Source organism: Aotus nancymaae, unplaced genomic scaffold (genome assembly GCF_030222135.1).
Source record: "Aotus nancymaae isolate 86718 unplaced genomic scaffold, 86718_ANA_hifiasm-v0.15.2.pri h1tg000064l_0, whole genome shotgun sequence".
Classification (NCBI taxonomy): Eukaryota; Metazoa; Chordata; class Mammalia; order Primates; family Aotidae; genus Aotus; species Aotus nancymaae.
In genome coordinates, this window is record NW_026988478.1 from 9,758,860 (window position 1) to 9,903,038 (window position 144,179).

Consider the following 144,179-nt stretch of genomic DNA (forward strand, 5'->3'; position numbering starts at 1 on the left):
ACGGGTCAGAAATGGGATATATCAGAGGTTGGCTTTCTCCATCCACCTCTTCTGGTTCCTCCTGCTTTAGCCATGTCTTGGAACACCATTAATTTAGGAGAGAAGTTGAGCTTAAAATTGGCGCAACATTAAAAATATAATAAGTGTCAATGCCAACCTGTTTGTCAAATAGATTAGACCTAGAGCATCACTTCAACACGACTGCCTGGGACTTGAGGAGGGCAGTTTTTTTCTTTGATAACAGTTGATCTTAGATAATCCCTGAAAATCTTCAAACATCCCTTGTGAAAGTGAGAGACCAGTACAGAAATGTGATTATTTCTAGATGATATACAACTGAACTTGAAGCCAGATGCTCACATTTATATTCAAGAAGAATGTGGGTGTCTACTTATGCTAGGTGTCGGGAATATGAGAGAGATGAAGAAAAGCAAGTCTCAGTCCCTTCTCTATGAGTGAGTAATCTATTTAAGGGAAATGAGATGTAAGCTGTAATAATCTGTGCTGCGAGGAAAGCCTGCCATTTACTGCCTATTAAGCATTGTGTCAAGAACTTTATACAGGAGCATGGCAAGGTAAAGAGTATTATCCCAGTTTCCTGGGAGGATGGAGACTGAGGCTCAGAATGTGTTGTCCTGGGCTGATGGCTTGTTTATTAGTGCAGCTGAAATTCAAACCCAGGTGGTTCTAATGCCAGAATTGTCCTCTTTCTCCTACATTGTACTATTAACCAAGCAGAATATCATTTGGCAATTAATGGTTTAACTTATTAGACATGCTTTCACAGGAGTTAAAGTTTTATGTAGGTAACTCACCAAGTTGCATGACATTTTGAGACAATTATTTTTGACCTGAGGAGATTTGAAAAAATCTTGAGCAAATCAAGTTATATAGAAATTAAAGCAAATATGTAATACACATTTAACAAATATTAGGTGTTGTTATTGTTGATGTTGCATTAAGATAGGCTGGCATAAAACATTAGAATCTGTTCAGTGCATGGAGCAATTATATTAAACACAAGGGTATGCTCCATCACCTACCTCAACAGTAGGGTAAAGAAATAATCATGAACAACCACGTGGTAAGAGTTTTTCTACAGCACTGATTGTAGATATTTATCTTTGTGGCCCCAGTAATTCTGAGAGCTGTACATAGTGGGTCCTCAATAAATGTTGAATAAATGAGTGTTTTATTTTGCTGATTTTTAAATAAAGATCCTTCTACTTACAAAAAATAAAAGGAAAGTACACAACAAAACCTTTTACCCATTTTTTGTGCCTTGATGCTTCTGGGGTGAGGCTTATGGATAGTTTTCAGGTGGGGGCTAGAAGAGGCCTAGTTATCATTTGGCTAGATTACTTGGGAATAAATGATGGTTTTGAATTTTGACTTGGCTACTTCAAATTACGTGGATCAGGTCAGCAAGAGTTAATGTTGTGATGTGGATACCAAATAACTAGTCTTAAAAGAAGTATTTACGACGGAGAAAGAAAGAACACAACTCTTTTGTTTTGGTCAGGGCTTAGTTGGAACATTGTGTACAGTTGTGGGAAATGTACATTAAGACAAATATAGAGCAAATAGGACACATTCAGGGGAAACTTGGATGGCAACAGGGAAATAAAATCTGATCTTCGGAGGACAGGCTGTGTAGCTTATGAAAAGACTTAAAGGGCTGAGATAATAGTCTTGAGATAATGGGAGGGCAGTCTTATGGAAGAGGAATGTAGACTTGTTCCCTGTGGCCCCAAAGGAAGAAACAAGAAACAACAGACTCTGGGAAGCAGATTTGGCCTTACAAGAAAGAGTTTTCTATTATACTTGCCCAGAGAGATAGTTTTCTTTAGAAAGTGGTGAATTACTAGCCCCTGAAAGTGTGTGAATATTTGCCAAGTAACTACTTGGTGGAGCCATTGTAGAGGAAGTTCAAGTGTAGCATGGGGACTGGATTTCATAAGCATCAGAGTCTTCCCAATTGTGAGCATCTCAGCAGCTGCCGGATTATCTTTCCAGGCTTTGCCTCCACCTCGAGGAGCTGGGATTGGTCACCAGGGTTGGGATATACTTTTGGGGGAAGAATGATGGGTGGTAGGAGATGGAAAAAATCCACAGTAGTAGAGCAGTTGCTTTGTCCATTCTAATTCTTGTCTGCCACTTTTTAAATTTGGATTTTTCTATACACTGCACACAGTGTATTGAAAATACATTTGCTTTAGACTGTGAGAACCAGGAGGCTGGAGACTATAATAATGTAATTTGTGATCTTCAACTTAGAACTTCAATATCTTGTGCAATTGGGTTCTTAGAAATGTTATTTGACAATAATGTCATCAGGTATTACATATTGTCAGGCTCCAACGGTCTGACAGCCTAACTTGGTTACTCTAATTGTAGGTTTATAAAACTTGTGGCTATTTCCTTTCTCTGGAGGAAGACAGAACTTGAGTTGTTTCCAAAATTTCAATGAGATAGAGATTTTGGGACACCTGAAAGAGAACCAATAAAAAGGTTCCACACATCACAGTAGGCTTAAAAATTACCCACATGCTAGATGCACTGCTGCCAGCTCTGTGTCAAGTTGGAATCTTCAGCTGTCCAGAGACTCTTGAGTTTCTTTGACCCCTTTCTGCTCACTAAAGAACTGAATGTGAATGACAGAAGGTTTTTGCTTACAGATAACAGCTAAACTCTTTTAGTAACAAACAGTAAGTATTCCAGCAAAAGGAGTAGGAGGTTGAACGTTTTATTGTTTTTCTCAGGGCAGATATTGTGAGCTCATGCAGGCTGTAATCTTCAGTGACCTCAGTGTTACATCTAGGAGCAAGTTTCTCTCTAACCTTTATAGAACTATAAACAGCAGGAAGGCATGATTTATAGACCAAGAGGCATCGTAAGCATGGGATTTGCCAGCAATTCATAGTCCCCCTCTCATTGTGGATACACTGCCCATCTCTTGGAAGGGACACTGAAACATTGGCCAGAGCCTGTTAATCCCTTTTACTTTCATGGATTGATGTCAGGCATATCAGGTCCATAGAGATTTTCAAAATTCTACAAAATGGGTTCAGTGGAAGATGTAGCTCAGTTCAGAGTAATCCTTTGGGCCAGGAGTTTTCATAGGCACCAGGAATCATCTGAGCCTGCTTTGTGAGGCTGGCTTCTCTCGCTTCCCATGTACACACAGCAACGAAATCTCTGATAAGAACGTTTCTTTTACAATTGTGTGTTTTACCCAAATCTCTGGGCTCTTCTATAATTAAGTTTTGATTGCTATGTAGTTATTTGAACTCCTGTGAATCTCCGTTCTACACAACAGTAATAATGTCTGTTAGCATTATTAATTTGGCTACAGATATATATATATATATATATATATAGATAGATAGATAGATAGCAAACCTATGAAAATATGTATATATATACATACACACACACACACACACACACACACATATATATATATATATATGTTTCTTATGTTCTTAATACATTGCTTCACACAGGCACACCAGCTCAGGAAGATCTAGTCTGTTGCAAATGTATGCAGAAGTTGAATATTTATTTTTGTTTTTTTCTCACCACCACCCTCATCTACCTGCTAAAGAGATACTATTCCCTCTCTTCCCTGTTTTCATATCTTTTATTCATTAAGAAATGGCCTAATTCCAGACTTGTTTTCTTCTAATCATTGCTAAAACATTGGTTGGTAATGGATTCCATCAAGGTACCACTTAATGGTTTAAATTAAGGTATCACTTCTCACAAAAAGGTACTTGTATTTCAATAAGAAACTTTGAAAGTTAAATATTCAAAGTGTTGAATCTTCATGGTTTTTGGTAAAGATAAAGGGAGTTGGGTTTATTACACAAGACAAGTTGCATTCTCACTTTGTTTCAGATACATGGGTATGGTGACAGGCCTGGCAAATCCCTCCTTTTCAGATGAAGGCAGAGATTGCACTTCTGTGCTTGTGTGAAGAAAAATAAAAGAGGAACTGGCTGGGACATTGTTTGGGCTGGGGAGAAACAAGATCCCATACTTTGGCAATTTATTTAAGCTTTTGTTTTTATTTTGAGGGGAAGGTGGCAGGTAGGGGAGCTTAATCTAAGTTCAAGTGTCTGTGGAGAATCCAGAGATGAGAAATTACAGACTCTAATTTCCAAGGATTTATATCCTGTGTCATGGGGAAATCAGATATGTTCATTAATAGACTGATCGGAAGGCAGAATATGAAAAGGGCTGTCATAGAAGAACAACTAACATGCTATAGAAATGTGTAGTCCAGGCTGGGTGCAGTGGCTCACACCTGTAATCCCAGCACTTTTGGAGGCCGAGGCGGGCAGATCAAGAGGTCAGGAGATCGAGACCATCCAGGCCAAGATGGTGAAACCCCATCTCTACTAAAAATACAGAAATTAGCTGGGCGTGGTAGTGCACTTGTAGTTCCAGCTACTCAGGAGGCTCTGACAGGAGAATCGCTTGAACCCAGGAGTTGGAGGCTGCAGTGAGCCGAGATCACACCCCTGCACTCCAGCCTGGCCAACAGAGCTAGACTCTGTGTCAAAAAAAAAAAAAAAAGAAATGTGTAGTCCATTTCCCATATGATATCTGAAAAGGCTTCTAATAGAAAGTGGAATTTTCAAACAAATTGTACTTTGAACATTTGTACTATTGAAAGAAATGACTTGAGCAAGGATCTGCACTCTATTTCAAGAAGGAAATTTGCCCTACTTGAATAGAAGCTAAAGGGGAGTGTTGTGCTGTAGACTAGAAAACTCAACAAGGATTCCACCCCCACAGGACTTTGAATGTTTGGTTGAATATTTTAGACGTTATTCTTGTCATACTAGGAAGGCATTTAAGGTTTGAGTGAGGGAGTAATATTCTTTAAAAATTTCTCCAGCCAGGATGGATTAAAGGGATGGAATGACATACTGGTTTGTCACATAATCTTCATCTCACATATGTGTTCTTTTTTTTTTTTTTTTTTTTTTTAATCATGGAGTAACTATTTGGTAGCCAAGTTGTCTTTAAAGTAATAAGAGCAAAATATATTTGGAATTATTGTTTCAGAACCATTTGTTATTTTGCACAGACCTATGAGCAAATAGGATCGAGCTAAGGCATTTACCATATTGTGTGGTTCTGCAGAGGCTGCCATGCTATTATATATACTTTTATCTCGGCTAAAACTCTGTGGCTGCTGCCACCACAATTACTCAAAGACCCGAAGTGTCAAAAAAATAATCGAAATAGCAAAGTGAGAGTCAAGAGTTTTTCCGTTGTTTCTTGAAGTCTTAGAAAGATTGTTTCCTTTGTATTCCCTATATTCAGAATATAAAAGCATCTCAGAAATCCAATCTTTAGTAGGTCAAACATTTCAAAAGGGAGCAAAATTATTTTGCAGTTGCTTTTAGTTTAAGGCATGTGTTTTAGGAACTTCCAAACCTTCTTCCTGAAGCTATTTATGAAGAAGAAAAACAAAACAAAAAACTAAATAAATGCCATATAATCCCAGCTACATTGTCCTCATGTAAACCTCCTAACACAGGATGATGGAAGAAGTTCCAACTTGTGATCTCAGAGATCTGAGTTCCAGCTCTAGTTTTGTGAAAATATAGCTTGATGGTTTGTCAAGTCTTGTATTTAATGATAAGGAATTAGGATTTTTTTAATATGGTCTCTGTGCTATTCAGCAGTACTGTTCATAAGCATTTAAAAAAAAAAAACAGAGACAGGGTCTTGCTCTCTTGCCTAGGCTTGTGTATAGTTGCGCAATCATAGCTTAGCTCACGGCAGCCTCGAACTCCTGGGCTCAAGTGATGCTCCTGCTCCCTTTCAAGTAATGGGTTCTACAAGTGTACGCCACCACATGTGGCTAATTTTTTATTTAATTTTTTGTAGAGACAGGGTCTTGCTATGTTGCCCAGGCTGATCTTGAACTCCTGGTTTCAAGTGACTTTTCCATCTCTGCCTCCAAAGTTCTGGGATTCTAGGCATGAGCTTCTGTGCCTGGTCACAAGTATTTTTGACTTAGGACTCTAGAATATGGGGTGGCACATGATAAGATTGTATTTCCTGGTCAATGATTTTGAGTGGAAGTGATCTGTGTGACTTTTAGATCAGAACATTTAAAGCCCAAGTGAGACTTTCCAGAATTCTCTTTCCTTCTGTAATGCCTGAAAAATTTCCAGAAAGTGGTGGCTTTATAAGCCTGGGTGCAAGAGTGAGGACAATGAGGAGCAAACTCCTAGCTTACCCACAGAAAGCATGCACTAGGAGCAGGAAACCTTGGTTGTTTTAAGTCACTGAGATTTTTTCTGTTACTTGTTAACAATAGAATAAGCAAGCTTATTCTTGATTGACATAGTCTCTAAAGAGTGTAATGGTGATCAATGGAGGAAATTTTATACTTACAGAGGTCTTTTTTTTTCTTAAATTAAAATTGTACAGACCTTTCTATAGATAGGTGTTAAAACTGCTTTTAGGGAAAATAAGTTTCCTATCATTGGGAATATTGAAATGTGGACTGGGAAACCTTTTGATGGAGGTTGCTACAGAGATTGAAGAATAAAAGTTGGTTAAATTAGAGAAATTCAAAGTTCATTCTAGTTTAAAGGTATTCAGATTTGCAATTCCTGAGGGTAGCTCTTGCACCTTAAATTTTTGCAGCAGGTAAGGTTTATAAAGCGTTTTCTCCAGTGAATAGCAAGAAATTTTATCTACTGTACCTTCTTGGAGACTTGCACAGGTATTAAGAAAAATGTATTTTGTAGAAGCAAGGTAGTTCTTTACCTGAATCCCATAGCGACCAACCTCAATCTTTAAAAAAAAAAATAATTTTTTTTTTTTTTGTGGGTATATAGTAGGTGTATATATTTACGGGGTACATGAGACTTTTTTTTTTTTTTTTGAGACATAGTCTCACTGTGTCACCCAGGCTGAAGTACAATGGTGCAATCTTGGCTCACTGCAGCCTCCACTTCCTGGGTTCAAGTGATTCTTGTGCCTCAGTCTTCTGAGTGGCTGGGATTACAGGCACCCACAACTGGCTAATTTTTGTATTTTTAGTAGAGATGGGGTTTCACCATGTTGGCCAGGCAAGTCTTGAACTCCTGACCTCAGGTGATCTGCCCACCTTGGGCTCCCAAAGTGCTGGGATTTTAGGTGTGAGCCACTGCACCAGGAAATTTTTGTAGTTTTTAGTAGGGACGGGGTTTCACCATCTTGGCCAGGCTGGTCTTGGACTCCTTACCTTGTCATCCACCCACCTCGGCCTCCCATAGTGCTGGGATTACAGGCATGAGCCACCACAACCAGCCGAGATGTTTTGATACAGGGATATAAAATGTGGAATAATCACATCATGGAAAATTAAATATCTATCCCCTCAAGCATTTATCCCTGTATTACAAACAATCCAATCACACTCTATTAGTTATTTTAAAAAGTACAATTAAGTTATTCTTGACTATAATCACCCTGTTGTGCTGTCAATTACTAGGTCTTATTCATTCTTCCTAGCTATTTTTTTTTGTACCCATTAACTATCCCCACCTCCCCCTTAATCCCCCACAACCCCTCCCAACCTCTGGTAATCATCTTCCTACTCTCTATCTCTGTGAGTTCAATTGTTTTGATTTTAAGATCCCCCAAATAAATGAGAATATGTATTTGTCTTTCTCTGCCTAGCTTATTTCAGTTAGCATAATGACCTCCAGTTCCATCATGTCGTTGCAAATAACAGGATCATTCTTTTTTATGGCTGAATAGTACTCCATTGTGTATATGTGCCAAATTTTCTTTATCTGTTCATTGGTCGATGGACACTTAGGTTGCTTCCAAATTTTGGCTATTGTAAGCAGTGCTGCAACAAACATGGGAGTGCCGACATCTTTTTGATATACTGATTTTCTTTCTTTTGGATATATGCTCAGTAGTGGGATTGCTGGATTGTATGGTAGCTCTATTTTTAGTTTTCTTTGAGGAACCTCCAAACTGTTCTCCATAGTGGTTGTACTAATTTACATTTCTACCAACAGCGTACAAATGTCCCCTTTGCTCTACAACCTCACCAGCATTTTTTATTGCCTGTCTTTTGGATATAAGTCATTTTAACTTGGGAGAGATAATATCCCATTATAGTTTTTACTTGTATTTCTCTGATGATCAATGATTATATTTTGACCACCTTTTCCTATCCCTGTTTGTCATTTTTATGTTTTCTTTTGATAAATGCCTATTCAAATCTTTACTGTTTTAAAACCAGATTATTAGATTTTTTTTCCATAGAGGTTTTGAGCTCCCTATATATTCTGGTTATTAAAACCTTGTCAGATGGGTAGTTTGCAAATATTTTCTCCCATTCTGTGTATTGTCTCTTCACTTTGTTGATTGTTTCCCTTGCTGTAAAGAAGCTTTTTAACTTGATGTGATCCCATTTGTCCATTTTTGCTTTGATTGCCTGTGCTTACCTCAAGAAATTTTTGTTCAAACCAATGGCCTCAAGAGTTTCCCCTATGTTTTCTTCTAATAGTTTTATAGTTTGAGGTCTTAGATTTAAGTCTTTAATCCATTTTGATTTGATTTTTGTATATGGTGAGAGATAAGAATCTAGATTTGGATATCCAGTTTTCCCAGCACTACTTACTGAGGAGATCGTCTTTTCCCTAGTGTGTGTTCTTAGCACCGTTGTCAAAAATGAGTTCACTGTAGTTGTGTAGATTTGTTTCTGGGTTCTTTATTCTGTTCCATTGGTCTATATGTTTGTTTTTATGCTAGTACCATGCTGTTTTGGTTACTGTATCACTATAGTATAATTTGAAATCAGGTAATGTGATTCCTCTAGTTTTGTTCTTTTTGCTCAGGAAAGCTTTGGTTATTCTGGGTCTTTTGTAGTTCTACATACATTTTAGGATTGTTTTTTTCTACTTCTTTGAAGAATATCATTGGTATTTATATAGGAATTGCACTGAATCTATGGATTGCTTTGGATAGTATTGACATTTTAATAATACTAATTCTTCTAATCCATTAACATGGAAGAATTAATATTATTAAAATTAAAACTTTTCATTTTTTGTATCCTCTTCAAATTCTTTAATCAATGTTTTATAGTTTTCATTATAGAGATATTTCACTTTTTTGGTTAATTCCTAGGTATTTCATTTGTGGGTATTAGAAATGAAATTACTTAATTTTTTTTTCAGATTGTTCACTATTGATATATAGAAATCCTGCTTATTTTTGTGTGTTGATTTTGTATCCTGCAACTTTACTGAATGTGTTTATCAGTTGTAATAGTTTTTTAGTAGAGTCCTTAGGTTTTTCCAAATATAAGATCATATCATCTGCAAATAAAGATAATTTGACTTCTTTCTCTCCGATTTGGATGCCATTATTTTTTCTCTTGTCAGATTGCTCTAGCTAGTACTTCTTGTACTATGTTGAATAACAATGGTGAAAGTGGGCATCCTTATATTCCAGATCTTAGAGAAAAGGCTTTCAGTTTTTCCTCATTCAGTTTGGTATTAGCTGTGAGTCTGTTTCATATGGCTTTTATTGTGTTGAGGTATGTTCCTTCTATACCTAGTTTTTCTAGGGGTTTTATCATGAAAGGAAGTTGAATTTCATTAAATGCTTTTTCAACATCAATTAAAATGATCATATGATTTTTGTTCTTCATTCTGTTGTTATGATATATCACATTGATTTATTTGCATATGTTAAATCATGCTTGCATCCCTGGGATAAATCCCACTTGCCATGATGAATGATCTTTTTAACATATTGTTGAATTTGGTTTGCTAGTATTTTGTTGAGGATTTTTGCATCAATAGTTGTCAGAGATATTGGCCTGCAGTTTTCTTTTTTTGACGTGTCTTTGTCTGGTTTTGGTAACGGTAATACTGGCCTCATAGAATGAGTTTGGAAGTAGTCTCTATTTTCTTGGAATAGTTTGAGTAGGATTGGTATTAGTTTTTCTTTAAATGTTAGGTAGAATTCATCAGTGAAGTCATTGAGTCTTGGCCTTTTCTTTACTGGGATAACTTTTATTATGGTTTTATCTTGTTACTTGTTATTGGTCTGTTCAGGTTTTGGACTTCCCTGTGGTTCAATCTTGTAGGTTGTATGTGTCTAATAATTTGTCTATTTCTTCTAGGTTTTCCAATTTATTGGCATATAGTTGTTCTTACTAGCCAATAAGGATCCTTCGAATTTCTGCAGTATAAGTTGTAATGTCTCCTTTTTAATCTCTGATTTATTTGGATCTTTTCTCTTATTGTCTTAGTCTGGCCAAAGGTTTGTAAATCTTGTTTAACTTTTCGAAAACCCAATTTTTTGTTTCATTGATATTTTGTATTGTTGTTTTCATTCAATTTCACATATTTCTCCTCTAATTTTTATTATTTATTTTATTAATTTTGCATTTGGTGTGCTCTTGCATTTCTAGTTCTTTAAGGTGCATTGTTAGCTTGTTCGAAGTTTTTCTTACTTTTTGATATAGGCATTTGTAGGTATAAACTTCTCTCTTAGAACTGCTTTTGCTGTGTTGTGTTTCCATTATCAATTACTTAAAATTTTTTTTCAATTTCTTTCTTAATTTCTTCATTGACCCACTGGTCATTCAGGAGCATATGTTTAATTTTCATGTATTTTTATAGCTTCCAAAATTCCTTGTTATTGATTTCTAGTTTTATTTCATTGTGATCAGAGAAGATGCTTGATATGATTTCAATTTTTGAATGTTTTTAGACATGTTTGATAACTTAAAATATGATCCGCGCTTAGGAATAATCCATATGCTGAGGAAAAAAATTTGTATTCTGTAGCTACTGGAAGAAATGTTCTGTAAATATCTATTAGGTCCATTTGCTTTGTAGTGCAGACTAAGTTTGATGTTTCTTTGTTTCTTATTCTGCAAGATCTTTCCAATGCTGAATGTGGGTGTTGAAGTCATCAGCTATTATTATATTGATGTCTACTTCTCTCTTCAGCTCTAATAATATTTCCTTTATATATCTATGCACTCCAGTGTCAGGTGCATATATGTTTAAGATTGTTACATCCTCTTGCTGAATTGACCCCTTTATTATTGTATAGTGATATTCATTGTCTCCTTATATAGTTTTTGTGTTGAAATCTATTTTGTCTGTTATAAGTATAGCTACTCCTGCTCCTTTTCAGTTTCCATTGGCATTTTTTCTTCCCTTTCATTTCTATGTGTGTCTTTATAGGTGAAGTATATTTCCTGTCTGCAACAGATTACTAGATCCTGTTTTTAAAAACCCATTAAGCCATTATTGTCTTTTGATACGAGAGTTTAGTTCATTTGTATTTATTGTTAATATTGATAAGTAAGGATTTACTCCTCTACCATTTTGTTATTTGTTTTCTGGTTGTTTTGTGGTCTTCTCTCCCTTCTTTCTTCTCTTTCTGTTTTCCTTTTAGTGAAGGTACTTTTCTCTGGTGATATGATTTAGTTTCTTGCTTTTCATTTTTGTGTATTTGTTGTATGTTTTGTGGTTTGAGGTTATCATGTGGCTTGCAAATAGTATCTTATAACCCATTATTTTAAGCTGATAACAACTGTTTGCATAAACAAGCAAGCCAAAGAAAAGATTAATAAAGATGTTATGCCTTAATTTTGTCTCCTGATTTAAAACTTTTTGTTGTTTCTATTTATATCTTATTGTACTATCTGTGTCTTGAAAAGTTGTTGTGGTAATTATGTTTGATTGGTCTACCATTTAGTCTTTCTACTTAAGATAGTTTATATCCCACAGTTATAGTTTTTTAATATTCTGTGTACTTACTATTACCAGTGAATTTTTTACTTTCAGATGATTTCTTATTGCTCATTAACATCCTTTCTTTCTCATTGAAGTACTCCCTTTAGCATTTCTTGTAGGACAGGTGTGGTGTTTCAGCTTTTGTTTGTCTGAAAAGGTCTTTATTTTTCCTTCATGTTCAAAGGATATTTTTATGGCTATATTATTCTAAGGTAAACTTTGTTTTTTTTTTTCAGCACTTTAAATATGTTATGCCACTCTCTTCTGGTTTGTAAGATTTCCACTGAAAAGTCTGCTGCCAGATGTATGAGAGCTCCATTGTATGTTATTTTATTTTATTTTTTCTCTTGCTGCTTACAGAATCCTTTCTTTATTCTTGACCTTTGGGAGTTTGATGATTAAATGCTTTGAAGTGGTCTTCTTTGGGTTAAATCTGCTTGGTGTTCTATAACTTTTTTATACTTGGATATTGACATCTTTCTCTAGGTTTGGAAAGTTTTCTGTTATTATTCATTTGAATAAACATTTTACTCCTGTCTCATTCTCTATCTCCTCTCTAATGCCAACAACTCTTAGTTTTGCCCTTTTGAGACTATTTTCTAGATCCTGCAAGTGTGCTTCATTTTATTTTAAAATCTTTTTTCTTTTGTCTCCTCTGACTGTATATTTTCAAATATCCTGTCTTTAAGCTCAATGAATTCTTTCTTCTGCTTGATCAATTCTGCTATTAAAGGACTCTGCTGTATTCTTCAGTATGACATTTGTATTTCTCTGGTCCTCAATTTCTGCTTAATTCTTTTAAATTATTTCAATCTCTTTGTTAAATCTGTTGAATTCTGAGTTCCTTCTGTGTTTTAGCTTATTTTTCTTTGTATTTCCTCAAAACCACTATTTTGAATTCCTTTTCTGAAAGATCACATATCTCTGTTTCTCCCTCATTGGTTCCTGGTGCATTATTTAGTTCATTTGATGAGGTTATGTTTTCTTGGATGGTCTTGATAAGTGTAGATGTTTGTCTGTGTGGGCACTGAAGAATAGGTATTTATTGTTGTCTTCTCAGTATGGACTTAGTACTCATCCTTCTTAAGAATACTTTCCATCAGAGATGATCCAAGATGGCCAAATAGGAACAGCTCTGGAGTGCAGTTCCCAGCAAGAATGCAGAGGGTGAGTGATCACTGCATTTCCAAATGAGTTTTTACTGCCCACAGACCAGGATATTCCCGGGTGGAAAAGTGCCACGAGTCTCCAGCATGGCTGTTTCAGCTGGCACAGTGGGTCTCCACACAAAAACTCACACAAATCTGGGTGGTTGTTTCAACTGGCACCTGGAATGCCTGGGAGACAGAGTCACCCATTCAACTGAAAAAAAGGGTGCTGAAATAGGGAGCAGGTGATCTGACTCAGCGGGTCCCACCCCCACAAAGACCAGCAATCTGAAATGCTCTGGATTGAGAGTTTCACAGCAAGCACAGCTGGACCTGGGATGGTCCAGCTCTGTGGGGGGAAGGGCATCTCCATTACTGAGGAAGTCTATCACTACTGAGGCAGTCCACCATTACTGAGGCAGTCTGCCATTACAGAGAGAGTCCGTCATTACTGAGGCAGGCCACCATTACCGAGGCAGTTCTAACTATACCCCTATAAACAAAACTGTAAGGAAGTTCACACAGCAGCTGGGCAGAGCCTACAGCAGCTCAAAAACACCTCTGCTGGCAGACTGTGACTAGGCTACCTCCTTGCTGGACAGGGCATCTCTCAAAAAAGGCATCAGCATGACAGGAACTTATAAATAAAGCCCCACCTTCCCAGGACAGAGCACCTGGGGAAAAAAAGGCAGTCATGAGTTCCATTGCAGCAAACTTAAATGTACCTGCCCAGCAGCTCTGAACATAACAACGGAGCTCACAGCTCAGCATCTGAGCTCCTATAAGGGACAGACTGTCTCCTCAGGCAGCTCTCTGACCCCCGTATATCCAAAGAGACACCTCATAAAGGAGAGCTCAGGCTGACATCTGGCAGGTATCCTTCTGGGACAAAGATAACAGAAGAAGAAACTAGCAGCAATTCTTACTGTTCTGCAGCTGCTGCAGGTGATCCTCAGGCAAGTAGGCTCTGGAGTGGACCTCTAGCAGCCTTAAAGTAGAGGGGCCTGACTGTTCAAAGGAAAACTAAAAAAGAGAAAGAAATAACTTCATTATCAACAAAAGGATGTCCACTACAGAGATCCCATCTGAAAGTCACCAACTACAAAGACCACAGGTAGATAAATCCACAAAGATGGGAAGAAACCAGCACAAAAAAGGATGAAAACACCCAAAACCAGAATGCCTCTCCTCCTCCAATGCCTCAACTCCTCATCAGCAAGGGAACAAGGCTGGATGGAGAATGAGTCTGATGAATTGACAGAAACAGTCTTCAGAAAGTGGGTAATAACAACTTCTCTGAGCTAAAGTGGGTAATAACAAACTTCTCTGAGCTAAAAGAACATATTCTAACCCAATGCAAAGAAACTAAGAACCTTGAAAAAAGGTTTGATGAAATGCTAACGAGAATAAACAGCTTAGAGAAGAGTATAAATGAATTGATGGAGCTGAAAAACACAACACGAGAACTTCATGAAGCATACACAAATTTCAATAGCCGAATCGACCAAGTGAAGAAAGGATATCAGAGACTGAAGATCAAGTCAATGAAATAAAATGAGAAGGCAAGATTAGAGAAAAAAGAGTAAAAGAAATGAACAAAGCCTCCAAGAAATATGGGATTATGTGAAAAGACCTAATCTATGTTTGATAGGTGTACCTGAATGTGACAGAGAGAATGAATCCAAGCTGGAAAACACTCTTCAGGATATTATCCAGGAGAACTTCCCCAACCTGGCAAGGCAGGCCAACATTCAAGTCCAGGAAATACAGAAAACACCACAAAGATATTCCTCAAGAAGAGCAAACCCAAGACATATAATTGCCAGATTCACCAGGGTTGAAATGAAGGAAAAAATGCTAAGGGCAGCCAGAGAGAAAGGTTTCATTACCTAGAAAGGGAAGCCCATCAGACGCACAGTGGATCTCTCGGCAGAAACCCTATAAGCCAGAAGAGAGTGGGAGCCAATATTCAACATCCTTAAGGAAAAGAACTTTCAACCTAGAATTTCATATCCAGCCAAACTATGCTTCATAAGTGAAGGAGAAATAAAATCCTTTATGAACAAGCAATTCCTCAGAGATTTTATCACCACCAGGCCTGTCTTACAAGAGCTCCTGAAAGAAGCACTAAACATAGAAAGGAACAATCAGTACCAGCCACTCCAAAAACATACCAAATGGTAAAGTGCATCGACATAATGAGGAAACTGCATCAACTAACGGGCAAAACAACCAGCTAGCATCAAAATGGCAGGATCAAAATCCCACATAACAATATTAACCTTAAATGTAAATGGCTAAATACCCTAATCAAAAGACACAGACTGGCAAATTGGATAAAAAGTCAAAACCCATCGGTGTGCTATATCCAGGAAACCCATCTCATGTGCAAGGATACACATAGGCTTAAAATAAAGGGATGGCAGAAGATTTACCAAGCAAATGGAGAACAAAGAAAAAGCAGGAGTTGCAATCCTAGTCTCTGATAACATAGACTTTAAACCAACAAAGATCAAAAGAGACAAAGAAGGGTATTACATAATGGTAAAAGGATCAATGCAATAAGAAGAGCTAATGATCCTAAATATATACACACCCAATACAGGAGCACCCAGATACATAAAACAAGTTCTTAACAACCTACAAAGAGACTTAGACTTGCACACATTAATAGTGGGAGACTTTAACACTCCACTGTCAATATAAGACAGATCAAATGAGACAGAAAATTAACAAGGATATCCAGGAGTTGAACTCAGATCTGGACCAAGCAAACCTAATAGACATTTACAGAACTCTCCACCCCAAGTCCACAGAATATACATTATTCTCAGAACCCATCACACCTACTCTAAAACTGACCACATAATTGGAAGTAAATCACTCCTCAGCAAAGGCAAAAGAAGGGAAATCATAACAAGCAGTCTCTCAGACCACAGTGCAATCAAATTAGAACTCAGGATTAAGAAACTAACTCAGAAGTGCACACCTTCATGGAAACTGAACAACTGGCTCTTGAATGTCAACTGGATAAACAATGAAATGAGGCAGAAATTAAAATGTTCTTCAAAACCAACAAGAACCATAACACAACGTACAACAATCTCTGGGACACATTTAAAGCAGTGTCTAGAGGAAAATTTGTAGCAATAAATGCCCACATAAGAAGCAAGGAAAGATCTAAAATTGACACCCTATCATCAAACTTGAAAGAGCTAGAGGAGCAAGATAAAAAAAACTCAAAAGCTAGCAGAAGACAAGAAATAACTAAGATCACAGAAGAACTGAAGGAGATAGAGACACAAAAAACCCTTCAAAAAATTAATAAATCTAGAAGCTGGTTTTTTTAAAAGATCAACAAAATAGACAAACCACTAGCCAGGTTAATAAAAAAGAAAAGAGAAGAATCAGATAGATGCAATTAAAAAATGATAAAGGGGATATCACCACAGATTCCACAGAAATACAAACTACCATCAGAGATTACTACAAACAACTCTATGCACATAAACCAGTAAACCTGGAAGAAATAGATAAATTCCTGGACACTTGTACCTTCCCAAGCCTAAACCAGGAAGAAGTTGAAACCCTGACTGGATCAATAACAAGGGCTGAAGTTGAGGCAGCAATTGATAGCTTACCAACCAAAAAAAGCCCAGGTCCAGATGGGTTCAGAGCCGTATTCTACCAGACATACAAAGAGGAGCTGGTACCACTTCTTCTGAAACTATTTCAAACAATCCAAAAAGAGGGAATCCTCCCCAAATCTATTTATGAGAGCAGCATCATCCTGATACCAAAACCCATCAGAGACTCAACAAGAAAAGAAAACTTCAGGCCAATATCCATGATGAACATAGAAGCAAAAATCTTCAATAAAATACTGGCAAACTGATTGCAACAGCACATCAAAAAGCTTATCAATCAAGATCAAGTAGGCTTCATCCTGGGGATGCAAGGCTGGTTCAACATACGCAAGTCTATAAACGTAATTCACCACATAAACAGAACCAAAGACAAAAACCACATGATTATCTCAATAGATGCAGAGAAGGCCTTTGACAAAATTCAACAGCCCTTTATGCTAAAAACCCTCAATAAACTAGGTATTGAGGGAACGTATCTCAAAATAATAAAAGCTATTTATGACAAACCCACAGCCATTATCATATTGAATGGGCAAAAACTGGAAGCATTCCCTTTGAAATCTGGGACTAGACAAGGATGCCCTCTCTCACCAGTCCTATTCAATATAGTACTGGAAGTTCTAGCCAGAGCAATCAGGCAAGACGAAGAAATAAAGGGTATTCAATTAGAAAAGAGGAAGTCAAATTGTCTCTATTTGCAGATGGTATGATTTTATATTTAGAAGACCCCATCGTCTCAGCCCAAAATCTCCTGAAACTGATAAGCAACTTCAACAAAGTCGCAGGATACAAAATCAATGTGCAAAAGTCACAAGCATTCCTATACACCAGTAACAGACTTAAAGAGAGGCAAATCAAGAATGAACTGCCATTCACAATTGCTACAGAGAGAATAAAATACCTAGGAATACAACTAAGGAAGGATGTAAAGGACCTCTTCAAGGAGAACTACAAACCACTGGTCAAGGAAATAAGACAGGACACAAACAGGTGGAGAAACATTCCATGCTCATGGTTAGGAAGAATCAATATTGTGAAAATGGCCATACTGCCCAACATAATTTATAGATTCAATGCTATCCCCATCAAGCTATCTATGACCCTTTTCACAGAACTGGAAGAAACCACCTTAAACTTCATATGGAACCAAAAGAGAGCCCGCATAGCCAAGTCAATTCTCAGCAAAAAGAACCAAGCTGGAGGCATCATGCTACCTGACTTCAAAGTATACTATGAGGCTACAGTAATCAAAACAGCATGATACTGGTACCAAAACAGAGATGTAGACCAATAGAACAGAACAGAGGCCTTGGAGGCAACGCCACACATCTACAACCATCATATCTTTGACAAACAAGACAAAAACAAGCAATGGGGAAAGGATTCCCTGTTTAATAAATGATGTTGGGAAAACTGGCTAGCCATGTGCAGAAAGCAGAAACTGGACCCCTTCCTGATACCTTACACTAAAATTAACTCCAGATGGATTAAAGACTTAAACATAAGACCTAACACCATAAAAACCCTAGAAGAAAACCTAGGGAAAACCATTCAGGACATAGGCGTAGGCAAGGACTTCACGACTAAAACACCAAAAACAATGGCAACAAAAGCCAAAATAGACAAATGGGATCTAATTTAACTCCAGAGCTTCTGCACAGGAAAAGAAACAATCACTAGAGTGAACCAGCAACCAACAGAATGGGAAAAAATTTTTGAAATCTACCCCTCTGACAAAGGGCTAATATCTAGAATCTACAAAGAACTAAAACAGATTTAGAAGAAAAAAACAAACCCATTCAAAAGTCAGCAAAGGATATGAACAGACACTTTTCAAAAGAAGACATATATGAGGCCAAGAAACATATGAAAAAATGCTCTTCATCACTGGTCATTAGAGAAATGTAAATCAAAACCACTGTGAGATACCATCTCATGCCAGTTACAATGGCGATCATTAAAAAATCTGGAGACAACACATTCTGGAGAGGATGTGGAGAAATAGGAACACTTTTACACTGTTGGCGTGAGTGTAAATTAGTTCAACTATTGTGGAAGACAATGTAGTGATTCCTCAAGATTCTAGAAATAGAAATTCCATTTGACCCAGGAATCTCATTACTAGGTATATATCCAAAGGATTATAAACATTCTATTATAAAGACACATGCACACATATGATCATTTTGGCACTGTTTGCAATGGCAAAGACCTGGAACCAATCCAAATGCCCATTGATGATAGACTGGACAAGGAAAATGCGGCACATATACACCATGGAATAACATGAAGCCATAAAAAATGATGTGTTTGTGTCCTTTGTAGGGACATGGATGAATCTGGAAACCATCATTCTCAGCAAACTGACACAAGAACAGAAAATCAAACACTGCCTGTTCTCACTCATAGGTGGGTGTTGAACAGTGAGAACACATGGACACAGGGAGGGGAGCATCACATACTGGGGTCTGTTGGTGGGGACTAAGGGAGGGACAGCAGGGTGTAGGGAGTTGGGGAGGGATAACATGGGGAGAAATACCAGATACAGGTGATGAGGATGGAGGCAGCAAACCACATTGCCATGTATGTACCTATGCAAGAATCCTGCATGTTCTTCACATGTACCCCAGAACCTAAAGTACAATAAAATATATATTTTAGAAAAAAGAATACTTTCTAGATATTTGAAAGAAGTTGGATATTGTGATCTAAGCTATATCTGCTTTACGGTGTGCCCCAACCCAGTAATGCAGTGGTCCTTGCTGACTTTTAGAGATACCACCTTGATAGTCTTGGACAAGATCTGGAAGAATTCTATGTATAACCAGGCAGAGACTTTTGTTCTCTTCTCTTACTTTCTCCCAAACAGAGTGTCTCTGTTCTGAGCCACCTGGACCTGGAGATGAAGTGACATAAGCTCCCATGTTGCCACCACCACTATGATTGTACTGGGTCAGACTTGAAGCCAGCACAGCACTGAGTCTCACCCAAGGCCTACTATAACCACTCCCTGGCTACTGCCTATGTTCACTGAAGGCCCTGTGGGTTTACTGCCAGCAGGAAGTAAAGCCAGAGAAGCTTGTGTCCTTCCCTTCAGGGTGGCAAGTTCCCTAAGCCCCTAGGCATTTTCAGTGGTGCCATCTAGAAGTCAGGGACTAGAGTCAAAAACCTTAGAAGTTTACCTGGTGTCCTATTGTACTGCAGGTGAGCTGGCACTCAAAACAAGATGGTCTTTCCCACTCTTCCCTCCCCTTTCCAAAGGAAGAGGAGCCACACCCCATGGTGTGAGTGGCAGTGGGATGCTCTGTTATAGCCATGTTGCACGTTGCCCTTTTATAGCCACATTCATTTTTCTCTCACCCTCACCCCCTCCTTCACCACTGGCAACCATTAATCAATTTTTCCTTTTTATACTTTCTTATTTCAGGAATGTTTCATAAGTGGAATTATACAGTATGTAACATTTTGGCATTGACTGTTTTTCCCTCTCAACGTAATTCTCTGAAGATTCATCCAAGTTTGCTCCATTTTATTGCTAAGTAGTATTCATGGTATGAACCACAGTTTGTTTAATAATTCACCCATTGAAGGACATCTGAGTGGTTTCTAATTTTTGGCTATTATGAACTAGCTGTTATGTAGGTTTTTGTGTATAGGTTTTTCATTTCTTTGGAATAAATGCTCAATAATGTAATTGCTGGGTGATAAGGTAGTTATATGTTTCAGCTGCCATACTTTTGGTTATAACATTTTACATTTCTAGCAGCAATGTATGAATGATCCAACATCCTCATCAATATTTGATGTTGTCACTATTTTTTTATTGTAGTCATTCTGATACATTGCAGTTTTACTTTGCATTTTGCTAATTGCTAATGATATCGAACATCATTTCATGTGCTTAGCCTCCCAAATAGCTAGAACCATAGGCATGTGCTACCACCTCCAGCTAATTAAAAAAATTTTTTTTTTTTTTGTAGAGATGGGTTCTTGCTAGGTTGCCCAGGCTGGTCTGGAACCTCTGGGTTCAAGGGCTTCTCTTGCCTCCACCTCTCAAAGTGCTGGAATTATAGGCATGAGCCACTGTGCTTGGCCAGTGGTATTGTTTTACTTTTGGTGTTCATGTGTCTGTTGCTAATATATGAAATACAATTGGTGTAATTTTATCTTTTACGCTGTAAGCTTGCTGAATTCACTTATAGAAGTTATCTCTCTTTCTTTTTTGCTTTTTCTTCCTTTTCTACCATTGTTTCTCCTTTTCCTCCTCCTCCTCTTCTTTCTATAGATTTTCTGGGATTTTCTACACAATCATGTCGCCTGGAAATAGAAAGTTTTATTTCTTTCACTTTTTATTTCTGTGACCTTGTTTTTCTTTTGTGAACTTTGCACTGGCTTGAACATCCAGTTTTATGCTAAGAGGATTATTATTAAGAACACTGAAAGTAGACAGACCATGTTCTGGTTATTAGGAGAAAAACATTCAGTTTTACCATCAATGTTAGCTGTAGCCTTTATGTAGATTCTCTCTACTGAGTTGTGAAAGTTCCTCTCTATTCCTATTTTTATAAGAACAACTTTTTTTAAAAAAAAGATATGGGGTGTTGCTATGCTGTCAGGATGGCCTCACACTCCTGGGCACAAGTGATCCTCTCACCTCAGCTTCCCCAGTAGCTGGGACTATAGGCGTACCACACCAACCCAGCTAGAATGAATATTTTAAAATGCTTAAAAATTTTTTGCATCAGTTGATTTTCTTTTCTTCTTTAGCCTATGAATTTTTTCTTTTTCAGCCTATAAATATAGTGGATTATATTGATTGAATTTTGAATGTTGAATCAGTCTTGTATCCTTGGAATAGACCCCACTTGGTCATGGTGTGTAATTCTTTACACGTATTGCTGAATTCTGTTTTCTAATCTTTTATTACAAATTTTTGTATCTATATTTATTACAAATATTAGTATGTAGTTTTCTTTTCTGTGCTATCTTTGTCTGATTTGGTATCAGGGTTTTACTAGCTTCATAAAATGAATTAAGAAATCATCTCTGTTCCTTTTTTCTGGAAGAGATTGTATAGAATTAATGTTAATTCTTCTTTAAACATTTGACAGAATTGTCCAGTGAAACCATGTAGTCATGGAGATTTCTTTTTTTGGGAGTTTAACATACAAATTCAATTTCATTTATAGTTATAGGGCATGTAATTTACTTATTTCTTATTGGGTAAGTTGTAGCAGTTTGTGTTTTTTGAGGAATTGGTTCATTTCATCTCAAATTCATGTCCATAGAATTGTTTGTAGGGTTCTCTTGATTTCTTTTTTTTTTTTTTTTTTGATGACTGCATGGTCTATAAGGGTATCTTCTGCTTCATTCTTGATATTGTCAGTTTGCTTGGGGTGTCAGACTCCCTGGTTTGTTCTTAATATGTGTATACTTTTAATTACACAAGTTATATATTGGTACATTTTTGTTATAGAATTCTAACAATCCAGAGTATGAAATATACAGAGTAGAGCTCTCTTTCATTATCTTCTACACCTGTTTCTCTCATTTTCCTTCTTAACTCAGAGGTAATAAAAGTAAAAAATTTGGGGTGTATCTTCTGGGACTGTGACTCCTACTCATATGTCATATTTGGTTACCTGGTGGACATTTATTCCCCAACTTTTCAAGGATCTTTTTTGGTGCTATCTTTGTCTGATTTGGTATCAGGGTATTATTAGCTTCATAAAATGAATTGAGAAATCATCTCTCTGCCTTTTTTTTCTGGAAGAGATTGTGTAGAATTAATGTTAATTCTTCTTTAAACATTTGGTCATGGTGTGTAATTGGTCATGATGTGTAATTTTGATGATGAAATTGGTGGTGGGGGAAGTCCACACCAACAGAGGAAAGCCAGAGGGGAGGTCCGAGGGTGGAACAAGCAGTCATCTTTGTCTCTGCAAGAGGAGGCTCCTTAGATCTAGTGTTCTCACATGTTCCCCAGGCTACGACTTCAGGGGTAGATGTAAAATGGGCTCATTTCATGGGGTACCAGATAAAGGAGTCCAGAAGCCTAGCTTCTGGAAAATATCTAATCTTTCAGCAAATTCTGTTGTCCCTTCCTTCAAAATACGTCCCGAAGCTGACCATTATCCATTATTTTCACAACTAACATTGTGATCCAAACCTCTCCTGGATTATTGCAATAGGCCCACTGTTCTCTATAATTCTGCCTTTGCCTTCTAAAAGTCTATTCTCCACACAATTACCAGATTGATCTTCTAAAATGAAATTTCTCATGCAAAACTCTCCAAGCTTCACATGTCCCTGAATCTAAATCTAATCAGTTCTCTAGACCTAAGTACCTGTTTACAAGGCAATACAGGAGAAATGACATAATGTCTGGAATTTGCTTTAAAATACAGCCAAGTCCCCCACTCCTCTGTATCAAACACCTAAATAAAAAGAAATGAACAAAAGACTAAAAGTATGTGTATGGTAGATGGAACAAGAATGGCAGGATATTGATAATTCTTGAAACTGGATTATGAGAACATGAAGCTGCATTCCTATTTTATAATTATCTCTAGTCTGAAAATTTCTATCACAAAAATTTTTCTCTTTGGCTCTTTTTATTTAGGGATTCTTTAAGAAACTGGGAGATTTAGTTTTTTACAAGGCTACATTTGCCCTATCTTCTTCTGCCTGGGGACAGTCTGCAGTGCCCTTTCAAATTTGGGCCCACTTTGGTCCTCTGAGCAATGAACTTGAATGTAGCAGTATGTACCTCCAAAGATATGAACTTTTAAAACATAAGAGAAATATCATTATCTCAGCAAACAAATTTAATCATAATTCTTTTATATAATTTGATAACAAGCCATACTCAATTTCCTCCAAATATGCTAAAATATCTTTGTATAACTGTATTGTGGAGATCAAGATCCAAACAAAGTCCACACATTGTGATTGGTTGATATATCATTTAGTCTACAACAGTTCTCTCTCCCTTTTTATGGCATTTACCTGTCGAAAAAAACTAAGTACTTTATCTTCTAGAATTTTCCACAGTTTGGAAATGATTAATTGTATTCTTGTGATATTATCTACGATGTTCCCCTATCAGCTGTATTGCCTTGTAAACAGGTACTTAGGTCTAGAGAACTGATTAGATTTAGATTCAGGGACATGTGAAGCTTGGAGAGTTTTGCATGAGAAATTACATTTTAGAAGATCAATCTGGTAATTGTGTGGAGAATAGACTTTTAGAAGGCAAAGGCAGAATTATATAGACTTCCCCCACCACCAATTTCATCATCAAAATTACACATCATGACCAATTACACACCATATCCTCCTCTGAGCAATGAACACAAAGCCTGCTACCTGCTTGAGTCCAGAAGGGAAAGGGTGAAAAAAAAGGAGAAAGGAAAAAAACTAAACAGAAACATGTTAACATCTCAAAATATTCTGCCACATTTGAAATACGGGAGACTTGAATTGATTAGAGAACTTCTACTGGAAAAAAGGAATTGTTCTTGAAAACGAGGTCTCTGCAGTTGCATAGACTGTTTTGGACGTAGGTCCACTGAACGCTGTGATGTCATCGTTGAGGTCAGAGAATCTGCTGAGGGCCTGGTGACCTTTGACCCTTAACAGCCCCGCTGTGTAGCGAGCCCAGAGCAGTGCTGTTCCTTCACTAAGCGGTCTGAGATCTTCAGCTCAGGAGACAAAACTACTTTTATTCCTACTGACTCTTTTAAATGAATATCCTAAGAGTCAAGAAAGGCCAATCTACAGGAAAAAGGGGGAGCTGGACATTAAGCATCTTCTAGAAACTCTTCCAGCTGATTCCATGAAACGGCGACAAAAGAGGAAACATTTGGAAAATGAAGAGTCCCAGAAAACCGCTGAGAAGGGAGGAGGTACGTGCGGGGCAAACCGTCTGGGGCACAAGCGTCATTGGCCAGCCTGAGCCGCCTTTAGGGAGCAGGCACTGAGGAGAATGTACCACCTATGCAGCAGGGACGGGGGGACCTGGCTCCTGGCTGACGCCGGCACATCCATCTTGAGGATACCTGGCTGTGAGGTGGCACAGGAAGTCCAGATGCCACTTGCACACCGAAAGCCAGCTTTGCTGGTCTGAGAACTTCTGTACCTGGAACTACGTCAGTCTCCAGACAGGCGGGGCGGGGCGGGGCGGGGGTGGGGGAACCCACTTACAAAGACCCAGTGATGCAGCCTGAGTCTCGTCTTTCTCTCTTACTCTGTCTGTTCTTTCTCTGGGGTGACTGAGTTGGGGGTGGAAAGGTTCTGGTAGAAATCTATGAGTTGCACTGCCCCTTTTAGCAGAAATGAAAGAATAGCCCAATGAGTTAAAGGCCTTGTTGAAAACTATCTTGAGAAGTGAAGTGCTTGTTAGAAAGTAGATTAAACACTTGTTTAGGGATGGCGTCATACTGAAACCATGGAGGTTTGATTCCTTCAGCAGGAAGAATTAACCCATTAATCCAGTAGAGTTTGTGAATCCAGAGTGTGGGACTTCCCAGAGGAAATGAAGCACAGGGGAGGCGCCTTAGAGCGCTGTCAGTTTGCTTCCCAGGAGGCATGATAATGGCATGTATTAAATGTAAACAAGCCCTTTGTTCTGAAAGGGAGATGGTCACATGAAGGGCAGAAAGGAGCCTGCCCCAGATGGCCCTAGAGGCTTCTGCTGCAATTAGAGCTCAGCAGGCCTATGAGGCCCAAGGTCATAAGGACTGTAGGTTGAGCCCGGGGAATGGAGGCATGGAGAGTAGGCCTGGAGAGGAGGGGGTTGGGACAGGAAGGGGAAGCAACCCCTTCAGCTACCCTTACATTTCAGAATATTCTCTCTCTCTCTCTCTCTCTCTCTGTGTGTGTGTGTGTGTGTGTGTGTGTGTTGGGAGCGGAAGGACTGGGGATAATGGGAGTGCCGTGGTGGGTTCTGCAGGGTGAGCTTCCTGTCACTATGCCTGGGCCTGGGCAGCACTCAATACACATAACAGTGTATACTGAATTTTTGTTCAGGGTATTCCAGGAGACAGCCACTCATATGCCCATATATACTCTGATACAGGAAAAAAGTCACACACCTCCACACACGGTGCATATAGTTATGTATACATCGTTCCTCTATTACATACTCACACAACCCTTGTGTGTGACAGTCCTTTCTTCCTACAGAGATTTCATGTATGGTGTGGTGTATGTGTGTGTGTGTGTGTGTGTGTCTCCTCAATTCTCATATAAAAACAGCTACCTTAAACTATCTCTAAATACCTCTTTAAGAGCCCCACACATCGTATATGCCATATCTGTAACATATTGTACAGCAGTGCTAGGCCTGCTTTGCCACAGACCACAACAAAACAAAGATTCACCACCATCCCCTTATTAGGGTTGCCAGATGAAATACAGGATGTCCAGTTAAACTCGAATTTCAGATAAACCACCAATGATTTTTTAGTATGAGTGTGTCCCAAATATGGTACAGAATATACTGACACTAGAAATAAAGATGACAAATGTTGCAGGGACATACTTACACTAAAAAATTATTTGTAATTTATCCGAAATTCAAATTGAACTTGGCATCAGCTATTTTTGCTAAATCTGGGGACCCTTATATACTCATAATGAGCTGACCTGTCATATACTTACAGATTTCTGCTTAGTGTCTGTCTTCCCTGTCTAGAATGGAAGGTCCACTTAGAAGAAGGACTGTTTTGTTAAGTATTCCTACAGTCTAGAAGAGTGGACTGGTGTCTGATACATGGTAGCTGTTCATCAAATATTGCCAGATGAATGAATTAATATACATTATAAATATAAGCCACATCATATAATCAGGAAAAGTTACATATTGCATAATTCCAGGGTTGTAAACACAAACTATGCACACAAACTCCGTAGACACAGACACGTTTCTACAGTTTACCCACACGAACCTACACATATCAAAGGTTATCTGATATGCATCACTCTTACACTTTAGACGTATTCATAGTTACCACACAGGCCTATGTTCCTAACAATACATTATCAAAATACCTGTTGATGGTAATTAAATACTGGAGTATCTACCAGAAGCCAATTTCATAAACCATGTGTGTTTACCACACCTGACATATGTCAGCCACTCAGTAAATATTTGTTGGATGAATAAATGATGCACAAACATTCCTTGTCCACCATATCTCTGTGTACTTCATACCTTTCTCAGAAATGTCAAAGTCCAAAAAGGATGCCCTGCAGTCTGGATCCAGTGGTGTGGCCAAAGGCTGGAGCCAAGGGTTAGGAGAAGTATCCTCTACCTCCGAATACTTCTCCTGCATTTCTTCTTCACACAAGCTCATCCATGGTGGTAAGGGTGCAGGGTTCCTTGGGCATGAGGCTCCTTGGCTGCGAGGTTCATTGGGCATGAAAATCTTTGAGTGTGGTGCTCCTTGGGACTGGGGCTCTTTGGGTACAGGGCTCTTTGGGCATGAGATTCTTTGGTTGCAGTGCTGCTTGGGTGTAAGATTCTTTAGGAGTAGGGCTCCGTGGTTTTGGGGCTCCTTAGTTGTGAGACTCTTTGGGTGTGGGGCTCCTTGGATGTGAGACTCTCTGGGTGTGGGGTTCCTTGAGCATGGGACTCTGGATGCAGGGTGCTATGGGTGTGGGACTCTTTGGGCACTGGGCTCATTAGGTGCAGGGCTCCTTAGGCATGGGACTTTATGGGTGCAGGGCTCTTCGGGTAGAAAGCAGGAGGCTCATAGATCCAATCATGAGGCTGAGAAGAAACTCAGAGCAGTTAGATGTGATCAGAGCTCTGCAGAAGTGTCTGGGCAAGATAACACAGCTGTTAGAAAAGCATGGATATGAACTCAGTGTAGGAGAGAGCATGAGCCCTGGTGTGCAGTCAGGCAGTCAGGGAGCAGTGGCCAGAAAAGTCTGTGCTTGGAGTGTAGGACCATAGGACCAGATTAAGCACCTTCAGCAAAACTATCTGGGTTCTGCCTTTGCCTTCCAGAGAAGAGAGTTCCTCAGCGCAGGCCTCCAGCACTGCAGTGGGACTCTCTAGCCCACACACCTCACACATACAGCCATACTCTCCACAGGTACACTCTCTACACACACACAACCCAAATGCATGACCGGCAGTGCCATTCTCCCACACCACCTCCCACCTTGCACAAATAACACATCAATGTTGGCACCAACTCACATCCTCATAGCACACACATGCTGCCAACATTCCACATAGGCTGCAGTCCTTACTACCACACTCCATACCCCTGGATACAGACACCCCATCAACATCCCTACACACAAATGACACTAGAATTACTGCCCCACAATATGAATGACAAATACCAAGCTCACCATACAGCTACATCACACCATAGTCCCTCTCTCCTGCACCACACATATTCAACTTATGTTCCCCCAGCTTCTGGCACGCCTCGTGCATCTGCTCATGTTTCTAATTTCCTTTTCCAGGAATCCAGAGAATACATCAAGACATCCCCCAGCCTCAATCACCCCTAGCCCAAGTTCAGGAAGGAGGAGAGACTCCTCCCCGCTCACAACATGTCTCCTTGTTGCCCCATTCGTCATATAAGACCTGTGTGTCCTCTCTGTGTGTAAACAAAGAAAAAAGGGGCATGAAAATATACTATATGCAGGTACAAATGAAAAAAGGTGTAGCTGTCTCCTGGGAGACAGAGGAAACTTCAGAGTCCTTAGAAAAGCAGCCAAGGATGGAAGAAGTGACCCTTCCTGAGGTTGTGCGAGTAGGTACTCCCCCCTCGGATGTATCCACCAGAAACCTCGTTTCTGACAGTGAGCCCAGTAGGGAGGAGAAAGAGCATGAGGAGAGGACAGACTCAGACAGCCCGCCAGGTTCACCGGCTGTTGAGGAGAGACCCAGGCCCAAGACACCTGACTGGCTGGTGACCATGGAGAACGGCTTCAGGTGCATGGCCTGCTGCCGGGTGTTTGCCACCATGGAAGCCCTCCAGGAGCATGTGCAGTATGGGATCAGGGAGGGCTTCAGCTGCCACGTCTTTCATCTCACCATGGCTCAGCTGACAGGCAACATGGAATCAGAGAGCACCCAAGAGGAGGAGGAGGAGGAGGAGGAAGAGGATGACCATGAGGAGGAGGAGGGGGAGAAAGAGGATGACCATGAGGAGGAGGAGGAGGAAGAGAAGCCAGAAGAAAAGGAGGAGAAGGAGGAGCAGCCCACAGGGGAAGACCGTGGCCTGAGGAGATCCTGGAGCCAACGTCCAGGCTGTGTGTTTCATTCTCCAAAGGACATTCCAAAGGACAGGAAGTGAGCAAGAGCTGGGTTGGGCTGGGTCCGCTGAGGGAGCAATGGCTTCCCTGAGCCAGTACTCTCTCCCCAGTTCAGGCTTAGGTCTCTGTAAGGGAGATTTGGGGGCTTTACTGGCTCAAGGAACAATGGAGAGGGGCATAACTGGGCTCCTGTTTCTTGCCTAGGCATCTAATAAAGTCTTGATTGTAAGTCAGGATTTGTCCTGAGCTTTCCAGCCCCTACAGGAAGTTCTGAGAATTTCAAAGATCGCATTAACTAAGAAGTGTCTTTCTTTGGTTTGATTTTCACACAGCAACTGAGACTTATAGGCCAGAAGATACTGGAAGATGGTGTGGCCTTCTCTTGCAAGAGGTAAGGCCTGAGACTTGCAGTGTTCTGAGGCGGTGTTGTGAGGCCCAGAGGAATCCAAGGGAAGGAGCCACAGGGATGCATGGGGTTACCTGGTGGCTCTGCAGCCGCATCAACTTGTGGTGTACCTAGTGCTTCTGGAGGAATTGTCCTCCATTTGCTTAGATCATGAGGTGAAGAGCATTGACTGAGAACTTTCTCAATGTCTCCATGATTGTCCTCAATTCTAAGAGGAAATCCTGGAGCTCTTCTAGGCAAATAAAGCTCAATGTAACCTCAAGGGCCAGGATTGGCCTGAAAGGACAGGGTGCCAGCAAGATCAGAGGTATGGAGTATGAGGGCCTTTGGCCTGAGCTGGAAACTCACCTCAGCCCATGGATATAGCCCTTGGGGAAAAGGGGAATTTGGAGAGGTAAAAATATGATCCTGATGCAATCCCAAGAGACCTGGAAATGTTTCAGACCCTTCATTTTGCTGCAGTTGATCTGGAAATCAACTCACTGTGGTATGCATGGCTCCGAGCTTTAAAACAAAGGTGAAGAGTAACTGACTAGCAATGCTCATATTGTTTCTTGCCTCTTCCTGTTCTGCCTCAATTGGTGTCTTCACTTCCAGGGAGAAGAAAGAGCCATGGAGATAGTAGCAGACAGACTGCTCAAGGTATGAAGGAGATGAGGGACCAGCACTCAGTCTAACATGTAAACATCATATGTAATAAAGGCTGTGTTTCAAACCTTCCCTGGATATATTATTTAATTAACAAATTAATCTACCTATCCATCATTTTCTTTTTTCTTTTTTTCTTTCTCTTTTTTTTCAGATGGAGTTTCACTTTTGTTTCCCAGGTTGGAGTGCAATGGCGTGATCTTGGCTCACTGCAACCTCCGCCTCCTGGGTTCAAGTGATTCTCCTGCCTCAGCCTCCTAAGTAGCTGAGATTACAGGCATGCACCACCACACCCAGCTAATTTTGTATTTATTTAATAGAGACGAGTTTTCACCATGTTGGTCAGGCTGGTCTCGAACTCCTGAGTTCAAGCGATCCATCCGCCTCGGCCTCCCAAAGTGGTGGGATTACAGGCATGAGCCACCGCGCCCAGCCCTATTCATTATTTTCATCTGTCACTCTAGTCGTTTGTGAATGAAGTTTTATACCAGCACTGAAGATATCTACCAGCCTTTTCCAGAGGCAGCAATACCCAAGCTCCTGGGATTGATTAGGCTTCTGTGTGACAATTTTTCCAAGACTGGATACCACATTTCACATGAGACCATGACAAACTCTGCTACATACCTATGTTTCCATCATCCAGCTTTATTAAGCTTAGCATTTTTCTATGTTTGCTTCAGTTGGCTTTGAAGTAAAAATGATTGCAAATACAGTCATAGTCCCTTGTTCCATTGCCTTACATATGGATTTTGAGTTTTTTTTTTTAGTACTTCTGTGCATGTCTTATACTATTACATAAATATATAAAATGTTTTGAATATCTTAAAAGTTTCACATAGCGTACTTCATTATTCCTTTGCAACGTGTCTTTATTAAAAAACAGGTTTTTAAGGTTATCCATTGCCATAAACAGATCTGTAGTTAACTAATTTTTACTACTGTATTATAGTTCATTCTGTCAATATGCCGGGCATGGTGGCTTATCTCTGTAATCCTAGCACTTTGGGAGGCTGAGGTGGATGGATCCCCTGAGGTCAGGAGTTTGAGACATGGCCAACATGGTGAAAACCTGTCTCTACAAAAATTACAAAAATTAGCTGGACATGATGGTACATGCCTGTAATCCCAGCTACCAGTGGGGCTGAGGCAGGAGGATCGCTTAAACCTGGGAGGCAGAGATTGCACTGAGCTGCACTGAGCTGAGATTGTGCCACTGCACTCCAGTAGCACTCCAGTCTGGGCAAGAGAGCAAGACACTGTCTAAAAAAAAATTGCCAATTTTTTATTTAGTCTCTTTTTGATGAAATTTTAGTTGCATCCAAATTTCCTCTATTACCATACAGTGTGAGTCTCTCTTGAGGATGTATATACCCAAACATTCTTGCTATGCTAAAGTATATAGATATTTCAGTTTAGTAGTTATTGCCATGGTGTATTTCTTCCTTTATTCAGGCATTTTTTTTTCTGTTTTTGTTCTTCAATAATGATTAATGATTAATGCTTTTCTCCACAAATGTTATATACAATTTTTATTCACTGTAGTCCAAGATATCTTTTCTTTTCATTCTCCTCATGAATGGTATATTTTTTTCTATTATATTTTAGAATTGGTTATTATTGATGCATATTTTAAATTTTCATTTCACATGTAGCAACCTTTTTGAAATTTTTCAGATACAAGTATTTCTATGTAGTATTCTGTATTTTTCTATATTCAATCATATTAAATACAACTAAAAAGAATTAGTTTTTTTCCTTTTTATTTCTAGACAACACTTGCATTTTTCTTCTGTTAACTGAACAGGCTAGAACTCTGGTACAATATAAAATAATAGTGATCATACAAATAACTTGTTTTTAAAAAATATTAAGAATGAGTATTGAATTTTATGTGGGTTTGATGCATCTATTCAGATGATTTCATTCCTTTAGTTGTTAATTTTGTGTAATGCATCATAGGTTTTTGGATGATGAACCATCCTGACCTCTCTGAAATAAACCTCATTTTACCATTACTTTCTTTCACTAAATTTTTGAATTCACTTTACTATTAAGAAATTTAGGATTTCTATGACTATTCACAAATAAAATCAGGGCATAATTTTTTCTTACATTATCGTTGTCCATTTTTTTTCTTTTTTTTAAAAAAAACAAAATTAGCTATCTCCTGTGCCATGATTTTTTTTTCTCTCTCTCATCCCTAAAAGAGCTTCTATGGAATGGGGATTCATTTAATCCTTCTTTTTAAAAAATTTAATTTAATTAAAATTCCAGGATACATGTGCAGGATGTGCAGGTTTGTTACATAGGTAAACGTGTGCTATGGTGGTTTGCTGTACTTGTCAACCCATCACCTAGGTATTAAGCCCCGCATGCATTAGCTGTTTATCCTGATGCTCTCCCTCCCTCCACCCCACTGACAGGCCCCAGTGTGTGTTGTTCCCCTCCCTGTGTTCATGTGTTCTCATTGCTCAGCTCCCACTTATAATTGAGAACGTGCAGTGTCGGGTTTTGTGTTTCTGTGTAAGTTTGCTGAGGATGGCTTCCAGCTCCATCCATGTCCCTGCAAAGGACATAGTCTTGTTCCTTTTTATGGCTGCATAGTATTCTATGGTATGTACACGTACTACATTTTATTTACCCAGTTAGTGCAGGATTCATATGCTGTTTTGATTCTTCCTGATGGGAGCCACCCACTGCAGCTGTTTGTAGTTGGCCATCTCCACCCCTCTCCTCCCATTTAATCCTTGAAGTTTTGGTAAAGTTTTTCTTTAAAAGCCTTATGAACTAGGATTTTTCTTTTCTTGGGTAGAGGGGTGAGAATAATTTTGCTTATTGTTTCAATTTATTGTTTAAAGTTTTCAGTTTTTCTTGAAACAAATTTATATTTTTACAAATTACATTTAATAATACAAAGTAGTCCACAGTTTTGTCATGGTAGTCTGTGATTTAAAAATCCTCTGTTTTAATTATGTTTGCATTTGTTTTCTAATTTGTTTATTTGTGCATTTGCTCACCTAGTTCACCTGATTAGTGTTGCCAGAGATTTGCTAAATTAATAATTGAAAATAAAATCTTTTAGTAGTATTGACATTTTGTATTATTTCCTTTTTTAGATTTTCTAAACATACCTTTATTAATTCTTTCCTTTTTTTATAGGTTTACTCAATTTTTTCTTTTTCTAGCATCTATTGAACACTTAACTTATTGATTTTTAATCATTTATATTTTTAACTAACTGCATGTGAAGCTATGCAAATTTTCTGAAATGCCATTTTATTAGTATCCCACAAGTTTGCTGTGTTATACTTTCATTGTTGTTTACTTTTAATGTTTTATAATTTCTATTCTGATATTCTCTTTAATCTGTGAATCACATAGGAATACATTTTAAAGTTGCTAAAATTTTATTGTAACCTGATATATAGTCAATTTAAAAAGTGTTTCATATGTACTTGAAAATAATGTGTATTCTCTATTGGATTCAAGTTCATATGCATATCTGTTAATCAAGTTTCTTTATTTTATTCAAATTTTTTTTGTCCTTACTATTTTTAAGTCTGATCTTCCAGTTTCTGGTATAGACCGAAATATTTTACAATGATTGTGAACTTGTCCATTTCTCCTTATATTTGTACAAAGTTGGCAAATCTATTTTGAAACTTTATTACAAGTCACGTGAAAATTAATGTTTTGTACATTTTTTGGTGGATTTTCTTATTGTCAAATATTTTCTCCCACTTTTTCTCTACTAATTACTTTCTTGCTTTAAATTCCATTTAGTCTGATTTAATAAGCTTTTTGTCTAAGAACTGTTTTGCTGTACTTACAATATTGAATCTGCTTTTTAGTAAGTGAGTTTAGCTCATTACACTTATTTTGAAGACTGAGAGGTTTGGAAGGATTTCCACCGCTTCATCTGTGTTTTTCACTTATTGTCTCTGGTAGACTGTGTTGGTTCCCATCAGTTCCCTCCTTAATATCACTCTCTGCTTCCTGCTAGCTGAACTCTGATTTTGTTCAGGTTTATTGGGCACAGCCTCAGGAGTTGAATCTTGATTTATTGAGGCTGGTTATATCGCTCCATTCCACTTTTCTAGTGATTGATTATTACCAAATAAGTAGTAAGGGGAAGTTTGCTGGGGAGCTTCTGGCAAATATTTTCCTCTTTGATAAAGAGGGAGTGGCTCATGGTAAAAAACCCTGACCCCTTCCTTCTTGTCTTTGAAGGTAGATGGTGGAAGGTGTGATGCCTACAGCTATGACAACTGTCTTTCAAACATGAGGGGATAGCCATAAAAATTACAGAAAATCCCACTCAGGGACCTATTGTCACTGAGTCACCTACCTCTCAAATCTGAACTTTATGAAACAGTAATCTCATTATTGTTGAAGCTGCTTTTAGTTGGGCACACTATACTGATACGGCATCTGTGATATGTCACACTGCTGTATGCTCATAAAATCTGCATTTCTTGTCCTCCTGAGCATTTACATAAACTGTATTTCCTATCATCTTTTACAGTTAGGTGGGGCCATGTGGCAGAGCTCTCTGATAGAATATGGTAGAAGAGATAAATAGGAGTGTGGATAAATGGGGTGGCCTAGGCTTGGCCCACCAAATCTTCCACATGATCTTCTAAGTCTCCTCTTTTCTCCTTTTTGCTGGAATACATGGAGGATTTAGGTTCCTGAAAGATGGAGAGTTCAACAGGGAGGATCTAATATAGTTCCTGCTTGTTCTGCAGGCATAAAATGCTTAATGGAATGAGTTCTAAATGAGCTGCAGGCAGAGTTCGCTAAGTTTCTCCAAGTGTCTGAGATTGGGAGTGGTGGCTGGAGTGCAGGTCAAATGCAGGCTGGCTAGTCTGTTGATACTGCTTCTCTTCCTGGACACATAGTCTTTAAAGTAGTTTTCCTTGTCCCTGACCGTACTAATCTTTCTCCCTCAACACTTTTCTCCCTCTTTCTCTGACCTTTCAGTACAGGGAAATCTTTCTACTGTTGAGGTGAGATGTATTGTTTGTTCACAGAAATCTTTCCTGTTCTCCTGTGGTTTCTGCTTTTGACATTCCATAGCTAACAATTTCCTTTTTTTTTTCTCCTTTGTTTCTGCTAGGTCTTTATCTTCCTAATGCAATGAACTTGAAGTTCTTAGCTGACTGGATAGGGAAAAACCCAGCAGCAAAGAGAAGTGATAAAAAAAATTTCAGTTAATTTTTCAAAGTAGCATCCAGCTATATATTTTTAAATTTTTGGAGCAATATAGAAATATTGTCATCATAAAAATGGAAATGATATTATTCAATGTATAAAAACAAAGTTAAAATCCCCTTCAAATTATTCCTACTCTCCTTCCAAGCCTGCTTCCTTTTGGAGAGATTTTGATTATTAGTTTGATTTCAAGATCTTTGATCCATGTATTTACATACATAGCTGTTTTATATGATATATGTAGCTTTATAGAGACTTTTTATTCGTAAATTGTATCATACTATGTGTAATCTAAATCAGCATTGTTGTTGAAGATCTTTTAATGCCCTTAATATAGATACTTAACATGAATCTTTAGTATAGATTCATCCCTTTTTTTAAGCAAGTGTAATTTATTTACTTCTAGTGACAAATCATAATATAATTATCCCCTCATTGATGGACATTTTGAGAAAGTTGTTCCTTTCTCCTTCAGTTGTCTCTTGACTTTTTAAACCAGAGTGCATTTCTCCTAAGCATTTAATGATTATCAGGACTGTCTAATGAAATACTTTAAATGGTCTGCAGTGTCCCTATAGAGGGGTAAAATTTTAAACTCTATATTTCAGTTCTCTCTCAACATCTGGAATTTTCTTAGCTATTTCTTCACTTCAGGTTGAGTAATTGCATGATTCATGTAATTACTTTTTCCCTTTAAGGTACTAATTTTGATTGTGTCATGTGAATTACTGACAAATGCTAGGCTTCCAGTCAAGACATTGGGCCCTTGATCAAGGAACTTAACAATTTCTCTGGCCTCAGTTTTTTTATATGTTACGGAAAGATTTGGGCTAGCTGACATTTAGAATGCTGTATGTCTGTGAAACCTCCTCATTTATTTGTCTGCTATTTGAGAAGAGAGGGTTTTCTTACGAAGCATGAGCATCATAATAATTTACATTTATTGTTGTTTTTAACCTTGACTTGGACAGAATACTAATCATACCCAGCTTTTTAGTTATACATTATGTTACATATATTTTTAGCTCTAAATACTTTATATAACCCTTGGTACTATTTTAAATAACATCTTATTTTCTCTTACATTTTCTAATTTGTTATTTCTAGTGTAGAGGGACTTGATTGATTTTAAAATTTTTGATATTGTAACCCTCTGCCTTGGTGAACTATATAATTATTATATAGTTACTATTTTACCTGTGGATTTCTTTGGGTTTCCTAGATAAATGATGATATCGAATGTAAATAATGTATTCCATGAATAGTTCATTATAATGCATCTTATATATGCTTTTAAAAGTCATAGTAACTTTTTTTCATATATTTTTAGAACTCCCCCCCGACCCCACAAAGGGGAACTAATATCAACTATCTCCATATATCCATTCCATGTTTTAATTCTTTTCTTGTATGTATATATCCATAGCAATATATAGAATTCATGTGAATATTTATTTACATAACTGTTATAACATTATGAAATGTATTTTATTTCAATCAACATGTTTTCAAGATTTATCCATGTCAATTCATGTAGATCAAGATCCATTTAACAATTTGATACTGTTCCATCATATGCATGTGGCCTCATTTATTTTCCATTCAAATATTATTGAACAATTGAATTGTTTCCATCACTTCTCTAGAACAAACAGGATTTCATAGAACATTGTGTAGATTTCTCCTGAGAGTCAGAAAGGGTCAGGCTGTTTGAAGGATTGCTGCTTGCCTTTAGCCCCCTTCCACAGGCCTCCTCCAGTCAGACTTTTGAAGCACAGATGACATTTGTCAGAAATTTGAGGCACAGATGAAAGGAAAATTCTCTCAAATGGGGAGACCTAAGTCACTGCCCAGAAGGTAACAGGTTAATTTTAGGTACCCTGTTGGGCCCTCCGGAGAATCTGGGCTAGCCTGCGCCTTGTCCCTCTGCCTCTTTTCAAAACCAGTGTGGAGAAAAGGAAAATCCAAAAGCTGTGAACACACAAAGGGAGTGATCTTGGGGTTTGGAGCTGTTTTTGAGATCTCAGAGTGGACTGTGAGGGCACAATGCAACCAGATGGCCCGGCCCTGCCTTCTGAGAACTTCTTTGCAAGGAATGCTAGTAATTAACGGTGGTGCCAGACACATACAGCTGACATGGACCACATTGTCACAGAAATCTGCTGCTTTACGAACATCTCTTCTTGTTCATACACTCTTGTTTTCCATTATTTGGTCGCTGTCTTTTGTACTGCACTAATGTGAATCATGATAGCTAGGGGACTGGGGACATAATGACCCTTTCTTGCTAAGCAGCATTAGTCCATAGCTTGAAGGTGAGGGAGGAGGTCAAACTAAACTCAAGCAGGAAAGATGGTGTTGAAGAGATGATCTCAGAGCTGGGTGTATTTTCTCAAAAGTTGACAAATGTTGTGTAGCTCCAGGACTGCAAGTGTTTCTTGGAGGCTTACTGCCATGGGGATGGGTTCACTCATCGAAGGAACCAGGTACCCCCTTCATTTCATTCCTTGCTCACACCTATTCTTCTGCCAGTTTCTCTGCTTTTGAAATATACTCTGCAAGACTGATCTTCTCCTGAAACCACTTTCTACTTGTTATTCTAGTCTTATTTATGAGCATTTATTGTCCCTTTCCAGTGTTCCCCTAAAATTCCGCGGCAGGGAGTTTATAATTTGATGATCATGCTTCTCGCCATACTCTCAGCAGCCTCTGATAAATTTTATCTACTTTATGCCGTAGTATTTGCACATCAAGATTTCTTACTAACTCTGCAGCTGTAGGTTAACCCATTAGGAATCTTGTCATTTTTTCTCTTTTGACAAACCTTTTCCATCTTTCAAGGTACTTTGCTTGCCTCTTTCCTACCTCGACTCTTTTTTTTAAGTTTATTTTTTGCTATTTCAGTAAACTTTCAATCTCCTTTCCTAATTTCCTCACAAGCATGTAGAATTTATTCCTTGCACATTAAAGAATGTTTGGTTCTTGAAAAGGGATAACCTCACGGGTGTTCTTGCAATTATGGAAGCTTCCCTGTCTGGCAATCCTTTAAAGCAGGCCCCATGGAGAGTTGGAGTTGAGTTCCAAACCTTCTAAGAACAAAACTCATACCAAGAATACCTCCCAGCAAATTAGAGTCCCTGAAGACTTTCTAAGCTCGGCTTTGAATTCACATCCAATTAAGATAATTTAGGTAAAAATCATGGCGCTGTATGTGTCCTGAAATCCATTTAAATAGAATAAGAACAACAAAGAAATCCCAAAATTAGAAGAAAATTGCACTTAAAATTAGGGAATGGCTCCATTTCACAAGTTATAAAGAATATCTGCTATACATGATAAAGTTTCCCTGTTTTTAATCTGGCCAAGGGTGTGTGTGAGTGTGTGTGTGTGTGTGTGTGTATGTGTGTGTGTGGTTGTGGTACCGTGAGGGTGGAAGTGAAGCTGAAAGGACCCTTTGATCTCTAGTTATTTTTCCAGACAGGTTCAGGGGAAATCCCCATTGCCTACAAGAGCTACATCAGATTTGAAAGATTCTTGCTATTCCTGGTAGGCTTTTTGGAGCAACATAGAATGCAGAGGGCTGGAGTTCTCTTCCTATGTCTCTCAGTTGACATGCCACTCTGAGATTTCCTGGTCTTATCATGGTGCTGCCAAGAATCTGATATAAGCACCCTGCTTCTCTGGGTTCCCAGACCCTTCTCATTCCTGGGAAATATTTGTCCAAGTCTCTTGGCCAAGCCCTTCCTCTCCAAGGCATTCTACTTCTTCAAAACTGTAAAGCCCCCTATTTTTTTTTAACAGTAGTTTTGTTGGCTTATTAAACCTAGGGCTAAAATCACTGTCAGTAGGTAAACTAGTTTATCTTTTTTTAGGGGTCTTGAGAGTTTGATCTTTAAACCTCTCTAATAAGGAGGGACATATGATAATAAAATTAGCTAGATATTACTGAGAACTGATCATGAGCCAAACACTCTTCTAAGCATTTGTTTGGCTCATGCATTCAGTCTGAAGAATGACTCTAGGAGGCAGATGCTATTTTCATCTTAGGATGAGCACCTTAGTGGTCTAAGAAAATGTGGGCATAACTCCTGGAACCATCTGGGAACTTTGTTCTTTTTCTACAGCCTTGAGTTCATCTGAGACCAGACCACACTAACTGAAAGAATACGAAAAGGTAGAAGAAGAGTTTGTTCATGCCTGAGGTTACTGTACACTGTAGTCATGTCAGCTACTAAGAAGAAATTCTAAGATCAGTGAGGTGCACCCGGTCCAGATAAAGCACACGATTTCAGATAGAAATCATGTGCAGAAAGCCTCTGACCTGGGGAAGATCTGAGCTTGTTCTGTTTCTTCCCACCAAGTTTAGGTTTAGGGGATCCCCCTTCGTACCATTATCACCCGTATAGGTGTTGGAGCCATCCACAACTCAGGGCTTATAAGTATCCTGGCATAGTGGATGCAGAATAAGTTGATGGGACACCCTTGAGTGCCATTCTTGCTGGGGAGTCACGGGTGAAGTGCTGGTTGCTGGAGATGCATGCTTGCATGGGGGCAAGCAGAGTGTCTCAGGACGCTTGCTCTGCGCTTGTTTGTGTATCCTATTCTGCCCAGCTCCCTTGTCTAGCCACCTATGACCTTCCTTTATCCTCAGCCCAGGGAGTCGCTATCTTCACAAGGGTAGGACATTTGCCTCATTTTCCCTCATCATATCCTTTCTACAAAATATTGCATTGTGAGTTTTTCCCTTTTTCTAGACTACTTTATCTCCATTTTTGTTCTGTCATCTCTTTCCTGCAGCCTGCTGACTCAATGGGGTATTTCTTTCTATCCAAAGATGAAAGAAATAGCAGCCATTCTGAAAAAACAACACAGACATACCAGAAAAACTTCAAAACATTTATCCTGCTACACTTAAAGAAATCACACAACCAACATATTGAAAGTCTCAGTGTAACAGCTCAAATTATTTAAAAATTGAGTAAAATTTAATTTTTTTCTATACTCCTTCTAGTCCTCAAGGTTAATCTGATTAACCATTTACTATGCTAACTTTCAGACATTTTCCTATGTACTCATACAATTTTCTTTTTTCACATAGAATATGAACTAGGTCACCTCCAAAATGCTGTGATTCTGTGATTCAATCGCTTCCATTGAGTCATCCACTGATACAATAGTCCTTTTTGTGGAGAAATATTTCCAATAGCTAATAATTAATATCTGCCGAGTGCTTACTGTGTGTCAGGCACTCCTGTAGCTGCTTTAGATATCATTATCACATAGAATTTTCATAATCTCCCTATAAAATAGGTATAATTATTGATCCTATGTGACAGATACGTGCAGATAAGTACAGACAATACACAGAGGTCAAATGACTCCTCCAAGACAGCAGAGCAAGTCAGAATCCATGCCTCTAATTACTTGGCTCTATTGCCACCATCTGGGAGACAATGGTTTTGCCACAAAAACCTTAAAAAATCATGTTAAATTTTTATACCTCTTAAGACAAGCATGGTACTGTTATATAGAAGAGGTTAACTAAACTGACCCTTTATTTTATAAAACCATGTAGCTGGATGAAGAAAAGCCAGCTACAGATTCAGGGTTCCCACTCCCCAGCTACCCTTTTTTAGAAAATAGCTTCTTGTATGCAATTCATGTAGTGTCAAGTCTAGGATGTAGTCCAAATATTCAGAGAAAAATGGAGATACATAGAAAAGTACTTAAAGTTGGCAAGTACTAGGAGCATAGTATTATTGGGGTCCAGGTGGAGACCCACAGAAAAAGCTTGCCTGGTTCCATTCCAAGCCTTTGGATATGCTCCACCAACTGCCATGGTCCCTGGGTCGGCTACTGTGCCCATTTGTTGATACAGTAGCATCCTCAATTTGGAAGAATCATAAGGAAGCCTTAATTTGGTTAGCAGTTCTACATTCTTGATGCAATAATATTTTCAGAATGTGGGAGGACGTCAAACTATGGAAATATTCCTGAAGAAATTTGCTTATTTAGTTTTCTTCCATCTTCCTAGCACTCTGTGTTTTTTTTTTTTTTTTTTTTTGGCTAAACACCAGAGGTTTTGCTTTCATTTTTCAGATATATGTTTTTCCTTTGTCTAATGAACTTTCAAATACTTTCTGATGAGATATTAAGGTTGGAAAAAATAACTATCTCTTTAAGAAAGATAGTGATAATGCTAGGTATGTAAAACCCTAAAATTGAGGATATGCTTCATTATAGCCTGTCAACTGGAATGGAAAGATCATGATTCTAGTTCAGAGTCTATAAATAAAAGCCAGTGATTCTCTGGGGCACTTTTGGGGTCCTTATTCCTGATCCTGGTGAGCCTTCACCATTTCCAATGGGTAAAGTTGACACATAATGTCTAGCTACATTTGAATGTCAGAAAAATAACGAGTACAGTTTTAGTCTAAGTATGCCCAAGTATTACATAGGACATACTTATATTAAAATAATTATCTCTTGTTTATCTGAAATTCAAATTTAACTGGGTATCATATTTTTATTGGCCAATCTGGCAACCTACTGATGTACCACAGTAGAGGTAGCTAAGGGAAGGCACAAACTGGTTTTTGAATAGTCACAAGTTGCTTGAAGCATTCTAGGAACAATGTGAAATCTTGACTGCAAGTACTTCCTTGGGCTTCCCTGAGTTGGGGTGACCTTCCCTGACCTTCCTTTTAAGGGCTTTTTAGTAAGTCTGGAAACCCATATCTAAGGGGGAATCCCAAAGTCATTCTTACCCTCATGACTTTGTTTCCAGTTCAAAGTGGAATCTTCCTAAAAATAGCTGCATGTGACCAACAAGAGATGATGAGATTTGTAAAACGGGGATTACCATACATTTTACCCTTATGGGTAAGGCTTTTCTGTCTGGGGAGATTTGATGGGATTGATGTAAAAGATTCCAGGTCCCCAGACAGACAGAAAAAGTCCTGTTATACTTCTAGATGTATGATCAGGCTCTAGTGGTTCAGAGAGCACAAACAGATGCAAGCTTAGATGTTTCTACGGACCAGGTACAGACCTGAGTTTCAAGATCACCTTTTATGGCTCGTGGAAGCAATGAACTACACCGTTTCCAGAAGAAAAATCAGAGGAGATCTTCGCTTCATCACATGTAGGCTCTTATATTTGGTTCTGTCTAGATGGTGTTTCAAAGATGGAGTTGTTTACCACTTTGGAGGGCCAGAAAATTCTCTGATATACTCTTTGGACTCCCACTTCCTGAGAAAAAACAGGGCTGAGGCTATAGAAAAGACATGAATTTTCTGGGCTGACAATGGCACAGCCCAGACCCTGAAGATGGTGGTGCTGCTCCCTGTGAGTGCAAAGGGATTCTAATTTGTTTTGTTCCCTTTCATGGCACAAATATCTGATATTTATGTAACACTGGTATTACAAGAACCAAGGAGAGCAAATTATTAGGAATAAGGTTGTGTAGAATGGGAAGAATGTTACTGGAAATTCACAAATGGTGCATGAAGAGGCATGGTACTTGGCTGTGAGTGCAGGCCAGGGAATGAGGAATAGCATTAGAAATTGGCCAGCTTGTCATTCATTTGTCTGTTTCATCAATAGGTATTTACTGAGTTATTGTCATGTGTTAGATAGTATTCTGAATTTTGCGATACAAGAGTGAAGAAAATAACTTTTCAGTTGTTTACGGAGCTTATAGTTCAGAGAGATTGATAAATAGGCAATGACAATATAGGAGATAGAAGAGGTAAGTGCAAACTGTGGAGGCAAGCAGGAGAGTCTGCTAGTTAAGTCTAGTTATTGGGGTAGGGAATGGAGGACCCAGGAAAGACTCAGCGGATGTGACATTGGAGATCTGCAGGGTTACTAGGAATTTTCCAGAACTTTCTCAAGGATGCAGAAATGGAAGAAAGTTTTGGGCAGAGGGAAAGTCTGTACAGAATCTCTAAGATGAAGAGAATGTGCGCATTCATCAGTATGGCTGGGCATAAAATCCAAGGGAGAGAGTAGCTGGAGATGTGGCTAGGAAGGGAGACAGAGCTCTGTTGACGGTGGTAAGAAACTTGGACTTGTTCTGTGCGCTAATAAGCAGAGGAATGACTTCATCAGATGTGTGTTTTAAAGAAGTCGCGAAGGTGCCTGGGTATGGAGTGGCTTTAACTAGGCGTCAGTCCACATGGAGTAAGCTCAAAATCTTCTGTGTGTGAACCAGTGTCCTATAGGGGACTAGGTAGGTCACTGGGGCTAAGGTGGAAGGTGGCGACAGTGAGTTTTGTTTTTTGTTTTTCTGTTTATTACATGAGGCTACACCACCACGTTGATTCTGCCAGGAGTAGCATGCTCAGTAAATTTCCTGATTCTGCAAGGCAGATCTTGCTTTGTATTACTTTAAATTACCTTAGGATCCAAAGGGGCCATCACTATAGAAAAAGGGTCTGGTACATGTAGTAGCCAAATGAAAATAACAACTGATGGAAAAAAAATAAAATTTAAGGAATTCTGGAGCAGGAACCTAGAAGTGTATAACAGTAAGGGCCAAGATACTTGCGGAATTTCTAGCTTTATGACTCTTGGTCCTCTTTACCTTCTTTTCTTTCTATCGCCAGAAGCTTGGGAGGATGAAAGGGTATTTTATTGATCTTTGATCATATTCTTTTTTATTGGTCCTTTCTACACATTTAATAACTTCTTTCTTTGTCATGAGAAAAAGATTAAATTAATGATGGAGATGATAAAATGAGTTGCACCGCCTGAGGCAATGTATGCCACATGTTGTAAGCCATGGTAAAGGTGTAGCAATTGTAAATTACTTCAGAGAAATCTCTCTGGTCCAAATCTATGCCAGCTCAGTGTGCAGTGCTGCTCCCCTAGAACAGAAGGGGACAGGCCTTGTGGGCTCACCTCAAAGGAGGCAATGGAGTTTTGACTGGATCTCACCACAGGTAATCATTTTTTGCTTCAGAGGAAGTTATCAAAAAGCCAGAAAACATCTCTCCTCTTAAAACCGGTCGCTGAATACATCACTTATTTAACACCCTCTTTTCTCCACCAAAGGCTGTGTATGTGTGTGAGATCCAGATCTACTCAAACATTTCAGAAGTAATGTTAAAATAAGAAATAAATTCAGTGTGTTTTTTATGAATGAATTTTAATACATTTTAATTTATAGACTGGTCTAAGTCTCTTGGCTCTCTAAAATATTTACCCTGTTTTTATTTTAAGAGAAGAAAACTTAGGCCTACTTCAAGGGAGGGGACCACTCCTGGAAGACTTTTTAGCTTCACTTTTGAGGAAGGTTAAATATTCCTGTGGAATGATTTCCAGGATGTAAAGGAAGCCTCCAGTCATATTGATAAAAGATCTTCAGTTCTCTCAAGCACAGACTGTATGAAAGGTTTCCATTTCTCCATATGTGTATGTGTGTATATGTGTGTACGTGCACACACACCTATGTCTACATTTAGATTAACACTGAATTGTGTTTCACAACCAAGGTGCAAGAAGAAAGACTAATCATGGCAGACACCCCCACTGCCTCCCTGCCACCCTGCATGGTTTGAAAGTAACAGAATTCCCTGAACAGTAATATGCTACTTATCTTCCTGTCAGTCATTCAATACCACTTATAAATTCCAAAGGGCTACTGTTAGTAAAACCCTCTTGCTTTCCATTCCTGAGCATGTTTTATCATTATCCATTTTGATCTTGGAAATGTAATCTTTAACAAGATACCAGTATCTGTGAAATGTCATTCCAACAAAGGATATCAGTATTCTCCATGTCTTTTGTTGTACTAGCATTTGACCTTCATTGCTAATTGTTGGTCTGTCTTCCTAGCTTACAGCTTATTTGGACGTACATATCTTCTATCTGTTACCACTTTAGAGCTTTTGTCTAGAAATTAGACTGGTAAAATAACATAGAAGGGTTTTCCCCTATGATAACCTCTTCCTTTGATACAAATAATTGAAAATGGGTATGATAGCATCAGAGGACGTAAAGTTTGAAAGTTTATAGAAAGACTTGGAGAATCAGGAGTAAAAGAGAACTAAGGCAAGTGAGTTTAAAATATTATTTTGCCCAAAATGCTACTTAAAATGAATTCGAATTTAGGTTTATTATAGTAGATGGTTACACATTAGGTCTTTTAAGTTCTAACATCCAGATGTTCTTTAAAAATCTATTTTAAAGTTCTAACTGGAGATCATAGAATAAAATTGCCAGAATGTGAAGAGGTAAAAGAAAAGTCAGATTGGAAGGATGCTACAAAAAAAAACTTCCCTGTCGATGACCAGGCAATGTGAATGGAAGTCAGATGGGAAAGGAAACAGATGCAGAGATGGTCTTGTAATTAATGGAACTTACAGCTCTTTAAAAATGCTAACCTCAGTAGGGTGTGGTGGCTCACACCTGTAATTCCAGCACTTTGGGAGGGCGAGGTGGGCAGATCCCTTGAGGTTGGGAGTTTGAGACCAGCCTGGGCAACATGGTGAAACCCCATCTCTACTAAAATACAATAACAATTAGCCAGGCATAGTGGCACATGCCTGTTATCCCAGCTACTTGGGAGGCTGAGGCAGGAGAATTGCTTGAACCTGGGAGGGAGAGGGCGCAGTGAGCTGCGATTGCACCAGTGCACTCCAGCCTGGGTGGCTCTCAAAAAAAAAAAAAAAAAAAGAAAAAGTGCTAACCTGAAAGAGGCAGGTACAGAGCATGAAATGAGAGCTTCTCGTAAAAGTCCACTCATTTGGCAGGGCCACCAGGGTGGAGAACCTCTTCATTTTTGGTACATAGGCTAGCATTTCAAAGATATGAAGACATAGGTCTTTCTCTGAAGGTTGTGGATGGATGGTTGTGGATATCATATTCTTTAGATAAAATTTCTAGAGCCTACTATATACTCATTCTAAGGAAAATATTTCTCTCAATCTAAGGACCTAAGAAAGAAATGGGAGGCAGAAAGAGAATTTACTCCTGTCTATTACTTAGGGAAATTTCTTAGTCTCTCTAACACTAACTTCCTCATCTGTAAATTGGTGATGATCATAATAGGGTTGCTGTGAACTTTAAATGAGATCATGGATATTGGTCGCTCAGTGCAATGCCTGGCACATAGGAGCTGCTTAATAAGTCGTAACCAGCAACTATTATTAAAATCATAGAGAGTAATTTATCTTAGGGTTTGTCAAAAGAGACCTATTATCTTTGCTCAATTGCTTAGATGACCTGTGAACCCCTCTGAATTTGTGCTTGGCATTTATCTTCTATTGGCAATTCTTTCAATGTCCCTCCAGTGTTTTTTAGACCTTACCTCTTTGGTGCACTCTGGCAGACTTCCAACTGTTGGTGTCTGCCATCTTCCAGCCTAAGAGTTTCTGTAAGCTATTGACATCTGCTCTATGTAGACAGCAGGGAGGAAGGGACGGGAGCTAAGAGCTCTCCAGGAGCAGCCCTCAACCAGTGACTGATGGGAGGGGTACATGATTGCCCTAGCTCCCTTCTTCACGTGGAATTTTCTGATTCCCAGAGTTTCTCTGTGGATTAGCTCCAGTTGCCTATAATGTTAACTGGTAAATAACAGACCCTTTAATGCTTTTTTTTCTCTTCCCTTTCTCATTGTCTTACTCCCCTATTGCATATCCCCCACCCCATTTCTCACATTTAACTACTTGAACTAGGATGTTTATTACTGGGTTTGAATCTGGGAGAAACCATATGAAGACATTTTATTGAGGAAACAAAGTTGTAAAGTTGCTTTCTATTAATCTATTAATATCTATTAAATAATCTTTTAATAAATTATTTTTTGCTTTTCTGTTTCTTATATAAGGCTAGACCATGCATTAATTTCACTAGGAGTAACATGCTCAGTGAGGGTTTTTTTTGCTGTTTAAATTGCAATTATTACTTGTATTGACAATTTAGGGATATAATGGACATTTTCACATAACAAAAATAAGACAGTCCCAAGACAATGGAATATAAAAGTGTAGCACACAGGTTACTACTCTTCACTCTCATCCTCTCTCTCAGCACTATCTGCTCCAACCTCCTCATAATCCTTCTCAAGGGTAGCCGTGTCCTCACGGACTTCAGAAAACTCTCCTTTCTCCATCCCTTCACCCACATACTAGTGAACAGAGGCATGCTTTGCATATATCAGGTCAAACTTGTGGTCCTGGTAAGCCCAGGCCTCAGTGACAGCTGTGGTGTTGTTCAACATGCTCACAGCTTTCTGTACTTTGGTCAGGTCTCCACCAGGCACCACAGTGGGAGGCTGGTAGTTAATACCAACCCTGAAGCCAGTGGGGCACTAATCCACAAACTGGATAGTATACTTGGTCTTGATGGTGGCAATGGCAGCATTGACATCTCTGGGAACCACGTCATCATGATACAACAGACAGCAAGCCACGTATTTACCATGGTGAGGGTAAAATATCATGGTGATGGCTGGCTCAAAGCAAGCATTGGTGATCTTGCTAAAGTTACCTTTATGGTTAACTTACATTATCCTATACGTGTTATTTGCTTATAGTATTGTTTAGATAATTATACAGTATAAAGGTGATATAAAAAGCATAATGGCTCTTAATTTTATAATTAAATGTATTCGTTTTAAACATATAAGAGTAGGTGATATGTTTATAATTAAATATCACTTTAAACATATAAGAGTAGGTGATATGCTTATAACTCAATATCACTTTAAACATATAAGTGATATGTTTATAATTAAATATCACTTTAAACATATAAGAGTAGGTGATATGTTTAGGTCCCCAGCCAAATCTCATCTCAAATTGTAATCCCCACATGTCAAGGAAGAGACCTGGTGGGAAGTGATGGGATCCTAGGGATGGTTTCCCCCATGCTGTCTTCGTGACAGTGAGTGAGTTCTCACAAGATCTGATGGTTTTATAAGTGGCCATTTCCCCTCCTCTCTCTCCTGCCACCGTGGGAAGATGTGCCTTGCTTCCCTTTTTTCCACCATGATTGTATGAATTTCCTGAGGCCTCCCCAGCCACATGGAACTGTGAGTCAATTAAACCTCCTTCCATTATAAATTACCCAATCTCGTGCAGTTCTTTACAGCAGTATAAAAATGGTCTAGTACAGTAGGCATCAGTTATATGAAATTCTAGGGGGTAAATAATCTAAGATAAACAGTTCCAATGTCATTTAATTACAGTGTCATGTACAGTCATGGGATCTTGCTGAATTCAAGTGTCGGTACACAGTAGTGATTGGTGACATAGGAATACTAGATTAAATTGATAGTTATTGACCAAGTTTAGAAGAATGCATATGGGAGCTGAATGGGCTGTCAGTTCATATTCTTTTACTATATTATTGTTTCAAAAGCACATTAAAAAGTGCTACTCTCCACCTTTCTCACTTTATTCTCTTATTTGAGGAATAAAAGGAGTGAAAATGGAAGCAAAGTATAAGTTCTTTCTTAGTAAAAAGCACATTATCTTCTCAAGACAACTTTAATTAGAAGGCCATAGCTGCATAACTTATAGGAGTAGCTTGATTTTGAATTTGGAGCCCATCTCTAGGAGGCAAATGAATAGAGACCAAAAGGAAGGTATTGAAGGGGACAGGAAAGTTAAGGGCTCAGCTGGAAACCATGTTATAATCACAGCTCAATATTTTACAACTGCTTTCTTATCATAAATATACAAGCCAGGCCAGAGGTACCCCACATTTATAGTAAATGTTGATAACGTATTATCATCATGAGAACTATTTTTCATTCTTTCTGAGGTAGGCAAAGTCCAAATTTCATGTCTTCTCAGGTTTACTTTTTTAGTTTCATGCATTGATTGCACATTTGATTTTGAGGGACTGTTCCATCTGTGTGTCAGGTTGGCATTAGGTAAGAAGGCTCTCACTAGTGGATACCACTCGTAGGATGATGATTCTGCCTTCCAAATATACTTGGGACATACATTCAGTGTTTTGTATTTGCCTATCAGGATGAGTTGCAAATGGTATCAGTGGTAGTATCTTCAAAAGAGCAGTTTTTAAACTCTTATTCTCCCAATTGAATAGTTTTTTCAAATAGAATATGCTGTAGAACTCCAAAATCTAATTATATATGAAAACACTGATTCAACAGACAGGTAGTTGCAAATGGTAACAGCCTGCTATACACTTTCACTGCAATCATTGTGTATCCAGAAACATGAAAGAGATGGTAAGAAATTTTCATTTCAAAATTTAATCACTAACAATATCTAACTGCTTGTATTTCTTATTATAAACATCAAAGTCAGACAGGTAGCACATAAAACTTGTAATAAGTCCTAAAAATTTATAATTTAACAACATTAAGACGTTATCTGCTAGAAAGTAAATTCTTATTGAAAAATTGACTTACATGATAAGACTATGTTCCAAGCAGATGAGTCTGAATCTCACCTGGCATAAACATGGAAGGGTCATGTTATTGCAGGACTGGGTTACTGGTATGGGAAAAATGAGTTATTACATAAATCTTATAGATGATCCAGTTTACTGTGATAAACTCAAAGGATGTGCACTTAGCAAATTATACCAGGAGGCATCAGGCTGGGGGATGCTCAAGGATCATGGATTCTCTATTCTGCTTGGCTCTCCCTGTATGAGATTCTATCTGGTTGCAAGAAACCCAGAGTAGGGCCTCTTCTAACCCTTTATAATTCAAATCTGCACCCTGAAACATCAGCATGATTCCCTAACATGACTGCAAAATCTCATTAACCATCCCTTGTAGTAACTTAGTCGCAGTGGTTTTCTTTACATCACCACTAGCATCATCTTGCTACACTGCCACAGACCAGGTGTTGCACATGCCCACTGTGGGCTGGCTTAGCATATAGGCCTCAATAAAGCCATTCACATATGTGGGGGTTTGCCTACACATCTGAAGAATGAGAGTAAATCAGGCACTGACTTTAAAAAAAGAAAAAGGCCACTGTACTTCAGCCTGGGTGATAGAGTTAGACTCTATCTCAAAAAAAAAAAAAAAAAGCTTCTATAAAAATCTATGTGCATTAATGACTTTCTGCTAAGTATTTCCTAGTAAAAATATAGATTAGCACCATCATTTAGAGAAATACTTTTCCTCAAAGTACAATTTAGAACAATATAATCTAGACTGAAGGTTTGGGTGGTTATTTACATCCAATCTCATTCTCATGGGAAATTTTGAGCCACTCCCTCTCTCTATCATGGGGATTTAAGGGGTGGCTCAGACAAGGTGCTCACTTTGGAAATAAATGACAAGGTTTGGGTAGTGCAGGTAGGCATGGGGTGAATATTCACTAAAGCCATTTAGTTTGCTCACTCAAAAGATAAGTTGAAAGGATGGAAAAGGATCTAGAAATGGAAGACAAAGTCAATAGTAGAATTGAGACAGTGTGAAAACAGGTGGACATGGAACATAAAGGGGTCTCTTGATTGATTTTCAAGCATGCAATTTTATTAGTTTTAGAAGGTAGGTATAAACATATGTTTATGTATGTGCAATAATTTTTTTCCTTTTACAGAGAATCTTTGATCTAATGTAGGGATTATGGTCAGTATAGTTAGTGGGTATAAATCAACAAACGAACAGATCTCATAAACCAGTTCAATTAAAGAACATTAATAACTAATAATCACATGAGAAGATAGGGCATGTTTAGGCCATTGCATACAAACAGAGGAAACATTTTTTAAAAATTTAAGTTTTCAGAATACATATGCAGGATGTACAGGATTGTTACATAGGTAAATATGTGCTATGGTAGTTTGCTGCACCTATCAACCCATCACCTAGATTAAATGTTGCATGCATTAACTATTTATCCTGATGCTTTCCCTTCCTCCACCCTCCCAAAGGCCCCACTGTGTGTTGTTCCCCTCCCTGTGTCCATGTGCTCTCATTGTTCAGCTCCCACTTATAAGTGAGAACATGTGGTGTTTGGTTTTCTGTTCCTTTTAGTTTGCTGAGTATAATGGCTTCTAGCTCCATCCACGCCCCTGCAAAGGACATGATCTTGTTCCTGTTTATGGCTGCATAGTATTCCATGGTGTATATGTACCACATTTTCTTTATTCAATCTATCATTGATGGGCATTTGGGTTGGTTCCATGTCTTTGCTATTGTGAATAGTGCTGCAGTAAACATAGGTGTACATGTATCTTTATAATAAAATGATTTATATTCTAAAGGAAACATTTTATATGAAAAATATACTATATAATATGTATTTGGGAGTAAGTAATTCTGGGAGTAAGAGAGTGTAATGCAGTTTGTTGGGTTGTTGCAAGGCTTCTAATGCTCTGCTCCCAAACATGACTTTCTTTTCTTCATTCTTCTTTTTGACAAGAATACTTACAAACTTGGTAGAGTAGAACCAATGGCATAGAATATATATTCTTAGTAGATTAACAGGTTGTTAAGTACCTCTTGATGGGACAGGGCCAAAAAGTATCATGAATAACCAACTGTTCATTTTATTCCAAGGAGGTGTTGGGTAAATGACTCTGGTTTCGGGTCAGGTGTTGACAACCTGAGCTAGTGGCAATGGAAACTTGCTGTGTCACTTTGGAAAGCATGTGTTGATGAACATTGTTGCTCTTTCTGATAGCAGACTTTCTCATCATTTGCCACAGCTGAGAAGGCAGGCATCTCCCACAAAGTTGCTTGGATGACAGATGCTTCTTGCATGGATGCTTTGAGTTAACTACTTTTCTAGAGATTCCTTTCCAGCTCAAGCTGAGATTACAGAAACCATTCAGCAAATGAACACTGACTGGACCAGCTGCTCCATATGTAACATATTGAGGCTCTTCAACTTGTTTGAAGCCTGGTACAATTTATCTGCAAAGGTGCTGCAGGTGGAAAGCTATTAAATTTTCATTCATGTTGGCATTTCACAGGCATTCAAGCCTTCCAGAGCTGGAATGGGTTGCCATCTTAAATGATAGGATTCATAGGAAGTTCAAATCTTACGGAGAGTAAAGGGAACATGTAGGCAATGACCTTGTTGGCTTATAATGTCTCCTTGGTTTCTGAACTTATTCAGTGTTTTGTCCTCCCTGCCTTCCAAATGCTGCTGTGCCAGTTTCATTAACTGACTAACCCTGCTTTTCATTTTAATGACAAACATTTATTATTTTTATTATTTTTTAAAAATTAATAGAAATGGGGTTTCACCATGTTGGCCAGGCTGGTCTTGAACTACTGACCTCGTGATTCACCAACCTTGGCCTCCCAAAGTGCTGGGATAACAGGAGTGAGCCACTGTGCCCAGCTGACAAACATTTCTAATGTCCAAATAATAAACACTGGTTTCAATAGTGACTGCTGACTTTGATCACTGGTCATCTGCTAGTCAGCTCTAGCTTAGACTTATAGACTTGCCTGAAGTTTTCATTCTATGATGCTATATAAAAAAACTGATTAAAAATGATCTAAAAGAGTAGACCCACATATGAATGGATTATTATTTTCACCCAGACACAGATGAAAGAGACACAAATAGAATAAATACATCCTATTTTGGAGCAGGGCATGTCTAGAATGAGTAGAAAAGAGAGAAAAATATGAAAATCGGTTAGCACTTACACGAGAAACTGGGAGTAAAGTGACATATTAAAAATTCCTTTAAGCTTTCTTAAGAAATGATTTTATCCTTTAGTCTGAATGTTAAACACAATGGAACCCGTTGAACTCCTGATTATATTGTGGGAGTCCTACACTTGCTTTATGAGATGGCTACATACGTTGGGTCTTTTGATCTCGTCTGTGCTTCTGTACTAGAAAAATATTAAGATAATAGCTACATGTCATAGGGGACTTACAATATTACAGTGCTCTGTGCTGTGATACTTCTTTTATTCTCTCTCCATCCTCCTACTTCTCCTCAGAACATATAGAAGAAGGTAGAAATTTTCTAAACTGCTTTTATCTTTAAATATTTACCATGTGCCTGGCCCTCTGCTAAGCATATAGTCTTCATCAGCTCACTTAATGCCCTCAACAAGCAACAGAAGTAAGCATTATTGACATCATTTTATAGAAAGGAAACTGAGGCTCACGGAGTAGAGAAACTCATGCAAGTTTCTGTAACTAATAAGTGGTACAGCTGAGGTTCAAATCTATGTCTCACTGCAAAAGCCTTTTTACTCCCAACTGCCTGATACACATTAACTTTAAATCAATGTTTTCTTTAAAAAAGTTTAGAGAAAAAGAGACCAAGTCTTTGATTTGAGTCAAAAAGGAATTCCATAGGTCTGAATATCAAGATACCTTTAAGTTAATGAAATAAGAAACAATGTGAAGAAGGGCAGGTATTCTCAGGAATTGGAATAGTTTCTCTTCCCATAGCCTTGTGCCTGTTTCATCAAATATGAGTTGATTATGATTCAATAAAAAAGACACCTGAGCCCTGAAGCTGAAGAACGTAAAGACATCTTTTGAGACTTGACAGTCAGTGAATGTCAGTGAATGTTTGATTCTTCACTATTGCTATGTATTAAGGGCAAATATAGATCTAATTACAGAACGTAATTTATTCCTCTCAGTATTCTAGACAGAAAGTGCATTAAGCAGCATTGACCTCTACTCAATAGAAATGTGGCTGGAGGGTCACAGGCAGTGCCAGCAATTGCTCACCCAAAAAGCACTGTTCCTGTGGATTGATAGATGTCTTTGGGATCAAATGTGGCAGTTGTCTTGGAGGGCTTAGGAAGGTTGAATGCTGAGAAATGATGGCCCTATGGATGGTTATCGTGAAACAGATCTTTGTTAGGCAGACAGGGATTTGTTTTAAGATCTCAAACACTGAAATGTCTATCTTACCACATGGAACATGGCTTTTATGATGGGAATATTCAGAACCTGAGGTCAAAAGAAGTTTCAATAAAAAGAGGAAAGGTACATAAGTCAATTTCATTTTGCCCATCTGGACAGGCTTTTGCCTCTGAAGCTTGGCATGTCTTTGGACACAGTACATCCTTCTGTGGTGTACTTTAGGCATTGTGGGCAGGTGTTTGGTTACTGCTATGCTACCAGTGGAATAGGAGGACTGCTTGCTGATGGAGCTCATTGACAGCTCCTTAGGCATATTCTTGTTCTTCCTACCCTCAAGGAGGTGTCATGCCTTCATCTTCCTCTACTGCTCACCTGAGGCAAAGCAGGTGCTTTATCCTCTGGCACCGCCATGAACCTGGGAGCATGGCATCTGCCCTTGAGGCTGATTGGGTCAAGCATTTAATATTTGTACACTTAAACCTTGCAAAAGGTGAAATGGGCACATTTTCTTGAAACTTATTCTTTACATTTGACAACTAATATATTTTTTAAGGTTTTTACCAGCTTATTTTGTTGGCATTTTCTATTATTTTTTTTTGTGAATTTTCTATTAATTCTCCATTCATGCAAGTACCAAATTTGATGTGTCCTTTATTCATCATTAATTTCATGTTACTCAATATCTATGGATATTTAAACTTCTTTAAGCATGTTTCATGGTGGCACTGGCCATTACAAACAATGTTGAGGTTCTCAGAGCCCTGCAAAGCAGGGAAGATGGAAAAAAAAGAATCTTCACTTTTCTAGAGGAAGTGGTACCAGACCTTCCAGTATTCTAAAACGTGTAAAATAATTGCTGTTTAAAACCACAAGACTGTTTAAGCATCTATAATGCAGTTTTGTTTCAGAAGGACATCATTCAGTATCTCTGCATTACATGCAGTGTCTGATAAATAATTCCCCAGTGCCTGTACATTCATCCTGTTAGGAGTTTAAAGACTTTATTCTCCCAAATTATATAGTTGGCTTTTGTTTATGCTGCTATAGTAAGTGGTTTGGTGCCTGTTGTAAGTAGCCTTGCAAGTAATGTTCTGGAATCATCAGGTCCACTAAAATCTTTTTGGCCTGGAATGTATTCATTGATCCTACCCACCTCCTTGTGCTCAACTTAGCTTGTCTAAGCTTCCTTACTTGTTTCCACTAATTTCTCTCCAAGTCAGAGTCCCTATAATCAGTACTACCATAGCAGGTACACTCAAAGTTCACTCACCCTGATGGATTATAGAGTCCCATGTCTACTAAACACAGTGGGAATATACTGTGTAAAGGGTGTATGTCAAGTTCTTCTGGCTGGCATCTCATGAGACTCGCTTGGTATATTGGCCAATATGCTTTTAAGAGTCTCATAATCTCTGTCTTTAGAAAAAACATTTTTAAGTTGTGGAAAAAATAAGAAGTAACATAAAAGTTACCATTTTAACTATTTTTTTAAAAGCATACAGTTTAGGGGCATTCACATTTAGAACATTCACATTGTTCTGCAACCATCACCACCATCTATCTCTAAAACATTTTTTAGCTTGCAAAACTGGAATTGTGTACCCATTATATAATAACTCCATATTCCTCCCTCCCCCAACCCCTGGAAACCACCATTCTACTATCTCTATGAATTTGACTGCTTGAGATACCTCACCTAAGTGGAATCATATAGCTTTTGTCTTCTTGTGACCAGGTTATTTTACTTGGTATAATGTCTTCAAAGTTCATTCATGTTGTAGCATGTATCAGAATTTCCTTCCTTTTTAAGCCTAAACAATATTCTGTTTTATGTATATACTACATTTTGTTTAATATCTGTTGAGGGACACGTTTGTTGCTTCTACATTTTGGCTCTTGTGAATAATTCTGCTATGAACATGGGTATACAAATATCTGTTCAAGTTCTTGCGTTCAGTCCCTTTAGGTATATACCCAGAGGTGGAATTGCTGGATTATATAGTAATTCTACTTTTAACTTTTTGAGGAACTTCTATGCTGTGTTTCACAGCGCTTTCACTATTTTACATTCCCACCAAAAGTGAACAAGTGTTCCAATTTCTCTACATCCTTGATAACATTTATTTTCTGTCTTTTTTTAAAATAATAGCCATTTGAATGGATGTGAAATGGTATTTCCATGTGGTTTTAAATTTGTATTTCTTTAATGATTAGTGATGTTGAGCACTTTTTCATGTGCTTATTGTCCATTTGTATATCTTCTTTAGAAAAATGTCTATTCAACTCCTTTGCCCCTTTTTAATGTGTTGTTTTTCCTGTTGAGTTATAGGAGTAAGTTATTTGTATTTTCTGAATGTTAACCCTTTATCAAATGTATATGTATATATAACCCTTCATCAGATATATATGTAATATACATATATATATATAATATTTTGTTTTTGAGACAGACTCTTGCTCTGTTTTCCAGTCTTGAAGTGCAGTTATGTGATCACAGCTCCCTGCAACCTTAAACTCCTGACCTCAAGCAATCTTCCCACCTTGGCCTCCCAAAGTGCTGAGATTACAGGCATGACATACCATCCTAGCCTTAGATATATATTTGCTTCCTTTCCATGGGTTCTCTTCTCACTGTATTGATAGTGTCCTTGATACATAAAAGTTTTGGATTTTGACATAATACAGTTTATCAATTTCCCTTTGCTGCCTTGGCAGCCATTATTATTATTTTTTTTACATTGACTCTCTTCATAGTGTTTTTATCTTGATGGAAAAATTTTGGTTACTTTAATCTTTTCTTAAGCTTTATGTTACAGACCTTTAATTAACCTCGCTGCCTGAGATGCTTTTCATTCCTGTAGATTTTGACATCCAGACTGAATTGTAGCTCCTTATGGAGTGCCAGCAAGCAGGCTATGGGGCCAAGGAACCTTACATGCCAAGGTGACTTCTATTTATGTTCTCTTCAAAATTGGAGTTCTATTCTAAACAGTAACACTTTATTTGGTTGGCTCGATAGCCTCAGGATTCCATCATCTTTTTAATCTATTTATTCATCATTCCCTGGTGCTTATAATTTCAATTTGTGCAGTTTGTTTAATTCCTATTGGTGTCATCTGAAAAATTAATGAGCGTACTAGATACCCTCATCTAGGTCAGGTTTGGGTTTTTAAAAAATATTTTATTATTTAAACTTTTCCACATCTTTCTCCCCTACTTAATGATTTTTTACCACATTGTTTCATAAATAACCTTTTCAAATCTGTAATTTGAACTAACTCTTAGATAACTTCTGAATTAGACAAAATTATTATTTTTTCACTAATAACATAACCCTTTCTGGCACATTTTCTATACAGAATTACGTGTTAACTAAAATTTTTATCCTTAGTAACCTTAAACTTTAGTGAAACCCTAAAAAGCAAGAAATCCTGAACAATAGTGGGCATTTATAAGAACAATTTACAATTTTAGAAACGTATTTCCCCATATTACAACCCTTCTTAGTTGGAAATGATCCAGATATTAAATGAGCATTAAAAATAACTTTACGATTTTAATTTACACAAAAAGTTTACCTAAAACATTGATCCCATTCACTATACTTATTACTTTTAATGAAGGAGACATGGGACATCAATTAACATATGTAAAACAAACATTGATTTGGTCTGGAAAGGTGGGACAACTCAAGGTGAGGAGTCTTGGGGGCTTTCAGATCACAGGTTGGAGACAAATGGTTGGATTTTTTAAGTTTCCAATTAGCCTTTCCAAAGGAAGCAATCAGATATGCATTTATCGCAGCGAGACTGAATAGAATGGGAGGCAGACTTACCCTAAGCAGCTCCTAGCTTGAATTAACACTGACAGTTAAAAATATCTAGCAAAGACAAACATAAAAATTCAGACAAAATGTATGCTGACAAATCTGAAGACATTTCTATTTTTATTCCACCAATAATTTTAAAGCTAGCTTGTTTAGTAAAGTTATACTTTAAGTCACGTGAACTTGAAAATTGCTTAGACTTATTTACTTAATTTATAAACCCTCTTTTACTTAAAAGCCAGTTTGGCAGACACAACATATAACAATAAGTGTACATACAAATAAACACATCTAGCCATGTATACACACATAAATGAAGATCCAATAGCTTGAAACCTTAGCCATGAGATACAAGCTTGCTGGTTTTACTTTGCCCCAATAGATACTCCAAGGAAGGCTGGGAAAACTTTGGGTAAACCAGTCAGTTCATTTTTAAAGCCTAAACCGCCCCAGATTCCAAGGAGCATTGGGGCCAAACAGTATGAAAGGAGGGCATCGCATCACACGTTAACCAGGCCCCCTGCTTACAGCAGGAGCACAAAAGCCTGGAGACACACAACACCATCCCACTTTCCCATTAGACAGTAAACTTCAGATTTTAAACAAATTTGGGGCCAAGCAGCATTGCAACTGCAAGAGAAAATCCTAAGAAGGGTTTAATACTAGACCTCAGAACCTCTGCCAAGAGCATCTTCTTTTGAGAGTTTGAGATCCACAGAACCCATAGAGAATCCTCCTATGGGGTTCAATCTTAAGAGTTCCAGATGTCTCTGACCTTAGGTGGGCACCACATGCAGGTTTCCCCTCCAAAGCATACTATGAGGTTTATAAGAATAGCCACGAACTGTAATGAGAACTGGATGCCAGGTGAGCCATTTGTTTCTTAGCCAGTTGAATACAATAAGGGAAGAATTTAGCATATGAAAAAAAGGTTTAAGTTGCCTGAAACATGTGCCAGTTTGCTGAGCTGTGCCACATGTAGGGATCAGGGACCTCAGGTGGAAAAGATTTTTTAAAAAGTCCTTCTTCCTTCAGGGCAGGGTGATTCTTCCCATTCTTTCCTAGCCCTTCAGGTAACATCGGGGAGTGACCCCGGCCAATTGCCCTCAAGTTCTAAGATGCTGCTAGGAAACAGCTGCTGTAAGACTCTTTCTCCAGGCTGGCTCGCCAAAATACGTTAATGATGGAGGCTGTCCAGGTTCTTGACATTTTGAACAAATTGGACAAAATGCATAAACAAAGCAAGGAAGGAAGGGGTTTATTGAAAATGAACACACACTCCACAGTGTGGGAGTGGGCCCAAGGACAGGGGCTAAACGGTCAGGGTTTTTTTTTTTTTTTAATATTTTTTAAAGAAGGGAAACCCCCTTTTCAAACAGAAGCTTAAGTGAAAGCTAAGTACAGCTGAAAAGAGCAGCAGCTGCTCTGTTTGGGGCAAGGGATAAAGAAGTTCAGACTCCTGCTTTCCCTCCTCCAGTTCCTGAAGCTTTTCTTCTCAACTTGGATAGAGGCCTTATGAAGTCTACTCAGAAGAGAAAGACCTGCTGATAAGGTAGGAAGTGGAACACAGTCATTCACTCCTTCTTCCCCAACCCTACATCAAAGCAATTCTGCTTTCATATGTTAAATGTATTTAGAAATCCATGTAACATTCAACTTAAACAACAGGGTTTTCTGTGTGAAACAGCTGTTCAAAGATCTGCAATCTAGCTCACAGGCCAAAACGTCAACCCACATAGAGCTGAGGACTTGTAACCATGATACAACTCTAGGACACCCCAATGTGGATACTAACCCGGGTGAGTAGCTCAAATAGAAAAGATTCAAAACCCAAAGGAGAGTCACCTGGTAAGGAGACCAGCTACTGAGACATGCAACTGTTAGTTTTAATTATAGAAATTGTAAACTGGAAGGGAACTCAGAGATCACATAGCCCAGAGGCTGCAAATGATGTATTGGTATGTATAGCATTTTAAAAATTAGTCCCCAGCATTAAAAAAAAATCAGAAATGTTTATATTAAAATCTTTATTCCTAGCTTCTCTTGAAAAAAAAAAATCACATCTGATGACACTAGGCCCAAAGTCCTATATGACAGTAATATATCACCAGGGAGCTTAAAAATTCCCAATATCCAGTCAGCATCCCAGACAAATTAAGTGATAATCTTTGGGGATAGTATCTAGACATTTATTTTATGTTGTGGTAAAAAAAACCCTACATAACATTAAGTAGACTGCTTTACTCATTTTCAAGTTTACAGTTCAGAACTGTTACATATATTCACATTGTTGTGCAACAGATCTCTAGATATTTTTCATTTTAGAAAACTGAAACTCTGTATCTGTTAAACATGAATTCTCCCCCTCTCCCCAAGCCTTTGGCAACCACTTTTCTATTTTCTTTTTCTATAATTTTGACTATTTAAAATACATTATATGAATGGGACTGTACATTATTTCTTCTTTTGTGACTGGCTTATTGTTGTGCTGAACCCCTATTAGCTCAAATAGGAATGGCACAAGGTTTGAGAGGTTGAAGAAGAGACCCAGAGTCAGTGAATGAGACATAGGGCTTTTTGGAACTTACATACAGGGTTGGTCCAGTGGCAGGGGGCTGGACAGAACTGCCACAGCTTGCAGAAAGCATGCAGATTATATAGCATTTTCACTTATCACCCTTCCCTCAACTGCCTCCACCTGACAATCTTCATTTAATCCAAACAAAGGGCCTTGATCACCTGTGTGGCCTGTGTTCCCTGAGATGAACAAGAGCCTCAGATGTTTCTAATAGATAAGGAATTAATCTCCAGGTTGATGATGCTGAAAAGTCTGAACTCACTTTCAGGTGCATCTGTCATACATAGGCATACTCAGGGTATGCTTAAGTTATCACTGTTAAGTTCATCTATCATCTGCCATAAATTTTTTGTGCTTAACATACTACCCTTGAGATTCACCCAGGTTGTAGGATGTGGTCATATTTTCTTCTTTTAAAAAATGGTGTAATATTTGCAATATCAACATCATCAAGGTATATAGTCACCAGACTATCCAAGGTCAATGCTAAAGAAAACTTAAAAGTAGCTAGAGAAAAAGGTTATATTATGTACAGTGCAAACCCCATCAGGCTAACAGATTTCTCAGCAGAAACCTTAAAAGGCAGGGGAGACTGGAGGCCTACCTTCAACATTATTAAAGAAAAGAAATTCCAACCAATAATTTTATATCTTGTCAAATTAAGCTTCATCAGTGAAGGAGAAATAAAATCTTTTCCAGACAAGCAAGTCTTAAGGGAAGTTATTACCACTAGATCAGCATTACAAGAAATCTTTAAGGGAGTTCTTAACATGGAATCAAAAGTATAATACCTGCTACCACAAAAATGCACTTAAGTAAGTAGCTCATAGACCCTATAAAGTAACCACCCAATAGAAAATATAAAGTAACCACCTAACAACTTTGCAACAGGGTCGAACCTCACATATCAATGTTAATCTTGAATGTAAATGGTCTAAATGCTGTACTTAAAAGTCTCAGAGGGGCAATTTGGATTAAAACCCAAGACCCATTTTTCTACTGTCTTCAAGAGACCCATCTCACTAACAACATTCATAGGCTCAAAGTAAAGTAGGAAAAAAATCTATTGCTTAAACAGAAAACCAAAAAAAGAGACAAGGTTGCTATTCTTGTATCAGATTATACATGATTTAAACCAATAACAGTAAAAGAAGACAAAGAAGAACATTACATAATGATGCAGAGTTTAATTCCATAAGAAGGCAACTATCTTAAATATATACACAACCAACATTGGAGCACCCAGATTAATAAAACCAGTGCTTCTAGACCTACAAAGACTTACACAGCCATACAATAATAATAAAAGACTTCAACACCCCACTGACAGAATTGGACAGATCATCAAGACAGAAAACTAATAAATTATAGACTTAAATTTGACATTTGACCAATTGGACCTAAAAGACCTAGTAGAATACTCCACTCATCAGTAACAGAATATACATTTTTCTCATCTGTATGTGGTATGTACTTTAAGATTAAAACATGCTGGCCAAAAGCAAGTCTCAATAAGTTAAAAAAATTGAAATAATTCCAACTATACTCTCCAATCATGAAATAAATACCAAGAAGATCCCTCAAAACTGTACAATACTCTCCAATCATGAAATAAATACCAAGAAGGTCCCTCAAAACTGTACAATTGCATAGAAATTAAACAACTTGCTCCTGAGTTAATTTTGTGTAAACAATGAAATTAAGGCAGAAATTTAAACATTTTTTTGAAATAAATGAAAATGAAGACCCAACATTCCACAATCTCTGGGATGCTGTAAAGGAAGTGTTAAGAGAAAAGTTTATTATACTAAATGCCTACCTCAAAAATTTAGAAAGATCTCAAATTAAGAAACTAACATCACACCCAGAGGAAATAGAAAAAAAGAGCAAACTAACCACAAAGAGCAGAAGAAAAACAACTAAAATCAGAGAACTGAATGAAATTGAGACCCAAAAATCCATACAAATAATTAGTAAACCAAAAGTTGGTTTTTGAGAGGATAAACAAGATTGATAGACTGCTAGCTACATTAACAAAGAGAAAAAGAGAGAAGATCCAAATAGGCATGATCAGAAATGACAAAGGTGATATTACAGTTGATCCCACAGAAATATAAAATTCCTGGAAACACACAACTTCCTAAGACTAAACCAGAAAGAAACTGAAGTCCTGAACAGGTCAATAATGAGTATAAAATTAAATCAGTAATAAAAATTCCACCAACCAAATAAAGCCTTGGATAAGATGGATTCATAGCCCAACTCTACCAAATATACAAAGAGGAGCTGATATGAATCCTACTTACTATTCCCAAAAATCAAAGAAGAAGGACTCCTCCCTAACTCATTCTATAAAACCAGTATCATTCTGATATCAAAATCTGGCAAAGACACTACAAAAAAAGAAAATTTTAAGCCAACATTCCTGATGAACATATGATATGGTTTGGATCTGTGTCCCTACAAAATCTCATGTTGAATTGTAGTCCCCAATGTTGGAGGTGAAGTCTGGTGGGAGGTGGTTGGATCATGGGGTGGATTTCTCATGAATAGTTTAGCACCATCCCCTTGATGCTGTTCTCATGATAGTGAGTTCTCCTGAGATATGGTTCTTTAAAAGTGTGCAGCAACTCCCTTCTCATGCCCTCTTCCTTCTGCTCTAGCCATGTATAGTGACTGCTTCATTTCACCTTCCACTATGATTTTTTTTTTTTTTTTGAGATGGATTCTTGCTTTGTCACCAGGTTGGAGTGCAGTGGTGCAATCTTGGCTCACTGCAACCTCCGCCTCCTGGGTTCAAGTGATTCTCCTGCCTCAGCCTCCTGAGTAGCTGGCACTACAGGCATGCACCACCATGCCCAGCTAATTTTTTGTATTTTTTAGTAAAGACAAGTTTCACCCTGTTGGCCAGGATGGTCTCGATCTCTTGACCTCTTGATCCACCCGCCACAGCCTCCCAAAATGCTGGGGCTATAGGTCTGAGCCACCACACCTGGCCACATTTCACTATAATTCTAAGTTTTCTGAGGCCTCCCTAGAAGGCAAGCAAATGCCAGCAGCATCATGCTTCCTGTACAGGCTGCATAAATGTGAGCCAATTAAACCTATTTTCTATTAATTAATTAATTAATTTTTGTACTTTGGGCTCTGGGGTACATGTGCACATCCTGCATCCTGCAGGATTATTACATAGGTATATACATGCTATGGTGGTTTGCTGTCTCCATCCCCTGCCCCCCGACCATCGCCTACATCAGGCATTTCTCCCAATGTTGTCCCTTCCCATGCTCCCTGTCCCTCGCTGTTCCTCTCCTCCCCTCCATTATACCCCCAACCTAGCCCAGTGAGTGTTGTTCCCTTCCCTGTGCCCAAGTGTTCTCATTGTTCATCACCTGCCTGTGAGTGAAAGCATGTGGTGTTTGGTTTTCTGTTCTTGTGTCGGTTTGCTGAGAATTATGGTTTCTAGGTTCATCCATGTCCCTACAAAGAACATGAACTTGTCATTTTTTATGGCTGCATAGTATTCCATGGTGTATATGTGCCACATTTTCTTTATCTAGTCTACCATTGCTGGGCATTTGGGTTGGTTCCAGGTCTCTGCTATCTTAAACAGCGCCTCAATGAACATACATGTGCATGTGTCCTTATAATAGAATGATTTATAATCCTTTGAATATATACCCAGTAATGGGATTGCTAAGTCAAATGGAATTTCTATTCCTAGATCGTTGAGGAATTGCCACACTGTGTTCCACAATGGTTGAACTAATTTACACTCCCACCAACAGTGTAAAAGCATTCCTATTTCTCCACCTCCTTTCCATCATCTGTTTTTTCCTTTTTAATGATCGCCATTCTAACTGGCAAGAGAGGGTATCTCAATGTGGTTTTGATTTGCATTTCTTTAATGACCAATGATGATGAACATTTTTTCATGTTTCTTGGCCTCATAAATATCTTCTTTTGAAAAGTGTCTGTTCATATCCTTTGCCCACTTTTGAATGGGTTTGTTTTTTTTCTCTTAAATCTGCTTTAGTTCTTTGCAGATTCTGGATATTTGCCCTTTGTCAGATGGGTAGATTGCAAAAATTTTTCCCATTTTGTTGGTTGCTGGTTCACTCTAATGATTGTTTCTTTTGCTGTGCAGAAGTTCTTAAGTTTAATTAGATCCCATTTGTCTATTTTGGCCTTTGTTGCCATTGCTTTTGGTGTTTTAGTCATGAAGTCCTTGCCTATGCCTATGTTCTGGATGGTTTTGTCTAGGTTTTCTTCTAGGGTTTTTATGGTGTTAGTTCTTATGTTTAAGTCTTTAATCCAAAAACAGAGAGTCCTCCCCAAATCTATTTATGAGAGCGGCAGCATCCTGATACCAAAACCCATCAGAGACTCAACAAAGAAAATAAAACTTCAGGCCAATATCCATGATGAACATAGAAGCAAAAATCTTCAATAAAATACTGGCAAACTGATTGCAACAGCACATCAAAAAGCTTATCGATCATGATCAAGTAGGCTTCATCCTGGGGATGCAAGGCTGGTTCAACATATGCAAATCTATAAATGTTAGCCACCACAAAAACAGAACCAAAGATGAAAACCACATGATCATCTCAATATATGTAGAGAAGGCCTTTGACAAAATTCAACAGCCCTTTATGCTAAAAGATCTCAATAAGCCAGGTATCGAAGAAATATGTCTCAAAATAATAAAAGCTATTTATGACAAACCCTCAGCCAATATCATACTGAATGGGCAAAAACTGGAAAGATTCCCTTTAAAAACTGGCATTAGACAAGGATGCCCTCTCTCACCACTCCTATTAAATATAGTATTGGAAGTTCTTGCCAGAGCAATTAGGCAAAAAAAAAAAAAAAAAAAAAAAAAAAAAAAAAAGAAGAAAAGAAATAGCATTCAATTTAGAAAAGAAGTGAAATTGTCCCTATTTGCAGATGACATGATTGTGTATTTAGAAGACCCCACTGTCTCAGCCCAAAACCTCCTTAAGCTGATAAGCAACTTCAGCAAAGTCTCAGGATACAAAATCAATGTGCAGATATCACAAGTATTCCTATACACCAACAATAGACAAACAGAGAGCCAAATCATGAGTGAAATGCCATTTACAATTGCTACAAGGAGAATAAAATACCCAGGAATACAACTAACAAAGGATGTAAAGGACCTCTTCAAGGAGAACTACAAACCACTGCTCAAGGAAATGAGAGCACACAAACAGATGGAAAAACATTCCATGCTCATGGTTAGGAAGAATCAATATTGTGAAAATGGCCATACTGCCCAATATAATTTATAGATTCAATTCTATCCCCATCAAGCTACCTATGACCTTCTTCACAGAACTGGAATAAACTTATTTTCTTTATAAATTACCAAGTCTCAAAAAACAATGTGAACACAGACTAAAACAGAAAAATTTTATAGCAATTTCTGTTGGAACATGATATCAGACTAATACAGAAAATTGGTACTGAGAAGTGAGATATTGCTATAGTTATGCCTGAAAATCTGAAAGTGACTTTGGAACTGGGTAATGGGCAGAGGTTGGAAGACTTTGGGGGGCTCGGAAGAAGACAGATGAGGGAAAGTTTGAAACTTCCTAGGGACCAGCTGATTGGTCATAACCAAAATGCTGATAGTGGTAAGTACAATGAATTCTAAGCTGATGAGTTCTCAAATGGAGATGAGGAACTTATTGGGAACTAGAATAAGTTTACTTTTGTTATGCCTTAGCAAAAACTTGGCTGCATTTTGCTTCTGTCCTAGGAATCTGTGGAACTTTGAAGTTGATAGTAATGATTTAGGGTATCTGGTGGAAGAAATTTCTAAGCAACAAAGCATTCAAGAAGTGGTCTGGCTGCTTCTAAAAGCCTGATCTTACATGTATTAGCAAAGACATGACCTTAAGTTGAAACTGATACTTAAAAGGGACACAGAATGTAAAAGTGTGAAAAATTTGCAGTCTGGCCATGTGGTAGAAAAGCCCATTTTTCATAAGAGGAATTCAAGCAAGTTTTACTTATGTAAAAATCTGAATAAGTAAAAAGGAGTCAAGTAGTTAAGACAATGGGGAAAAGGCTTCAAAGACATTTCAGATAATATATAAAGAACTTAAGCAATTGAGCAAAAGCAAAAAACAAATAACCCCATTAAAAAATGGAAAAAAAAATTAATGGACACTTCTCAAAAGAAGACTTACATGTGGCCAACAAACATGGAAAATGATCAACATCACTAATCATTAGAGAAATGAAAATCAAAGCCACAATGAGATACCATCTCACACCGATCAGTATGGCTATTATTAAAAAGTCATAAAATAACAGATGTTGGTGAGGTCGTGGGGAAAAGGGAATGCTGCTTGTATACTGTGGGTGAGAATGTAAATTAGTTCAACCACTGTGGAAAGCAGGTTGAGGATTTTTCAAAGTACTTAAAACAGAATAACCATTGAACCCAGAAATCCCATTACTGGGTATATAGCAAAGGAATATAAATTATTCTACCAAAAGACACATGCACTTGTATGTTCTTGAAGCACGATTTGAAGTAGTAAAGACACAAAATTAGCCCAGGTGCACATCAATGGTGGACTGTATAAAGAAAAATTGGTGTACATATACCATTGAATACTATGAAGCCATTAAAAAGAATGAAATCATATATGTGGAATCTTTAGAGTTTTATTCATAAAAGATTATGTCATCAGTGAACAGAGATAATTTTATTTCTTTCTTTTCAATTTGCATGCATTTTATTGTATTTCTTTTTTCTTTTATATTTTTTTTTCCCAATTTCTCTGGCTGGGGCTTACAGTACTATGTTGAATAGCAGTAGTAAGAATGGACATTCTTGCTTTCTTCCTGATCTTAGACAAAAGTTTCAGTCTTTCACCATTGACTATGATCTTAGCTGTGGGCTTTTCAAAATTTATTTTTATTGTGCTAAGTTAGTTTCCTTTTACTACTACTTTGTTGAGTGTTTTTGTCATGAAAGAATGTTGAACTTTGTCAAATGCTTTTAAAACAATTTTAATTTTATTTTAAATTGACATAAAATTGTATGTATTTATCATGTACAACATGATGTTTTGAGATATATACATTGTGGAATTGCTAAATAGCTATTTAACGTATGAATTACCTCACAAAGTTACTATTTGTGGTAATAGCTCTTATCTACTGTAAGCATTTTTCAAGAATACAGTACATTGCTAATAACTAGTCACCATGTGTTGCGATAGAGCTCTTAAAATTATTCATCATAGCTAACTGAAATATTGTACCTTTGACCAACACCTCCCATACACCACCCCTTCACCCTTGCCAAAGCACCTGGTAACCACCAATCTACTCTCTACTTCTATTAGATCAACTCTTTTAGATTCCACATATAAGTGAGATCATGCAGTGTTTGTTTTCGGTGCCTGGCTTATTTCACTTAACATAATGTCCTCTAGGCTCATCCACGTTGTTGCAAATGACAAGATTTCCTTCTTTTTTATGACTGACTAGTATTTCCCTGTGTATATATACTACATTTTCTTTATTCCTTTATCTGTTGATGGACACTTAGATTGGTTTCATATCTTAACTATCAGGATGTTGCAAAAGTAATTATAGTTTTTGCCACTGAAAGTGATATTTTGGATAATGCTGTAATAAACATGAGAGTGCAGCTATCCCCTTGACATACTGACTTTCTCTTTTTGGGTATATATCCAGTAGTCAAATTGCTTGATCATATGGTGATTCTTTTTTTTTTTTTTTAAGAAACCTCCATATTGTTTTCTATAATGGGTATACTAATTTACATTCCTGCCAATAGTGTGCAAGGGTTCCCTTTATCTACATTTTCATCAACACTTGTTATCTTCTATCTGTTTGGTAATAGCCATTCTAACAGGTGTGAGGTGTTATCTCATTGTAGTTTTCATTTGCATTTTCTGATGATAAGCGTTGAGGATTTTTTTATATACCTGTCAACCATTCATATACCTTCTTTTGATAATTGTCTATTCTGTTTCTTTGCCCATTTTGTATTTTTGAGACAAGGTCTTACTTTTTTTGCTGTGGCTCGGGTACAGTGGTGCAATCACAGCTCACTGCAGCCTTGACCTGGGCTGAAGTGATCTTCCCGCCTCAGCCTTCTGAGTAGCTGGGACTACAGGCACACAATACCACACTGTGCTAATATTTTAATTTTGTGGAGATAAGGTCTCACTCTTTTGCCCAGACTGGTCTTGAAATCCTGGGCTCAAGTGATCCTCCCTCCTTGGCTGCCCAAAAAGCTGGAATTACAGGCTTTAGTCACTGTACGCAACCTCTTTGCCCATTTTTAATTCAGATTGTTTTCTTCCTATTGAGTTTTTTAGTTTCTTATACATTTTTAATATCAATCTTTATTAGATGTGTAAATTGTAAATATTTTCTCCCTTTGCATAGGTTGTTTCTATATTCTGTCAATTTTTTCCTTTGCTGAATAAAAGCCTTTTGGGTTAATATAGTCTCATTTGTCTATTTTTGTTTTTGTTCACCATGCTTTTGAGGTCTTAGTCAAAAGATCTTTGCCTATATCAATGTCCTGCAGTATTTCTCCTATGTTTTCTTCTAGAACTTTTATAGTTTTAGGTCTTATGTTAAAGTCTTTAATCTATTTTGAGTTGATTTTTGTATGTGCTGAGAGATAGGGATCTAGTTTCATTCTTCTGCATAGGGATTGCCACTTTTCCAGCACCATCTATTAAAGAGGGTGTTCTTTCCCCAGAGAATGGTCTTAGAGTCTTTGTTGAAAATCAGTTGGCTGTAAATGTGGATTTATTTTTTGGTTCCCTATTCTGTTCCATTGGTCTATGTGTTTGTTTTTATACAAGTACTGTGCTGTTTTGGTTAGTATAGTCTTGTAATATGTTTTGAATTCAGATAGTGTGATATCTCCAGCTTTGTTCATTTTGCTTACAATAACTTTTACTATTCAATTTCCTTTTTGATTTCATATAAATTTTAGAATTATTTTTTCAATTACTATGAAAAATATCATTGGTTAGCCAGGCACTGTGGCTTCCACCTGTAATCCCAGCACTTTGGGAGGCTGAGGTGGGTGGATCACCTGAGGTCAGGAGTTTGAAACCAGCCTGACCAAATGGTAAAACCCCATCTCTACTAAAAATACAAAAATTAGCCAGGCGTGGTGGTGTGCACCTGTAATCCCAGCTACTAGAGAGGCTGAAACAGGAGAATCACTCAAACCCTGGAGGTGGAGTTTGCAGTGAGCTGAGATTGCGCCACTGTACTCCAGCCTCGGCAACAGGGTGAGACTCCACCTCAAAAAAAAAAAAAAAAAAAAAAGAAAAATGTCATTGGTATTCTTGATAGGAATTGCATTGAATCTGTAAATTGCTTAGGTAGTATGGCTATTTTAACAATATTAATCCTGCCAATTTATTAGCATGTGATATCTTTTAATTCGTTGGTGTCTTCTTCAATACCTCTCATCAACATTTGTAGTTTTGCTTGTAGAGACATTTTACCTCCTTTGTTAAATCTATTCTTCGGTGTTTTAGTTTTTTTGCAGATGTTATAAATGTGACTATCTTCTTTATTTCTTTTTCAGGTAGTTTGCTGTTATTGTATTAAAATGCTACTGATTTTTGTATGTTGCTTTTGTGTTCTGCGAGTTGTTTATTAGTTCTAAAAGTTTTTGGTGGCATCTCTAGGGTTTTCTGCATATTAGATCATATCATCTGCCCATAGGGACAATTTAACTTCTTTTTTCCAATTTATATGCCTTTTCTTAATTCCTTTTACCTAATACTTATGGTCAGGACTTCCAGTATGTTGAATAGAAGTGAAAAGAATTAGCATCCTCCTCTTTTCTAGATTATTAGAAAAAACTTCAACTTTTCCTCATGGAGTGCTATATAAATTGTGTGTTTGTCATGTATAGTGTCTATTTGGTTGAGATGCACTCCTGTACCTAATTTTTTAAAAGAATTATTATGATAAAATGTTGAATTATGTCAAATCCTTTTCTGCATCTATTGAAATGATCATATGGTTTTTGTCCTTTATTTTGTTAATGTTGTATATCATATTTATAGATTTGCATATGATAAACTATACTTGAAACCCTGGGATGAATCATTTTGTCATGGTAAATATTCTTTTCATTGTGCTGTTGAATTTGGTTTGATAGTACTTTTTTGAGGATTTTTACATCTATGTTCATCAAAGATATAATCCTGTAATTTTGTTTCCTTGTACTGTCCTTGTCTGGCTTTGGTATCAGGGTAAAACCGACATTTTAAAATTAGTTTGAAAAAATTCTCTTCCTTTCAGTTTTTTGGAATAGAGAATTAGCGTTAGTTCTTTTAAAATATTTGGTAGAATTCAGCAGCAGAGAAGCCTTCCAGTCCTGGTCTTTCTTTGTTGGAAGACTTTTTATTAGTGCTTTAATCTCGTTACTTGTTACTGATCTGTTCAGGAATCTCTTTCTGATTTAATTTTGATGTATTGCATGTGTCCAGGAATTTATCCATTTTCTCTAGATTTTCCAATATTTTGGTGTATAGCTGTTCATAATAGTCTCTAACAGTCCTTTGTATTATTGTGTTATCAGTTGTAATGTCTCTTTTTTGTTTCTGATTTTATTTATTTGGTTCTTCTCTTGTTTTTTAGTTTAGATAATGATTTGTCAATGTTGCTTAATTTTTCAAAAAAATTAATTTTACTCTGGTAAAAATCAATTTCGCACTTTGGGAGGCCGAGGCGGGTGGATCACGAGGTCAAGAGATCGAGACCATCCTGGTCAACATGGTGAAACCCCGTCTCTACTAATACAAAAAAAATTAGCTGGGCACGGTGGCGCGTGCCTGTAATCCCAGCTACTCAGGAGGCTGAGGCAGGAGAATTGCCTGAACCCAGGAGGCGGAGATTGCGGTGAGCCGAGATCGCGCCATTGCACTCCAGCCTGGGTAACAAGAGCGAAACTCCGTCTCAAAAAAAAAAAAAAAAAAAAAAAAAAAAAAAATCAATTTCGAAATGTCCACGGATTGTAGTAACATGCAGATATTCAAGATAATTATGTATATATTTTTGTGAGGCTATGTTGCAACATTCATGATATACATTGAGTGAAGAAAGGAAGTTAAAGAATAGCATATTCAGTATAATACCATTTGTTTACAAAAAATGAAGACAAGATAGGAAATATTGCTTATATGCTTATATATGTATACTTTATGGAGGGATACACAACACATTGTTAATAATAATTTTTAAAGCAAAGCTAACTGCATTTCTTTTAAAGTACTTTTTAGTATCTATTTTAATTTTGTTTATCTCTTCAAAGAACCAGTTTTAAATTTGTTGATTTTTTATATTATATATTTAATTTCAATTTCATTTATTTCTCCTCTTTATTATTTGTTTCCTTCTGGTAGTTTTGGATTTGTTTTGTTCTTGCTTTTCTAATTCCTTGAGATACATTATTAATGTGTTTATTGAAAAGTTTTCTACTTTTTTGATGCAGAAGAATTTAGTGTTATAAACTTCCCTCTTATCTGCTTTTCCTATATCCCATAGGTTTTAGTATGTTGTATTTAAATTTTTATTTGTTTCAAAAAGTTTAAATGGCCTATTGGTTATTCAGAAGCATGTTGTTTAATTTCCATGCATTCGTAGTTTCTGAAGTTCTTCTCATTAATGATTTTTAGTTTTATTCCATTATGGCCAGAAAAATTACTTAACATGATTTAAATTTTGGTAAACTTGTTGAGACTTTTGGCCTAACATATAGTCTATCCTGGAGAATGTCCTATGTGCTGATGAGAAGAATGTGTATTCTGTAGGAAGTGACTGAAATGTTCTGTAAATGTCTATTAGGTCCATTTGTTCTGTAGAGGAGTTCAAATCCAGGGTTTCTTTGTTGATTTTCTGTCCAGATGGTCTTTGTAATACTGAGAGTGCAAGGTTGAAGTCCCTTGCTATTATTATATTAGGGCCTATCTTCCCTTTTAGATCTATCAGTATTTGATTCATGTGTCTGGGTGCTTCATTGTTGGGTACATATATATTTATAATTGTTATAGTGTTTTGATGAATTTATCCTTTTATAATTATATAATGATCTTCCTTGTCTCTTTTTTACAGTTTCTGACTTAAACTCTATTTTATCTCATATAAATATAGCTACTTCTTTTTGGTTTGGTTTGCATTTGCATAGAATATGTTTTCCCATCCCTTTACCTTAATTCTGTGTGTGACTTTCCAGGTGTATGTTTTTTTCTTTTCTTTTTTTTTTTGCAGGCAGTGTTTCTTATAGTTTTTTTTTTTTTTCTGGTTGTTTTGAATATTCTTTGTTCCTTTATTCCTTTTTTATTGTTTATTTTTGGGGTTTGGTGTGTTTCTGTATTGATAAAGTTTGATTCTTTTCTCTTTCTCATTTGTGTATCTGCTATAGCAGTGAGTTTTATACCTTCGCTTGTTTTTCTTATGGTAATTATCATCCTTTTTTCCCAGATACAGCATTTTTTTCTAGCTAGCTCAAGGGCCTTCCGAAACAAAAGACCAGAGATTCCCTCACACAAATGTAAGAAAGTGGAGTTTATTTTAAGTCTATGTATTATAAGAACTAGAAATATATTCGAGTTTTAAAGCAGCTTTTAAGTCCATTTAGTCTTTTATAGCTAAATTGGCGGGCTAATTTTTTCACAAAGACAAAAGGGAGTGGTATTGTGGATGAGTTGTAGAATGCTTCAAGACTTATCCAGTACAGATGTGTATGGAAGCTAGCCAGATCTTTAGCACTTTTATAAAATTGTGTCAAACAGTTTCTTTTTTATTTTAGTGTTGTTAAAATCCTGTTTCAGCCTCTATTTTTTGCATTATTGTAACATTCTATATTCATTGCACTTCACAACAAACTGTCTTTTAAAGTCCCTTAATATGTTTTATAGCTAAATAAAATATAGAATTAACTGGAAATGAGGGAGGTAGTTTATGATTAAGAATAGGTGCCATTACCAAAATTTGTAATTTTATTTAGTGCAATTATTTACAGAATATTGACTATTATCTTGGGATTTGGTGTTAACTATTCAACTTATGACTTGCACAGAGACTTAAAATTCTTATAAATTCAGCAAGTTATCTAACTTAGTAGAGTTAGCTATTGCACAAATTCTTTAGTAATTGTAAGAACCATAGCTGGGTATAACAACTGAAGATAGAAATTATTTTCATTTGACTATTTTTCATATGCAAATTATGCTCAGTTGTTATCATTTGGGAGGAAAGATTAAGGCAAATGAGTTAGCATTTAGACTATTGATTAAAAAGAAAGAGAAGATCTACATTCATCCTGTAATGATGCTTTGGGTTATGAAAAACCTGACAAAAAGGCTGCATTTTGTGTACTTTCAAGTGACTTGTTGTGGCAAAGTGTTTATTTGTATAATTTAAAAGCAAGTTCAGGTTTAAAAACAAGTATATTTAGATATGTGTATCTGAAAATCAGCTTTTCACTTTATAATTTTATAACTAGATTCAATGACTATATATTCTTTCAATCCTCAATGGCTTCTATTTTGCGTATATGTTTGCCTTTACATGCCTGCCTAACAAATCTTAAAAATCAAGGCTTTTACAGTGTGTTAGGTTTTAATATTCTGTATAGTCATGTGAATTGCTTTCAACTAGTTTTAGCAACAAAAATAGTATTTTACGTTTTCAGTCAGTGCCTTCATATCCTCCCAATAATGCATACTTTTTTTTTCTTCTCTACATCTTCTGAAACTGGTCTACTTTTTGCCCACTAAAAAGTAAAGAACGTGTTTTAAGTATTGCTTTCCTTTACTTAAGCTTTGCCCGGGACTGTTTTCTCAACTTTGATTATTATTCATGAGTTTGTTCATGGATTTGTTCTTACTTTTGTATATTCCTCAGCTTTCTTTTGCTATTCTCTTTAATATGTGCCATTAACACACATATGTGAATACTTAAGTTGTTCAGAAAAAATAAGATTATGTTTTCTGCCTACTTTGTTAACAGTCTCTGAATATTCCCTGCCAGACACTGTGGCCATAGTAGGTCTTTAAGAACCTGTGGGAATGAATCACACCTGGTGAGCAGGTGTTCTCTGAGCTGATTTTCCACTGTGCCCATTCTTGATACCCTTGCTTTATGACCCAGTTTCTAACCTCAGATATTGGCTACTTTCTAAGACCCTGCTTAACTTTGGTGTCCATATGTCCCTTGATATGACTTTCCTTTTAAATTGTTGCTATCTTGAATAAGGTTTTGCAGATAACCCCTTTCTTATTTTTGAACTCTAGTTAATTAAACTCCCCATGGCTAGATGATGACATATCCCTAACCTGGAACTTTTGCCAAGCAGCAGTTCTTTTTGGATCTCTCCTATCGAGGACTCTCTTTTTTCCCCAGAGTAGTCATTATGATTAATTCACAGGATCACAGGAGAGGACATTTTGAGTCCATTTAGGTACATTCTGTAATGTAAGACTATTCTGTGGAATAGTGGGATAAAACATGTAAAATGCTATCACAGACATGCTTTGTCTGTGAGAACCTGAGACCAGAAAAGCTTTGGTAATTAATTTGATAGGTTCTGGGATGGCTATTAGACTTTGGTGATGATGAGTGAAGAGACTGTTATTTGAATGTGAAGAGAGCTTTTTGTGCTTTTCCATCTCTGAGCAGAGAGTGTAAAATCTATTTAGAGATGTAGCCATCAGCAAAAGTGAGAAGTCTCTTAAAACAAGCAAAAAAGGCACTGCTAATAATTTTGATTCCTGCACCAAGTGCTCCATAAAAGTGATACCAAAAATGGCACTCTTAAAAAATTGTATTTCACTATATTTTAAAGCATGGTACAAGTTCTTCAAGTGATAAAGCTAGAGAACATAGAGTTAGAGAATGTTTTATATGAAGATTTACATTTGAGTTAACTAAGCTAAAAAATTCCCCACAGAATTGAAATTATGGTTAACTTATGTGATTACCACTGAGGCTTATGGGATTCATCATGAGAATACTATTTCCTAAGATGCAAAGAAATGTACATTATTAACGTTAGATAAATCCATAAAGAAATTATGTGGATCCTACTGACCCTTCAAATTTTGCTTTTTAAAAAGTTACTTCTTTGAAACAAATTATGTCTGAAAGAGCAAATAAGGTGTAAACTCTTTATCTGAGGTTATATTTCAGTGTAAAATGTGTGTCATTAAGGTCTCTTGATGTATAGACTAATTTTTTATTAATTAACCACTATCCACAAATCATAGCAAACAGCTGCTTGCTGCAGAAATAGATCTACTACAAACTCTGGAAATCTCACCACTATGAGAAGATTGTTCAGTGGAAGATATTAAATTGCAGGTTTACTTGCAACACCTGGGAATGTTTCTTCACTGGGCAATACCTAATTTAAATTAAATTAAATTAAATTAATTCATACTATGTTTAGTTCCAAAAAAAGTAAAGTCAGCAGTGATATAACTTTTCTAAAACTTAGGATAATTCGAGGTTGCCTAAGGAGACAAAGTGCATCCATTGTGGAACCATCTCTGTGCCATCTGCTGACCAAAATCATTCACATTTCTGTAAGCAATATTATTTTATACTGAGAAAGAAGTCCAGGCTGCAGTTAGACATTTCTTGGCAATTGTGAAAAACGTAGTAATTAGAGTAGTTGTCAGGCACCTTAATTGAAGGTCTTCTTGTGACTATTTTGCATATGCAAATTATGCTCAGTGGTTATCATTTGGGAGGAAAGGTTGAGGCAAATGCGTTAGCATTTAGACTATCAATTAAAAAGAAAGAGAAGATCTTGCCAATGAATCAAATAAAGGGTTATCTAATTAACTTGCTGCTTTTGCCTGTACCTCAGACTGTAGTCAGCACACACACTGCCACAAAGACACAGAACAGCATGGAGGAGGCCTTTTTTGTTGGTTCCTTTTGATTACTGAAGAGCCTCAATTTACATATTGAGAGATCTGACAAAGTCTGATTGTGTCTGCAGGTAGGTTGGGGTGCTTTGTCATAAATACCACAAAAACATTTATTTTAGTGAAATTCTGAAGGGAATGTCATGAAAATAAACTATCTCTGATGTTTTTCATGCTGATCTGTCAATGGTCTTGAAATTGAGAAAAATGAGATTTGAAAGGAAGCAGTGGGAGAAGTTGGAGAAGGCAACTGGGGATAAGGGACAAGGGAAAGATAATACATCAATAAGTCAGAGTGATGGAAGGGCACTAACAAACATTTTAATGGAAGAGAGTTCAAGAAAAGAAGAAATTAGAGAAACAAAGATAAATGGACAGAAAAGAAATATTTGGTGCCATTTAAAAAATCAAGATTCAAACCCTGTTTTTTCTTTTGCTGATGGTTGTGAGCACTTTCTGTACATCAGGCTCTGGGCTAAATTCTTTGTTTTTTAATTTATATTTTCTTGTTACAACCATATGAGAAAGCAGTGAAGCTAATAGTATTTGTTTATGTATTTATTTGTTTAGAGCCAGAGTCTTGCTTTGTTGCCCAAGATGGAGTGCAGTCGTGTGCTCATAGTTCTTTGACCTCCTGGGCTCAAGCGATCCTCCCACCTAAGCCTCCTGAGTAGTTGGACCTACTGGTGCCACCATGCCTGGCTAATTTTTAACGTATTTATTTTTGTATGTTGCCTAGGCTGGTCAGGAGCTCCTGACTTCAAGCAATCCTCCCACCTTGACCTCCCAAAATACTAAGATTATAGACATGAGTCACTATGTCTGATGGCTAGTAGTGTTTAAATATGTGAATCCTAGAGCTTGAATATCTGAGTTGGAATCCCTGAGGCGCCACTTACTGGCTTTGTGATTTTGGACATAGTAAACTTTCTGTATCCTAGTTTCTTCATCTGTAGAATGGTGATAATAATAATGGCACATACTTAATAAAGTTATAGGGAGAATGAATAGGCTGGTGAGGATTAACTGGATTAATATGTGGGTGAGGATTAATATATAGAGCATTTAGAACAGAGTCTACACATGGAAGCACTCAATGAAGGTTGATCATTGTTTTTATTTTTATTAGAATTTCACTTTAATAGTTGATGCTTACAAAAGTCAAGGCACATTCTCAGGGGGTCTTAACTAGTGTCTCAAGTCCAGGTAAATTTGTCTTAAAGATCCATACTTTTAATTCATCTATTCTGTATTAGTCTGTTCTCATGCTGCTATGAAGAAATACCCAAGACTTGGTAATTTATAAAGAAAATATATTTAATTGATTCTCAGTTCCACATGACTAGGGAGGCCTCAAAAAACTTATTATCATGGTGGAAGGCAGCTCTTCACAGGACATCAGGAGAGAAAATGAGAGCCAGCAGGGGAAATGCCAGATGCTTATAAAACCATCAGATCTGTGAGAAATCACTCACTATTATGAGAACAGCAGGAGGAGACTACCCCCATGATTCAATTACCTCTCACTGAGTCCCTCCCATGACACGTGGGGATTAGGGAAACTACAATTCAAGATGAGATATGGGTGGGGACAAAATCAAACCATATTATTCTGTCCCTGGCCTCTCCCAAATCTCATGTACTCACATTTCAAAACACAATTATACCTTCCCAACAGTTCTTCAAAGTCTTAACTCATTCTAGCATTAACTCAAAAGTCCAAGTCCAAAGTCTCATCTGAGAGGCAAGTCCCTTCCACCTATGAGCTGGTAAAATCAAACACAGGTTAGTTCCTTCCAAGATACAATGGGGGTACAAGCATTGGGTAAATACACTTGTTCCAAGTGGGAGAAATTGGCCAAAACTAAAGGGCTACAGGTCCCAAGCAAGTCTGAAATCCAAAAGGGCCGTTATTAAACTTTAAGGTTCCAAAATTATCTTCTTTGACTCCATGGTCTCACATTCAGGACACACTGATGCAAGAGATGGGCTCCCATGGCCTTGGGCAGCTCTGTCCTTGTGGTTTTGCAGAGTACAGCCCCCCTCCCAGCTGCGTTCATAGCTGACATTGAGTGTCTCTGGCTTTTCCAGGTGCATGGTGCAAGCTGTTGGTGGATCTACTGTCTGGGGTCTGGAGGACAGTGGCCTTCTTTTCACAGCTCCACTAGGCAGTGCTCCAGTGGGGACTCTGTGTGGGGGCCCTGACCCCACATTTCCTTTCTGCACTGCCCTAGCAGAGGTACTCCATGAGGGCTCTGCCCCTGCAGTAGACTTCTGACTGGATATCCAGGCATTTCCATACATCCTCTGAATCTAGGCAGAGATTCCCAAACCTCGGTTATTGTCTACTGTGTACCTGCAGGACCAACACAACATGGAAGCTGCCAAGACTTTGCACTGGCATCCCCTGAAGCAATGGCCTGAGCTGTACCTTGGCCCCTTTTAGCCATGGCTATAGCAGCTAGGTTGCAGGGCACCAACTCTCAAGGCTGCACACAGTAGGGAGTCCCTGGAACCTGGGCCTGGCCTAGGAAACCATTTTTTCCTCCTAGACCTCTGGGCCTATAATGGGAAGGGCTGCTGTGAAGTTCTCTGAGATGCCTTGGAGACATTTTCCCCCATGGTGATTAGCATTTGACTCCTCATTACTTAAGCAAATTTCTGCAGCTGGCTTGAATTACTTCCCAGAAAATGGGTTTTTCTTTTATTCTGCAATGTCAGGCTGGAATTTTTCCAAACTTCTATGCTCTGTCATCACTTGAATGCTGTGCTTAGAAATTTCTTTGGCCAGATACCCTAAATAATCTCTCTCAAGTTCAAAGTTCCACAGATCTCTAGGGCAAGGGCTAAAAGCCATCAGTCTCTTTGCTGAAGATAACAAGAATGACCTTTATTCCAGGTCCCAACACATTTTGCATCTCCATCTGAGACTATCTCAGCCTGGACTTTGTTGTCCATATTATAGCATTTTGGTCAAGGCCATTCAACAAGTCTCTAGGAAGTTCCAAACATTCCCACATCTTTCTGTTTTCTTCTGAGCTCTCCAAACTGTTTCAACCTCTACCTGTTACCCAGTTGCAAAGTCACTTTCACATTTTTGGGTGTCTTTACAGAAGTGCCCCATTCTCTGCAGTACCAATTTACTATATTAGTCCATTCTCATGCTACTATGAAGAAATACCCAAGACTGGGTAATTTATAAAGAAAGAGATTTAATTGACTCACAGTTCTACATGGCTGGGGAGGCCTCAGGAAACTTACATTCATGGTAGAAGGCACCTCTTCACTGGATGGCAGGAGATAGAATGAAATAGCAGGGGAAATGCCAGATGCTTATAAAACTATCAGAGCATCAGAGCTCTGGGAGCAAGATGGCTGAATAGGAAGAGCTCTGGTGTGCAGCTCCCAGCGAGATTAACGCAGAAGGTGGGTGACTTCCACATTTCCAATTAAAGTACCTGGTTTATCTCATTGGGACTGGTTGGACTGTGGGTGCAACCCAAGGAGGGCGAGCTGGAAACCATCATTCTCAGCAAACTAACACAAGAACAGAAAACCAAACACTGCATGTTCTCACTCATAAGTGGGAGTTGAACAATGAGAACACATGGACACAGGGAGGAGAACATCACACACTAGGGCCTATCTGGGGGTGGGGGGGCTAAGGGAGGGAAGCAGGAGTGGGGGGATTGGGGAGGGATAGCATTAGAAGAAATACCTAATGTAGATGATGGGGTGATGGATTCAGCCAACCACCATGGCATGTGTATACCTATGTAACAAACCTGCATGTTCTGCACATGTACCCCAGAACTTAAAGTATTAAAAAAACAAAACAAAACAAGAAACCATCATATCTTGTGAGAACTCACTCAGGGAAACAGCATGGGGGAAACCAACCCATGATTCAATTACCTTCCACTGGCACGTGGGGATTATAGGGACTACAATTCAGGATGAGATTTGGAGGGTTGAGGGCACAGACAAACCATATCATACTCTAAGGAGATAGAAGACCTAGTCTGTAATTCTAATGCTATCATTAGCAGTCTCTTTTATGAGTTACTTAAATGCTCTGATTTGGCTTGAAATCCTCCATAAAGCAGTTCCTATGTCAAGGGCTTGAGAAATAGTTTCCATGTATATAATATAATTTCCATGTAAGTTTCCTGTAGCCTCCCCAGCCATGTAGGACTGTATATATATTTATATGTATATATGTAATGTAAGTTTCATGGTGGAAGGCACCTCTTGACTGGGTATATACATATACTATTAACTATTATAACCCAATTCAATAAAACAGAATTAGCATGATGAGTTGGGAAGAGTTAAATGGGAAGGAAGGAAGTCCATCTAAAGACGCATTTTTAAGAAGATGTCTGCGGGGAGGTGGAGGTCAAAGCTGCTCTATATAATGTGCTTCAGAATCATCCATCCATGGGGATGTGCACACGTCATGGGGAGGATGGAAGTGTTTATCTAACAGTTCCTATCCTTTGTCGATCAAAGGTTGTTCTAGGGTTGTTAATGCTCTCACACTTCCAGGTTGTCTCATGACTCAGTGTAGATCAAACCTCATTGGACAGAGAAGCCTGGGGCAGAAAATAAATGAGAGGCAGTGCAGCTGAGGGGTCATTTTATCAAGCTGTATCTGAGGCGCCACTGATTGCTTCGTAAATGGCTTGAGTAAAGTGACAGGCCACTGGGATATAAGATGGGTTATAAAATGTATTTGGCATACTCCTTTACATTAGTATACACATAGTTTGGTTATATAAGCTGTTTTCTCTACATGTGTTGATGTACATTTTCTGTTTTTAGAACTATGTCAGTGAGGAGATTAAATGAGATGTGTGTGAGAGTGCCTTGAAAAATATAAATCATGTAGAGTCTAATACTATTCATTTTATATTAAAATCTCTGAAGCTGAAGGTTAAACAGTGGTTGAACATTTTTTAAAACTTATCAGTCTATAGCTACTTGTGAAATCAGTGCCTCCTCTTAGTTCACTATAAAACTGTATGTGGATTTTAGCACAAGAAAATTGCCTTTTAGACCCAACAGGGCATACATGACCGAATTCCAAATTGACATTGATGTGATCATTAAATTGTAAAAGTCCAGATAATTTATCTAATGCCTACTCATTTCGCTACTTACTTTCTTGGATGCTCTACCCTAGTATTCTGAGGTAAAAATTAAATAGAACAGAATAAAAATTTATCCTAACTAGGTTAAAATGAGAGACAGTTTGGCACTTGCTATTCTTTAGTGGAAATCAGTCTGTGTTTTCAGAACTAAAAAACAACTTTGAAATGTTTAATCTTATGCATTGTCTTCCTGATTTGTGCTTGACTTCTCACTTCTTCACTTACCCACTATGGGATGTTCGTCATCTTGTTGAACCTTTCTGGGCTTCATGTTCCTCATTGCAAAACTGGAATATTAATATTTAATTCAATAAATTGTTATGAGGATAACTATAATGTATTTGGAAGAGTTCTTGGAACTTAAATACATTCAGGAAGTGTTAGCTGCTGTTATTAGAATTATCATCATTTGTTTGACAAAGACCTGCAACTTCATTTTCTGAGGGTTTAAATGTAACGATCATTTCCATTCAATTTAATAATGAGTTTCTGTTTTTTATATAAAATATAAAGGCTCTGAAAATTGTCTTAATGTCCTGACTGAGAGATATTAAGTATAAAATCTTTTGACCCTTTGATGATCCTTCTGACATCATGAAAGCATTTAGCCTTTCTAAAGTTGATTTTCTAAACAGAAAAATGATATCCCTGCTTGTATTAGTTTGTTTTGGCACTGCTATAAAGAACTACCTGAGACTGGGTAATTTATACAGAAAAGAGGTTTGACACACATTTCCACATTTCTGGAGAGGCCTCAGGAAACTTTCAATCATGATGGAAGGCAAAGGGGAAGCAAGACATACCATCTTACATGGTGGCAGGAGACAGGGATAGAGAGAGTGAGGGGGAAGTGCCACACTTAAACTACCAGAGCTTGTGAGAACTCACTCACTATCGTGAGAACAGCATAGGGGAAATATGCTCCCATGATCCAATCATCTTCCACTAGGTCCCTCCACTGACACTTGGGGATTACAGTTCTACATGAGATTTGGGTGGGGACACACAGCCAAACCATATCACTGCCCATAACTGATTTAGAAATGACTTAAAAAGTCAAGTACCTTGAAGAGGAATAATGATTTTGATGATAATGCTGTGTATTTATAAAAGTAGTTTTCCCCTCAAGAGTTTGATGTGCCCTTATTTTTATTCCATTTAAGCCACATGTTCTCTGTGAAGAAGATTAGGGCACACACAACATCTATGTAACACATCTCTGTCTCATAGCCTTATATAAAAGACTGTAAGTGCAGCCCAATGTAATGAAAAGTCTGACTCATTTTTTGATGATTGCTGATATCTTAAGCCTCACCCCTCCCTCTTTCCCTTCTGCCCCAGTTTTGTGCATGCTGATAAGAAAGACTGGATACTTCCTTCTTTGGCCCCTGTAGGAAGTTCAAATCACACAAGCCCCTGCCTGGGCACAGGAACCCCTATCAGCCCCTAATCACCATAAAATGCGCATGCCGGTCTCCTTTCCCTGTTCCTGCAAGCCATTTTCAGGTCAGCTTGGGAAGCCAGCCCTGCTTCCCAGAAACCTTCAGGTAAGAAAGCTTCATGGTATGTGTCATCAGTCTTGGCATTCCAACTAAATATATTCTTCCACACAGACTGTCTCTTTACTCTGTTGATTATTTTCTTTGCTATGCAGAAGCTTTCAAATCTGTAGTCCCTTTAGTCTACTTTTGTTCTGTTGCCTGTGCTTTTAAGTGTAAGTCATAAATTCTTTGCCTAGACCAATGTTCAAGAGAGCATTCTCTAGGGTTTTCTCCAGCATTTTTATGTTTTTGGGCCTTATGTTTAAGTCTTTAATCCACCCTGAGTTGATTTTTGTATATAGTGAAAGATAGAGGTACAGTTTCATTCTTCTGCATGTGGTTATATAACATATTTTTCCAGTACCATTTATTGAAAAGCATGTCCCTTTACATGGGGTGTTTCCAATATAAATTTTTATCAGCTTTTTAAAGATCAGTTGGCTGGAAATACGTGGCTTTATTTTTAAGTTCTCTATCCTGTTCCATTGGTCTATGTATCTGTTTTTATAGCAGTACCATGCTGCTTGGTTTCTGTAGCCTTATAATATATTTTGAGGTCAGGTAATGTGATGTTTCCAGCTATATTCCTTTTGCTCAGAATTGCTTTGGCTGTTTGCCCAATTGGTTATTTGTCCTTTTTTTTTCTGTTTCCTTTAGGAATGATGTTGGTGTTTTGATAGCATTTGCATTGAATCCGTAGGTTGTTTTGGGGAATATGGTTGTTTTAATGATATTAACTCTTATGATCCATGAGCATGAGATTTTTTCCATTTATTTGTGTCATCTTCAATTTCTCTCACCAGTGTTTTATAAGTTTACTTGTAGAGATCTTTCATCTATTTAGTTAAATTTATTCCTATGTATTTTAATTTTTTGGTAACTATTATAAATGGGATTGCTTTCTTGATTTCTTTCTTGGTTGGATCATTATTGGTGTGTATAAATTCAACTAGGATGTCTTTTATTTCTTGCTCTTACCTGATTACACTGGCTAGGAGTTTTAGTAATGTGTTGAATTAGGAATGGTGAAAATGTGCACTCTTGTCTTGTTTTGGTTTTTACAAAAAGGCTTTAAACTTTTCCCCATTCAGTATGATGCTGTGGGTTTGTTGTATATGAACACACCTTGAGCTATATTCCTTGTAGGCCTAGTTTGTTGAGAGTTTTCATTGTGAAGGGATGCTGAATTTTATAGAATTCTTTATTTCCATCTACTGAGATCATCATATGCTTTTGTCTTTTATTGTGTTGATCTGATGCATCATATTTGTTAATTTGCCTATGTTAAATTATCCTTGCATCTCCGGAAAGAATCCCACTTGATTATGGGGTATTATATTTTTGATATACTGTTGAATTTAGTTTTCTAATATTTTGTTAAGCACTTTTGATTCTATGTTCCTCAGGGATATTGGTTTGTGGTTTTCTTTTTTTGTTGTGTCCTTGCCTGGTTTTGGGATAAGGTAGATGCTGGCCTTGTAGAAAAAGTTAGGTAAAATTTCCTTCTCTTCAATTTTTTTGGGAATAGTTTTAGGACTGGAATTGTTATAAACTTCCTTCTTAGCATGGCTTTTGTTATCCCACAGATTTTGGCATGTTGTTTCCATTTTCATTTGTTTCATGAAATGTTTTGATTTTCTTCTTAACTTTTTTTGTTGACCCAATGGTCACTTTAGAGCATGTTGTTTAATTTCTGTGTATTTATAGTTTTCAAGACATGGCTTTCTAACTGTATTCCCTTGTGGCCTGAGAACATACTGGATATAATTACAATTTAAAAAATTTGTTGAGACTTGTTTTGTGGCCTACCATATGATCTATCTGGAGAATGTTCCATGTGCTGATGAAAAGAATGTTATTTTGAAGTCGTTGGATAGAATGTTCTGCAAATATCTAGTAAGTCCATTTTGTATATTGTGTAGTTTAATTCCAATGCTTCTTTGATTATTTTATGTCTAGATAATCAGTCTAATGCTGAGAGTGTGGTGTTGAAGTCTTACTATCATTGTATGGCAGTCTATCTCTCTATTTAGATTTAGTAATATGCGCTTTATGAATCAGGGTGCTCCAGTGTTGGTGGCATATATAGTTAGGATTGTTATATCACCTTGCTGTATTGATCCCTTTATTGTTATATAATGAGCTTCTTTGTCTGTCTTCCTACTGTTCTTGACTTAAAGACTGTTTTATGTGATACAGATATATCTACTCTTACTTGCTTTTAGTTTCCATTTGTATGGAGTATTGTTTTACATTCCCTTACTTTCAGTCTATATGTGTCTTTACTGGTGAGTTTCTTGTAAGCAGTATATATTTAAATTATGTTTTTTTTCTTTTTTTTTTGAGATGGAGTTTTGCTTTTGTTACCCAGGAAACATATTTAAATTATGTTTTTTTTCTTTTCTTTTCTTTTTTTTTTTTTTGAGACAGAGTTTAGCTCTTGTTACCCAGGCTGGAGTGCAATGGCGCAATCTTGGCTCACTGCAACCTCTGCCTCCTGGGTTCAAGCAATTCTTCTGCCTCAGCCTCCCAGGTAGTTGGGACTACAGGTGCAGGCCACCATGTCTGGCTAATTTTTGTATTTTTAGTAGAGATGGGGTTTCACCATGTTTACCAGGATAGTCTCGATCTCTTTTTTTTTTTTTTTTGAGGCGGAGTTTCGCTCTTGTTACCCAGGCAGGAGTGCAATGGCGCGATCTCGGCTCACTGCAACCTCCGCCTCCTGGGTTCAGGCAATTCTCCTGCCTCAGCCTCCTGAGTAGCTGGGATTACAGGCACGCGCCACCATGCCCAGCTAATTTTTTGTATTAGTAGAGACGGGGTTTCACCATGTTGACCAGGATGGTCTCGATCTCTTGACCTTGTGATCCACCCGCCTCGGCCTCCCAAAGTGCTGGGATTACAGGCTTGAGCCACCGTGCCCGGCCTATTTTTTTCAATCAATTTAACCATTCTATAGCTTTTCAGTTAATAGCTTAATTCATTTATGTTCAAGATTATTGATATATGAGGCTTTGTTCTTGTCATATTTTTAATTGTTTTTTGGTTGTTTTATATAGTGTTTGTTCCTTTTTCTCTTTTCATTTGTTGTGGTTTAGAGGATTTCTGTAGTGGCACCATTTGAGTTCTTTCTGTTCCTCCTTGTGTGACTGCTTTACCAATGAGTTTTATATTTTCATGTGTTTTCATGATGGTAAATGTCATCCCTCACTTTCCAGGTATAGGACTTCCTTGAATACTTCCTTAAATGTTTCTTTTAGGGTTGGTCTAGTGAGAATGAATTCCATTAGCATTTGCTTGTCTGGAAAAGACTTTTTTTAAAAAATTCCTCTTTCATTAATGAAGCATGATTTTACTAAATACAATATTCTTGTCTGTCAGTTTTTTTCTTTCAGTACTTTGAGTATATTATACCATTCTCTTCTGGCTTACGAGGTTTTTGCTAAAAAATTCACTGTTAGTCTGATGTGGTTTCCTTTATACATAACTAGAGGCTTTACTCTTGCTGTTTCAAGAATGCATTCTTCATCTTTCATTTTAGGCAGTGTGACTATGATGTGTCACTTGTGGAAAAGACTCTTTGTATTGTCTCTTTCAGGGGGAACCATTGAGCCTCCTGTGTTTTAATGTCTAATCTCTTGCTAGATGTGGGACTTTAAATATATTATTTTATTAAATAGGTGCTCTAATATTTCCTTTGTTTCTTTGCCCTCAGAGATACTGAAAATTTGTATATTTGTTCACTCTATGTTGTCCCAAATGTCAGGAAGGCTCTGCTCATTCATTCTTTTTTCTTTATTTTTGTTTGATCATGGTTATTTGAAAAGATTTGTTTTCAAAACCTAAGATTCTTTCTCCTGACTCATCTAGTCTATTGTTGAGGCTTTTAAATGTATTTTGTATGTCCTTCAATAAATTCTTCAGTTCCAACATTTTTATTTGGTTCTTTTTTAACATTTATTTTTTTAAATTATTTTTCATAAGTTATTGGGATACAGGTAGTATTTGGTTACATGTAAGTTCTTTAGTGGTGTGAGATTTTGGTGTACCCATCACTCTAGCAGTATACACTGCACCACATTTGTAGACGTTTATTCCTCACCCTCTCTAAGTCTTCCCCTCAAGTCCCCAAAGTCCATTATATCATTCTTATGCCTTTGCCTCCTCATAGCTTAGCTTCTACATATCAGTGAGAGCATATGATGTTTGGTTTCCCATTCCTGAGTTACTTCACTTAGAATAATGGTCTCCAATGTCATCCAGGTCACTGCAAATGCTGTTAATTCATTCATTTTTATGGCTGAGTAATATTCCATCATATATATTGCAGTTTATCCACTCATTGATGGATGGACATTTGCATTGGTCCAATGATTTTGTAATTGTGATTGTAAATTTTGCTGCTGTAAACATGTGTGCAAGTACTTTTTTCATATAATCTTCTTTTTCCCTGGATAGATACCAGTAGTGGGATTGCTTGATTGAATGGTAGTTCTACTTTTTGTTTTTAAAGGAATCTCCACACTATTTTCTATAGTGATTGTATTAGTTTACATTCCCACTAGCAGTGTAAAGTGTTCCCTGATCACTGCATCCTTGCCAACATCTACTGTTTTTTAATTTTTTGATTGTGATCATTCTTGCAGGAGTAAGGTGGTATTGCTTTGTGGTTTTAATTTGCATTTCCCTGTTCATTAGTGATGTTGAGCATTTTTTTATATGTTTGTTTGCCATTTGTATATCTTCTTTTGAGAATTGTCTATTCATGTCCTTAGTCCACTTTATGATGGGATTGCTTGTTTTTTTTTTTTTTTTTTTAATTACTGATTTGTTTGAGTTTGTTGTAGATTCTGGATATTAGTCCTTTGTCAGATGTATAGATTGTGAGGGTTTTCTCCCACTCTGTGGGTTGTCTGTTTACTCTGCTGACTATTCCTTTTGCCATGCAAAAGCTCTTTAGTTTAATTAGGTCCCAGCATTTTATCTTTGTTTTTATTGCATTAACTTTAGGGTTCTTGGTCATAAAATCTTTGCCTAAGCCAATGTCTAGAAGAGTTTTTCCAATGTTATCTTCTAGAATTTTTATAGTTTCAGGTCTTAGGTTTGAGCCTTTAATCCATCTTGAGTTAATTTTTGTATAAGGTGAGAGATGAGGATCCAGTTTCATTCTGCTACATGTGGCTAGCCAATTATCCCAGCACTATTTGTTGAAAAGGGTGTCCTTTCTCCACTTTATGTTTTTGCTTGCTTTGTTGAATATCAGTTAGCTGTATTTGGCCTTATTTCTGGGTTTTCTATTCTGTTCCATTGATCTATGTGCCTATTTTTATACCAGTACCATGCTGTTTTGGTGACTATGGCCTTATAGTATAATTTGAAATCAGGTAGTGTGATGCCTCCAGATTTGTTCTTTTTGCTTAGTCTTGCTTTGGCTATGCAGGCTTTTTTTTGGTTCTATATGAATTTTAGAATTTTTTTCTAAATCTGTGAAGAATGATGGTGGTATTTTGATGGGGTTTGCATTGAATTTGTAGATTGCTTTTGGCAGTATGGTCATTTTTACAACATTGATTCTACCCATCTATGATCACGGGATGTGTTTCCATTTGTTTGTGTCATCTATGATTTCTTTCAGCAGTGTTTTGTAGTTTTCCTTGCAGAGGTTTCTTGCTTCTTTGGTTAGGTGTATTCCTAAGTATTTTATTTTTTTGCAGCTATTGTAAAGGAGTTGAGCTCTTGATTTGATTCTCCACTTGGTCAGTGTTGGTGTATAGAAAAGCTACTGACTTGTGTGCATTAATCTTGTATCCAGAAGCTTTGCTGAAGTTTTTTTTAATCTGTATTTGTATCTTTCTGGAGACATCTTTAGAGTTTTCAAGGTAAATGATTATATTGTCAGCAAACGGTGACAGTTTGACTTCCTCTTTATCAACTTGGATGCCCTTTATTTCTTTCTCCTGTCTGATTGCTTTGGCTAGGACTTCTAGTGCTATGCTGAAAAGGAGTGGTGAGAATGGGCATTCTTGTCTTGTTCCAGTTCTCAGAAGAAATGCTTTCAGCTTTTCCCCATTCACTATTATATTGGCTGTGGGTTTGTCATAGATGGCTTTTATTACATTAAGGTATGTCCCTTGTACTCCCATTTTGCTGAGAGTTTTAATCATAAAGCGATGCTGGATTTTGTTGAATGCTTTCTCTGCATTTATTGAGATAATCCTGTTAATTTTGTTTTTAATTCTGTTTATGTGGTGTATAACATTTACTGACTTGTGTGTGTTAAACCACTACTGCATCCCTGATATGCAACCCGCTTGATCATGGTAGATTATCTTTTCAGTATGTTGTTGGATTCCGTTAGCTAGTATTTTCATAAAGATTTTAGCATCTATGTTCATCAGGGATATCAATCTGGTTTTGGTATTAGAGTGATGCTGGCTTCATAGCATGAATTAAGGAGAGTCCCTTATTTCTCTATGTTGTGGAATAGTGTCAAAAGAATTGGTACCAATTATTCTTTGAATGTCTGGTAGAATTCTGCTGTGAATCCTCCTGGTCCTGGACATTTTCTGGTTGGTAATTTTAAAATTACCATTTCACTTTCACTGCTTGTTTTTGGTCTGTTCAGAGCATCCAATTCTTTCTGATTTAAGCTAGGAGGGTTGTATATCTTGGAGAAAGTTGCATGCATTGTTGAATAGAATGTGTAATCTGCATTTGTTGGATGAAATGTTCTGTATATATCTTTTAAATACATTTGTTCCAGAGTATAGTTTAAATCCATTGTTTCTTTGTTGACTTTCTGTCTTGATGACCTGCCTAGTGCTGTCAGTTGAGTATTGAAGTCCCCCACTATTATTTTGTTGCTGTCTATCTCATTTCTTAGGTCTCTTAGTAATCATTTTTTAAATTTGGGAGCTCCAGTGTTAGGTGCATATATGTTTAGGATTGTGTCTCATACCTCTCTAAAATGTATAAAACCAAGCTGCATCCTGACCACCCCGAGCACATGTTCTCAGGACTTCCTTAGGGCTGTGTTATGGGCCATGGTCACTCATATTTGGCTCAGAATAAATATTTTAAAATATTTTACAGGGTTTGACTCTTTTCATTCACAGCAATAATCTTGTTGTGATGAATTTCCCAGATGTTCTTTGTGTTTCTTGTGTTTGGATGTCTAGGTCTAGCAAGGCCAGGAAACTTTTCCTCGATTATGTTTGAAGAAAATATATTTCCTTCAAATATGTTTTCCAAGCTTTTATAATTCTCTTCTTCCCCAGGAAAACTGATTATTCTTAGGTTTGGTCATTTAACATAATCCCAGACTTCTTGGATGCTTTGTTTATATTTTCTTATTCTTTTTTCTTTGTCTCTGCTGAATTGGGTTAATTCAAAGACCTTGTCTTCAAGCTCTGAATTTCTTTCTTCTACTCTTCAGTTCTATTGCTGAGACTTTCCAGAGCATTTTGCATTTCTAAAAGTGTGTCCAAAGTTTCCTGAATTTTTTGTTTTTTTCTTTAAGCTATATATCTCCTTGAATATTTCTCCCTTCACTTCTTGTATCAGTTTTTGGATTTTCTTGCACTGGGCTTTGCCTTTCTCTGGTGTCTCCCTGATTAGCTTAATAACTAACCTCCTGAATTCCTTTTCAGGTAAATCAGGGATTTCTTCTTGGTTTGGATCCATTGGTGGTGAACTAGTGTGTTTTTTTTTTCAGTAGTGTTGAAGAGCCTTGTTTGGTCATATTACCAGGGTTGGTTTTCTCATTCCTTCTCATTCAGGTAGGCTCTGTCAGAGAAGAGGTTTAGGGCTGAAGGCTGTTGATTACATTCTTTTGTCCCATGGGGTATTCCCTTGATGTAGTACTCTCTCCCTTTTCCTATGGATGTGGCTTCCTGTGACCTGAACTATGGTTATTGTTGTTTCTCTTCTGGGTCTAGCCACCAGTGTGTCTACCTGACTTTAGGCTGGTTCTGGGGATTGTCCGCATAGAGTCCTGTGAAATGACCATCTATGGGTCTCTCAGCCATGGATACCAGCACCTGTTCTGGTAGAGGTGGTGTGGGGGGCGCAATGGACTCTGTGAGGCTTCTTAGTGTTTGTGATTTAATGCTCTACTTTTGTGCTGGTTGGCCTCCTGATAGGAGGTAGTGCTTTCCAGAGAGCATCAGCTGTAGTAGTATGGAGAGGGACTGGCAGTGGGCAAAGCCCTAGAACTCCCAAGATTATATGTCCTTTCTCTTCCACTACCAGGGTGGGTAAGGAAAGACCATCAGGTGGAGGCAGGGCTACAAGTATCTGAGCTCAGACTTTCCTTGGGCATGTCTTGCTGTGGCTGCTGTGGGGGATGGGGGTGAGATTCCTAGCTGACTGGAGTTGTGTACCCAGGAGGATTATGGCTGCCTCTGCTGGGTCATGCAGGTTTTCAGGGAAGTGGGGAAAAGCCAGCAGTAAAGGCCTCACCCATCTCCCATGCAAACTGAAAGGCCATTCTCACTCCAATTGTGTCCCTGCCAATAGCTGGGAGTCAATTTCCAGGTGGAGGGCAAAATGGGCTTGAAAACTTGCCCCAGGCTAACTGCCTCCCAACTGCAAAAGAAAAGGACTTGGTTCTTCCCCTGCCTGTGGAGTCTGCACACTGGATTTGCACTTTCCCCTGAGTTCTGGCCAGGAGGCGTCTCAGCCCATTCAAATTGTTAGAAAGTTCAGCTACAGATTTCTTTCTCTCTGTGCAGTTTTACCCCCTGCTCCTCTGGCCACCCTCCTGATGGATCCCTGTGGTGCCATGCGGGAATGGCTTGCTTGGGAACCCAGCAAGTTCCCAGGGCTTTTCTGCTGCTTCCTCTACCTCTGTATTTTGCTTGGCTCTCTAAATTGACTCAGCTCTGCAAAGTTGGAAACTTCACCCACAAACAGACCTTGAGTTTCTTCAGTGGGGGTGTGTGTTCAGGAGAGGAGGCTCTCCCTTTACCACTTCCACAGTCGGGGCACTCACAGTATTTGGGTTGTCTTTTGGATCCTTCAGGAGTAGTCTTTTTCCTTCAGAGGGTCTGTGGATCCTCTTAGGATTGCTGGCTTGTTCTTGCATTCTGTCTGGAGCTAAAATTCACAATGCAAGCCTCCACATGAGGCTCTGTCCAGAGCTGCAATCTAGTCCTGCCTCCCATTTGCCATGATAACCTGTTATTCTCTATTTAGTTTCTTTTTCAAATATCTTTCTTTTTGGTAAATTTCTGATTTATATTCTGAATTGTTCTTCTTATTTTTTTGTATTGGTTTTCAGAATTCTCTTAACTGAGTTTCTTTAAAATCAATATTTTGAATTCTTTATCTGGGATTTCAAAAATTTCTATTTGATTAAATCTATTGTTGGAAAAGTCTTTGTGTTGCTTTGGAGGTTTCATATTTTCTTGCTTTTTCATGTTCCTTGTGTCCTTACATTGATGTCTGTGTATCTGGTGTAACAGTCACTTCTTCCTACTTTTGAGTTTATTTTGATAGAGGAGGACTTTTTCCTGAAGTTGTAACTACGGTGTGGTTGGGTAGGGTATTTTAGCTTTTATTCTGGGTGCATACTGGAGTGCAGTCACCCTATGATTTCTTTGGCTATAAATAGCAAATAAATAGTGGCATCTGTGATTTCCTCATTGGGTTGGAGTGCAGTTATTAGTGGAGGCTGTGATGAAGTTGTGCTGGGGATTGGGATGCCAGGTGAGGCACTCTTTGGGTCCCAGCAGTTGCAGTAGTGGGATGAATATGCCTATTTTTTTGCCCAGGGAAGTGTATTCTGGCACTCATGTTGGTGGTTACTGGCAGGCTGAGTTTTGGGCATCAAGGTAGCTTGCTTGGCCTCAAAATGGCAGTGGCGGACCAGATGGGTGGATGGGTTCTTGGGTTCCTGGGAAGCTGGCATAGCATTGGTGATGGCAGTAGTGGTGGAGGGACAATTTCATGCATCCTGAGCAATGTGTGTTGATATTAGTGGTGGCTGTGATGGCTGGGCAGGCCAGTCTCTAGGCCTTTTAGTTGATTCCTGCAGGTAGGTGATAGCTGAGGTGGTAGTGACTATGTGTTTAGGCCCAACCTCCAGTGCTTAGGAGGAGTGCTCAGGTTCCCAAAGTGCTGGATTGGATTGGGTAATCCCCAGCATTCCAGGCTGTATGCTCTGTCTTGGAGCAGGTAGTGAAACTAGGCTGGGTGGGTTTGTGCTCAGGTTCCCGATGGTGAAAGCATGCACCAGCTGTTGTGGGTAGAGATGGGTCAATTCTTAGGCCCCAGACAGAGTACTCAGGTGAGGGGTGGTAGCTGCTGTGCTAAGACTCTGCCCCTGGAAGGGATGAAGTCATCCTCAGTGGCCACAGCCTAGTCTGTTGGGAAACACATGTTTCTCTAATGCCACTGTCCCAGCAACGCATCAGCCCTTGCAGTGGTAGCCTGTGTCTATCTTGGGTCCCCACTCTGGCTGCAGAAACCTCAACTTAGGTGGTGACCAAGTTACAGTGGCAACTTATGCTCTGCTGATATCCCAGTCTCCATCCTGGCTGTGCTCCCTTCTCAACACCAGCAGCTGCAGTGCATGCCTTGCCTGTTTCTTCTCCTTGGCTGCAGCGGCATTCTCAGATCACTCCTCACTTCCAGCAATGATAGCCCAAGTTTCCCTAATGCTTCGGACCTGGCGCTACTGGATCCTAGGACAGCATGCAGTTTGTCAAAGGCTAGGTTAGAAAATGGCTCCTTGCTATAGCCACTTAGATCTCAGAAAGGATGTGGGACCCAGTATGAGCTCCCTCCCTGGAGTAGTCCATCCCATATTCTCCTGGCAGCTCCATATTAATTTGAGGGGTTGGGACAGCTGAGAGGTTCTCTCATGGCTAGGTTTGCACAATTCTACAGTGGGGTTGTGGGGCACTGGAACCCTGTAACCTACCCTTTCCCAGCTCCCAGCCAATCCTGGCCAGGAAGCCTGCCTCTCCCTTTTTATTCCCTGGTTTTGGTGCTTCCTGTTAATTCTCTGTTGAACTCCATTGTTTCCCCTAAGATAATATATTCAAAATGTGACTGTCTATATGCTACTTTGGTTCTAAGTGTAGGGGGGTGCGTCCAGTCAGCCATCTTGAAGCACCCTCCTCATTGAAAGGTGTTTATTGTTATGTTCTTTCAACTTTTTATTTACAGATTAAAAAATAAAAACTTAAGGTTAAAAGCCTAAGATAAGCAGCAAGAGAAACAATAACAAATGAACTGCAGAGGAGTGCTGATACCATCAAAATTTCTATGTTACTTTCTCTGAAAGTTTAATAGATGTCAACAGAATGCAATACTTGTGTTTGTAGCTGGCAATTATTCTTAAAGTATAAAATAAGGAGCAATTATTATTATATCAAAAGACCTACTGCATAACAACCTGTGTTCATTAATCAATGTTATCTTCTACCACTGGCATCAATCTGAATTACTTTGCCTAGAAAGCATAGTAAATATTTGCTTTCTGCCTACAAGGATAAATAGACAACTGACTTGGAAATCAAAAGATTTATGGTTGCTGCAAACTCCTTATTGTGATGTCTCATTAATATCAGATTTGATTTGAGAGCATCATACTTGAACTGCAAACAAACCCTGACTTCTATGACTGGAGAGATATTGGTGAGACTCACCTGTGATTAACATCTCTTTGCTCAAATAAGAGCAACTGCTTGAGGATGACATTTCTGAGTTGTTCAGCTTGTCATTATTTCATCTGAAAACAGCAGTAATTCTTTGTCTTGCTTCCATGCCGCAAGAAAATAATTGGTGCGCTCATTATCTTTTAAGAGCCTGAAGGAATTTATCCTATTAAGACTATGGGCAAACGAGTAGTTATCCAGCTCTCTATGACTTTGTAAAGCCTTTTCACAACTTGTTACCATGCTGCCCTGTGCCAAATCTTTTCCCCTTTCTGTAATTTTTTTTTAAGATGACAACTTACTTTTCTTTTCTTTTGCTGGACGACTCCCTGTATGAAGAGGGATTGCCACCCAGTGTAGTATTATAAATTTAGGGTAAAACATTTGTAAGAGAATTCTCCAGCATTGCATATTCCATCCTTGGCCCATGTGAGATGAGACTGTTACCATGATGTTCTGTGTTTGTTGACACACTTATTACATAGCATTTTTGTGTACTTTCTTGTTTGCTTGCAAAAATGCTTCCTGAATTTCAGTCTTTATTTTACAACAAATCATTTCTCTATGGTAGAGAACACAGCTTGCTCTACATAAAAATGAAAACCCACAAGCTATTTTAAGTATACCATGAATTTAAGCAATATGAGTTTTGGGATATTCATCTCTGAAAACTAGAAAAATTCTCTTGAATGCATACTTTAAAAATGAAATGAAACTGTTATCTCAATATTATTTGAGTGTTTCCAGATGCTTATAATAGAGAAGCCTAAAATTAAGATTCAGAGGACATGGGTTTATAGCCTGACTTTGCCACCAGACATGTGTAACCTTTATGCAAACTTCTGGGCTTCTTTAAATTACAGGTTTGTAAAATAGGTACAGTAATTTCCACCATGTAGGGGTCTTGTAAGGGTGAAATTATAATAATATCTATCAATGAGCCTGGAAGTATTAAGCATCTAATATATGTTGGTTGAATTTGAATATATCGAGAATTACTAACACCCAAATAATTAGTATGGAAAGAAAATTCACACCTTGCTAAATTGTAGCTAAACAAGTAGTTTTACTTTTACCTAACAGGACGCTTAGAGGTAGGTAGTGCTCTTGTTGGTTCATGGAATCAAAAATTTTAGGGTTGGGAAGCATCTCTGTAGATTGTCTTTCCTATTCTTCATAGTCACAAGGTAGGGGCTATACTTCCCATTGTTGAATCTGTGATTTTGGGAGGAAGTGGAGAGCAAGAGCAGTGCATCATGTTGGTCTTTTTGAGCATGAAAAGAGAAGAGGGTTTTTTCCAGAAATTCAGTGGACTTCTGCTTTTACATGTCTGGCCAGAACTGTGTCACATGACTTGATCTCACTGCCATGGAGGTTGGAAAGTGAAGGTTTAGCTTTCCCAGCCTCTGCCATGGAGTAAGGCAATGGAAGGAAGGGTTAGAAATGAGATCGAGGTTAACTAAAAAATGATACCTGTTACAGGGGCTTGTTTGAGGAAGTAGGGAGGCAATATCAGAGCATGGGCTTTAGATGGCTTTGATCAGCTCTACCAGTTACCAGCTGGTGACCTTGAATGATCTACTTAATGACTCTGAGCCTCAGCTTCCTTATCTGTCTTAAGGTGTTCATAAATATCATCTTTCAGGGTTGCTGTAAAGACTAGAATATATATTATAGACATCCTATATAAAATATTACATATATACATATAAATATATATCTCCAGTGTCTGGTACATTGCAACTAGGCAATAATTAGAGGCAAAATACTTTCCAAAAATTACATTTCTGTTGTGATCACTTAGAGGGGATATAATTTTTAATGAGTTAACCTTCTGTTGATATTTAAATGTATAAAATTAAACAATATTAATTGGGAGGAGTAGAGAAAAACTTCCTAAATGAGACAGGAAGTCCCATGCCCAAGGAAAAGATAGACATTATTATAAATTGTTCTGAGGTGATATTGGAAGTTTCTAGTTTGACTTATGTCCTCTAGACAGGAATCTTTGTGATGTTCCTTCAGGGGTGATTTTGAATCTTCATTAGCAGGTTTGATAATTGTAAGGAAATTATTTAAAAGTCATGACTTGAATAATGTATTAGTGGGGTTAGTTTAGGTTTAGTTAATTTAGGAGAGTGCTTTTTTAGCACATTCTACTGGGGTGAATTTTCTATTTGAAAAATTAAATAATTGAAGCATTCCAATTACATTGGTTATAAAGGACATTTGAAATAAAAGTATTGATTTTTTTACATCTTTTGAGACAACATCTATGAATCTTTTGGAATAACATTTATCAATAAGAGATAAGGTATAGATTTGACCCCTTTTGAAATAGGTATAGTTAACACTAAAAATTTCCTGTGAATGAGGCCACTTAGCTTTTGGTAATTGAGCTGGCTCTACAAGCTAGGAATGCCAGATAAAATATTGGATGCTCAGTCAAATCTGAATTTCAGACAACAATAGATGTTTTTAATTATAAGAATGCCTCCAATATTGTGTGGGGATTGCTTATACTAAAACAGTGTTCATTGTTTATTTGAATTTGACATTTAACTGGGAAGCCTGTATATTTATTTCCTCAATTTGGTGATTTTACCTCAAGCAGATCCTAAAAGCTGCTTAAGTCAGTTATACGAAGCTAGGTGTGTCCTCCAGAGTCCAAAGAGGAACCAAGACCTGTAATGATGCATCATCATCCCATTTTGTTTTCCCTCCTTTTCTCTAATAACAAATTGGTCTTCCTTTATGCATCCAAAGGTGGCAAAACAAAAACCCTGTGTGAATACAGTTACCCTGTTAGCTGATGAACAGTTCTTTGTTATAATCAGTTTGATTTTTTATGAACTTGCTAGATGAGAAAACAACTTGATGGGAGCGATAGGGTGACACACAAAATTTCTGCTCCAAATTTTAACTGTAGTTCACTTAAAACAATCATATTAAAAAGAAACGTATAGCAAAAGACATGATAAATCAAGTCAAAAAGCAAACGATAAACTGGAAAAGTACTTGTAACACATATGAGATAAGGGAAATATCTTTCAGAGGTGAAAGCTATCTTTGCTGACTGTCAGGGAAGTGTACAATAAACAATATGATGACATGTTTTTACTCACCTAATTGAAAAAAATATATAATGATGGTATCCAATGGTGAGGAAGATGTGGGGAAAATGAACACTCACAAAAAATTGCTAGTGACAATTCAAATTGCTAAAATCTTTTTAGAAAGAAGTATTGAATTCTCTATTAAACTCTAAAATATGTAAACCATTAACCATAAATATTATCTCCTGATGGCTTTCTAATAGGCAACATGGAAGTAAAATAGCATAAAAGTAAAAGCACTAGAAAATAAGGATACATGTTCAACTAGTTTTATTGTGTCATGTAATAGTGGCAAAAAAACTCCAAATTAAGGGTCAAAAGAAACCTTTTCTGTAAATGAAAAGATAGCAAATGTTTTAAGTTTTGCAGGATATGTAGCCTCAGTGGCAACTTACCTCTACTATTGCCATGTGAAATCATGTAAATGAATGAGTATGGTTGTGATTCAATAAACCTTCATTTAAAAAAATAGGAGACAGGCCACATTTGGCCCATGAGCCATAATTTACTGATCCTTTCTTTAAGTTATAATTTAAATTTATTCATAGAAATATAATTGAAAAAATTATAGAATATCATATACTGTTAAAAAGAATTAGTTAGATCTCTATCAATTTAGATAACTCAGGCACTCAGGAATTAAGTGAGAAAAACTAGTTGCAGAGGAATGTATATAACATGATCAAATTTTTGTTACAACAAATAGCAACAGCAACAACAATACAGCCTTTATATGTATATATGTGTTTGAATGTGCTGTAAAAATATGAGAAAAGACATACCAACATGTTCACATTTATTATCTTGGAGATGGGTATGGATAAAGAAAGACTGTTAATTTTTAAAAATAAAGCTTTTTATGGTTTTGCTACATGTTGTTAAAGAAACAACAAATAAACAAAATCCTCAAAAAACAACTGGTTTTAATAATCAGGAAAAGATGCTACAGTCACTTTGAATTCAAACATTATATTGGCAAGTACAATGTTTAAGATTTTAATTTAGCTAGGAGAAACTCCACCAAATTCAGTTATTTATGCTAAAGAGTTTCATCCTACTCATCCAGTATAATTCTCTTTCTGATATATGCTTACATGGCTCCAAACCAGTAAGAGTATTGAGTGAACAAAAATTAAGATGGGAGTTCAAAAAATGGCAGAAAAACATCAGGATTTAATGATGTTCAACTCCCAGTCAGGTGTTCTTTTCTTCTGAACTTTTCCTGCCTCTAAAGTCCATAAATGTAACATAGGAAAAATTGCACCAATTTTAAGACACAAGAGCTGGGTTTTTGACAAGGCTCCACTATAACTAGTGCTGTGACTTGGCACAGTGCTCTCACCCTTTATATATTTATTTTCTTCAATGTATAATCGGTGTAACACTTACCTCATAGGGTTTCAGTTGATATCTAATGGGGTGATTCATGTGAAAGCACACTATAAATACAAATTTTTATTAAGAATCAGAAGTTGAAACTAGGATTGAACTCCAGAGAAGTATTTATGAAATTAGTGTTAATTTTGAAATTTGATAGTTTTTTAAAGGAATTTTTCCCCTTTATCCAACTTTTCAAACTTATTAGTGTAGAGCATATAATTGTTCATTAATTGCTGATACCCTGATTTTCTACCTAAAGGAACTGATAAATTCAGAGACAAGCTATCAGAACCACTATAAGAGTTTAACAAAATCGCTAGATACAATAGTAACCTACCAAAATCAGTAACATTTCTATACACCAACAACAATCAGTAGAAAACTCCAGAAAATTAATATCACATTTATAATTGCAACAAAATTATGCAGTACTCAGGACTTAAAGTAACCTAGAATTTCTAAGAGCTTTATTAAAAAACTTGCTAAACTGTCATTTTTTTTTTAAACTGCCATTTTTAAACAGGTAAAATAATCTTTCATGTAAATATAAATTGAACACATTTTGATAGTTTAAAACTCATTAATTAATGAGAGAACCAGTAAGATGTCGTGATCAGTTTGAAGAGCATTTAAGAAGGCAGGGATTTGTAGGCAATTAAACAGAGAATGATTAAGATGAGACTGCTATTAGTTATAAACCAATGTCCGACAGATCATAAATCTGGTTATCTTTCCATCAGATACATAGCTATTTGCATCTAGTGGGCAACATTCTAAAAGTTAACAGGTAATTTCAGTAAGTCTTTTGTTAATAGTAAACAATAAGATGAACTAAGTATATCTCATGGTAAACCTTGTGTACCCTTTGTCCCCATGTAATGTTTAAAGGATGTGCCACCCATCTTTGTGCATCATTTTCAAGTTTTAAATAATTTTCCTGACTTTTTTTGAAATTTTAGTAAAAAACATGAGAGATGACCTAAATAAAAAGAATGACATTTTATGCTCTATAATGAGATGACTTTTTATTATAAAGATATAGATTTTCTTCAATTCAGAATATAAATGCTATAAATCTCAATCAAAATTTGTCATTTTTGAGAAATTCACTAAATTTGCAGTAAAATTTGTAGAGGAAAATAAAAGTTCATGCTATGTATTACTTAAGTGAAGTCAAAAAGAGGGAGAGCTTGCTGTGTCAAATATTAAATACACTACAAGGCCAAAGTAATAAAAACAATGCACTACTGGTATAAGATCAGATAAGTAGAGAAAAGTAGAAGAAAATAATGCACTCAGAGATTCATTTATATGTGGAAATTTAATAAACCTTAAAGATTACCACACATAAATGGAAATTTAGTTGAAATTTTTTTTGAAAATTGCTTCACTGTATGGAGAGAAATGAAATGGATTTTTTATGTAGCTGTACACAAAAGGTAGCTTCCAGATAGATTAAAGATATAAGTAGAAAAAGAAAAACTATACAGCTAATAGAAAAGAATATATGAGATAATCTTTATGCCATAGAAATGGAGAAAGACTTCAAAAAATTTCAAAAAGAAAATCTATAAAGCAAAAGATTGAGAAATATTATTATATGCAAATGTAGCCTTTCCATTCAATGAAAAATACCATCGACTAAATTAATAGACAACTGAATGGGAGAAGGCATTTGCAAATCTAAAAGTGGCAAGGGATTAATAATTACTAAGAACATTTTCTAAATCAATGTCAGTCACTGTGGTAGGAAAATAGGTAAAGAATATGAAGAAGGAATTTACAGAAAAACTCTCAAAACAACAGGTACTTATAGGCATGCTGAAGATAATAATCAAAGAAATGTAGGTTAGACTAAAAATATTAAATTTGCAAAGGCCTAGAAAGCTGGGTAATGCTGAGTGCTGTCAGGTAAGACACCATGCAGAAAGCTTCATGTGAAGGTAGACTGGTGTAGCCATTTCTGAACAGTCTGGCACAAGGCAGGCAAATTAAACATATATATATGCTATGACCCAGCAATACTTCTCCTGAATATTTATCCCAAAGACATTTTCAGACATGTTTATAGCATGAAATACATAAAGATATTTCTTGTAGTGTTGTTTATAGTTGGTGGCAGTTTGGGTGGAGTAGATAGGCAAGACTTGGAAGATACATACCATGGGACGTTATGCAGCAATTAGAAGGAACACATGTGATATATACATAGAAATAAGATTGGATCTTAAAACGATAATGCCTAGTCCAAAAAAGGTAAGAAACTAAATGAGCTCTTTAAGGACTTTCGAACTTTTAAAATAAATGCCAACAAAATCCCAAATCACATTTGTATGCACTTTACAGTGCTTATAAGGAATAAATACAACAGAATGGTTACTTTGGAAATGAGAATAAAATGGAATAAAGATTAAAACTAGACAGCCTCATATGGATCGATAATGATAAATGGCCTCCAACTAAGGAGTATTACTATTATAATTTATCCTCATGTAACTGATGAACAAATAAAATAAAACAAAATCTAAGTGTGATGGAGAAACCTAAGGGTTCGTAGCTATTGAAGAGGTATACCTTGCTTAGTCCTTGCCTCTGTTTAAATTACCACTATGATTGCCATCTGGAGTATGGCTGATCTGGGAGGCTGCTGTGGGCCGATTCAGGGTTTTCACATGTTCTGAGGTCAGAGACCAGCAAGAGAAATTCCAAGAAAGGAGAAACACAAGCACAATCAAAACAGTTCTGGTCTCTGCTTTTGTGAATGTTGTTATGCTACATAAATTTTAGAAATTGTCGTTGTTTTCAAGTACCCCAATGTTTTTGCATTTCTCCCCTATTTATTTAGTAAACCATCTTCATGTTTGTTAACAACTCATGCTCCTATAGTTTTCTGGTTTGCAAATCACTCTGATGAAACATCCCCTTATTTCATCTTCACAACTCAGTTGGAGGCCCTATCATGCTTCTTTTGCAATTGAGGAAACAAAGGCCCAGAGAGACTAAATGACTTTCAAAATGTCATATCTGGGGAGTGACAGGAGTAGAAATTAAAATCAGGTTTTCTTGCTCCAAACTCCGCTCTTAAAATCCAATACTTCAGGCTGCTTTAACAAAAAGAAATCTTCAGTTGTAATTGAATTTCAAGTAGTTGAAAAAAATTAATGAAATTCTCATAGAGCTTTCTGTTGCTCTTTATGCAGTTATTAACTAAGAATTAATTGGTAAAGAGTCAGTAGATAGGACAACCAGAGAAAGACAATTTTGTAGTGGAAGTCTGACAAGCAGTGATAAATCATATAATTCCCTGGTCATCCACTACTGTTTGGAAACTATGATACATTTTTATAATAAATTTTGAATTTCCAGGAGAGCTTCAACTTGTCCAAATGCATTAGACTATGAGATGCAAATACTCTGTAGTACCATTTTAGATGCAGTATGCTCCCAAAAAACATTTATAGCATTAAACTTCTCAAGATCAGAAAGATTAGGCATGTACGTAGCTTAATTTTGCAAAATAACAGACATGAGAAAATCGATTAAAATAGAACTTATGTGGTGAAGAAAGCAACAAGACTCTATTGCAGAGTGGTCTGTGAGCTTTCTTCACTGTCACCTTTCACCTGAACCGCACAGTATCCACTGTGTCCTGGTGCTCATTTGGCACACAACAGAGTGCTCTCATAAAAAGTCAAACAAGATTAAGCAGAGTTATCCTTCAGATCCCTTCCACATTTGGTGTCAGAATAAAGACATGGATAGTGTCTGATCGCGCTCCATATGCTTCTTCAACCTTATTCTACCAACTCCTCCCATCTCCCAACTCTCTCACCTTCATCTAGATCAGATACATCTACCCCTTCTACATCCTCAAACTTACTGTGTACTCTCTGACCAGAGGCCCTGTGCTTATGTGTTCCTGCTGACTGTAAAGTCATTCAGCCCTTTTCACCAATTTAACTCATTTTTTCCTTGGATCTCAGATCTGACATCATTGCCTCAAGTTTTCTGGATCCCCAGTTTATGTCAGTTCCCACTGATGTAGGTTCTCAGAGAACTGGATTTCTCTCTTTCGGATTATACATGCAGTTCATATTTATAGATTTATTGATACGGTTATTTGCTTAACTTCTGTCCTGTCCTTCCTAGCAAATTCCATAAGAATGTGTTCCTTAGCATGTCATTTTAATTTTTTCTTACCATTTTCTCGCACTGTACCTAGTGCCTTGTTGCTTGTTGTGGGAATTAGTCACTTATTTGGAGTTTTCAGCAAAAAAAGTATACCTTTGTACACTTTTCTTGTGTTTGGGGAATTCTTCATTTTATGAGCCCACCTATCACAGTGGCAGAACCTGGAAACTTACTTTTCCAGCCACCATGCCTTGAAGCCAGTTGCAAACATGTGACTTGGGCTCAGCCAATCGGATGTAAAGCCTTCATGCAGACTTGCTTTGTGAGCTGGGCAGGTGAAGAGGCAGGTGCTGTGGGGAAGCCATTCTGCTGAGTGGGTAGTAATGACAGGTAGTCCTCCAGAGGCATAGTCCAGGAGATTCCAGGAGCTGCCTTTGGGGTCTGGAGTCATCAGTACAATCTGGTGCCGGCACAGTCATGTGACTTATTTTGGAGGTTTGTTCCTGAATGGCCTTTAAGATGGTTTCTGGGGCTTTCTCAGAGATTCATACACTTATATCTATTTTCTTGTCTTAATATGCTACAACAGTTTCTTTTGTTTGCAATGAAAAATCTCTGAATAAATGAATATTAGAATCTCTGCTGCCAATAAATATTGGATGTTTTGATGTCTGTGCTATTTTCTGAAGTTATTAGAAATAGGGACTTAAATTATAGAACTGATCTGAGTGTTATATAGAGGCTTGTTATGGCTCACTATATTTTAACTGTAGGAGGCTACAAAAATGTTCCCAGATTCATGTAAATATATATGTTGTTTGCATAATCTATTGCTTAGAATCTTCTGACAAGTAGTTTGAAATTCTGTGTGACCAATTTCAGAATAACTCAGCTCTTAATGTTTTCCCTTTGTTGTACAATCCTAAGCTGAAAAAGAATGTTAAGTACTTTTGTGTCAGGATTTGTAAGCATAGTTGACCCTGGACAACATGGGTTTGAACTGCCTGGGCCTACTTAAAGACAGATTTTCTTCCACTTCTGCCAACCCTGAGACAACAAGACCAACCCCTCCTCTTCCTTCTCTTCAGCCTATTCAGTGTGAACATGGTGAGGATGAAGACCTTATGATGCTCCCCTTCCACTTATTGAATAGAATATTGTCTCTTCCTTATGGTTTTCTTAATAACGTTTTCTTCTCTCTAGATTACTTTATTGTAAGAATGCAGCATATATTACATGTCACATACAAATATGTGCCAGTTGACTGACAGCAGGCAATTAGTAGGTCTAGTCAGAAGTTATAAGTGGATGTTTCACTGTGCTCATTGGTGCCTTTAACCCCTGCTTTGTCTGAGAGTCAACTGTACTTCATCTATTAATTTATGCAGAAAGAAGATACCTCAAATTAAGCAAATAAACTGAAAAACAGAAGGACATATGCTATAGTTATGTGAATCACACAGAAAAGTTTTTGTGAATGTTGGTATCTTATAAGAAAGCAATCATAACTACATATATTTTTCTAGTAGGCATCCTGGATGACAGGCCTGGAAGAGCCTGAAACATAATACAGCTTGTTTTTATTAAATGTGTTAACTGGGCCAACAGGTGTGCTGCCCTAACAGTTCAACTGTCCTTTCCTTAAACCATCCTCCATTGAGCCTCACACAGAAGGAGCTTTCAAATACAAATGCCACCAAGACACAAAAATATGAGCTTGCTAAAAGACAATCAAGAGTGGTAGGGCCAACTGGGCGCAGTGGCTCACGCCTGTAATCCTAGCACTTTGGGAGGCTGAGGTGGGTGGATCACCTGAGGTCGGGAGTTCAAGACCAGCCTTACCAACATGGAGAAACCCCGTCTCTACTAAAAATACAAAATTAGCTGGGCATGGTGGCACATACCTGTTGTCGCATTTACTAGGGAGGCTGAGGCAGGAGAATTGCTTGAACCCAGGAGGCGGAGTTTGTGGTGAGCCAAGATTGTGCCATTGCACTCCAGCCTAGGCATCAAGAGTGAAACTCCATCTCAAAAAAAAAAAAAAAAAAAGGACAGTAGGGCCCTGAAGAACTGGAGTGTGTTTGCTTAAGTGAAAGATATTCCGGATCAAAATTTAAAATGCTGACTTGGCCAACATACGTGTGGTTAATTGGCCCAAAATATTATCAGTCCAGTTTTACTTAGAGGGAACATGAGAAACATAGGGAAATAAGTGTCTCAAGTAGCTAGTTATCCAGTTAGCCTTGCTGCTGGCTGATTGGAGACTCTGCATAGTACTAGATATTGTGCTACTCTTCCCAATTATAAGGACATCTCTCCTATTTAACATTGCATTGAGATGGGGTGATAAAATTGTAAACCATGCATTAAAAGCACTCGTGTTCAGAGGTATCTGTCTTGGGAAGGAGGACAAACATTCTTGGATTCCACCAAAGAGCTCCCTCAGACAGGAAATTGGGCGCTCAGGTTGTTGAAAAGCCTGTGCTCTCTGGACCTTTCTCTCTGGGATCTGGACTTTGAGGAGCTGAGGCCCGAGTGCCAGGGTTTCTACCAGGGAAGTTACCTGAATGTTTAAAAAGCTGAAGAATAATCTGTGAGCTTATGAGTGTTGCAGTAGATGTATATTATTATTATTATTTGTGCTATTTTTACCCTTTCCATTAGGATAGGATGCTTTTGGCAGTATCAGAAATGTAACTTTAAAAGGCTTATGGGATGGTTCAACATCATCAAAGGCCTGTGTGCCTTCCATCTTCCTGCTCTGCCATCCTTGGGTTGCTGGCCAACTTCCTTATGCCTTTAAGTTGACAGCAACAGCTCCAGGTGTCCCATTCTGTCAGAATTAAGAGATATAAAAGGAACCAACTCTTCCCCCAAAAGTTCCTGCCTGATTGACAGTCAACTTCTGCTCATGTTCCAGAATTGGGCCATAAATGTTCCCTCCTGAGCCAATCTTTGGTAAAGTAATGGTGTTTCCCTGTGATTGCTCAGTGGTCAAGTTCTACCCCCTAGTGTAGTTTGGGTTCTTCAGGAAGATAATTAAAACAAAGTTTAGGTTTTAAGATTTTTATTAGACAGTACCCTAGGGAGGGTGGGAGGAAAAGCAGAATTGGAAAGGAGAAGACCTGTAGTGCAGGTTTGACAGCCTCATCCAACCCTCCTGGGAGCTCTGGAATGAAAATGGATCATCAGAGTGGGCTCATGTTGGGGCAAAGTGGCAAGGCCTTCCTGTTCCCACTGTGACCAGTCATTAGGTATGAATTGCCACGGAAGGCTGACCTTGGTGATGTGATTCTCTAAGTTGAGGAAACTCAGAAGGGCTGACAGCTGAAGGCTGTGTGCTGACAGCAATGCAGCAGTTGAAGCACAAAGTTTTTCCTTGAAGAATAATCTGGGAGGTGCATCTTAACATCCACTCATCTTCCCTGGACCACATGAAGAAGGATGAATATTAGAGCAAACCTTATGCTCTGTCAGCAAAGGAAGGGGAAGATAGATTTAGAGAGGTAAGCAAGAGTGAGTGCTGCTGGCATGCCAATGGGGGCAGTAGCCTAATAGGCTGGTTACCTGGTCCCTGGAGATGTATTATTGACAGAAATTACTGGCAACTGCTTTTCTGACTTATTCATTACCTGAGGTTATGGTAAATCCCCACCCTCCCATAATACATTTGTCCAAACATTCTCTGTAATTATATTCCCAGGGAGCACTGATGTTTCTTTTCTTTTCTTTTTTTTTTAAATTTTACTTTGAGTTCTACGATACATGTGCAGATTGTGCAGGTTTGTTACATAGGTATACATGTGTCATGGTGGTTTGCTGTACCCATCAATTCATCATTTAGGTTTCAAGCCCCGCATGCATTAAGTATTAGTCCTACTGCTCTCCCTCCTCTTGCCTCTCACCCCTCAACAGGCCACAGTATGTGATGTTCTCCTCCCTGTGTCCATGTGTTCTCATTGTTCAACTCCCACTAATAAGTGAGAACATGTGGTGTTTGGTTTTCTGCTCCTGTGTTAGTTTACTGAGAATGATGTTCCAGCTTCATCCATGTTCCTGCAAAGGACATGAACTCATTCTTTCTTATGGATGCATAGTATTCCATGGTATATATGTACCACATTTTCTTATCCAATCTATCATTGATGGGCATTTGGGTTGGTTCCAAGTCTTTGTTATTGTAAATAGAGAGCACTGATGTTTCTTACGCCCTTTGTTGCTATGATGGTTTTGAACATTTTTATGACAGTACTCAGTATTTTATCATTTACCTTGGGTCCTTCTTTGGTTCACTAGTGACACTTTCAGCTCTTTTACTTTCATGACTGGTCATCAGTTGTCTCATAATGGTTTACCAAAAATGTCACATAATGGCAGAGGTACGGACCATTGTGGGATAAACTAATAGATTCTGGAGGGCTGTACATATGGAAGAAGGCTAAATGTAGCGTGCAAGTTGAAGGAAACAGTACAGAGTCCTCATTTACTCTTGAGGTTAAAAGAGTAAGGAAACTGACTTGTGACATCTGCTGAGCTAACATGGTAAAGTGAATTGTACAGTTCAATACCATTCAGTATAATAGATTTATATGTACATAAAATAGGTAGAGACGTGAACTGTTTGTTTTTGGTGGTAAGTTGAGACACGAAGTTTACTCCATGCAACTTGTCTTGGTCCAGCAACCAACAACTATAATAATCCACTGGGCTGGAGCTAACAGTAGGGATCTACACTAGACTTGCTAAAAGGACTCTGGAGACCTGACTGCTGATTAGGCTGAGCAAACATTGCAAACATTCAGTGCCAGTATTGGGTGAGAGGATGGACCATGTCCTTCTTTTCCAAATCATGTGCCTACATTCATTTAGTGGGTTTCCTCACCTTCCTCCCTGCTGCTGCCTGGCAAGAGTGAGTGAATACGTGAGGTTAGAAGAAACAAAAAGGGGAAAGAAAGGAAATATTCTGGGTATGGAAGAAGCTTGAATTGTGAGCAGTGACTAAGGAAATAATAACTGGGTTTGGGTTTGACTAACTTTTGACCAACAGGACTAGTTCCCACTAAATGAAAATGGGGATGAAATGAAAGAATACTTAGAAAGGTCAGGATTGTTTTCTATAGCAAATTGGCAATGTGAGACATAAAAGAAAAGGCCTTCAGAAAAATAGTTTCAAAGATCAAGGCAATGAATAAACAACTATTTGGAGTGTTGAAGGGACAGTGCTGGAGTACAGCAGAAGAGTGGAGAGGCACTTGGGATGATTAACGGTCCAGGATGGCAGTGTGGAAGTACCTGGCTTCTGTAGCCCCATCTCACCTGCCCAGATCAGATTTGCCTGGTGATAGAAGGAACTTCCCACTGTAGGAACAAAGTAATTGAAGATCCCCCACCAGATCCCATTGCCATGGCAAACATGTATGGTTCTTACAACAGGAGAATCTTACAGTCCTCCCTTTATCACAGTTTAAAGAGCTGCTAGGATTCATGCAACTGCATTACCCTGTGTGAACTCTATTCTCTATTCCCTACCCTTCACCCTCTCAACATGAACCAAGCTTTAGCTGCATAGCACCATATTTGGACCAGAGCCACCTCTGGAGAGCACCCTGCTCTGGGGCTAGCAGCTGCTGTACGTCTCCAGTACTGAAGCTTCATCTTTATTATACCAAGCCCACCTACTTGGGTGACTGAATGCCACAACCTCAGCTATATGGAGGTTAAGTCCAGGTTGGCTGTGACTCTGGTCTTGCACAGTGGAGAAACTAATCCCCATTGCTGCACTTCCAAGTGGAGGAACAGCCTGCCTGTCCCACCCAGGGCGAACCCGCCCTTAAGCTGGCCAACTACTGCATGCCCTTCACCAAATGGGAGAGGGCCTTGAGCCTCTGAGCAGCTGATACACCTCCAGGCCAGGGTAGTGGCTATATGCTCGTACTCAGAAGCAGAGAAACAGCCCTGCAGCTTCTCCTCATTTCTGTGGATATACTCCTGACCTAACAACCCGTGCCCCAAATAAGCGCCCCAGTGGGCATGCCCTTAGGCTGACCATGCAGCTAAGAGCCAACATTCCAGACATGAAAAACAGCTTTGTGGGTCACTCCTGATGGACATGCCCAGATTCATTAAGCAGCTGTGTGCCCACATGCTGGACTCAAGAAACAGCCCTGTGGGTTACCCGTGTGGCCATGCCTGCAAGCAAGCTGAACAGTTTTGCAACTGCATTCCAGACCTGAAAAATAGTCTTGTTTGTTGCCCCTGACAGACATACCCCCAGTCTGGCCAAGGAGTTATGTCCTCACATCCCAGGCCTGAGAAAAAACCCTGATAACCACCACTGGCAGGCATGTTCCCCTGCACCCATGTCCTAGGCCTATGAAAGAGTGCCATGGGCCACCTTTTGTAGAAACATCCCAGGCTAGCCAAGGAGCCATGCAGCCATGTCACAGGCCTGAGAAATAGCCCCAAGTACCACCACTGGCAGACACATCCTGAGACTGACTGAGCAGCCCTGCATCCATGTCCTAGGCCTATGAGACAGTGCTGAAAGCCATATCCTATAGAAATATGCCAGGCACCTGGGCACGGTGGCTCACACTTGTAATCCCAGCACTTTGGGAGGCTGAGGCAGGTGGATCATGAGATCAGGAGTTCAAGACCAGCCTGGCCAACATAGTGAAACCCCATCGCTACTAAAAATACAAAAAATTACCTGGACTTGATGGCAGATGCCTGTAATCCCAGCTACTTGGGAGGCTGAATCAGGAGAAATGCTAGAACCTGGGAGATGGAGGTTGCGGTGAGCCGAGATCACACCAGTCACTCCAGCCTGGGTGACAGTTGCAGACTCCCTCTCAGAAAAAAAAAAAAAAAAGAAGTATGCCAGGCCAGCCAAGGATCCATATAGCCATGACACAGGCCTGAGAAACAGCCCTGTCCTCGGCTTCAGTATATATGTTCAAGACCAGCCTGGGCAACAACGCGAGACCTGATCTCTACAAAGAAAATTAAAAAAAAAAAAAAAAAAAAAAAGAAGCAGCAGCTTAGCCTGGCATTGTGACATGCTTCTGTAGTCCCAGCTACTTGGGAGATTGAGGTTGGAAGATCACTTGAGCTCAGAGTTTGAGACTGTGTGAGCTATCTTCATGCTACTGCACTCCAGCCCATATGAGACAGTGAGACCCTGTCTCTTAAAACAAAACAAAACCAGAAAACAAACAAAACAAAACAAAACTTGGAAAAGACAACGATGCTCACTTACATGGCTCTTATTCAACATAGTTATGGAAGTTCTAGTCAGAGCAATTATGAGGGAGAGAAATAAAAGACATTCAAATTGGAAAGAAGGATGTCACGTTGTCCCTCTTTAAAGATGACATAATCTTATATATATATATATAAACCTAAAGACTCAACCAAAACCTCTTAGAACTGACAAAAGAATTCAGTGAACTTGCAAGATCTAAAATCAACATACAAAAATCAGTAGCATGGCTGTACGTGAACAATAAAGCAGATGAAAAATCAAGAAGGAAATCCCATTTACAATAGCTGTAAAAATAAAATATCTATAATTAATTTTAAGCAAAGAGGTGAAAAACAACCATAAGGAAAGCTACAAAACATGGCTGAAAGAAATTGAAGAGGATACAAACAAAAGGAAAGGCATTCTATGTTCATATATTGGAAGAATTAATATTGTTAAATGACAGTACTACCCAAAGTAATCTACAGATTCAATGCAATCCCTATCAAAATACCAATGACATTCTTTACAGAAACAGAAAAAAAAATCCTCAAATTCATATGGGGCTGGATGTGGTGGCTCATGCCTGTAATTCCAGCACTTTGAGAGGCCAAAGCAAATGAATCTTTTGAGTCCAGGAGTTTAAGACCAGCCTGAGCAACATGGAAAAACCCTGTCTCTACAAAAATAGAAAATGTAGCTGGGTGCAGTGGTATACACCTGTAGTGCTAGCTACTCTGGAGATTGAGGTGGGAGAATCGCATTGAGCCAGGAGGCAAAGATTGCAGTGAGCCAAAATCGTGCCACTGCACTTTAGCCTGGGCTACAGAGTAAGACTCTGTTTCAAAAAAAAAAAAAAAAAAAAAAAAATTATGGATCCACAAAATATTCCAAATAGCCAATGTAATTCTAAGTAGAAAGAACAAAACTTGAGTTATCATACTGCCAGACCTCAAAACTTACTACAAACGTGTAGTAATCAAAAAAAATGTGTTACTGGCACAAAAAGAGATGTATAGGCAGGGTAGAAAACCCAGAAATTAATTTATATATCTCAACCAACTGAATTTTTAAGAAGATGTCAAGAACACTCACTAGGGAAAGGACAGCTATGAATAAATGCAGCTGCAAAAACTGGATATCCATATGCAGAAGAATAAAACTAGACTCCTATCTCTTACCCTATTCAAAATTCAATTCAATATAGATCAAAGACCTAACTATAAGACTTGAAACTATAAAACTAATAGAAGAAAACATGGGAAACACTTTAGGACATTGTTCTGGAAAAAGATTTTAGGAATCAGACCTCAAAAGCACAGACAAGAAAATAAAAAACAAACAAATGAGATAATATCAAACTAAAAATCTTCTTTAAAACAAAGGAAACAAGAGTGAAAAGACAACCCACAGAATGGTAGAAGATATTTGCAAACTACCCATCCATCAGGGGATTAAGATCCAAAATATACAAATAATCAAAACATCTTAACAGCAAAAAAGTAAACAATCCAATTTAAAAAGTCAAATGACCTATACAGACATTTACTAGAAGAAGACATACAAATGGCTACCAAATATAGGAAAAAATGCTCATCACTAATCATCAGGGAAACGCAAATCAAAACTACAATGAGGTATCATTTCACCCCAGTTAGAATGATTATTATAAAAAAGACAAAACAGGTTGGGCATGGTGGCTTATGCCTGTAATCCCAGCCCTTTGGGAGGCAGAGGTGGGCAGATCACTTGAGGTCAGGCGTTCAAAATCAGCCTTGCCAACATGGTGAAACCCCATTTCTACTAAAAATACAAAAATTAGCCAGGCATGGTGATATGTGCCTGTAATCCCAGCTACTTGGGATGCTGAGGCAGGAGAATCGCTTGAACCTTGGAGGCAGACATTGCCATAAGCTGAGATTGGGCCACTGCACTCCAGCCTGGGTGACAGAGTGAAGCTGTACCTCAAAAAAAAAAAAAAAAAAAAAACATACACACACACACACAAAAGAAAGAACCTCAGATGTTAGTGAGAATGTGGAAAAAAGGGAACTTTTACACAACTGTTGGTGGGAATGTAAACTAGAACAATGACTATGGAGAATAATATGGATGTTCTTGAAAAACTGCAAATAGAACCATCATATGATCCAGCAATTGCACTACTGAAAGTTTTCCAAAGGAAAGGAAATCAGTATATTGAAGAGACATCTGCATCTCTACGTTTATTGCAGCACTGTTCACAATAGATGGGAAATCATCTTAGTTATTCAACAAATAAATGCATGCAGAAAACGTGGCATCTATATACAATGGGATATTATTCAGTCAGAGAAAAAGAATCCAATTCAGTCATTTACAGAAACATGAATGAAACTGGAGCTCATTATGTTGTGTTAACAGAAAGTTAAACAACACATGTTCTCATTCATATATGCAAGTTAAAAAAATTTGATCTCATAGAAGTAAAAAGTGGAACAGAGGATACCAGAGTCTGGGACGGATACAGCGTGGGGAGGGGGTGATGTTGTTTGGCTCTGTGTCCCCACCCAAATCTCATCATTTCTAATTATAACTCCCACAGTTAGAAATGAAGGGACCTGGAGGGAAGTGATTGGATCGTGGGGGCAGTTTCCTCCATGCTGTTCTCATGATAGGGATGAAATTCTCAGGAGATCTGATGGTTTAAAAGTGGCATTTTCCCTTGTGCTTCCACTCTTTCCTGCCACCAGGTAAGACTTGCCTTGGTTCCCCTTTGCTTTCCTCCATGTAACTTTCCTGAGGCCTTCCCAGCCATTTGAAACTATGAGTCAATTAAACCCCTTTTGTTTATAAATTACCCAGTCTCAGGTATTATCTTTATAGCAGTATGAGAATAAACTAATACAGAGAATTGATACCAGAAGTGGGGTACAGCTACAAAGACAATCTGAAAATGTGGAAGTGACTTTGGAACTGGGTAACAGGCAGTGGTCAGAACAGTTTGAAAGGCTCAGAAGAAGAGAGGAATATGTGGTGAAAACTTTCTAGGGACTTGTTGAATGATTTTGACCAAAATGCTGATAGTTATATGGACAAGAAAATCCAGGCTGAGATGGTCTCAGATGGAGAGGAGAAACTTATTGGGAACTGAAGTAAAGATCACTCACGCTGTGCATTAGCAAAGAGACTGGTGGCATTTTGTTCCTGCCATAGAGATCTGTGGAACTTTGAATTTGAGAAAGATGATTTAGGGTATCTGGCAGAAGAAATTTCTAAGCAGCAAAGCATTCAAGAACTGACCTGGCTTACTCTGAAAGTGTTCAGTTATACGCAATCACACAGAAATAATTTGAAATTGGAACTTATGTTTAAAAGGGAGGCAGAGCATAAAGGTTTGGAAAATTTGCAGACTGACCATGTGTCAGAAGAAACAAACAAACCCATTTTCTGGGGAAGAATTCAAGTTGACTGCAGAAATTTACATAAGTAACAAGGAACTAAATGTTGATAGCCAAGACAATGAAGAAAATATCTGCAGGGAAAACAGAGACATTCACAGCAGCCTCTCCCATTTTGCCTCCTTGGCATTCCAGGAGGCAAAAATTGCTTTATTGGGCCTAGGGCCCTGCTACTCTGTGCAGCCTTGGGATTTGGTGCCCTGTGTCCCAGCTGCTGCAGCTTCAGCCATTGTTAAAAGATTCCAAGGCACGACTTGGGTCATTGCTTCAGAGGGTGCAAGCCCGAAGCCTTGGTGGTTTCCATGTGGTGTTGGGCCTGCAGGAACACAGAAGACAAGAGCTGAGCTTTAGGAGCCTCCACCTAGATTTCAGAGGATGCATGGAAATACCTGTATGTCCAGGCAGAAGTCTGTTGCAGGGGCAGAGCCCTAATGGAGAACCTCTTCTAGGGCATTGTGAAAGGAACATGTGGGATTGGAGGCCCCACACAGGGTCCCCACTGGGGCTGCCTAGTGGAGCTGTGAAAAGAGAGTTACCGTCCTCCAGACTCCCAAATAGTAGATCCACTGACAGCTTGCACTGTGTGCCTGGAAAAGCTATAGACAGTCAAGGTCAGCCATTAAAGCAGCCATGGGGGGCTGTACCCTGCAGAGCCGCAGGGGCAGAGCTGCCCAAGGCCTTAGGAGCCCACCAGGGCATCAGCATGCCCTGGATGTGAGATATGGTGTCAGAGAAAATTCCTTTGGAGCTCTAAGATTTAATGGCTGCCCTGTTGGATGTTGAACTTGCGTGGGGCTTCTGGCCCCTTTGTTTTGGCCAATTTCTCCTATTTGGAATGGGAGCATATACCTAATGCCTGTGCCCTTATCGTATCTTGGAAGTAACTAACTTGCTTTTGATGTTTTAGGCTTATAGGCAGAAGGGACTTGCCTTGTCTCAGATGAGGCTTTACACTTGGACTTTTGGGTTAATGCTGGAATGTGTTAAGACTTTGGGGATACTGTTGGGAGGATATGATTGGTTTTGAAATGTGAAAAGGACATGAGATTTTGGAGGGACCAGGAATAGAATGATATGGTTCGGCTCCGTGTCCACACCCAAATCTCATATTGAATTTTAATTCCCCAGTGTTGAGGGAGGGACCTGGTGGGGAGTGACTGGATCATGGGGGCAGTTTCCCTCATTCTATTTTCATAATAGTGAGGGAGTTTTCAGTAGATAGGATGATTTAAAAGTGGCAGTTTCCCCTGTGCTCTCTTTTTCTCCTGCCACTATGTAACACGTCTTGCTTCCCGTTGCCTCTCACCATGATTGTAAGCTTCCTGAGCTCTCACCAGCCATACAGAACTGTGAGTCAATTAAACTCTCTTTTGTTGATAAATTACCTAGTCTCAGGTGTTATGTTTATAGCAGCATGAGAATGGACTAATACAGAGGAATAGGGCAAGACTTGTTTAAGGATACGAAATTACAGCTAGATAGGAATAAATTCTCCTGTTCTGCACTATTTTAGGATGACTATAGTCAACAATAGTATGTTATATGCTAATATGGTTTGAATCTATGTCTCCATCAAATCTCATGTCAACTCGTAATCGCCAATGTTGCAGGTTGCACCTGGTAAGAGGTGATTGGATCATGGGGGTGAAATTCTCATGAATGTTTTAGCTCCATCCTCTCAGAGCTGTTCTTCTGATAGTTAGTGAGTGAGTTATCACAAGATCTGGCTGTTTTAAAAGTGTGTAGCACCTCCCCACCCTCCTGCTCTGGCCGTGTAAGTCATGTGTGCTTCCCCTTTGCCTTTTGCCATGATTGTAAGTTTGCTGAGGCCTCAACAGAAGCAGATGCTGTCCTGCTTCTTGTATAGCCTGTGGAATTGTAAACCAATTAAAGCTCTTTTCTTTATAAATTACCCAGTCTTGGGTATTTCCTTATAGCAGTGTAAGAATGGATTAATACATATACTTTCAAATAGCTAGAAGGAGGATATTTAATGTTCGTAACACAGAGAAATGATAAACATTTGAGATGATGAATATGCTAATTACCGTGATCTGATGATGAACATCAGATTTATGAAAACATCACTATGTACTCCATGAATATATACAATTATTATTTTTCAAAATATATCATTCTAAAATTTAAAAAAGTTATATTGTTCCACAAATTTAAAATGATCTAATCCACAATTATATATATGGATATCTTACAGATTTGTCATCTCATAGATTTGCCAACAAGCTCATTAACCGTTTTTCTAATAACCAGACCTTGATTTTTCCTCTCATTCTTATCTGTAGAATTTTCATGAAGCTCAGAAATGGAACTTAGGTTCTAAATTGATCAGAGTATCGAATTGCTCTGACAGCTATAATTGACTCAGAGATACGCATATGATCCAATTAAAGTAAATAAGATGAATGACTATTTAGAGGCACATGCCACCACGCCTGTCTAATTTTTATGTTTTTAGTAGAGACAGGGTTTCACCATGTTGGTCAGGCTAGTCTTGATCTCTTGACCTTGTGATCTGCCCACCTCTGCCTCCCAAAGTGCTGGGATTACTGGCGTGAGCCACCATACCCAGTCAATATTTTTCTAACCTCTATCCCCTTCAAAATGTAGGACTAAGAGTTGTTTTTGTTTTTCATTTCAAATCATGATAAAATATGACAACTTCTAGTTTCTCAGCCACTGTGTCATTTATGATGTCTAACATTTTTCAATTTCTGGTCCTTTATCATAAGGAATCTGACGTAGGAGCCATATTGAAGATAATGTTTTCCTTCTGAAAGCAGAAACAATAAATTGCAAATGGCTATGAGTTTGTTTTTCAAAATAACTTTTTACTTTTGTTTCAATAAAAAATGATATTCATTATAATTTGTGCTTACTGAAACATCTTTATTCTTTTATAAGCCAAAATCTGAGGTTTGATTTTTTTTTTGTCATTAAACTTTTGCCACAATGGCAGTGATGTTAAATGAAAGGTTGTAGTTTCTAAATTTAATTAATTTTTGTAACCGTCTTTTTCTCATGTATGGGTTTTCATAGTGTGAGGATTTATTTTTTCTTTTTTATGTGCCAACTTTGTGAAGCTACATTCCAGTTATTCAGTCAAACACTATTCTAGGTGTTGCTGTAAAAGGAATTTTCAGATGTAACTGAAATCCTTAACCAGTTGACTTTAAATACAGGAGAAGGGACACTATCCTGGATAATCTATGGTCTGATCCAGTCAGTTGAAAGGCCTTGAGAGCATGGCTGGAGACACACACACACATGCACGCATGCACGCACACACACACACAGAAAGAGAGAGAGATTGAGAGAGAAAGAAAAAGACGTTCTGCTGTGGACAGCAGCTTCAGCTCCGGCCTGTGAGTTCCAGACTGCTTGTGATCTTCCCTTCCTGACAGCCTGCCCTACAGATTTCAGATTTGTTTATCCAGCCTCCACAATTGTGTAACTGAATTTCTTGTAATATTGATCATCTATCTATTATCTATCTATCTATCTATCTATCTATTATCTATATGTCTCTATGATAATCTTCTCCTACTAGTTATGCTTGTCTAGTTGATTAATACAAAATTTGGTACCTAGAAGTGGGAAGCTTTTGTAAGAAATACTTTAAATGTGGAAGTGGGTTTGTGATCATGCAGTTGGTAGGGGCTGAAAATTTGGAGGAACATGATAGAAAAAGCCTAGATTAAGTCTGCTATAGACAAGAAATCAAATTCAGACCTTGGAGTTCAGTAAATTCTTTACCTTTTCTGAATTAAAAAAATCTAGTTTATCTATTTTCATTTGTATTTTAAAATGCTACTGGTATATCTATGCACGTGTACTAAAAGCCATAAAATAAGGGCATGAGTTGTAAATTTGTTCTATGAATAAATAACCCAAAAGAGCTGGAGTGAAAAAACATTATTAGCTTTATTCATTTATTATTATTATTATTATTATTATTATTTTCAGAGGAAAAACAGCAAGGGGCATTTAATCTTAAAATTTAAGAGGTCTCAGAGACAAAGGCTTTGGAAGAAAGGCGTGGGCATTTCTGATGCTTTACTTTCCATGGAAAATTACTGCACCATAATTTGTGAGTTTATTTTTTCTAACTAAGAAACAGAGGCATGAAAGAGGGAGTACCCCCAAGTGAAGGGCTCTAGGATTCAGGGACCACCAGCCAGCTCAAGTTGGATTTCAGCAATTGGGGCTGCCTGGGGCGTGCAAAGCTGCTGTGTGAACAAAACGCTGCCGTGAAGACATTCCAGGCGGCTTCCAGGAAGCAGCTGTATGTGCTGACACGCATGTGGACAGGCAGTCTGGCTGGCCACCTCTCGAGACTGGTGTTTCCTAGACCCTTCCATTGGCAAACGCTGCCTCCTGGAACTGAGGGACAAAGGTTTTGAAATTAGCCTTTGCTCTTTTGGCCATTTCATTTCCATCCCATCTGGGGCTGTACGGATAATTTTTTTGGGCCTGTGCGTAAAGCTGTCCACTATTGGTAAAGTGATAGACGGACTGAAATGTGAGCGTTGGCTGGTCTCGAGGAAAATACAGAGGCAGGTCAATGTGTACAAGAAAATAAAAATCTTTCCACATCAGTAGCAGAGTGAGTTTTGTAAAGCCTTCTGCATCATATTCCACGACACCCGTGCCAAAGTGACTGAGGAAAGCAGCAATATACTCTCTTCTTTTGTGATACCCTTGAGTCACGTACTGCACCTTGTTGGTGAGCAGGTGGCATACTTGAGGAACATAATCAATGAGGCATCCTCCTCCTGGAAAGGCTGGGATGTGAAGAGCTGAGGAGCCTCCAAGTGCATGCTCAATTCGAGGTGACAAGTACAGCTTGGGGTACACCTGGGTGGCTTCAGTGTCCTCGAAACTTTATTATTTTTAAAGCTATTTACTAATAGTTTTATTTATTTAATATTCTGCCAAGTCTTCTTGGACCCACAGAGCAATTCTTTTAGGATACTTACTTTTAAACCCATATAATCTCAGGGTTGGAAGAAGCGTCATAGATTATTCCACGTTGAAGCCTGGCACCTTCTCCCCTACAAATGGCACCCCCAAGTAATAACTGCAGAGCCTGTCCTTGAAGACTTGCACTTGTGGAGACCATCAGACAGAAGCAAGGCACTGACAGTTGTGAAAGTCTTCCGTAAACTGAACCAAACTGTGCCTCCTCACTTGCAGATTTGGGAACAGAGGTACAGAAAGATGACTTAGCTTGTTTACCATCTTCTAACCAATTAATAGCAGTGTTTGTTCTTTTGGATCCTAGTTTAGGGCTCCTTCCACACACGCTGTATCTGGAGTAACACATTTATCTCCAAGGTAATTAGACTGGCTGAGTCTTTCTAGTTGTGCCAGGGTAAGCAGGATACTTATAGTGGACCTGAATCTTTTTGTTTTTAACTTTTTGTTTTGAATAATTCCAAACTACAGAGAGTTGCAAGAATATATCAAGAACTCTCATATTTTCTTTACCAAAATTCACCAATTTTTACTATTCTGCCACACTTGCTTTAGCTTTCTTTCACTTTAAATACATATATAATATTTGTTTCTGAACCATTTGAGAGTTGGTTGCATTCAGCATTTACTTTTACCCCTTGATGTTTTGGCACGTGCTTCCTGAGAATAAGGATATTTCCTTATATAACCACAGAATATCATCAAATCCAGGAAGTTAAACAATGACACAATCCTTTAATCTATGCCAATTGTCATAATAATATCCCTTATGACATTTTCCACCTCTACCATACAGGATTCAGTTCAGAAGCATGTTGTGTATGCAATTACTATGTCTCTTTAGTCTCTTTCAACTGAAATAGTTTTTTCTGTCTTCTGTCTTTCCTTGTCATTCATAACCTTAATATTCTTGATGAGTTCAGGCTGGTTATTTTATACAATATTGATTATGTTGGATTTGTCTGTTGTTTCTTTAAGAGCAAATTGAAGCTACACATTTTTGGCTCAAATACTACATACGTGATCTTAGGTCTTTCTCAGAGTAACACATCTGGAAGGACGCTATGTTTAATTGTACCTTATCAATAACATTAATTTTGATCATTTGAATAAGGTGCTGTTTTCGCCACTGTATAGTTTTTTTGGCTTTATAATTCACCAAATTCTTCCTTTATCTCTGTTGCCCCAGATTTAATATCCATTGGAGAGTTTTGCTTAAGTCAGTTTTTAGCATAATAGTTGGATGTGATTTTATGGTAGTTTTATTTTCTAGATTTATTAGCCAGCATTCTATAGTTAGAAAGATCTATCTATCTGTGATGGTTAATTTTAGGTGTCAACTTGACTGGATTAAAGAATACCTGGATAACTGGTAAAGCATTATTTCTGGGTGTGCTGTGAAGGTGTTTTTGGAGATTGGCATGTGAATTGGTGGACTGAGTGAGGAAGATCCACCCTCAATGTGGGTGGGCACCATGCAGTCAGCTGGGGACTGGGATGGAAAAAAATGCAGAAAAAGCGTGAATTCTCTCTCTCCTCTGGAGCAGGACACTTTTCTTCTCCTGCCCTTGGACATCAGAGCTCTAGATTATTCAGTCTTTGGACTCTGGGACTCCTGGAGCTCATAGGCCTTTGGCTTCAGACTGAGTTACATCATTGGTTTCCTTGATTCTCAGGCCTTTGGACTTGGATTGAACCTGCTACGAACCTCCCTGTTTCTTCAGCTTGCAGATGACCTATTGTGGTACTTCTCAGCCTCTGTAATCACGTAAACCAATTCCCTGAAAAAGCCTCTCACCTATCTCTCTATATCCTGCTGGTTCTGTCTCTGTGGAGAATCCTATTTATTATCAGTATGGACTCGTATTCTTATTTTATTCAGTGGATTATAATATGTTAGAGTTGTTATTTATTTTGGTTGCTCAAATTGTCTCTGGCTTGGCCAGAGGGAATCCCTTTATGGTGTTTCATGTATCCTTTTGACATGTGTTCATTATTATTATTATTTTAAAAATTATTATTTTGTTTTAATTTAATTTAATTTAATTTTATTTTGAGACAGAGTCTCACTCTGTCACCAGGCTGGAATGTAGTGACATGATCTTGGCTCACTGCAGCCTCTGCCTCCCAAGTTCAAGCGATCCTCCTGTCTCAGCCTCCCAAGTAGCTGGGACTTCAGGTGCACGCCATCATGCCCAGCTGATTTTTGTACTTTTAGTAGAGATAGAGTTTCACCATGTTGGCCAGGCTGGTCTCGAACTCCTCACCTGTGATCCGCCCGCCTCAGCTTCCTAAAGTGCTGGGATTACAGGCATGAGCCACTGCGCCCGGCCCTATTTTGTTTTATTTTTAGCAGTTCCTTGCTTTCTGGTAGAAAATGCTTAAGGTTCATCTTGTCCATTTTCTGCTGTAGTCTTGGAATCTGCCATTTCTCTAAGGACCTGTGAGTCTTTTTAATAGAGAATGACATTTAAGGATCTGAGTATAAGGTATATTCATTGCTTCTGGGATGTAATTGTGTTTGGACTTCTCAGCTCTTTTCGTTGACAGAGCCGGAAAAAAAATTTAAGTGATTTCTCTCAAAGCCAAATATTAAGTTTCATTTTTGGACCTGGCTCCTGTAAGACTCTTTAAGCTTTTCTTAGGCTTGCTGACACTTGCTTTTTCATTCTGCCACTCAGACCCCCAATATGGCTGATAGCATTTTCATGCAGAATTCTACTTCCTCATCCATCAGCGTTTCATTGCCCAGGGCTTTCTCAGCCTTCCAGTATCCAGGGAAAGTTTCAAATTCTGTCTCCAGAGTAGATCCTCAAAGACATATGTAGTTTCTCTGACAGGTTTCTTAAAGCCAAGACACACACTGCCTATTCCCTTTGCATTTGTTTATTCCCTAAAAGCACAAACATGTTGGGTGGTATTCACTTGAAAAGTATCTAACTGTGACCTTAACAGAGGAGGGAACATAGTAAGTCCTAATCTGTGAAGTTTGACATACTTGAGGAAGGGAAGGGAGTCTAGAGTAGAATAATAAGTCATTAAATGCTCTTTCCCAATTAAGTGACAAAGAAATGCCATATTCCCCTTTTCCTTTCTGCCAGTGGAGAAGGGATGAGGACTGAATGTGACTGAGCTGGGAAAATTGCACTGTGGCAAATGGCTGAGCTGGGAAACAACACACTTTGTAGTCTTTCCTCAGTTTATCTAGCTAAGCTGTCTAGAATTAAGACCTATGACCTCTGGGTATTTCAGTAAGCTGGAGCTATAAACCAAACTGTCTTTCTGTCCTCAATCTTACAGGTACCTATTTGGACCCATTTAAGCAAGAGCATCAAATACAACTATTGGGGCCACAAATTAAGAGCTTATTTTTATGGATCATAGGATAAAATGGGCTGCTTCGGGAGGTAAATAATTCTCTACGAGTGCTTCAGTGTGGACTGAATGGGCAGGTGGGGGTTATAAATGTGAGTTGGGCATTGGTTGAGTTTGAGTAAAATTAGATGGTTAGGTGGCTTTTAAGGTTCTTTGCAGCTCTGAGATATTGTAGGGCTGCCTCTCCATGTTGTATGTATACATAGATAATTTGCACCCTCACTTGCACTTATTTTCTTTCTTAAATGGAAATAGATGGAAGAAACTGATTGTTTCTCCCACCCAACCCTGGATGTAGTTGAACCCTACAGAACATAATTTTCTTTCCGGTGAGATATGATCTCTTATCAGGAAAAAATTATGAGTACTTGATAATAGCATCAAAAGAGGTACAAAGAGTTATCAAACTGTTTATACCCAAAGAGAATTTAAAATTGACTTTTATTTTCTAAATTTATAAATTATTATAATTATGATTTGATGACATCAAAGATCAGGAATTTGTTAAACAGGAATCAAAAACCAGTTTCAAGTAAGGAAAGATAATTTATATACATCCCTTAGTACCCATTTCTATAGTATAACCATGACTACATAAGGCAATGATTTTTTTATAGGTATTTATTATCAAAGACAAAGTTTTATCTTAAGAGGTTAGCTATGCATATCAAATGCAGTTTCTAAGATTCCAGAGTACATTCTAAATCATCGTATAACACATCAGAATTTCTATAAGAGCATGATCTCCTTAAGGACAGAGATCCCATAAATTCAGTAGGGATAAATAAATTTGATGCATTTTTATTGTAAATAAATTTGCATCAAATAAATAAATAAATTTGATGCATTTTTATTTGTAAAAGGAAAGGTAAGATTTGAAAACAGAGAAGCAATGCTTGTTTCTCTGAACTTCAGATGAAATGGCAGAGAATGGATTATTCCTGTAGAAATAAAGCTCTTTAGACCTCATCAAGCCTTTATCGATGGCAATGACAGGTATAACTTATCCCATGTTCCGGAGGCAGGTGTGTAGCTAAGCATGACAAAGGAGGTTTTTCTCAAGCAAATGCAGAAATACCAGAGACTCTTGTCAGTTTTTGAGAATTAATTCCTTTATTTGGAAAGACAAAACCACATCAGTTAAGCCATTTCCTGGAACTTTCAGGATACCTAGGTGGAGCTGTTGTACTTTTCTGGTCTCAGAGATATACAATGTAGCTCTCCAAAACACTTGGCTTCCTGCTAAGGCAGGTTATAGTCAACACTCCAGGAGGCATTGATGTGAAAAAAAACCCTTATATTTAATCTGCAAAGCTGAAGTTGGAATATGATGGTATTTAAGGGAAAGCTTCAGGTGAAAATACGTGTCCTCTAGAAAAAGAAAATTACAGTTATCCTTTACACAATTAAAGGCAGTTTCTGTCATAACTGCAAGCTACTACAAACTTGTACTATTGAGCAAGGACTCTATAAAGACCCCAGATGATTATATGAAACTTTAAAATGTACACTTGCATGAGATTTGATCATAAATTAAAAAGGAAATGATGCATTAATACTTTTTTTCTTTTGAGACAGAGTCTCACTCTGTTGCCCAGGCTGGAGTGTAGTTGTGTGACCTTGGCTCACTGCAACCTCCGTCTCGTGGGTTCAAGCGATTCTTGTGCCTCAGCCTCCTGAGTAGCTGGGATTACAGGCGTGCACCACCATGCCCAGCTAATTTTTGTATTTTTAGTAGAGACAGACTTTTGCCATGTTGCCCAAGTTGGTCTTGAACTCCTAATCTTAAGTGATCACTTGCCTTGGCCTCCCAACGTGCTGGGATTAGAGGTGAGCCACTGCCCCCAGCCAACACTTGACTTTTTTTTTAAACCAAGAGAAATATTAAGACATTGTTTTAGAGCAAGACTTTTTTCTATGGGAATTCTGCTCACTGGAGACAGTGGAACAATGGATTTTTGAATATACTAAAAGGCTGGAATGGACATATGCTATTTTTGCTTGTTGAGCATTTATCCTCACTCTATGAGAAGAATAGAGTGAGGATAAATGCTCAACAAGTAAAAATAGCATATGTCCAAAGAATATTTCAGTTTTCCGTTGGAGTAATGGATTCCATAGTCTCTGGCTAAGTGTCCAGATGGGGCTCTATAGCATGAAGAATGTGACAACGATTCCCAAGGATATCATGTTTATTTCAGGAAAAGTCATCTGACTGAAGTGGGCCAATCAAAGTGAATTATTTGAGTCATAAAGATGCTTTCTACAAGAGATGCTCTTTATTTTCTGCTGAACTTAAACATGGAAGGCATGGACTGACTATCTTACCTCTTTACAGAGCCTGAGAATAAGCCATTATATCAGAGAACGAGGCAGAGAGAAGGAAAGAGCTTGGTTTTGCTGATATAGTTTAAACCCTGGGCTCAAGCCATCTATATACATGGTTTTAAAATAAGTATATTTTCTCATATATAAAAATATATGTTCATATATTCATTTATATGAATTTTTAATCTCTGTGATTAATACATTCCTTTATTTGCCAAAATAGCATGAATAAAGTGCATATATTGTGCAACAAAAGGTATTTAACTAATATGATGACTGAGTTAAAGGTGGCACCTATCCTATGTGCTCTTCAAGACGATGTAGTATTTCTATGAAAATGTAAAAGAAAAATTGCTCATCAGGTTAGCATGACTCAGAAACTGAAAGGCTCACACAAGTATGCAATTATATTCCATACTGGTGCAAAACAAGTTTAATAAAATATAATGTTAGCTTTTTTTTCAATTCAACATGAGGGAAACATTATTTCTTACCATTTTAGAGATCCCCACTTCTTTTGTTTGTAATTCTTATTCCAAGATTATTTGCACAATAATTGTCTATACTGTAGTTTAATTTCCTTAAAACTGTGGAAGGTTAAATAATTGTCTGGAGGCAACAGGATCTCATGGTGTCTTTTTCTGGACTTACAGCTTTACTTGGAGCACATCCTGTATATGTTCCTAAAAAAAAGTATGTGGGAAATAATTTTTTGGGAAGAATCTAAAAATGTTTAGAGCCTACCCTCACACTTTAAGTTAGCTCGATATAGAATTCTGGTTTGAAAATAATTTTCTTTCATAATTTTGGAGACATTACTCCCTTATCTTCCAGTTTTTAGTCATGCTGCTGAGAAATACATTCTTCTTCTATCTTATATCATTCTTATATCTCACCCTTGACTTCTGCCCTGTTGTCCCCCTCCCTCACTATTGATGGACATTCTCTTAATCTCCTGTCTTCATCACAGCACCTTAGTCTCACTCTGCTGAGCTTAGTATCCTTGATTCCCAAGTCTTTCTGGACTCTTATTTCTCTAGAGATTAAATTTTTTCTTATTCTGAAGTTATGGGTAAGGGAAGTGAGAACTCACCTGGCACAAGGTAGAAGAGGTATTTAATATCTAGTAAATCTGTATACAGTCCCATCTTGTGCCTCTCAAAATGCCTGTGCTTCCAGTTCCTGAGAGCTTTCCAGGGTTCTAAAGATTTTCCCACTCTGACTCTAACCAATTTCCTCCTGCCTAGGTTTCAGCTTTTTTTAATGCATTGAGTCATTTACCACTTCTCAATCCACTTCCCACCTTCCAAAGTTTTATGGAAATATCATGTTTGCTATTGTCTCCTTTCCTATTTTCATTGTCCTTTAAGGTTTATAATTTTTTTTATCCCTTTATGTTATGCTAAAGTTATTTCAGGAAATAAATTTATGTAGTCAAACCATTTCAAGTGGAACTTCCAATTTTCAACTAAAAATAAAATTATGCATGTATTCATTCTTTACAAAGTTCATTAAAGATATAGACCGTGGCTGACATCTAGTGCATCTCTAGTTTTCCTAACACTGACCTTTGCATTGTAAACCCAACAGCGTTTATCTATGATGGATTTATTCTGCTTGTTTATTTTTTTGTGGAGGTGCGTATCTTGGTAGATGATAGATTTCATTTTACAAATCCTGAGCCTTATGCTGTCATTCACTATATTCTTTTCAAATACCTAATCTGAGTAAGGGATAGAGTGTGTGTGTGTGAGTGCATGTACCTGATCTAGAAATACAAGATACTTACTGCTCGCCTATAAGTGGCTCATTATCAACGTGGGGAGTGAGAACTTTTATTCTTAGAATGTTAAAAACAACATGATAATTAGATAGCAATAGGATAAAAATAAAGCGCTGTTGTAAGGTTGAGTTATTTGCCAAACAAGATGTAAGTGTCTGTGCTCAGAAGCTGGGCAGATCTTCCTCTGAATGAATGGAACAGAAAACTTTCATAATAGGATTAGATTTAGTGAAGCCTTGGTGGATAGACTTATAATTATTTAGTTTCTAGACTGATGATCCAAAGACTGCCATGTACTCATGAAATCTGAGTTCCTAATTCACTTATTTCTTATCCTTGGCACACGGCTAGATTGTGTATTTCAGCTACTCTTGCAGTTAGGTGAGATTATGAAGTATTGGTAGGACATCCCGCCATTCCTGTCCTGGTTATTAAAAAACCTCTCAGGTGGTATTATAAGTTCTCTCTCTTCCCTAGGCTGTGGTCAGTCCTTGCCCTCCTGTTCCTGTCCAAACTGACATCTGGTTATAAATCTTCATGTAAACTCAACTCTCTTTTTTCACTAGACTTGTGGTTTCTGCCATCTCTTGACTTCGTCACCTAATTCCCCTAGGGAATGGCCTGACACAAATTGAATTGGAAGTGATAGCAAAGAATTCAGTCAAATCAGTAGGCACTCTGAGTGTAGGACTGAAGCTGGAGATGGGAAGTGAGTTCCACTCTGAATATTTTTCTGGAGTTTGAATCTCTGAACTGATTGACATATAAAGGATGGTTTACACTGGTTTGGCATACATGATTTAATTGTAGCGAGATATTTGTTTGCTGAGCCAATCAATAGCTGTCCTACAGGAGGAAATCTCATTTTTTTCTGCAAATCTTTTTTTTCTTTCTTTGAAACTGGTTTTTATGTTTTTAATGTAACACTTACATATTAAATGTACACACTAAAATGCTGGGTTTATCACATGTGTGGAACAATGCCAAACTGTAGAAACGCCTTGAATGTAAGGGTTGATTCTCTTGATAAGACTGACTGGCTGGGCTCAGAGGCTCAGGCCTGTAATCCTAGCTCTCTGGGAGGCCGAAGGGGGTGGATAGCCTGAGGTCAGGAGTTTGAGACTAGCCTGGCCATCATGGTAAAACCCCAGCTCTACTAAAAATACAAACAAAAAAATAAGTCGGGCGTGGTGGCAGGTGCCTGTGATCCCAGCTACTCGGGAGACTGAAGCAGGAGAATCGCTTAAACCCAGGAGTTGGAGGTTGCAGTGAGCCGAGATCGCGCCATTGCACTCCAGCTTGGGCAACAAGAGCAAAACTCTGTCTCAAAAAAAAAAAAAATGAAAAAAAAAAAAGACTGACTACGCTCTGTGAACATTGAGCAACCCGAGGCAATGGTGAGGCTCTTATGAATTCAGGCAGTTGTAAAGTAAACCTGGTATGTGTGAAGAAAGTAGATTAGTGGAATAAACCTTAAAGCACAGGTAATTCTGCACCACACAGACTCTACCTTCTCAATGTGGGTATTTGGTAATGAGGGCATGAGAATAACAGGATTGAACTGGGTTCTTCTACATAACCTGCTCTATTTTAGCATGTCAACTCTGTGTAACTCTTAATTCATTAGCTGTTTTCATATTAATTAGCTCTTGCATATTAAGTTTTCTTTCCTCCAATCGTGACTCAAAGTATAACCTCTCTTCTCAATTTGTGGCATAAAGAAGAATCACATCATGAAATGCATTTTCAATAAACTATGCACAGATTGCCTTCAATGACAGGCAAACCCAAGGGCTGTAGTTAAAGCTGCAGAAAAAATCCAAAGACCTCTTGCATATTGCATAAGCACATATGGGATTCTCTGCTCTAGCATCCTATGGGAATGAGGCTCATCAAATTGTTCTGAAGGAAACAAATTATAGCAAAGCTTTTGCCAGAATCCATTGAAATCATTTTCTGTTAGCCACAGACTATTTGTTTTATTCCAGATGCTTGTAATTAATTCCATATTCAAAGCCTGCTTTCTAGAGGCAGAAGGATACACTTCTAATTGTTAAAGGGTTAAAAGTGGGAAAGTTTCTTAATTTATTTTCTTGGAGAAAACAAAATATAGCAAGGTGGCATTATAATCCCTTTTAAGGATTTATTGAAATGTCAAACTCTGGGGGACTGGAGCAGTATAAGGAAAATGAATAAACAGCAGATTAGCATTTAGACAATATTCTTTTATTGCTTGACTATAGGAAATAATGCTGAATAAAATTAATTTAGAATTTGGCAGGAATTTAAATAGTAGAGGTAAAACATGCAAATAATTTAGTACATCTGAGTCTTGTAGGAACATTTATTGGAATAAATTAAGGAATAACATGATGACAAAGATTCTTTTGGAGGCTCTAAATATAATCATGCATTGTTTAATGATGGGGTTACATTCTGAGAAATGCATCATTAGGTGATTTCCTCATTGTGCAAACATCATAGAGCACACTTTTACAAACCTATGTGGTACAGCCTACTATAGACCTATGCTATATGGTGTAGTGTATTGTTCCTAGCTATAACACAGTCGTTAGTATTTGTGCATCGAAACATACTAACCATAGAAAAGGTACAGTAGGCTGGGCACGGTGGCTCACGCCTGTAATCCCAGCACTTTGGGAGGCCGAGGCGGGTGGATCACGAGGTCAAGAGATTGAGACCATCCTGGTCAACATGGTGAAACCCCGTCTCTACTAAAAATACAAAAAATTAGCTGGGCATAGTGGCGTGTGCCTGTAATCCCAGCTACTCAGGAGGCTGAGGCAGGAGAATTGCCAGAATCCAGGAGGCGGAGGTTGTAGTGAGCCGAGATTGCGCCATTGCACTCCAGCCTGGGTAACAAGAGAGAAACTCCGTCTCAAAAAAAAAGAAAAGGTACAGTAAAAATATAGTATAAATGCTTAGAAAAGATACACCTACATAGATCATTTACCACGAATGGAGCCTATAGGACTGGAATTTGTTCTGGGTGAGTCAGTGAGTAACTGGTGAGTGAATGTGAAGGCCTAGGACATTACTGTCCACTACTGTAGACTTTATACACACTGTACACTTACGTGACACTAAATTTATTAAAAAGTATTTTTTCTTTCTTCAGTGATAAATTTACCTTACCTTACTAGAAACTTTTTACTTTATAAACTTAACATTTTAAAAACTATTTGACCCTTTTTGTAATAACCCTTATGTACTATACATAGTTGTATGTGCTACACTTTTATATGACTGGCAGTTCAGTAGATTTGTTTACACCAGCATCACCCCACAGCTATAACATCACTAAACTATACTAGTTTTTCAGCTCCATTATAATTTTATGGGACCACTGTTGTGTATGCAGTTCGTCATTGACCAAAATGTCATTATGTGGTACATGCCTGTTGAAAACAATAAGAAAGTAATTAAATTTATATTTATCCAATACTTTTATGAAATTAAAGAAAAGAAAGAGTCCTCTTTTTTATTTTTAGCATCAGGATTTTTTATCACCAGCACAATTGAGGACTACAATCCATTTTTGGTAGTAATCAACCATAATTTGTTGGTGAGTTGTCCAGGCAAGAAGTATAACGATTTCAAACCCTACATGCCCAGTTTCTGTTAAGAATAAATAAAGAAAGTCCATCTCATTAGTTATTTGGACTCTTTGGATTGTGTTAGATGAAGAAAGGGCACATCATTTTTAATAGAAAGTGTTTTCTAGACAAGGACCCACTCACCCAATTTAATTACTGCAGTTTATTGAACAGAAAGGGTGGGCATTTCAGTTATTTTCCTCACTTTCATTTTATATCCAAGTAGAACTAGATAGCCTATTTAAAAGTATATGTTCAAAAAATACTTATATTTAATGAAGAAACTTAAAAACAGCCTAAATCTGAAAGCCCTTTATTTTACTGCCGAAGACTCCAAACTGTGGCATGGCTTGATTAGATCACACAACTGAATGGAATTAGTTTATTTCATTCATTCATCTTATTCTATGATATGATGTTTTGGGGCATTGTTGGGCCAGCTCCATTATGTGTCTTGAAATGTCTGAGTCTATTATTTTCAGTCAAGAAAATAGCGGTTCACTCTTTTTATCCCTGTACACTTTATCTAGTAGAAGAATTTGGAAAGAAATGAAGTGACCTCTGGTTAATATGGTTGGGAACAACTTAAACACCAAAGAAGTGATGTGGGGATACTCCATTTATAAGAGGACAATAACAGGAACCAAACCACAATTGCCCAGAGGGTTGTTTAGATGAGAAGTCATAATCCAAATGATAGTACCTAACTTTACATTTCTTTTTCTCCACTCCTATTCGTTTATTTGAGTGGGCATCTGTGATAAGTCTATTTTTGCTATGACTTTTTAAACAAAGGATATCCTTTATTTGAAGAAAGAAGAAGAAAACAAAGAAGAGGAGGAGGAAGAGGTGGAGGAGGAGGAGGAAGAAGAATAAAAAAGATTAAAAAAAATAGGTTCGGGATTACAGGAATCTGGGCTACAACTGTGGGTGTGATTAATGATGGCCATACTGTTTTATCTGACGGCAGTGACCCCAATTGGTTGAGTGGAAAATTGCTTAAGAGGACATGGTGGCCTTCTCACAGATACGGCAGTCTTAAAATTCTAAGTAAGGAATGAATAACACAGAGAATCACTGGGCCTGAGAGTAGTGAGAGGTGATGGACAGGAGGTGTTTTTTCCTTCTCTTTCCTCCTTACCTTCCCCCTTTATTAACTCTCCCTCCTCCCTTCCCTTTTCTAACTTTCCTTTCTGCTCCTGTTCTACGTCTGTTCACTAACCCATTGGCTATTTTGTGATACTGACTTGATTTACTGTAAACATTTAGTAAAACTTGCAATTTATTAAGCTCGCTTTAGTGCATTTGTCATTGCTGTAATATCCAAAAGTGAGTTAGGGAGGAACAAAATGACATCCTCCAAATCCATTAATCTCATGACCTAATCTGATACTACAGTCTATGTCCCTTCAGTGCAGTTGCATTATTTAAGCATAATAGTGACTTGAATTTATAGATTTCCTAAAGCCACGAGTAGAATTGAAGACCTAGCACATTAGTGTAGATTTCTCAGCATAAAAATTTATTTGAGGTAGTACATTTCAAGGCCCAATGGTTTTTCCTGAGTATGTTTAAACATAAGGTAACCATATATCTCTTGCTTGTACATTGGATTATTTAAATGCTGAGTGTAAAATTGGGAACATATTTAATTGCCTTAAGTCTATTCAGTGGCACAAAACAATTATAAAATATTTGTAAGGCTAACAGACTTTTTCTTCCATAATCCCAAAGAAACTGTTGTTCAAATGTGTATTGCCAGTATTTGCTGGCTAGGCCTCGGAGAATTTATAATGAATGATCTAAGGATTGCCCCTCCTGTTGGTGAACAGGAAATACTTCCCTTAATGAGGGATGTTTTCATGTTATAGTCGAAAGTCCTTCCTTTGTTCACTGAATTCCTATGCCATTCTAACTCCGTGTAGCCAATGGACATTGTGTCTTTGTCTCTCTGGCATCCAAGCCCCCTTATATCTTAGGAGAATTCCCAATTAGATGTTGTCTTGATGGGGTCAGTGTCCACTTCCCAGTATGAAAATGCAAAGGGCTAGGTCCTCTCTTTCTCTGATCCTGATCATACTGCTTAGACATAACCCAGCCTGAGTTGATTGGATGCTCCTGCCAAGGATTTTAAATCTTGAATGAGTAAATAAAAGAAAGGACGATTGGGTTTCCTTCACAGAAGTGGGAGTGACATTGAATGTCCTGTGGTAGAAATATCCTGGCAGATTAATACTGCTAAAAATGTTTGTGTGCTTCTAACTTCTTGGTTTTTCAGATGCATATTTTCTAAGCCTGATCCTTAAGTTTTCATCAATGCTGAGAATCCTCAATATTTTTCCAGTAATCTTATTTTTGATTGACAGAACTAGATTTAGTATCAATAGTAAATAGAAATGCTGGCTTCGATTCTTAACCTCCCCTTATAGCTAAATCTTCTGCCTTGTGGCTTTGCAGTCTTTCCGACCAGTTGCAGTGTGTTCTTCCTCGTACCTTGACTTTTTAGCCGTAACTTGCTTTGTCTAATGGAATGTGAGTAGAAGTGGGAGTGTGTCAGTTTTTAGTTTAGACCTTAGAAGGCATTGCATTTCTGACTGCCTTTTCATGCTTCTGTTGTTACTTCCTTGATACCTTCTGTTCCTTTATCCTTCACCTTAGAATGAATACCTGTTGAATTGGTCAACCTTCGGTGAGGAGCAAAGTCCAGCTGGAACCACAATTTGAATCGGAACCGCTCGCCAAGCCCTGTCTAGATCAGTTGGCTGTCAAAAGGATCACTGATGTGTGAGTTCAGTTGAGTTTAGCAGAACCAAACTTCTCATGCTAACCTGTAGATTCCTGAGACATATATGATTTTGTTTTATGCTACTGAGAGTTCGTGTCTATGTTTTGCAGCATAACTGTGGCAATAGCTAACTGATATGTATCTGTTATATGCAATTTAAAGTATTTCAACAGATGTTGATAGTGAAGTATGTGTGTGATTTTATCTTTAGCTCACTGGGAGTAAGTGCTGTATAACTTTAGCAATTACATTTTCTTTTTCTTTTTCCTGTTGATGGTTGGAATGAGCACACAACTTAGTTTTTTTCCACCAGTGAGATGTATGGCAAGACTTTCTGTGTGTGTGTGTGCGCGCGCGTGCACACACATGTGCATGTGTAAAAGGTTTTTTTCTTTTCCTGATAAGAGGTGATACATCGGAAGATAATTTCTCTGTTCTGTTCTTTCAGTCTTCATGTCTGAAGCTGAGGCAGTTGTCCATGTCCATTAGAGAACTTAGTCTGAAGCTTTAGACAACACCTGAGTATAGCAGACATGGAATGATCCTGAGTGCATTATGCCAATTAACCACTCAATTACCTCTGAGCTTTATGTTATGTGAGACAATACATTTTACTTCTTTTTAAGCTACTTGGGTTGGGTTTTCTTTACTTGTGGCTGAAAGTGTCCTAACAGATAAGGGTGTAGTGTGTATGCATGTGGGAATGCAAGGAGGATTAAATTCAGTAGAAGTTTGAGTGAAAGGAAGGAAATAGTTAAGGTCATGCTCATGAAATGGAAGGGATATGACAGCATATGTTAAGTGGTATGTAAGCTGAGATCAGGTGGAAAACAGCCCACATTTACCTGGATTCTTCTCTGTACCTCCTGCCATATGCTTATTTGCCCTGTATGGGTTGTTAAAAAGTAAATTGAGGCACAATAAAATTGAAATGAGTTTATTTGAGCAAACAATGATTCATGAATCAAGCAGTAGCAGTTTCAAACCAGAAGTAGTTTAGGAGCTCCACTGAGGGAATACAAGTGGGAGGCTTTTATAGGACAAACACAAAAGTAATGCAAAAGAAAAAATATTTGCTTGGTTGCAGTCATACACTTGCCTTATTTGGTATATCCCATTGGAAAATCCCTAGTTACATAAGTTTAAGTTTGTTGGCTGCATCTGATTTGTTGAGGTTAAATTCTGTTTTTCTTTGATTTAGGCAATTCCAAGAAATAGCTCAAGTTAAGTTTCACTTACATTTGCAAATCAAGGCAGGTTAAGATCCTTTATGAGGGCCTAACTGGCTTTGTCTGCTTAGGGAATTCTTTAGGCCTGATCTCCATTTTAATGTACTTTAATAGAATTACCAGCAAATGATAGGAAATGTACTTCTATTGCTAACCATTTTTGCAGAGTCCACATCTAGAACAGCATGACCCATATTCCTCTGCCTCTCACTTTGGGAAAGAAGTGAATGTCTTGTAGGTCAGGTTGGCTCCATATCTCATCTGAAATTGAATGATATATTGTTAGAACACCATAACTTTGATAATAGACTCAATCCTGTTGTCCAGGCTGTATCCCAGGCCAATTAAGTCAGAATCTTGGGATAGAAACCAAGCATGAATATTTTTAAAACTTCCCAAGTCAACTTAGAAAAACAGGCCTTTATGATTCCACATTGTGTGGATCAGAAATCTGGGAGAGGTTTATTTAGCAGGTGTTCGTAGTGCGTGGTTATGGCTCAGGATGATCCTTACAGTTACAGTCAAGGTATTGATAACATGTTGGCCAAGGCTGCAGTCATCTTAAAGCTTGAATGGGGCTGGGGATTTGCTTCCAAGATAGCTCACTCACATGGCTATTGATAGGCAGTCTTAGTTTCTCACTGTTAGAAGAAAGCATCAGCTCCTTGCCAAGTGGTTTTCCTGTCTCTCTAGGGGTGCTTGATGGTTCTTTAAACATGGCAGCTGGCTTCCCCTGAGTAATGCAAGAGAGCAAGGTAGATGCTCTGATGTCTTTCTTGATGTAGGCTCTGACGTTACATGCCAATATTTTCACAGTATTTTATTTGTTATACAGGTCAGCCCTATTCAATGTGGGAAGGGACTACAAAAGTCTTAATGCCAAGAGTTTGGGATCATTGGGACTGTCCTGGCTGCTACAATGGCATACAAATGAATAAATGATTTGTCCTGATTTCAAAGATGGATGCATGGTAGGCTGAATAATGAAATCCCAGGCTTGTGGCTTCCTTGAGGAACTTACGTTAGAATCAAAGTACTCTGTAGAGGATCTCTATCAATTTCTGAAACACCAGGTGGCTGGGCAAAGCCTCTGATCTATCTTAAAGGACATCATTCAAGGGCACAATGCCCTTTACTGAAGTCCAACTCTGCCTCAAAGTAATTTCATTCAGATTCAGATCAGCTGGGATTGGCAGCTGATGCTTAGCAAGCAAAGAAATAAGGTGTTAGCTCCATTAGTAGTGGTTCTTCTGAAAGTGAGAAGACTTATTCTAACTACCAATTGTATATAACTATGAAAGAGCTCTTTAACATTAAGAATTATACTGAATTTTATAACAATTGGGTGTTTCTTCTCACCTTTTGCCTTTTTTGAGTATGGAAAAATCATGATTTTTCAATGCAGTCCGGCAGTCCTTAGTCTTTTCTCTTTTCCATCATCTGTCACTGCTGGAATTGTTTACTCTGTCCAAACCAAATATTATCTATATACTGAGACTGCTAGTTTTGTATTCTTAGTCCAAACTCTCTACTAGGTGCTGGACTTGCATAGCCAACTTCCTATTCAACATCTATCCCTTTGTGAATGACTAGTGGGACTCTTAAATTGTATTCAAAACCAAATTCTTAATTATTTCTTTATACTTGCTTCTCTGCTTTCTTTCTTAGAATCTGGAAATTCCAGTTTCTCCAGTTGATCAGACAAATTTTGGAGTCATCCTTGCACCTCTTTTTCTCTCATTCTTCACATGCAATAATCCATCCACAACTTTTTAAAGAGTTCTCCCTGCAAAGTCTCTCTCAATCAAACTATTTTTCACTACCTCTACCACTCCTATGCTGGTCCAAGATACCCTCATCTTTTGCCTAGAACTGTAACAGTATCTTAATATATTTCTTTGCTCTAACTCTGTCTTTAAAACTAATTTTCCATATAGCATTTAAAAATGGGAGACAGATGTCAGTTTTCTTTTGAAATCTTCTGATGGCTTCATATTTCTACAACTGTTATTTTGGCCTGTGATGCCTAACATGACCTGTTCCCCATTCCTCTTCCACTCTCATTTCCTCTCTTGCCCTTATTTCTTACCATCTCTTATATCCACTCCACTTCATTCCACTCCTCTTCACTCTCACATTTGCCTCCTTGGTAGTATTCTTTGCACATCAAGCATACTCATTCACCCTTCAGGGCCTTTGTATTGCCTGTCCCCACTGTCTAGAATTTCCTCACTGCTCCCCCATCTGCTTGGTTTGCTTTCTTCCTTCTTTTATATTTCAGCTTAAATATCTTTCTGATAAAGGGGCATTTTCTTCCCTCCGTGTATAAAGAGTATTTTATTCAACCTTATTAATTCTCCTTACTCTATTCTTTTTTCTTCAAAATACTCACTATTACTTGATGTCCACTTACTCCTTGTATTGTGAACCCTAATAGAATGAAAAGGTTCATCACAACAGCCCCATTGGCAGTTTTGGTCTTTGCCGATTTGACAAATATTATAACCATTCACGGAAGATAGTAGGTACTCAATATACGTGGTTTGAATGGAATTAGATTACATTTATTTATGACATTTCCTGAAATTTCATGTTAATATGTCAAGACTGTCCTCTGGATAGTAAAACCAAAGTAAAATAGCACTGTGCCAAATATTTAAGAAGCAAAATTACAGAATAAAAGGGGATCTATAATATGTTCACTATTTCTTAAATTATCAACTTGAATCCAATATACCGAGGATTGATGAGCAAAATTATGAATTTAAATGATCATAAGATGTAACAGTATATTTAATTTAAGAGACATTGTAGAAAGTGGACTTGTAAAATTCTTTAAAAAAGATATTTTTTCTAAAAAACAGATACGAAAATACCAGCACAGTGATAACTCAGGAAGGTTTATTTAATAGTAGCTGGTGTCACTATATTAGAAAATACAATTAATTTTTTACACAATATTATACTGGAAGCATATTTTGCTTTCATATTCTTGGAAGAAAATCAGCTAGTCTAGGGCTACCAACCTGGCAGGACAAGTCAGTTACCAGACATAGTAACCCAACAAACCAAACAACTTCTATGCATAAATGGCAAAATGATACAAACAGTGGCCGTGTAAAGTTAATTTGCTCATGGAATTAAGTGGGTAGTATAACCACCCTAAGAGCAGTAGTGCTAGGGAACCAGAATGAAATCAAAATCAAAGAAAGGAACAAGAAAAAGAGGGGGATTTGATCTTATATAAATATGTAAACTTAAATGTGCTTTTTTGAGGACTTCTTGGGCTGTTATATCTATTTTTTGTCAGAATAATGAAATATTATTAGCAATTCTTTGTTTTGTTCAGCCTACAACTTGGTAGAGCTGTGAGAATTGGTTCTTAGATTAAGAGATGGTAGAGTTTATGTCCCTCTTACTTTGATGAATTCAATTATACCACTGTCAACTTTTCAGTTACTGGTTTCTACCTCAGCCATAATGTAGGTCATGTCTACACAGATAAACAAGTTTGAGAGATCAATTACCATGGTGATTAAGTAAAATAATTTAAAACTGGAACTAGTTTGGAATTTTGGCCTCTTCTGTATCCAGCAATTCAACAGAAAGTTAATTGGTTTGTTTATGTGGATATAATCATAACAGCAGGCACTACTTTTTCTGAATGATCCTGTGCTACCAGTGACTTCAATAACTAAGATAAATGGGGCCAAAAAAGAATGAACAATGAAGAACTTTAAAACTGACTGTAGAATCAGGGATCTTGGGAAGATGATGGGTAGGAGGCAGGACTAGCTTGCAGCTCTAGCTCGGATGGAAAGAGCAGCATGTGAAGACTCACGTTGTGAACTTTTGCTCCAGAACTACTGCAGGAATATACTAGGAAGGCTGAGAGAATCCACAGACTCTCTGAAGGAATCGGATTGCTTCTGCCGGACCCGGTCAACAGCCCAAATACTGTGAGTGACCAAGCTGTGACAGAGGCAAGGGAGGATTGTCTGCCCCCAAAAACACCCTCATTGGGGAAACTCAAGGTCTTGATCATGGAAAGTGGATTTGACCTTACCCAAAGCTGAGTCAATTTAGAGAGCTGAGAGAACTACAGGGGTAGAGGAAGCAGTGGAAAAAACCCTGTGGGTTCTGTTGGTCTCCAGGGAAGCCATTTCTGACTTGTCTCACAGGGGTCTTTGAGGAGGGCTGCCAGAGGAACTGGCAAAAGACCGCAAGGAGAAGGAAACTTCTAGCTAAACTTTGTAACAAGTCCAACCAAAGGTGAAGTCTCCTGGCCAGAATTCAGGGGAGGGTATGAATTCCATGTGCAGACTCAAAAGGCTGAAAAGTTTGAAAGCCCTGCTTGCTTTCTGGGCTGGAAAGCTGGTAGCCTGGGGCATGTTCTCAGCCCTACTCCCTTACTACTTGGAAACAAACTCAGGGAGAGCACAGTGGGAGTGAGACTAGCCTTTTGGGATATATAGGGGCTGGGTGCTGTAACTGCTAGCTTTCCCCAACTTCCTTGACAACCTGCATGACACAGCAGAGACAGTAATCATCCTCCTGGGAACATAACTCCATTGACCTGGAAACCACACTCCCATCCCCCACAGCAGCCACAGCCCCACCTCTTGGGCTGGGCTTGCCCAAGGAGAGTCTGAGCTCAGACATGCCTAACCTTGCCCCCATTTGATGGTTCTTCCCTACCCACTCTAGAAGCTGAAAACAAAGAGCATATTCTCTTAGGAGTTTGAGGGCCCTGCCCACTGCCTGATCCTCTGTATACTGCCATAGCTGATGCTCTCTTGAAAGCACCATATCCTGGCAGGAGGTCAACCAGCACAAAAATAATGCATTAAACCAAAACTGAGGACCCTCAGAGTCCATTTCACTCCTTTTCTCCTCCACTGGAGCAGTTGGTGGTATCCATGGCTGAGAGACCTGAAGATGATTCACATCACAGGACTCTGTGCAGACAACTCCCAGTACCAGCCCAGAGCCTGATGGCACTGCTGGGTGGCTAGATCCAGAAGAGAAATAACAATTACTACAGTTCAGCTCTCAGAAAGCCACATCCATAAAAAAAGGGAGAGAGTACTATATCAAGGGTATAAACTATGAGACGAAAGAATGAACAGCAGCCTTGAGCCCCAGATCTTCCCTCTGACATAGCCTACCCAAATGAGAAGAAACCAGTAAAACAATTTTGGTAAATAACAAAACAAGGCTCTTCAACACCCCCCAGCACCAAAATCACACTAGCTCACCAGCAATGGATCCAAACCAAGAAGAAGTCCCTAATTTAGCCTGAAAAAGAATTCAGAGGGTCAGTTATTAAGCTAATTAAGGAGGTACCAGAGAAAGAAGAAGTACAATTTAAGGAAATAAAAAAAGATATAAGATATGAGCATGGAAATCTTTAGTGAAATAGATAGCATAAATAAAAGACAATCACAACTTCCTGAAATAAAGGACACACTTAGAGAAATGCAAAATGTTCTAGGAAGTCTCAGCAATAGAATCGAACAAGCAGAAGAAAGAACTTTAGAGCTCGAAGACAAGGTTTTGCTTTAACTCAATCCAACAAAGACAAAGAAAAAGGAACTTTAAAAAGTGAGCAAAGCCCCCCAGAAGTTTGGGATTATGTTAAACAACCAAACCTAAGAATAACTGGCATTCTTGAGGAGAAGAGAAATCTAAAAGTTGAGGAAACATATTTGGGACTTAATTAAACTAAAGAGCTTTTGCATGGCAAAAGGAATAGTTAGCAGAGTAAACAGACAACCCAAAGAGTGGGAAAAATCTTCACGATTTATACATCTGACTAATATTCAGAATCTGTACAAAGGATTAATATCCAGAATCTATAAGAAACTCAAACAACTTGGCAAGAAAAAAACAATCCCATCAAAAAGTGGGCTAAGGACATGAATAGACAGTTCTCAAAGGAAGATATACAGTGGCCAAGAAACTTGAAAAAATGCTCATCATTAATGATCAGGGAAATGCAAATCAAATCCACAATGTGATACCACTTTACTCCTGAAAGAATGGCCATAATAAAAAAATCAAAAAATAATAGATATTGGCTTGAATGTGGTAAACAGGGAACACTTTTACACTGCTGATGGTAGTGTCAAATAGTACAACCAGTATGGAAAACAGTGTGGAGATTCATAAAGAACTAAAAGTAGAACCACCATTTGACCCAGCAATCTCACTACTCGGTATCTACCCAGAGGAAAATGAATCGTCATACAAAAAACATACTTGCACACACATGTTTAAGCAATTTGCAATTGCAAAAATGTGGACCCAACCCAAATGCCTATCAAACAATGAGTCGATAAAGAAACTGCGGTGTGTATATATGATGGAATACTACTCAGCCATAAAAAGGAATGAATTAATGGCATTTGCAGCATCCTGGATTATATTGGAGACCATTATTCTAAGTGAAACAACTAAGGAATGGAAAACCAAACATCATATGGTCTCACTGATAAGTGGAAGCTAAGCTATGAGGAGGCAAAGGCATGAGAATGGCACAATGGATTTTGGGGACTCCGGGAAAGGGTGGGAGGGGATGAGACATACAAGACTACAAATGGGATGCAGTGTGTACTTCTCGGGTGACGGTTGCACCTAAATCTCACAAATCACCACTAAGAACTTATTCATGTAACCAAATACCACCTATTCCCCAATAACCTATGAAAATAAAAAATTGAAAAAAGAACTTAATCATGTAACCAAATACCACCTGTACCCTAAAAACCTATGGAAATTTAAAAAAAACTGACTTAAAAAAATTTTTGGCAGACTGTAATGAGATTATGAATAACTTTTATTTTATCATGACATTTCAGATACTCTATTTCATCTTTAATCATTTCAATAGAAAAGATGCACCTAGTAGGCAATCTGTTGTTCACTCTTTTTTAAAAAAATTTATTTTTTGGAAGATATTAACCTGAAGTATGTGCATACATTTTTTCCTTTTTTTCATTATTTCATTTTTTTTCACTATGTCAGCATTTGTTCTAAACACTAGCATTTTCTTTCTTGTTCTCTCTCTTTTGCTTTAAAAAGATGTTGAGGGTGGGTGTGGTGGTTCACGCCTGTGATCCCAACACTTTGGGAGAATGAGGCAGGAAGATCACTTGAATCCAGCAGTTTGGGACCAGCCTGGGTAACACAGTGATACCTCATCTCTATGAAAAATGAAACAATTCGCTGGGTGTGGTATTACACACGTTTACTCCCAGCTACTCTGGGGGCTGGGGTGGGAGGACTGCTTGAGCCTAGGAGGTTGAGGCTACAGTGAACTGTGATTACATCACTGAATTCCAGTCTAGGAGACAGAGTGAGAGCCCATCTAAAAAAAAAATGTAGAAATGAGTTATCTATAAGCATATAAAGGAGGCATGAACATTTAAATGGAAAAATTTATAAAAATTCAGCCTTAATTGTGACTTAAACCAGTATTACTAAAATGTACTTATCTATGCTTATGTCTGAAAGATTAACAAGCTGATAGAGACATTTTAAAATTATAATTTTAGCATTACAGATTTCTGTTTTTTAAAATCAGGATGTGAATACAAAATAAAGAAAAATTATGAATGACATCAGATTTATATCAAATGTGCTCATATTCAGACTTAAAGTTATATGGAATACAAATTTCATGCCAATTAAAATTATCATATTCAGAAAACAACATATCCTGAGATTGTACACTTCATATTTTAATACTTGTGCATGCAATACATTTGGAGTATATAATCATGACATTGTCAAGTTTTTGTGCATAGAAAGAAATCATCTGTTATCTAGCATGACAAATAGCCAATAACTATTCCTGTGTCTTCTCCTAGTAAAAGTAATATTCTTTCTTTTGACTTGGTAATCATCATTCAATGATTTACCATTTCTTTGTGCTTTTTGAGGCCCATAGCAAATTGCAAACTTCATATTTTCAGGAGAAACTGTTGGAATAAATTATGAGGAGCAGGCTGATATGTCATACAACAAATGAGAAAACTAGGGTTTGTAGAGAGGGGCTATCTTCAGTGTTGAAATGAACTTTCCTTCATTCTTACAGGAGCCCCATTCTAATCTTCAAGTTGGAACTGTTCAGCTTGTTTTCTCTTGGTATTTGAATGGGAAAGTAGGGTGAGCCTGGCTTTAAATTAAATAGCAGAGTACTCTTGAGATGGGGGCCCAGTGATACTCATAGGGAATTGTTTTTATTCTCTGCTTTGCCCCTTCTTGGAAGATTTAGACTTGGGTGTGTACCTCAGTTCTCCCTTCTATAAACAAAATGCAATCATTTACAGAGCCTTGTTAATGTCTATACACACTTTAAAAGAAAGTATTAAAGTCATCACATGAAGCTTTTTAGTATAATTTTTTACTTTAAATCTGTGTTGATTCTTGGAAGGTCTGGCTTGTTATAAGTACCCATCTATTTTGAAAATGAGCAAGGTTTGAAAGATTAGTATTGTGGATAGAATTGGCACCAAAAATCAAGTGCCAATCTTTTTATTCCAAAAACAATAAAACTTCTTGGCAAACTAGGTCCATGAGTGAAAGCAACCTATAGGAAAGGGATTTTGAAACTGGCAGGAATATTTAAATAGCCTACCTAATAAGTCAGAAATTACAATAACCCTGGCAGAATTTCCTTATAAATGAAGTCAGGCTATTTTTGCCATGAATTAAGGATAAATAGATTAAAAAGCAATTTATGACAATTCATAGCTACCCTCAACACAGCTTTGTCAGGACTGTAGGCTGAGCCTTGGATAACAGTGGTTTATGATAACTGAATTGAATTGTTCTCGAGGCAGTTAGGAGTTAAAAATTGGTCACTAGCCAGGTTATATTAGGTAAAAATCATGTAATCATTATGAACCTTATTTCTTCATCTTTAAGATAGGGTATGTTCTCTCATAAAATTATGATATTAATTAATTTTAATATAAAAGATTTTTAGGATTTTTAGTGGCCTCTAGTAAGATTTAAAAATTGGTATTATGTTGTTATGATGGTTAGTACATCTATCACCCTAAACATTAACTGAATGAGTTAATGTGAACCATTGGACACACTTGTAAATTTCAGGACATTTTCTTTCTTTTCTTTCTTTTTTGTTTTTGTTTTTAAGAGATGGAGTTTTACTCTTGAGTGCAATGGTGCAATCTCAGCTCACTGCAACCTCTGTTTCCTGGATCCAAGTGATTCTTCTGCCTCAGCCTCCCAAGTAGCTGGAATCACAGGCATGTAACATTATACCCTGCTAATTTTTGTGTTTTTAGTAGAGATAGTGTTTCACCATGTTGGCCAGGCTGGTATCAAACTACTGACCTCGAGTGATCCACCTACCTGGGCCTCCCAAAGTGCTGGGATTTCAGGTGTGAACCACTGTGGCCTGGTCTGGACATTTTATTTCCACAAATGTTTCATACTTTTACTTTTTCTTGGCTCAGTTGCCTTCTTTTGCCACTTTCCTTAAAAGCTATGACTGCTTAATTTTTTTCTGGTTCTTTAACTTAGTGAATTGCTTAGTGAATTATTGCTCACTAGAACAAAAGTTAAAAAGCTTATCTATGCTATGCTATGATCAACTCCCTGTTTTCACAAAGTGATGATGAATAGACTGATGAGCTCTTCCTAATCTGGTAAGGCTACTGATGGTTGTAAGAGGGGAGATGTCAGTGATTCTCAATTCTGCAGCTTGTGAAAATCACCTGCCTGGGTTCCATATCTGAAGATTCTGATTTAATGGATCAGGTAAGGACCTGTCCTGAGTGGGTGTTAAAAGCTCTCCAAGTGTGTTTAACATGCAACCAAGATTGAGACTCACTGGTTTGTCTGTAGGGAAGCTTTGGTTTCAGCACAGCTTAACAAGATCTAAATTTTTGTGAATCTATCCATGTTTTCATCAAGGGCAGTAACTAGCACTTGGGCGTTAACCTCGTTTGCTTTTTAGATTGCTTTGGTTTAGTTAACTCATACACTGAAGATTTCAAGTTCAACTGTAACTTTCAAGGAAATTTTATTCCCCCTTTACTG

At 38.0% G+C, this 144,179-nt stretch overlaps 1 protein-coding gene and 1 pseudogene across 1 annotated transcript; one reads left to right on the plus strand and one right to left on the minus strand.

Moving 5' to 3' along the window:
• The first annotated feature begins 24,254 nt into the window (after positions 1-24,254).
• Positions 24,255-29,991, plus strand: FAM170A (family with sequence similarity 170 member A). The gene is made up of 5 exons (XM_012450927.2): positions 24,255-24,497; positions 26,816-26,956; positions 28,075-28,909; positions 29,205-29,263; positions 29,876-29,991. The coding sequence occupies exons 1-4, from the start codon at positions 24,428-24,430 to the stop codon at positions 29,209-29,211; spliced, it is 1,053 nt and encodes a 350-aa protein (XP_012306350.2). The 5' UTR covers positions 24,255-24,427; the 3' UTR covers positions 29,212-29,263; positions 29,876-29,991.
• Positions 29,992-47,150: 17,159 nt separating this feature from the next.
• Positions 47,151-107,658, minus strand: LOC135270550 (tubulin alpha chain-like; annotated as a pseudogene).
• Positions 107,659-144,179: the final 36,521 nt, after the last annotated feature.

Excerpts from the sequence above, each read along its gene's own strand:
- FAM170A (XM_012450927.2), top strand. The coding sequence starts at position 24,428 with ATGAAACGGCGACAAAAGAGGAAACATTTGGAAAATGAAGAGTCCCAG. Across the intron at positions 24,498-26,815 it reads AACCGCTGAGAAGGGAGGAG|AAATGTCAAAGTCCAAAAAG; the intron begins GTACGTGCGGGG and ends TACCTTTCTCAG. Across the intron at positions 26,957-28,074 it reads ACACAAGCTCATCCATGGTG|GAATCCAGAGAATACATCAA; the intron begins GTAAGGGTGCAG and ends TTCCTTTTCCAG.